This window comes from Furipterus horrens, unplaced genomic scaffold, assembly GCF_987537825.1.
Source record: "Furipterus horrens unplaced genomic scaffold, mFurHor1.1.pri manual_scaffold_2, whole genome shotgun sequence".
Classification (NCBI taxonomy): Eukaryota; Metazoa; Chordata; class Mammalia; order Chiroptera; family Furipteridae; genus Furipterus; species Furipterus horrens.
In genome coordinates, this window is record NW_028327172.1 from 99,837,806 (window position 1) to 99,959,704 (window position 121,899).

Genomic DNA, 121,899 nt, shown 5'->3' on the forward strand with positions numbered 1-121,899 from the left:
GTTGTGCAAAGAGGTGAACCACGTCTTCCTATGCAGCCATTTTGACCACAGGTCTCAACACTTTCAAAGAACTTTTGTGATATCATTGAGCTCACCAGATAATTCAGGGTAATCTCTCTCTCTCAAGGTCAGCGGATTAGCAACCTTAATTCCATCTACCAATCTAATTCCCACTTGCCATATAACATGACATATTTATAGTCTTGTACACATTTGAGTTAAACTTTTTTTCTAGGTTTCTTAGATATTATTAACATATAACATAAGTAAGTTTAAGGTGTACAACTGATGATTTGATACATGTACAATATATATTGGGAAAAAGTTACTACAATAAGCTTAGTTTAACACCTTCATCAACTCACATGATTACTTTGTGTGCATGGTGATAGCATTTAATCACCAGAACTTATTCATATTATAACCATGTCCAGAGCTTATTCATCTTCTAACTAGAAGTTTGTACCCTTTGACCATCCCCCACTCCTTCCCCACAGCAACCATCAGTCTCTGTTTCTGAGTTTGGCTTATTTAGATTCCACATACAAATGAGAACATATGAACCTTGGCAGCAACAAGACAGCAGAGTAGGAGAATTTATCTCACACTGCCTCCCAGAACCAAGCTGACAATAAAAATAAAGAGGGGAACATCCACCTGAAATAAACAACTGAAGACTGCGTGAAGAGGAGATACTTACCCAAAGATGTGTGGAAACTACCTCAGGACTGGTAGAAAGGGCAGGGATGCAAAAGGGGCAGGCATAGCTTTCACGGGCAGTGAGCTGAGGTTGTCTCATGGCTGTGAGAGTTTCCCCCAGAGAGGAGAGAAGCCTGGACCTCTGATGGGGCTCCCAAACACAAAGCTCCAGTGTGGAGATCACCCACCCGCACAGCATCCAGCGGGTGAAAAGCCATGGGTTCTTGACTATGGGGGAGAGATGGAGCCCGCTGGAGACAAAGCCACTTTTTTTCTTATTTTTTCATTTCTTTTTTTCTAAGGGGCCAATAAACAGGTTTTGCATTCTCAGCCACTCACCTTTGGCTCAGGTGAATGGAGCACACAGCACAGTTAGCAGTTGCATAAGGAGAGTATGGAGTGGGAGGCTGTAAGAGAAGCATGGGGGAATGGATGCTGGGTTCCCAGAGCTAGGATATAGTACCATACAACAGCAGACATTTTTCTTGAAGAGCAAGCTTCTCCCAGAGGAAAAGCAATTACCCCAGCCTGTGGTCAACTGCTTACCCCACCCACTGGAATTCTACCCCCATTCTCTGGAATCCTACTCATTTACCTCTGGTTCCTGCTTGCCCTACCCAGCATCCTTTCCAAAAATTAAAAAAAAAAATTTTTCCTCCTCCCTCCTACCTGTTCTTCCTTCCTTCCTTCCTTCCTTCCTTCCTTCCTTCCTTCCTTCCTTCCTTCCTTCCTTCCTTCCTCCCTCCCTCACTCCCTCCCTCCATCCCAACTTGCATCACCTCCCCTGCTGAGGAGACAGCAAAAAGGCAGACTCAGGGGCATTGAAGACTGGCTTTAGCGTATCACCATTCCATACTTTCCTGGGAACCAGACTGGTGTTTTCTCCTCACAAGAAAGCCTAGGAACATGCTCCCTGTTTCTGACAAACCCAAACGCTGGGGTCTGGAGGTTTCACTTGCTATCCTACTAGGGGCTTCGCCCTGCCAAATTCAGGGATATAATGTGGGACAGACTCAGACATGTGGCACAGACACGGGAAACACACCCACCATCTTCCCTGAAGCCTGATCGACACCTCCCACAGGAGATCCAAGGGTCCCCTCATCCCAATTCCACCAGAAGCCACTTCAGAAATGGATAAGTCAGTGGCTAGACTAAAACTAATGGCAGGGTCACAGACAGGGGTAGGTAGAGGCAGTTCTGGGAGAGACTTCAGTTGTTAGTTGACCCAACCCTGGGCCCTGTGCGGATAAGAGCCAAATTTGCTGAGGAGTGATGCCCATCCCAGATGCAGCTAAGCCCAAAGGAGACAGCACAAACTGTAGATCACTTGTAGCTTTGAACAGGCTGTCTAGAGCTAGACATGGACAGCATCTGGCATTGGTTTGCACCAGCTTTAGACAACATCAGAGTTGTACCCAGAGAAAGAACCCAGCAGGCAAGCATTAAACTTTGCTGAGACAAATTCCACTTCATTCTTTTTCATTATTTTCATTGTTTTCTGTCACATAGCTTTTTATCATTTTTTTCTTTTTCTTCAATATTTTTTCTCTTTTCTTTCAAATATTGTATTTTACTTTCCACTTTTCTTACTCCATTTTGCATTCTTCTTTCCTTATTTTTAAAATTTTATTTTTCCCTTTGTTCTTTGGTGGAAATTCCATGTTTCTATTTCATATTGTTTCTCTCCATTCCCTCATAATTTTTCTTTCCTTCGGTCTTATTGTATTCTTGTTTTTCTTATAATATTCTATTGCTCCTTCCACTTTTACTATTCTTTGCTCTTTTATCATTCATCTGCTACTGTTGTTGTTTTGCTCATGCAAGTTTTATTTTCTGTGTTGTGTTATTCTGTCAGCACCAGTACAACAGCATACAATATGGTGGGGGTTGAGTCTATCACTCAGCCACTTTGAGGGGAGAATCCACCAATGAATGAGCCAAGAAAAATCAATACCCAAGTAGAACAGGAGAGCCCACATAAATAGCACAAGGGGCATTCCTAGAACATCCACCTCAGGAGATCAGTAAACTGCACCACTGAATCCCACAGGACTCCTAATACATAAGACCATCCCACGAAGACAGGGAGTCAAACCAGATCTATCTAATATGTAGAAACAAACGAACACACACACAAAAAGTCATTTGGTGAAGATGGAGGCATAGGGAGACATGTGGTGTCTCCCTCAGAACTAAGAAAGAATTTACAACCACTTCAAAATTCAAAAAAACCCAGAAGATCCAGAAAATCAAACTACATAAAAGTTCAATAAAGAAATAAAGAAGAACTATTCAGCCAGAAAGTTAGGAGGAGCAGAGCCAGGATGGAGAGAAGGATGTGCTGGGCTGTGTTGGCTGTAGGGGTGGAGCTTGGCAGTGGCAGTGAGGCTGGCGACTGCGAGGCTGGCAACAGTGGCAGTGGCACAGGAATTGTAGCTGTGGCAAAAAGCAAAGCCATACATTCTAAACCTGGGAAGCAATCATAGCCCCAGACCAGACAGATCCCAGACCCAAACAAGACTGCAGCACACGGTTCCAGTGCTGGAGAAAATAGAGTGACATTGCCTCTGACTGTGAAAGCCAGTGGGGGTTGGGGCAGAGGAAGAAACTGCCAGTCTCTCAAAGTAGGCAGCTTGCTTAGTACAGCAACGGGGAGAAGTGCCTGGAAAAGCAGCGGCAACCAGCACTGCTCCCTCTCAGACCCCTCCTGCACATACAGCACCACAGTGTGGTGAAACCAGTCACCAGCACTAATGAATACCTAAGGCTCTGTCCCTTATAATGTAACAGGTGTGACAGTTCTGCCTAAATCACAGAGACAAACACAGAAAGCTGTCAAGATGAGGAGACAGAGAAGTATGGCCCAAAAAGGGGGGGGGGGGCGAGCAGATCAAGGTTCCAGTGTGAGAACTAAGTGACAAAGAAACAGTAAACCTAACAGATGAGGATATAGTGGACCTAACAGATGCACAGTTTAAAGCACTGGTGATAAAGATGCTCACAGACTTGATAGAAAAGATTAAACAGGACAGGAGAGAAATAAAGGCTGTACTAAGTGAAAGGAAGGAAAATCCACTTGAAACTAGTGGTGAAGGAAAGGAACAGAGGTTCAAATCAACAAAGTGGAACATAAGGAAGAAATAAACAGTCAACCAGTACAGAAGAAAATGAGAATTGAAAAAAATGAGGAGAGGCTTAGAAACCTTTGGGATAAATTTAAACATGCCAACATCTGAATCACAGGGGTGCCAGAAGGAGAAGAGAAAGAGCAAGAAATTTAAAAATTATGTGAAAAAATAATAAAGGAAAACTCCCCTAAGTTACGGAAGGAAATAGACAAACAGGTCCAGGAAGCACAGAGAGTCCCAAACAAACTAGACCCAGAGAGGATCACACCAAGACACATAATAATTAAAATGCTAAAGATTAAGGATAAAGAGAGAATCTTAAAAGCAGCAAGAGAAAAATCAGAGTTACCTACAAAGGAGTTGCCATAGGACTATCAGCTGATTTCTCAAAAGAAACTATGCAGGCAAGAAGGGACTGGCAGAAAATATTCAGTGATGAAAACCAAGAATAGTCTATCCAGCAAAGCTATCATTTAGAATGGAAGGGCAGATGAAGTGCTTCCCAGACAAGGTAAAGTTAAAGAACTATATCACCACCAAGCCATTATTATATGAAATGTTAAAGGGACTTACTTAAGAAGATCAAAACTATGAACTTTAAAATGACAATAAAATCTCAACTATCAACAATAGAATCTACAACAATAAAAACAAAAACAAACTAAACAGACAACCAGAGTGGAAAAAGAATCATAAGCATGGGGAGCAGGTGAAGAGGTGTCAGCTAGGAGGGGGGAGAGGGGAAAAGGAGGGAAATGGTGCAGGAATTAAGATGCATAGTAGGAGAGTGCAGAATAGACAGGGATGTTATGAATAGTATAGGAAAGGGAAAGTTAAGCAACCTTTATGCATGAACCATGGACGCGAACTAAGGGGGGTGGGATTGCTGGAGGGAGGGGGAGTGCTGGGTGGAGGGGAGCAAAGGGAAAATAAATTGGGACAACTGTAACAGTGTAATCGATAAAACACACACACAAGAAAGTCAGCTAAAGTAGAAAGACAAAGAAACAATCCCCAAAATGAAAGGAAAGGAGGACTCCCCAGAGAAAGAGGTAATTGAAATTGAGGCAAGCAATTTATCAGACTTAGAGTTCAAAGTAATGGCTATAAGGGTGTTCTAGGAACTTAGTGAGAACTATAAGGAACTTAGTGGGAAATACATCAGTATGAAAAAGGACATAGAAACCTTAAATAAGAACCATTTAGAAATGAAAAATGCAATATATGAAATGAAGAATACACTAGAACAAATTAAAATCAGGCTAGATGAAGCAGAGGACTGAATCAGTGATTTGGAAGACAAGGTAGAATAAAACAGTCAATCAGAACAACAAAAAGAAAAGACTTAAAAAAACGAGGATGGTTTAAGGGAACTTTGGGACAACATGAAATGTAAGAATAACTGCATCATATGGATACCAAAAGGAGAAGAAAGTGAGCAAGGGATAGAAAACCTGTTTGAAGAAATAATGACAGAAAACTTCCCTAAGCTGGTGAAGGAAAAAGTCACAAAGTTCAGGAAGCACAAGGAGTTCCAATCAAGAGGAACCCAAAGAGACCCACAACAAGACAAATCACAAGTAAAATGGCAAAGATGAAAGACAAAGAGAGAATCTTAAAGAAAATAAAGACAGTTACCTACAAGAAATCTCCAATAAAAGAATGTCAGCTGATTTCTCAACAGAAACACTTGAGCCCATAAGGGACTGGTATAAAGTATTTAAAGAAATGAAAGTAGGAATCTTCAATCATGAGTACTGTATCCAGCTAGGCTTATCATTTAATATTGAGGGTGAAGTAAAGGACTTCCCAGACAAAAAAAAAAAAAAAAAAGACTAAAGGAGTTTATTAACACCAACTCAGGACTGCAAGACATGTTAGGGAGACTGCTTTAAGATTAAGTAATAGAGAGAGAGAGAGAGGTTCATAGGTATAAAGAAATAAAATGGCAATGAAGAAGTACCTATCAATAATAACCTATGCAAACCAAGTGTCGCTGGTTTGATTCCCAGTCAGGGCACATGACTAGGTTGCATGTCAGGTCCCCAGTTGGGGGTGCATGAGAGGCAATCACACAGTGATGTTTCTCTCCCTCTCTTTCTCCTTTCCCCTCTCTCTAAAAATAAATTAATTAAAAAAATAACCTTAAATATAAATAAGTTAAATGCTCCAATAAAAAGAAATAGGGTATCTGAATGGATAAGAAAACATGACCAATATATATGTTATCTACAGGAGACCAACCTCAGAACAAATTATAAACAGCATTGATGAACATTTAATGAGACTCATCAAGAAGAAAAGAGGACTAAAATAAATAAATCAGAAATGAAAGAGGAGATATAAGAATGGATATCACAGAAATACAAAGGATTATAAGAAAATACAGTGAACAGTTAATGCCAAGATATGGGATAACCTGGAAAAAATGGATAAATTTCTAGGATCAGATAATATCCCAAGACTGAATCAGGAAGAAGCAGAAAACCTGAATAAACTGATAAAGCTAATGAAATTGAAACAGTGATGAAAAAACTACCAGCAAACAAAAGCCCTGGACCGGATGGCTACATAGGCAAATTTACCAATCATTCAAAGAACTAACAGCTATCCTTCTCAAACGTTCCAAAAAAAATTCAAGAAGAGGGAAGGCTTCCAAGCTCTTTTTTGAACCATTATTATCTTAATTCCAAAACCAAGTAAAGACACAACAAAGGAAGAAAACTATAGGCCAATGTCTCTGATGAACACTGATGCTAAAATCCTCAACAAATTACTAGCAAACTGGAACCAGCAATACATTAAAAAGATCATACACTGTGTTCAAGTGGGATCTATCCCTGGGAGGCAAGGTTGCTACAATATTTGCAAATCAATAAATGTGATACATCATATAAACAAAATGAAAGATTAAAAAGTCATATAATTATATTAATAGATGAATAAAAAGCATTTGATAAAATCCAGCACCCATTTATGATTAAAAAAAAAACAAAAAACTCTCAGCAACTGGGAATAGATGGAGCACACCTCAACATAATAGAAGGCATATACAAAACACATACAGCCAACATCATACTCAATGGACAAAAACCAAAAGCATTTCCCTTAAAATGAGGAAAAAGACAAGGATGTCTGCTTTCACCACTCTTATTCAACATAGCACTGGAAGTCTTAGCTACAGTGGTCAGACAAGAAGAAATAAAAGGTATCCAAACTGGAAAAGAGAAATTAAAACTGTCATTATTCACAGATGATATGATATTGTACATTAAAAAACCCTACAGACTCCACTGAAAAACTACTAGACCTAATATATGAATTCAGCAAAGTAGTAGTATACAAAATCAATACTGATGGCATTTTTATACACTATTGATGAATTATCAGAAAAAGAAATTGGTATCTTCAGAGCATTTTACCCCAGAAGAGCAGAATATACATACTTCTCAGTGTACATGGAATTTTTCCAGGATAGACCACATGTTAAGACACAAAACAAGTCTCAATAAATTTAAGAAGATTGAAATCATTTTGGGCATCTTCTCTGACCACAATGTTATGAAACTAGAAATCAATCACAAGAACACTAAAAAAACACACAAAAACATGGAAACTAAATAACAGTTATTAAACAACGAATGGGTCAACAGTGAGATCAAGGAAGAAATAAAAAGATATCTTGAAACAAATGAGAACACAACAATCTTAAAACAGTGTTGTTGTAAGGATTAGTCACATAAAGCACATATAACCGCGTGGCACATAGAAATTACCAGGTAAATAACTGCTACAATATAATGGTCAAAAATGTTACAGCGCAAAGAACTTAAGACTGTAAATCTATTTGCAGTTTCCAATGGATGTCTTGAACAGGTAAGACTTTAAGTAAACCAGCTCAGTATTAATAAATATCGCTAGTTATTACTCCTTTTCCTGCAGATAACCAGTCATCTACACTTGAGCTATTATTCTGAAAAGGGAGCTGGGAGAGCAATATTTAGGTGTGTTTGAAGAGAATCTTTAAATTGTTCATTTGGGTAGTCTTACTTCTTTTCACAAAAGTTCCTACTTTCTGCAATGAATTGTGGTAGGTGCTGTGTGCCATACAAAGATGATTTAAAAAGGTCTTTGTCTTTCAGGAGATTTGAAACTCACAGCCTTTAAAAAAGACATGGGTTGGTCTTTGCTGAGGGTCGCAAAGAGCTCTGAGCTGCTTTAGGGCATTTTTAGGAGTCAGCAATGTGGCAGAAGACAAGACCAAAATCAAGAATTATGACTGCTTGTTTTGACAGCCATTTCCCCAACCAGAACCCGACCAGGAACTGCTGGCAGGACTACCTGGACTTCAACCACTGTGAGAAGGCAACGATTGCTAAAGCGGATGATTTCTCCTTGCACAGATGGTCCACATTCTAAGTATGGGCCTGGAATGACCGCCACACAGAAGGAACATTTCCTGGGAAGATCTGAACTGGCTCCACCCAGCCTCTCCTCTGTCCTCCATACTTCTCCCAGGATGGTGAAGTGGGACCTGGGCACATCCCACCCTGGGATACTGAATCATGGCTTAACTAATAATAAATATTTGTTGGAAAAGTGTAAAAAAAAAAAGTGGGCATAAATGAGGAGCTCACAATACTTACAGAAGGGAAAGAATCCGTATATGGGGTGGGAGTGAGAATAAATTTGAACAATTTCATAGAGGAGACAGTATGTGAACATTTTTAGTTGACATCTGAAGCATACAGGACATTTTAAAGACAATTTTCTATGCACTAGGAATAAAATAAAGCAGTTAGGAAATGAAGGGTTTGGAAACTGCAGGGAAAATTCTGGAATTTCAAATAGTCCAGTTTGATGAAAGAAATGGGTAAGAAATGTTGAAAGATCTGGCTATAAAGATAGGCTGCAGTGATGGTGAGGAAGTTGGAGTTCATTTTTGAGCACAGATATCATATAATGTGTAAGTATCGAATAAGTGAATTATTACTGGGAAGGTTACTATAATTATGGGTGACAGGTATATTCAAACATCATCCACAGTTCTGAATGTATAATTAAAATGTATTTTTTTCATTTATAAACAATAAGGGATCTTTAATAAAACATATGTACAAAAAATAATTCGTATTTGAAATTGCTCATCAGACAGCTTCATGCCTTTTCAATGGAAGGGAAATCAGAGGGTAACCTCAATAGCTCTTCTACTTCTTCTTGCAAAGCCTCTGCTTTTTCATGCAACAGCATCTATAATAAAAACATCAAGACATGAGGCCAAAATATGCATTGCCAGAGAAATGCTAACATTTTTACCACCTGAATCCTTACACATCAGCAATCTAGATATTAAAACTAATAATGAAACTGAGAAATGGCCACTTAAGAAAAAGCAATTATAGTAAATGAAGCTGAAGCATTTAGTTAAAGCTATTTTAGCTGATCACTACATTTCATATACCCAAAATAAAGGAACTATAATACTCTCAAAGATTGGTTTTAATTGAAGACTCAACCAGTTAAAATGAACTTTTAATCTATAACATTGAAGACAACTTTGCAAAAATTTAATTAGGACTTGAAAATGTTATCCTTTATGTATGTATTTTACTATTCCTCAAAATTTAGTAGTATGCTATCCTTTGAAAACCTATCACTTTTTCAAAGAAAAGTTTTATTCAAGTTCCTAAAATTAACATGGTTAGATAGAAGATGGCGGAGGAGTGAGGGGAGGCTGCGCTTTCAGGCTCCCGAGACCCGTCTGTAGTTTGGACTAATTACAGACAGAACATCTCAGTGAGCAGTTGGACACTGGCAGGAGTCGAGCCTTGGCACTGCTGGATTAGAGAAAAACCATCTGGGAACAACCTGGTTAGTGAGGATAGCGGAGGCAAAAAGGGACAAGATGGGATCCCTGACTGGGGTGGCTGCCCGAGCTGCGGCTGGAAGTACACAAAGGATTTTTGGCAACCACAGGTTTCCCCAGAGAGGAGTCGGGAGGAGAGCAGATCTCTGCCCGCTAGCAGAGACAGGACTCAACCAGGTGGCATTGGCGCTGAAGGACAGGAGACAGCGTACTGCTGTGCAAGTGAGAACGTAATTTTCCTTTATATTTTTCTCTTGTGGACTGCGGAGAGGGGTGGAAAGTTTGGGGGTGGTAGGACATTCATGAGAAGTGCAGGTGCAGAGGTACGCTCGTCCACTCCCCAACCCTCCCCTTGGGTGGCACGGGCACGCATAGGGAAGTGCCCTCATTCACTGGCCCAGGCGTGCAGGGCTGCGAGTCCAGGTGCCCCTCGGACACGCCCCAACAAACATAAGATCAGTGCCCCAACGGACATAGGGAGGGCCCACTGAACATGCAGAAGACCGTGCGCAGACACCCCTGGCCAGCTCCAGTGGGCGCCAGGCCGGAGTGCAGACCACTTGCTCAGGCTCTGCTTGTGCCCACACAGGCGGGTGCGGGAATAGCAGGTGGCTGTGGCGCGGGAACAGCAGGCGGCAGTGACTCACAGATGCTCACTTCCACTGTGCACAAGTGTCTGGGGCCCCGCCCTAAGAGGTGAGAGACCAGCTCCCGGAGCGCAGCTCAGCAGGCCCGAGGCAAGCTCTCGGGCAGCCAAGCTCTTGGGCCACCCTGTGTGTGCAGGGGAGCGCGTGCAAAGCCACCTCAGCTGGCTCCAGTGGGCGCCAAGGGAGCATGCTGTGCAAGCCACCGCGGACGCACAAGCTGCTGCAAGGAACAAGAACCTCTGACCCGCCACACTAGACCAGCTGGGGACACAGAAAAAGAAGACGACACACGAAGGCTGAACTGAGTAAAACATTCCTTTTTCTTTTTCTTTTTTCCCTTCCTTAAAAAAGGGAAAAAGAAGAGAAGAGAGGAAGGGAAAAAAAACTAAAAAACAAACAGAAAAAAACTATATCTCTAATTTGTTTCGTACAATCTCTCCTTCTCATCCTTCCTCTTCAATCGTCGTTTATTTGTTTGTGTGTCTAGTTTAGCCTCCCTTTCACTCTAAAAAAATAGAATATAATTATTATATAAATCCAAAACTATAATATCCCACTTCCTTACTATATTCTGAATTTTTCCGTCCTTTTCTTCTATTGTTATTAACACACAATGTAAATATTACCTACTGTCTTGCATAGTCTCAACTATTATTAATCTATCATCCTCTCTCTCAAAAATCATATTTTTCCTCCCTAAAAACAACTCTTATCTATTCTTGCTATAGTATAAAAGCTCTAATTTCTCTACATTTATATTAATACTGGCTCGTTGGCTCACGATAGTGGGATAGAGGGTGGGGGATATTTTTGAGGGTGTGGGTCTCTTGCAGGGGCTCTGTGTTTATGTTTTTAACAGCATCTCCACAAAAGAACTCAAGACAAAGTGGATAGAGTGACTCTCAATCAACTATCCAGAAGGAAGTTCCTACCAAAGAGCATCTGAAATATAACCAGACAGCGTAAACGAACGACATAAAGGGTAACCCAAGAACATAAGGCTCAGGAGATCAAAGAGACTGCACCACTGAAACCCCCATATCTCCTATAAAGACTCTCATACCACAAAGGTGGGAAGTCAAAGCAGACAAACCCAAAAAACAAAAACAAACAAGAAGAATCCAACATGGTAAGACACAGAAATAACCTCTCAATGAAAAGAAAAGAGGAATCCCCAGAAAGAGAGGTACATGAAATAGACATAGCCCAAATGTCAGACACGGAATTCAAAACAATGGTGGTGAAGAAGCTCAATATACTCGACATCCTTAAAAAGAACTATGACAACCTCCAAGGAAGTTACCAACAGCTCCAAGAAAATTACAGGGAACTTGCAGAGAACTACACCAGCATAAAAAAAGACAAAGAAAGTATTAACAAGAACCAGGAAGAAATGAAGAATTCAATCTCTGAACAGAAAAACACAGTAGAATCAGTCAAAAGCAGACTAAACGAAGCAGAGGATTGGATTAGTGAGTTAGAAGATAATGTAGAGAAAAATTCCCAGACAATAGTGCAAAATGGAAAAAGTATGAAGAAGAAATAAGGGAATTACCAGATAGCATAAGAAAAACAATATCAGAATAATTGGAATTAAAGAGGGATCAGAAGAACAAGGAATAGAAAAACTGAGAGGAGAAATAGTGACAGAAAATTTTCCCAACCTGATGAGAGAAAAAGTTATACAAGTTCAGGAAGAACAGAGAGTTCCAGTGAAGAGGAACCCCCAAAAACCCACATCAAGGCACATCATAATTAAAATGGCAACATTCAAAGACAAAGAGAGAATCCTAACAGCAGCAAGAGAAGAACAGCAAATAACATACAAGGGAGCTCCAATAAGGCTATTGACCAATTTCTCAACAGAAACACTACAAGCCAGAAGGGAATGGTTAAAAATATTTCAAGCAATAAAAAACAAAGGCCTACAACCAAGAATAGTCTACCCAGCAAGGCTCTCATTCAAAATGGAAGGTAAAATAAGGAGTTTCCCAGACAAAGGAAGACTAAAAGAATACATCTCCACCAAACCAGCATTACAAGAGATGCTAAAGAAAATGTTCTAAGAAAAAAGAAAGAAAGAAAAAAAAAAAGAGGAACAGAGGTACAAAGGGAAATGAATAAATACACGTCAATAATAACCTTAAATGCCAATGGATTAAATGCTCCAATTAAAAGACATAGGGTAACGCAATGGACAAGAAAACAGGACCCACATATTTGCTGTATACAAAAAACACACCTCAAAACAAAAGATTTACATAGACTGAAAGTAAAGGGATATAAAAAAATATTCCAAGCAAAAGAACCTGAAAGAAAAAGCTGGGGTAGCAGTCCTCATATCAGACAAAATAAATTTCAAAGCAAGGGCAATAAAAAGAGATAAAGAAGGACATTTCATAATACTTAAAGGAACAATCCATCAAGAAGATATAACAATGATAAACATATATGCACCCAACATAGGAGCATCCAAATACATAAAGAAAATACTAGAAGACCACAAGAAGGATATTAACAGCAACACACTCATAGTAGGAAACTTCAACACTCCATTATCAATAATAGACAGATCATCCAAGCAAAGAAACACCAAGGATATACAGGCATTGAACAACACACTAAACCACATGGACTGAACTGACATATATAGAACTTTCCACCCCAAGAAGAAAAATATACATTCATTTCAAATGTACATGTGACATTTTCAAAGATAGACCACATGATAGGACACAAAACAAGCCTCAGCTAATTCAAGAAAATTGAAAACGTATCAAGCATCTTTTTAGACCACAATGCCTTGAAACTAAAAATCAACTTCATAGAAAAAAATCAAAAACACTCAAACTCATGGATAATGAATAACATGCCATTAAATAATGAATGGGTTAACAGTGACATCAAAGAAGAAATCAAGAAATTTCTGGAAACTAATGATAATGAACACACAACAGCCCAAAACCTATGAAACACAGCAAAAGCAGTCCTAAGAGGGCGGTTCATAGCAATACAGGCATATCTGAAAAGGATAGAAGAATCTCAAATAAAAAATTTAACCCTAAAGCTACAAGAACTAGAACAACAACAAACAAAGCCTAGGGCAAGTAGAAGAAAGGAAATCATCAAGATCAGAGAAGAATTAAATGACATAGAGACTAAACAAACAATCCAAAAGATCAACAAAACTAGGAGCTGGTTCTTCGAAAAAATAAACAAAATCGACAAGCCTCTAGCCAGGCTCATCAAGAAAAAGAGAGAAGACCCAAATAAACAAAATCAGAAACGAAAAAGGAGAAACCACAACTGATACCACAGAAATACAAATGATAGTAAGAAATTACTACAAACAACTGTATGGCAAGAAATTTGACAACCTAGAAGAAATGGACAGATTTCTAGAAATATATAACCTTCCAAAACTGAATCAAGAAGAAGTAGAAAGTCTCAACAGACCAATAACAAAGAAGAAAATTGGAACAGTAATCAAAAATCGCCCGGCACACAAAAGCCCTGGACCGGATGGCTTCACAGGCGAATTTTACAAAACATTTAGGGAAGAACTAACTCCTACCCTCCTCAAACTATCCCAAAAAATACAAGAAGAGGGAAAAATCCCAAACTCTTTCTATGAAGCCAGTATTACCCTAATCCCAAAACAAGGTGAAGACACAACAAAGAAAGAAAACTACAGGCCAATTATCACTGATGAACATAGATGCTAAAATCCTCAACAAAATATTGGCAAACAGGATACAGCAATACATCAAAAAGATCATATACCACGATCAAGTGGGATTAATCCCAGGGATACAAGGATGGTTTAATATTCGCAAATCAATAAATATAATACATCACCTAAACAGAAAGACAAAAATCACATGGTCTTATCAATAGATGCAGAAAAAGCATTTGATAAAGTACAACACCCATTTATGATGAAAACACTCAGCAAAATGGAAATAGAGGGAGCATACCTGAACATAATTAAGACTAAATATGAGAAACCTGAAGCCAACATCATACTCAATGGCCAAAAACTGAAAGCAGTCCCCCTGAAATCAGGAACAAGACAAGGCTGCCCACTCTCTCCACTCCTATTCAACATAGTGTTGGAAGTCCTAGCCACAGCAATCAGACAAGAAAAAGAAATAAAAGGCATCCAAATTGGGAAAGAAGAAATAAAACTATCATTATATGCAAATTTCATGATAGTATAGCTAGAAAACCCTATAAACTCTACTGAAAGAGTACTCGACCTAGTAAGTGAATTTGGCAAAATAGCAGGGTACAAAATAAATATACAGAAATCCAAGGCATTTCTGTACACCAACAATAAAATATCAGAGACGGAGACAAAAAAGAAAATACCATTTACTATAGCAACAAAAAGATAAAGTACCTAGGAGTAAACTTAACCAAAAAGATAAAAGACCTGTACTCTGAAAATTACATAACATTGAAGAAAGAAATTAAGGAACATACAAATAAATGGAAGAAAATAGCATGTTCCTAGGTGGAAAGAATCAACATCATCAAAATGGCCATACTACCCAAAGCAATTTACAGATTCAATGCAATCCCTATTAAAATACCAATGACATATTTCATAGACCTACAATAAATACTCCAAAAATTCAAATGGAACCAAAAAAAGACCCCGAATAGCAAAAGCAATCTTGAGACAGAAGAACACAGCAGGAGGAATCACAACACTAGATATCAAACAATACTACAAAGCCACTGTGATCAAAACAGTCTGGTACTGGCATAAGGACAGACATATAGATCAGTAGAACAGCATAGACTCCAGAAATAAACCCAGGCCTCTATGGTCATCTAATATTTGATAAAGGAGGAAGGAACATAAAATGGAGTGAGAAGAGCCTCTTTAACAAATGGTGCTGGGAGAACTGGACAGGGACGTGCAAAAAAATGAAACTAGACCACCAACTTACACCACACACGAGAATAAACTCAAGACAGATCAAAGACTTAAATGTAAGCCGTGACACCATAAAAGTCCTAGAGAAAAACATAAGCAGAAAAATTTCAGATATCTCACATAACAATATCTTCACAGGTACATCTCCTAAAGCAAGAAATAAAGAAAAAAAAAAATAAACAAATGGGACTACATTAAACTAAAGAGTTTCTGCTCAGCAAAAGAAAACATCAGCAAGATGAAAATGAAACCAACCATATGGAAAAACATATTTGCCAATGACATCACAGACAGGGGACTGATTCCCAAAATATGTTAAGAGCTTATATGACTCAAGATCAAGAAAACAAACAACTCAATTAAAAAATGGGCAAAGGACCTCAACAAACACTTCTCTGAAGAGGACATACAGATGGTCCATAAGCACATGAAAAAAATGCTCAACATCATTAGCCATCAGGGAGATGCAAATAAAAACCACAATGAGATACCACCTTACAACTGTCAGAATGGCCATCATCAACAAATCAAGAAGCAACAAGTGCTGGCGAGGATGTGGAGAAACGGGAACCCTACTGCACTGTTGGTGGGAATGCAGACCGGTGCAGCCACTATGGAAAACAGTATGGAATTACCTCAAAAAACTAAAAATGGAACTGCCTTTTGAACCAGCGATTCCATTACTAGGATTATACCCGAAAAATCCTAAAACACGAATTCAAATGAACTTATGCACCCCTATGTTCATAGAAGCACTGTTTACAATAGCTAAGTGCTGGAAACAGCCTAAATGCCCATCTGTAGATGAGTGGATCAAAAAACGGTGGTACATTTACACAATGGAATACTATGTAGCAGAGAGAAAGAAGGAAGTCCTTCCATTTGCCACAACATGGATGGAACTCGAGAGAATTATGCTTAGTGAAATAAGCCAGGCAAAGAAAGCAAAATACCATACGATATCACCTAATACAGGAAACTAAAGAACAACACAAACAAAAGAAGTAAATAGAACAAAGAGCAGAATAGCAGTCAATAGGGGGTAGGGGGGAGGGAGAGAAGAGGGATAAGTAAGGGAAGGGTTTAGTCAAAGAATGTGTATAAATGACTCATGGACATGGACAACGGGGAGGGATATGATTGTGGGAGAAGGGGTGGGCTGGGTTGGGGAGAGAAATGGGGGAAAATGGGACAACTGAATTGAAAAACCAAAAACAATAAAAATAAAAATAAAAATTTTCAGTAAAAGAAAACCATAATTTGCAAAATAGATAAATAAATAAATAAAATTAACATGGTTAATTTCAAAAGAAATATATTGAGCAAAGAAAGTATTTCTAAACATGGCATATAGTAGATATAAATGAGTATTTACCAAATAATAATTTTTCCTCTTTCTTTTACAAACCAGAATAAATGTTGGTATTTGTTGCTGCTGGGTTTTGTGTCTATTGGGGTAAAGTATTTGTGTTACTTCTGTTACAAGTTTTATAATAAAAAGTTCAGCCCTGGCTGGTGTGGCCCAGTGGATAGAGCACTGACCTGCAAAGTCTGAAAGGTTGCTGGTTCAATTCCCAGTCAGGGCGTATGCCTGGATTGCTGGCCAGGTCCCTATTTGGGGGCATGTGAGAGGCAACTAACCACACATTGATGTTTCTCTTCTTCTTTTTCTCCCTCCCTCTCCCTCTCTCTAAAAATAAATAAATGAAATCTTAATTTAAAAAAAAAGTTCAACATAGAAACTTCCAGCCAAATGGAGGCCTAGACAGACACGCTGGGTCTCCCTCCACAACTAAGAAGGAATACAACTACCTCAAAACTAGAGACAACCAGAGTTCCAGAAAATCGAGCTGCATGGAAGTCCAACAAAGATATAAAGAAGAAATACTCATCCAGACAGGTAGGAGGGGCAGAGCCCTGGTTGTAGGGAACTAAAAAGTTCCTCAGCTGAAGTCTTACTAACTGGCATCCTAAAGTTCTGCTTGGCATGGCCTCACCATCCCATAATAGTTGTTTACTCCTTACTAGGGCAACGACCCTCTTTCTGTTCCTGGGATTGTTGTCCTGCGGTTTAACTCATATCTACCAGATAACGCCCAAGCTGCAGCTGCGTTCCCACTGAATGAAAAATTCCTCCTCTCCTGAGCTATAAGAATACTGTTTTGACTAGGAATAAATGAGACTTGATCAGAGCACTGTCTTGTCTCCTCTCCTTGTGTCTCTTGTCCCTTCTTCATCCTCACTCCCCCTCTAGGGTCCTTGTTGCTCGACCTGCGGGACGGGTCAAGTGGCGCCCAACGTGGGGCCCGAGAACGGGGGACTCAGTGAAGGACGCCGTTCGAGGAGCCGGCCAAGTAGAGAAGAGGAAAAGGCTAGGCGGGAACCTGCTGTGTTGACCTCACCTCGGTAAGTGAACGGCGATCATGGGTCAAGAAATGAGCCGACATGAGCTTTTTGTTGAACAGCTCGGACAGGCATTAAAGGCACGAGGAGTAAAGGTTAAAGTAAAACAGTTGCTGAAATATTTTGATTATATCAAACACTTATGTCCCTGGTTTCCCACTGAAGGGAACATTGATCCACAACGATGGAAAAGAGTAGGAGATGCTTTAAAAGACTTTTATGATACATTTGGTCCAGAGAAGGTTCCTGTAACTGCCTTCTGTTATTGGAATCTAATAGATGAACTCCTTTCTCAAAGGCATAGTCATCCTGTAGTAGCTAATGTAGTAGAAAAAGGTCAAAATATCTTAGAGACAGAGCATAAGGAGGAAAGTAGAAAAAATAAGGGAAATGACAGCCGAGAGGAGGATGATTTAATATCTCTTGAGAGTGACGGTGAGGACAAGGCAGTCAAACCGAAAGGAGAACAGAACAGTCCAAAGAGTAAGCTGTCAAAGGGTCAGACTACTGAAGGGGGAGCTGCGGCACCTAAAGAAGTGTCGGTGAAATCAAAAAAGAAGTTATATCCAGACCTATCAGAATATACTGCAAATAATTCTGACGAGGAAGAGGTTGATTGGGATAGCTTGGCGGAAGAGGCAGCCAGATACAATAACCTTGGCTGTCCGCCTCTGAAAACAAGGCCACTGCCCTATACCTCACCCTCTGCTCCCCCCTCTGCGTACCCTGTCCTTGATCCTCGAAAAGAACTGAGGGATAAAATTGAACATTTAAAAGAACAAATAAAATTGGAGAAGGAACATCAGGAATTAATAAGACAATTAGAGGGGCTAAAAATAGGAAAGCAGAAAAAAGAAATTGAGCCTTCTCTGGAGGGCCCTCCGAGCCAGAGGCCCCCAGTCAGAGGAGCAGCCCCTAAAATACCCCAAAATACCCCAATACTAGGCTTAGAAGAAATGGAAGCATTTCCGGTATCAGAAACAGTAGATGCCCAGGGACAGGCCTGGCGACACCACACTGGATTTGATTTCAAAGTCATAAAAGAATTGAAAACAGCAGTAGCTCAATACGGAGCCACGGCTCCTTACACTATGGCCATCTTAGAATCGGTCACAGATCAGTGGCTCACTCCAAGTGATTGGCAAACTTTGGCTCGAGCGACCCTAGCTGGAGGAGACTATCTCCTATGGAAATCAGAATATGTAGAAATCTGTAAGGATACTGCTAGACGCAATATGCAGGCAAATAATGGGTGGAATTTTGATATGTTAATTGGAGAAGGCAACTATGCAATTAGTGACACTCAAATGCAATATGATCCAGGACTTTTTGCTCAAATTCAGTCAGCAGGTACAAGAGCATGGAGGAGGCTCCCCACTAAGGGTGATATGAGCTCCTCTCTCACTAACATTAAACTAGGACCAGATGAGCCTTTTGCAGATTTTGTCCATAGACTCATTACTGCAGCTGGTAGAATTTTTGGCAGCGCCGATGCAGGCACAGATTTTGTCAAGCAATTGGCCTTCGAAAATGCAAATGCTGCCTGCCAGGCAGCTATTAGGCCATACAAAAAGAAAACTGATTTAAGTGGCTATATACGCTTGTGCTCTGACATCGGAGCGGCCTACCAACAAGGCCTACCTCGCATATGATGTAACTGATACAGGGGTTTCTAAACCGAGGTGGTATTGTGTAAATAAGCCTCCTGTCATACCCGCTACCAATGACAAACCAGGAGCATGTCCCAAGGAATGCACCACCATCTATAATCAAATGCATTCTACCTGTTATGAGTCAGTACAGGAATGTACCTCCTCTAATGTCATTTATTTTACTGCCATACTGCAAAAAGTGCAAAATGCTATTGACCAAGGAGATTGGGGGTCTAACCCTTCACCAATTGGGTCTACTAAGTATCTGCAGGCCTCTTGCCAAGGCACTGTTGGAAAGCCAGTATGCTGGCATAAGAAGGCCCCTGTACATGTTTCTAATGGTGGTGGTCCTCAAGATAGAATAAGAGAAATCTCAGTACAAAAACAAATAGAACACCTCATAACAAACCTGCATCCAAAAATCAATTACCACCCTCTGGCGTTACCTAAACCACGGGGTATAGATCTAGATACCCAGACCACTGACATCTTGATGGCCACCCACAGAGCCCTTATCATCTCCAACCCCCAACTAGCTGCAGACTGCTGGCTATGTATGACTTTAGGCACACCTATGCCCTTAGCCATTCCTGCTAATATCGCCTCCTTTAATGAGTCTCATCAAAATTGTAGCCCCAGCTTGCCCTTTAGAGTACAGCCCATGTATTTTCCTGCTTCCCTCTGCCTCCAAGGTAAGTCTCAAAATAATAGCTTTGACATTCATGTTGGATTTGTTGAATTTGCTAACTGTAGTAGCATAGTGAACCATAGCAGCTCCCTCTGCCCAGGCAAAGGGCAGGTGTTTGTTTGTGGAGGAAATTTAGCATTTTCATCCTTGCCCAACAATTGGACAGGAATGTGTCCTAGCTACCTTATTGCCAGACATAGATATAGTTTCCGGAGATGACCCTGTTCCCATTCCCAGTTTAGACTACATCGCAGGACGCCACAAAAGAGCAGTATCATTCATCCCCCTACTAGTAGGGTTAGGCGTTTCAGGAACGTTAGCTACAGGGACAACAGGGTTAGGAATTGCAGTTCACTCCTACACAAAGCTCTCTAATCAGCTAATCGATGATGTTCAAGCTTTGTCCAGCACCATTAATGACATCCAAGATCAGTTAGACTCCCTAGCTGAAGTAGTTCTCCAAAACAGGAGGGGACTAGACCTGCTAACAGCAGAACAGGGAGGAATATGCTTGGCTTTGCAGGAACGTTGCTGCTTCTATGCCAACAAATCAGGCATCGTCCGAGACAAAATAAAGAAGCTGCAGGAAGACCTAGTGAAAAGAAGAAGAGAACTCTTCGAAAATCCCCTGTGGAGCGGACTTAATGGGGCCCTTCCCTATCTCCTCCCACTTTTAGGACCTCTCTTAGGGCTACTCCTGCTGCTATCCTTAGGACCTTTCATTTTCAATAAGGTGATGGCCTTTATCAAGCAACAAATAGATGCCATAAAAATGCAGCCAATACAGGTCCATTATCATAAATTAGAACAAGCTGAGACTGCAACTTACCATGATGCTCATACACGTAACTAATGCCTCGGTGAGCTGGACTGGACAGTCAATGACGGGCAACTGGAGACCACATGCCTTGCCAGCCGCCGCCTAAGACAGGTATCTGGCCAGAAAGAAGCTGCCTTAGATAACCAATGACGGGTAAGGTAAGGCTGGCTCCGTGTGGTGATCTCCTGACCTAAGACAGGCGCAGTCCCCGCGAGGCTCTCAGCTTACATAAAATAAAAAAGGGGGACCTGTAGGGAACTAAAAAGTTCCTCAGCTGAAGTCTTACTAACTGGCATCCTAAAGTTCTGCTTGGCATGGCCTCACCATCCCATAATAGTTGTTTACTCCTTACTAGGGCAACGACCCTCTTTCTGTTCCTGGGATTGTTGTCCTGCGGTTTAACTCATATCTACCAGATAACGCCCAAGCTGCAGCTGCGTTCCCACCGAATGAAAAATTCCTCCTCTCCTGAGCTATAAGAATACTGTTTTGACTAAGAATAAATGAGACTTGATCAGAGCACTGTCTTGTCTCCATTCTTTGTGCCTCTTGCCCCTTTCTCATCCTCACTCCCCCTCTAGGGTCCTCGTTGCTCGACCTGCAGGACGGGTCACTGGTGGAGAGGACACAGTGTGGTGGCAGCAGCAGCAGCAGGAGGCTGGTGGAAAGCACAGTCACAAGTTTTAAAAAGCCAGAAGGGACACCCGATGAGTATTCCCAGCTCCTGACCAGACCTCGGAGCTCACCATCCCAGCGCCAGGGAATATCAAGCCTCATTGCTTCTGATTGTGCAAACCAGTGGTGGTTGGGGCAGAGGAAGAAACTGCTGGTCTCTCAACAGAGTCTGCTCCTTTAAAGGACCCCCATGGTCCTAGAATGTCCACAGACCCACCCACTCTGGGAATAATGGCCAGGGCAACAGCTAGAGAGGTGCCAGTCCCTCATGAAAGTGGGAGAAGTGCCTGGAAAAGGGGAAAGTGCTGAGCAAGCGGCATTGTTCCCTCTCTGACCCCTCCCCCACATACAGTGCCACAGCATGGTGAAACGGGTCGCCCTGTACTGACGAATACCTAAGGCTCCACCCCTTACAACGTAACAGGAGTAACAGCTCTACCTAAGACACAGAGGCAAAGAAACACAGGAGCATGTCAAGATGAGGAGACAGAGAAGTATGGCCCAAAAGGGGGAATGGATCAAGGTTCCAGGGAAGAACTAAGTGACAAAGAGATAGCCAACCTAACAGACACAGAATTCAAAACACTGGTGATAAAGATGCTCACAGCCTTGACAGATATGCTTGAGTACGGCAAATGCATAAGGAAAAAAGTGAAGGCTATGTTAAGTGAAATGAAGGAAAATCCACACAAAACCAATGGTGAAGGGAGGGAAACCGGGGTTCAAATCAATGAGCTGGAACATAAGGAAGAAAAAAACAGTCAACCAGTACAGAATGAGGAAAGAAGAATTGAAAAAAATTAGGAGAGGCTTAGGAACCTCTGGGACAACTATAAACCTGCCAACATCCAAATCATAGGGGTGCCATAAGGAGAAGAGGAAGAGCAAGAAATTGAAAGTTTATTTGAAAAACTAATGAAGAAAAACTTCCCTAATTTGGCGAAGGAAATAGACATACAATTCCGGAAGCATAAAGAGTCCCAAACAAGATGGACTCAATGAGGACCACACCAAGACATATCATCATTAAAATGCCAAAGGTGAAAGACAAAGAGAGAATCTTAAAAGCAGCAAGAGAAAAGCAGAGAGTTACCTACAAAGGAATACCTATAAGACTATCAACTGACTTCTCAAAAGAAACTTTGCAGGCAAGAAGGGACTGCCAAGAAGTATTCAAAGTGATGAAAAGCAAAGACCTACAAGCAAGATTACTCTATCCAGTAAAGCTATCATTTAGAATGGAAGGGCAGATGAAGTGCTTTCCAGAGAAGGTGATGCTAAAGGAGTTCATCATCACCAAGCCATTATTATTTGAAATGTTAAAGGGACTTATTTAAGAAAAAGAAGATCAAAACTATGAACACTAAAATGACAAAAAACTCACAACTATCAACAACTGAATCTAAAAAATAAAAACAAAATCCAAGCAAACCAGAAGAGGAACAGAATCATAGGTATGAGAATCATCTGGAGAGTTATCAGCTGGGAGTGGGTAGGGGGAGAAATGGGGAAATGGTACAGGGATTAAGAAGCATAATCAGTTGGTACAAAATAGACGGGGGAAGTTAAGAATAATATAGGAAAGGGTGAACCCAAAGAACTTATATGTAGGACCCATGGACATGAACTAAGGGTGGTGGGATTGCTGGGGGAAGGAGGGTACTGGTCGGAGAGGAGCAAAGGGGGAAAAAATTGGGTCTACTGTAAGAACATAATCAATAAAATATGCTTTAAAAAAAGTTCAGCAAAATCATATTGAGGAAAAAAATCATGACACAAAGTGAAAGTGAAAAACCCCACTCTACCAATTTGGTATCAAGCATAGTATTACAAAGCCATATATATATATTCATACACACAGATACACACACACTTAGGTAAGTTTCCAGCAGCTGAGGTAAGGATGACCACGTGAAACAAATCTCCCAACACATCCTCTAAAAACTATACAGATCAACAAGTAATACACAAAACTTGGGTCAGCAATACTAGAATACAGAGAACACCACCAACTTCAAATTACTCAACAGTTAAAAAAAATCCACCCATTTCTCAAGTTCTCACTCCAAAGTGTTAGCAGAGATGAGGGTGGGTTTGAGGAAAAAAACTACTTGAAAAAGAAAAGAGGAAAAACAGAGGGTCTCGGAATAAATAAAATTACCTCCAGATAGAGAAAGGCTACTCTAATGTACAAAAATACTGAGAAAATAATCTTAGTGAAGAAGGTAGAATAAAATGTTCCCCCAAATTGCTCCATCAAGTCAAGCCCTGCTGGAACAAATTGTTCCACCAAGTCAAGCCCTGCCAGAACTATGGCAGTTATCAAAACAATGGTCCAGGAACTAGCCTGATTTTTTCAAAGTTTGTTTTTCAGATCTAAAGTCAAGCCACAAATCATGAAGACAAACTCAATACTTGGTTAGGAAAGTACCTCTTTATATCCCATAGTAAGTGCTGCACAATCCCAGAATGCTTCACCTTGCTGATATATACGAAAACATCAATGTTCCAAAAAACAAAAAGCCTGCTATCTTACTCCCTGATAGGTTAACCCCAGCAACTTCTGTGTTCCCAAGCCATAAAAACCCCTAAGCATCACACTTGGGGTGCAGAACCTGGGAACTTATCTCAGTGTTCTCACCTTCTGTAGAGCCTCAGTAGAGCCTTAATAAATCTGCTTTTGCTTTTATTTATGTACCTGGTCTCAATTCTCTTATATCTGGAGACAAGAACCCAAACTTGTTGGTTACATTAGTAGATTAAAGCATTGTTTATAAGAAGGGATTTAAAGTGTGTGAAACTCTAGAAAGCAGTCTTAGAAAGGCAATATCTCTAGGGGAAAGTAAAAGTAAAAGGGAGAGGTGCCCTTTGGAAGCTGAGCAGTGAGAGGAAAAAATGAGGGCAAAATTTAGGAGCCTGTAGGAAAATCATGAAAGTTTAAAAAATCAAAGAACACCACTCTTCCTTGCATTCCTCTTCCACCCTAAGCCACCCATTAAAGAAACTACACTGACAGAAGACAGACCCTTGAATAGGATTCTCATTAATCACTCCAAATGGTCACCTTGGTCTAAGAGATGCAGAGGCATAAGCAGCTCTTATTATGCGAGACTACTCTATAAAAAGAAAAGAGAAAATGACAGTCAAAGAACTTCAGCTCATAAATATTTCCTTCCCTGAAAGCAAACCATGATGCAGAAAAACTGTAACACAATATTCCAAATAGAATTAAATAGTCTCAAACACTTGGAAACATGGGGGAAAGACACATTCTGAATAAGAAGTCAAAACTAAGAACAGAATGTAAAAAAACAGAAAAAAATGAAACAAAACTTGAAGCTCAGGAAAAAAAATAGAAAAGGCAAAATTACATCAGAAATAAAAAAGAAATAATGAGGTGTCCAAGGAAGAATAGATTTGAATAAAAACCTAATTAGAATCATTGGGGGGGGGGCAGGAAAAGAAGATAATGAAAATGAGATAAAGAAAGAAGTAAAGAATCAGAGAAATTGAAGGGGAAGATAGGCAAAGAAGATCCAACAGATACATAATTGGAGTTGCTAAAAAACAAAAATAAAGCATTGGCTAGGTAGTTCAGTTGGTTAGAACATTGTCCTGATATGTCAAAATTGTGAGTTCAATCCTCCATCAGGGCACATACAAGAATCAACCAATGAATGCATAAATAAATGGAACAACAACTTGATTTCTCTCTCTCTCTCTCTCTACCTTCCTCTCACTCTAAAATCAACCAATTTAAAAAAATCAAGCAATGAATCAGAGCTAATATTTAAAACTACAACATAAGGAAGCTCCCAGAAATAAAAGAAAATGAAGATATATCCCAGTAAAACTATTTGAATTTGAAGCTAAAGAAAATAGGTTCACATTTCATATATTCAAAAACAAAAACCCTGCCCTGGCGTGTGTGGCTAAGTGGATTGAGTACTGTCCTGTGAACCAAAGGGCTGCTGCTTTGAGTCCTAGTCAGGGCACACACCTGGGCTGCAGGTCAGGTCCCCAGTTGGAGGCGCACAAGAGGCAACCACACATTGATATTTCTCTCCCTCTCTCCTTCCCTTCCTCTTTTTCTAAAAATAAATTAATAAAATATTTTTTTAAAAAATCCCATAAAGATTGGGGTGGGGAACTAAAATGGAATACAAACAGAATCTGTGTTACAAATGAATAACATAACTGCCAATTTAAAAAGTAACATGCAAACACATTATTTCAATTATATCTTCTCAGACTAAAACAAAAAGTGCTATAAAGAAACACTGAATTCTAGTTAGTAAGTTTTTTCCCCAGTAGTATGTTTTAACCATTCCATAATTATTTTCAAGTATTCTAGGATTCAGCAAAATAGTTAAGTATATTAATGAAAATAACAGGTTTTTCACTGTTGGAGAAAGGACTGAAAATATAAGGAGGAAGACTACAATAAGTGTGATGGATTAAAAATGACTGGAAATTCTTTGACACCTCTATTGACAGTTTGAATTTGATTCTTCTCTTTGACGTGTGCTGGCCTTGGTGATTTGTTTGTAACTAATAAAATACAGTGGAAATAATGCTGCATGACTTCCATGGCTCTGCCAGAAAGAAGCCTTGCAAGTTTCTATCTTGGTTTCTTGGAATGAGACCATTCCAAGATCTCTTGAATGCTCCCTTCTCAAAGCTCAGGATCCATGATGTAAGAAACTCAAGCTATGTGGAAATTAAAAAGATAAATAAGAATCCCATAATGTTTTAAAAGACATCATACCAGATTAAATAAAAAGAGACAGAGATAATACAATAAAAATAACCTTTGAATTCTTGAACTCCTACAGAGAGAAAGCAGACTGAGAAAGCTGCCTAGCTGCAGACATGAGCCATTGCTTATGAAAAGGAAAGAATGATTTTCAGATGAGGGAATCCAAAGCTAGGAAGAATCATTCTCAGGGAGAACTGCATCCTAATCAAGAAACCAGCCATATATGCCTGGCTGGATTTCAGATGTACCACCCATTTTCCCTCTTTTTGAATAGGGGTATACTATGGTTATCTAATCTCTGTTTTACCATCATAGGTGGTTTATGGCTTTGACTTGATTTAGAAGGAATACAGGACCTTGAGGTCCAACCTGAGTCTGATTCCACAAAGGAATAAATCTTTTAGGGATGAACCTATTTTGTATGTGGGAGAAATATAAATAATTTGTGACCAGAGGCCAAATTAAAGATGAATGAAAATTACTTGGCATTCCCCTCATGGAGAGATGCGGGTCTAATTCCCCTTCCTTTCAATCTGGATTGATCTTAATGACCTTCTAGTGACCAATCGATTGTACACAGCAGAAAAGATTTTACATAACTTCTAAAATTAGTTCAGAGATTTCTTGCCCTTTCTGCCTTGATTTCTCAAAATGCTTACTCTTTGAACATTTCCTCTCAAAACCTGGTTGTGCCCTGGCTGGTGTGGGTCAGTACACTGAGTACTGGCCTGTGGCCCGAAGCTGCCAGGTCAATTTCCAGTCAGAGCACATGCCTGGGGTGTGGGCCAGGTCCCCAGCTGGGGAAATGTGAGAGGCTACTGATCGATGTTTCTCTCACACACCAATGTTTCTCTCCTTCTGTTTTTCCCTCCTTTCCCCTATCTCTAAAAATTAATAAATAAAATCTTAAAAACAACAACAACAACAACAACAACAAAACCCCTAGTTTCCTGCAATTAGAGATCCAAGCCCCATGGAAAGCTCCAGTTTAGAGCCCCAGATAATGGTACTTTTCAACTGCCAGCCATGTGAGTCACCCATCTTGGATATCCAGTCTAGTCAAGCCTTTACATGAAATCTGACTGTAACTGTGTAAGATTCCAAGTAAAAATGTCCAGCTGAACTCTTCCAGAATTCCTAACTCACACAAAAATGAATAAAATAGCTGTTTTAAGTCACAAAGCCACAAACACTTCCTTAATCAAATAATCAAAGTATTATCAGAAATGAAACAAACTGACATCCCCTGGCTTCTGGTGCAATGTACCAAGAAGGACACCTATCATTTCTGTGGCATTACCACAAAAAACTGCATAACCTCAATATAATCCTAACTGGTTTCCTTATTTTCATTCTTGCTGCCCTATTTGCAACCTCTGACGTACTCTTCTACTCAAAATCCTGAAAGGAATATCCATTTTCAAGCTGTCTGGAAAGCAAAAAGCACATATCTTAGTATATAAGGTAGAAGTTATGTATTGAGAATGTCACAGAAGTATGGTTCCCTGGATACAACACTGATTCCCCATATCAGCTATCAATTGCTTATGCTTGAACTTGTCTAATAAACTTTTAAAATTTAAAGTCACTTCTTTTGTCCATTGTTACTATAGCTCCATTTATATTCTTAATATTATATGTAGTCTAACTCCATAGTCTTGGCTCTACAACTTACCTGTTTCCTTGGGTAAATCACTTAATTTCTTTAAAATATTTTTATTTATTTATTTATTTATTTATTTATTTATTTATTTATTTAAATATATATTAAAAACCTACCCTAGGATGAGTACAGTGATAGCTGCTATTGTAATAAAAATGACTATAACTTCATACCTACCAACACTAAGACCTCCTAATCTGAAGAAGAAGAGCAAGAAATTGAAAACTTATTTGAAAAAATAGTGAAAGAAAATTTCCCTAGTTTGGCGAAAGAAATACATACAGGTCCAGGAAGCACTGAGAGACACAAACGAACTGGACCCAAAGAGGACCACACCAAGACACATCATAATTAAAACGCCAAAGGTTCAAGATAAAGAGAGAATCTTAAAAGCAGCAAGAGAAAAGCAGAGTTACCTACAAACGAGTTCCCATAAAACTATCAGATGATTTCTCAAAAGGAATTTTGCAAGCAAGAAGGGACTGGCAAGAAGTATTCAAAGTGAAGAAAAGCAAGGACCTACAACCAAGATTATTCTATCCATCAAAACTATCATTTAGAATTGAAGGGCAGATAAAGTGCTTCCCAGACAAGGTAAAGCTGAAGGAGTTCACCATCACCAAGCCCTTATTATATGAAATGTTAAAGGTACTTATTTAAGAAAAAGAAGAAGATCAAAACTATGAACATTAAAATGACAATCATCAAAAATTTAATCTAAAAGAACAAAAACAGAAACAAACTAAGCAAACTAGGACAAAAACAGAATCATAGATATGGAGATCATTTGGAAGGTTATCTGCGGAAGGCAGAGAAAGTGGGAAGTGGTGCAGGGATTAAGAAGCATAACTGGTGGGTACAAAATAGACAGTGGGATGTCAAGAATAGTAAAGGAAAGGGAGAAGCCAAAGAACTTATATGCATGACTCACTGATATGAACTAAGGAGGGAGGATTGCTGGAGGGAAGATGGGTACCAGGCAGAGTGGGGCAAAGCAAGAAAAATAAGGGCAACTGTAATAGCATAATCAATAAAATACACTTTAAAAAAGAACTCCTAATCTAATAGAACGAGGTCAGTTTTAGTGTTGTCAAATTGAAGATAACACCGACTCTGCCCACCTCACAGGACTGTTGTAAAGATCAATGAAGGTAATATACATAAATGTGGAGTACCATTCAAAAAAGTAAAATAAAAACTTATTTTTTAGCTCATTCTGATCTGTATATAACAATTGTGTAGCAATAAAGTTTTTTTAAAAGCTAAACAATGTCAGGCCACAAGAATGGAACTGAAGTTGAAATCAAGAAGGAAATAATCCCTAACTGCTGTGTAATGGTTTTACCCACAATGAGCAGGAGAGTAATGACACACAGGACTGCATCTAGCAAAGGCTAACTAGGACAGTGATAGATTATTTAATACAGATGAAAGAAAAAGAAAAGAGACACTCTTGTTGACAGTGAGAACTGTTTTTAAATATGTGAAAACTTCCATATGAACGAAGGAATAGAATAGTTTCAAACGGTAGTATTACAATATAAAGGTCAACGTTGTAAGAATGCAAAATTGAGCCTCATTACAATGGAATCCTTGTGGTGATACTAAGAGTCCTAAAATAGAACTATGTAATTTTTGAGGTTGTATGCTTCTTGTCAATGAAGGTATTCAAAGTGGGAAAACCAGGTGTTGAGGGTGATGAGGAAAGGACTTCTGTGAAAAGGTTGTGAGGGGGCAGAATTCAATGAGTTCTAGATCTCCCTGTACTTCAACAAGCTATTGAAGTTGCGTTTTTTTAGGAGGTACTTTTTCTCTTTATAGTAAGCTTGTATCATAATAGATGCACAATTTTTATCCACATATTATGAGTTTATACTTTTGTTTCTATCTTTACATGTTTTTATTTTCATGTCTAAAAGGCATAAGGAGATAACACCACAAAGTATAAAAATTAAAAAATGGTTTGCTTACCTTTGCTGATGAAACAATTTGCTTGGCCTGGCGTCTTGATAAATGATCAATTGTCCTTATTAGCACTTCAGGATCTGCATTAGCTAAGTGCGTTAGACTTTTATAACCTGCATTGTATAACTGTTTTGCTCGACCCTGAAAAGTATTACAAAAATCAGTAGGATCAGAATTAGGGATTTGGAAAAAATAAATAAGTGTCTTATTAAAGGGAAAAATTTCACATGCAAGAGATAGAAATAGACTAAGATAATAAAGTAAAAACAATGAGAGAACACATCATTATTCTCAGGTATTTTAAAAGATGTATTTGGATGGTTCCAATGTGACTGCAAGATAGCCTTTGTGCAGCTTAGGTCCGCTGATGTGTGTTGCAGTCAGCAATGAGAACTCCATTATGGTGCTTAGGCTAGGGGATTATTCCAGATGAGTTTCTCTAATTCCAGAAATGAATAACAGAGAGTAAACTTAAATTCAGGGTTGGTCAAAACAGACAGCTGTCTGTTTCTTCTCTCTTCAAAAATATAAATAAGTCTTGTTACCACCTAATCACCAGCACCTTAAACAAGCACGAAGTCTAAAATGACAGAAGGTAATTCTTCACTGTAGTGGAGGAAGAAGAGATGTTAAGGATGAGTGGAGCACATGGACACTTGGGAGTGTCATCTTTTCCCTACTGTTATTTTTTTTACATCTGTGCTTCCAGATTAACAGGGGATTTCTAGGAGGCCATGGCAGCAACTTATTTTTTTAAAAAGGGAAAAAAAGACTGCAATAAGGCTGTTGTTGTCACTTACCCTGTGACAAGACTTCACAGTTAGTTGAAATCATCTCAGCTGGAAAACAGGGAAGCTACTAACCTCTAAAACTCCAGTCACTTCCATGAGAGGTATTAATTCTGCCTTTACACAGTAAGTCAGCTTCTTGGTAAGTTCTACCAGAAGGGCTCTATAAACCCAAAACTCCTCAAGTTCCTGCCGAATACAAGGAAATATATAGAATTTAAATCTGGTAAGTTATTTCAAAGTTTAGTTTGTGTGGTAGGGGGTTTAGAGAGATGTTCTCTTATGTAACTTTCAGAAACTTGGGTTAAGTAAGAGGTACAAAATAATTCCAAACAAAATTATTACAAGGTAACATGGCAGAGACTCTGATGAATCTGATTAAGTGGTTTTGGGATGAGTTAAAAAATAGAAATATTAGTCAGTAGAAGAGTTCTATTCATTTTTATCAAAATACCAGCAATGGATGTATAATTTTTCTTTCCCAAATGACTGAAAATAGTTCCTACTTCTGGGAATTTATCCTGAAGACAAATGATTAAATATAGAAGGATTTAAATGCAAGGTGATGTTCAGTGTTACAATACTTAATACAATAAAAATATTGGAATCCATGAGTTAATAATTGTTGAAGCTGGATGGGTAAATAAGTATTTATTATATTATTTTGTCTTATTTATGCTTGAAATTTCCTATCACAGTAGTTTATCTTTTTAAGTCCCTTTTTAACCTTTCAGTATTATTGTGAGAGTATGTGATGCATTGAATAGTCAATTGCCACTCTGTGACCACTAGGAAAGTAGTCAATGCACTAAAGATGGAAGAGTAAAGTGAAGTTACCTAAGATCATCTTTTCTTCCTATTGTTTAATCTTCCGTAAGGGTTTTTCTGTTACTTGTAGTTAAAAGCATCTTAATTAATACAATTTGTGTCCTATATTTTATGACTCACATAACTATTTAAGAGAAAAAACACTTTAAATTATTGAAAATACATTCATGAAAGCACAAGTTGTCAGGCAGATTTTTTCTACTAGTTGTTTTTCAAGTCTTCTTTTCGTTGTACAATTCTACAAGACTGAAGTCCTTATAGTTTTAATTAAAACAAAGGGATAGAATATTAGGAAAAGCATCTTTAAATATGAAGAACAACACAGAAAACTTAAAATATATTTTAAAGGCTTAAAGGCTAGCTTCTTGTTACTCATAATTTTTTTCCTACTGCTTAGCTAGCATGGGATTTAGGGAATATAAGATAAATTTTAAAAAACAGCATAAGTAGAAGATATTTAGAAAGATAAATTTGCTAAAGTAAGTATCATTCAATGCAAAGTCAAATATTTTGGATTATTTATTCATTAGTACACGTGACAGAATTAAATGCCATATACACACACAGAATATGGAGATTTAAGATAGGGAAAATGAAGAAGATTTTAAGTTTAAAAATAGAATTCCTGGGGTAAAAGTTTTTTTTAAAAAATTGAATATAAAAACAAATATGAAAAAGATATTATGCCATCCAATAATAAGAAATTTAAACGCAGCCCTGGCTGGTGTGGCTCAATTGATTAAGTGCTGGCCTGTGAAACAAAGGTTGCCGGTTCGATTCCCAGTCAGGGTACTTGCCTGAGTTGCGGGCCAGGTCCCCAGTTGGGGGCGTGCAAGAGGCAACCACACATTGATGTTTCTCTCCCACTCTTTCTCCTTCCCTTCCCCTCTCTCTAAAAACAAATAAAATCTTTTAAAAAAAAAGAAATTTAAATACAGCAAAAAATGGCTTATATTATAAATTTGTCAAAAAGTTATCTGAGTAGAAAAGTCTGACAAGCCTTTGTTGTGTTATTTAAGTAAATTCTGAAAGCTTCTTTGAGTAATGTCTTAAACAAATTCATTCCAAATGCACATAGCCAAAACAAAGTTTTCTCCTTGAGTTACTTTATAAAATGAACATTGGTTGTAGAAGCCTAAAGCAGCTGCCTGACACTGGAAACAAAAATGGTAAATTACTGAGGCAATCAAAAGAACATGGTTCTAAGTAGTTAAAAGTAGCTGTTGGATATTGATAACATACTAATTAAACATTGACATGGGTATCCCTCATGAGAAGAACACTCACACAGAATGAGAAATGTCATTTTAAGAGTAGATTCCAAATACTTGAAACTATTATTGGTGTTGAGAATAAAGATAACTAGGTGCTTTCTACTTGTTCATTACATACTTCAGTGGATTTTGTCATTTTTGTATCTTTATCACATATGTATAGAGTATTTTTTATAAATGGATAAAAACAAAAATATATTTTAAATAAATTCTGAGTGCTTTGTAATGACAGAATAAGGCAACGAGAAAATACTAACTGGTTTATGAGTTTAGTATCAGTTAAAATAAGAAGATGCACAAAGCATCTATCATCTTTTAATGGAATTACCTCACAGAAATGTAACACACAAGATGAGAACGTGGCAGCTGCAGTGAGGAGACTTTGTATATATCCTCGAGGCATATTAAATTTTTCAGATACACTCCAAATGTTGGTCTCTTTGAGCAGGGTATAAAGAACAAAAGACAGGTATAGCCTGTTCACAATGTCCTTGTCCACCTTCTAGAAAGACACAATCAAATAAATTTATGTACCGAACCTGCTAAAAATGTACATTATATTCAAACTGAACAAAAGGTAAAGTAAATAAAATTGTGCTACAGGAGAGCAAGGAAAGAATGATTCAATAGAAATAAAACTAAGTTCTAACACGTGTACCTTAGATTAATTAAAATCAATTATTATTTTTCCAAGAATAAGAAAATATGCCAAATGTTTTCCAATTTAAATTAAATTTCTTTCTATAGGGAGTGTAGAATGTTAAATTGTGTCCTACTACCAAAAGATTATGTTCAGGTCCTAACCCTGGTACCTGAGGATGCAACCTTATTTGGGAATGGGATCCTGAATATGTAATTAGTAAAGGATCTTGCCTGGAAATCATCCTGGATGTACAGTGGGCCTTTTAGGGCTCTTTATTTAATGCAAATTATAGCAGTTATTTTTCAAATTCAGCATAGAGAAAAACTGTCCTTATAAGAAGAGAGGACACAGAGTGACACAGACAAGAAGGCAATGTGAAGGTAGAGGCAGACATTGGAGGGATGCATCTACAAGCCAAGGAGAACCGAAGACTGCCAGCAACCACAGAAAGCTAGGACACCGGCAAGATGGTTTCTTCCTTAGAGCTTCCAGAAGGAACCAACCATGCCATCATCTTGATTGTAGACTTCTGGTCTCCTGAACTGCAACAGAATACATTTCTGTTGTTTAAAGACACCCAGTTTGTGCTAATTTATGACAGCAGCCCAAGGAAAAGAATATAGGAAGAGAAAGAGTTGGGAAGACTTTTACATTTCCTGTGGTATTTATAGGTTATATATAGTATGTGAATATGTTTATAAATTAGACAAATGCATTTATTTAGGTAAATATGTTAATAAGCTTGTCTACATTGTAAACTGAGTAAATATTAGATTCTATAATTTCCACAGTCAAGATAAGTAACTAATGTTTCCAAAGTTAAAACACTGAAAGAGAAAAATGCTATTTGTAGTTGACAATTTCTATTTTGTGTACCTGCTTTTGCCTGTGGTGTCCAGTGACTATTTTTTATGTAAATTATTTCATAGCTAACTTAGAAACTAAGTAAACTCATGCTTAATATCAGAGGGGTAAAAATGGATGAACTTGAAAGAGAAAAAGTAGGTATAAAATTAACAATTATATCCTCTACTATAGTAATAGAATGTTTGAGATGAGAACTTAGACTGACGTATTAAAGAATATATGAATTAAGATTCTGCATGTTGATACTGAATCATCCATTTATTAAAAAGCATTAAGTCAAATAAATTGATAGTTTAATAAAAAATAGGAAAAGACTGCTTTTTAATTTCCCAATTTTAGTGCACGTATTATTAACCATAAATTGAGTCAATGTAGATTTTGCTCAAAAAGCATTTTCTAAGTCAAGAAAAATGATAAAATTAAAGATAAAATGCTTTATGCCAATTTCGAGATCTTTTACAAGAAATGTTTAAAGAAGAGAGGGTGTGGGTGTCCTTTTCAATGTGGAGAAATCAATTTAGATTTTAGGTAAATACCATGTTCTCTAGAATTATAAATAGATACTTTCAAACATTAAACTATTAATCCATTTTTAATTTAAAAAATTCATGCCCATACTATTTTAAATATGTAATTATCAATTGAATAAACATTTATTACTGTATTTCATAATATGTAACAAAAATAAATTCTGATTCAAGTTTTAAAAGATGTATTATTCTAATAAAATTTTGTAAATATTTATTATTTGGTAATAAGTCTCAAAATAAGATGATTTTTAAAATATGGTTTTGTGTTTATTTTATAATATAGAGTTGGTTATAAAGTTTGTTTTAAGAAATATTCTTATTCAACATTTTGAACGTGTAAACAAATAGCCATTTCTACGGTAAAAGACTCAATCTAAATATTGTGACAACATAAATACTGAAGTACTATATATTATAATATCTATTTATAATTTTATGATAAACAATACATGGGACAGTTGCACCATTCAATTCAAATAAAAGTAAAGACCATCTTCCATTTTTCAAAATGAAATCAGTAATATCTATGTAAATGTAAAAGATATAGGGGGAAATAACAGGTAGATAATTAGGTTTCAGTGGAGACTGGAGTATCAAAGAAAAGTAAAAATGAAAAAAGTATATATTATGAGGTGAAAAATGATATTAACTTAAGGAATTTGAAGGCATGTTAACCAAAGAATTATTTCCACTTTTCTTAGTGTATGTATTAGACACTTGCTTCATGCTTGTTGACTGAACTTTAAAGCCACAAAATATAAGCTATCAAACAGAAGAGTATTCGTGTATCCACTTCAAACTTCTACAATGTTTTACGTATGTCAAATACTAGATTGGAAGTGCTTTGAGGACAACCAACAACATCAACAGTAAAAACCCTAAACCTGTCCTTTCTTAGAATCTCTGTTACCAAGCAAAATGCTAAATAAAAAATTTCTGGAAAATAAAATTTTCTTCCTTGAAATGAATTTCAGGATTACTTAATATCATAAAAACATTTAATAAATATTATTCACAATTTTTATATTGTAAGTAGTAAGTAGCCTAGGAAAAAACAGATTAATAAGGTTTACCTTTCTCTATGACAAAAGCCTTAAATGTACATGACAAAATATTTTAGAATAAAAAGGCACCAAAAAAAAAAAGGCCATCGCATCACCTAGAAATACTTTTTAAAAAATGTCTAAATTTCTGGTTCTCTGATGTTCTAAATAGTAAAATGGAAATTATATTAATTTAAAGAAAAAAACGAAACAAAGAGATCAAGTCAACAAAGGAGATAATACAACGGCATTAATTTTTAAAAAATAATTTAGTTATTTAAGAAGAAAAAAAAAAAAAAAGACTATGGTACCTTCTTGATAGCTTGACCTGATGCCTTCTTCCCAATATAGTTTTCAGAGACTCCAATAAGAGCAGCCACATTTTGTTCTGCTGAACTGAGCTGGTTAAACTACATAGAAAAAGAGCAATTATACAGAAGAATCAAATTGTAGCTTTAAAAAATGCTATCTGAACCAAATCCAGTACTTCCTATAATATCAAGTTCATGTTTTTAGGAGACAAAAAAAAACAACAACAACAACAATAAAAAAACGCAAATTTTTTTTACAAATAGGGTAAATTTAAAAATATTATTAAAACTTCTGACCCAGATGGAGGCCTAGACAGACATGCTGCGTCTCCCTCCACAACTAAGAAGGAATACAACAACCTCAAAACTAGAGACAACCAGAAGTTCCAGAAAATTGAGCTCCATGGAAGTCCAACAAAGATATAAAGAAGAACTACTCATCCAGATAGGTAGGAGGGGCAGAGAGGACGCAGTGTGGTGGTGGCAGCAGTGGCAGCAGCGGCAGGTGGGCAGAAAGTGCAGTCATACATTTTAAAAAGCCAGGAGGGACACCTGGGGAGAACTCTCAGCACCAGACCAGACCACACAACTCACAGTCCCAGAGCTGGGGAACATAGAGTTTCATTGTTCCTGGCTATGAAAATCAGTGAGGGTTGGGGCGGAGGAGAAAACTCCCTGTCTCTCAGCAAAGTTCACTTGTTTGAAGGGCCCCCACAGTCCTAGAACGTCTGCAGACCCACCCACTCTGGGAACGACAGCAAGGGCAACAGCTAGAGAGGCGCCAGTCCCATACCGAGGTGGGAGAAGTGCTTGGAAAAGGGACAACTGCTGAGCAAGCAGCATTGTTCCCTCTCAGACCCCTTTCCCAAATACAGCGCCACAATGTGGTGAAATGGGTCGCCCTGTACTGATGAATACCTAATGCTCTGTCCCTTAGAACATAACAGGTGCAACAGCTCCACCTAAGACATAGAGGAAAACAAACACGGGAGCCTGTCAAGATGAGGAGACAGAAAAGTATGGCCCAAAAAGGGGAATGGATCAAGGTTCCAGCAGGAGAACTAAGTGATGAGGAGATAGCCATCCTCACAAAGAAGATAGTCAACCTAAAAGACACATAATTCAAATAACTGGTGATAAAGATGCTCACAGCCTTGACAGATATGCTTGAGGATGGCAAACACATAAGGGAAGAAGTGAAGGCTATGCTATGAAATGAAGGTAAACCCACAAAAAATCAATGGTGAAAGGAAGGAAACTGGGGTTCAAATCAATGACTTGAAACAAAAGGGAGAAAAAAACAGTCAAGCAGTACAGAACGAGGAAACGAGAACTGAAAAAAATGAGGTGAGGCTTAGGAACCTCTGGGACAACTTTAAACAAGCCAACATCCGAACGATAGGAAAACCAGAAGGAAGAGAGGAAGAGCGAGAAATCGAAAGCTTATTTGAGAAAACAATGAAGGAAAACTCCCCAAATTTGGCAAAGGAAATAGACATAAAAGTCTAGGCAGCATGGAGAGTTCCAAACAAGCTAGACCAAAAAGGACCACACCTAGACACATTGTAATTAAAATGCCAAAGATGAAAGACGAAGAATCTTAAAAGCAGCAATAGAAAAGCAGAGTCACCTACAAAGTGGTGTGTATAAGACCATCAGCTGATTTCTCAAAAGAAACTCTGCAGACAAGAAGGGGCTGGCAAGAAGTATTCAAGGTGATGAAAAGCAAGGACTTACAACCAAGATTACTCTATCCAGCAAAGCAATCATTTGGAATGGAAGGACAGATAAAGTGCTTCCCAGACAAGGTAATGCTAAAGAAGTTCATCATCACCAAGCCATTATTATATGAAGTGTCAAAGGGACTTACTTAAGAAAAAGAATATCAGGAGAAGATGGCGGAGGAGTGAGGGGAGGCTGCGCTTTCTGGCTCCTGATACCCGTCTGTAGTTTGGACTAATTACAGACAGAACATCTCAGTGAGCAGCTGGACACTGGCAGGAGTCAAGCCTTGGCAATGCTGGATTAGAGAAAACCATCTGCGAGCGACCTGTCTGGTGAGGATAGTGGAAGAAAAAGGGACGAGACAGGATTTCTGACTGGGGTGGCTCCCTGAGTTGCGGCTGGAAGTACACAAAGACTTTTTAGCGACGACAGGCTTCCCAAGAGAGGAATCGGAAGGAGAGCGGATCTGTGCCCCCTGGCAGAGCCAGGAGTGGACCAGGTGGCATCTGGAGCTGAAAGACAGAAACAGCATACTGCTGTGCATGTGAGAACATGATTTTCCTTTATATTTTTATCTTGTGAACTGTAGAGAGGGGAGGAAAGGTTGGGGGTGATAGGACATTCTTGAGGAGCACAGGCACAGAAGTGCACTCACCGACTCCCCAACCTTCCGCCTGGGAAGCGCGGGTGTGCACAGGGAAGTACCCTCATACACTGGCCCAGGCGTGCAGCCAGGTCACCAGCCGCACGTCTGGGTGCTCTTCCGACACACCCCAACAGACATAAGATCAGTGCCCCAACAAGCGCAGGGAGGGCCCACTGGACACACAGAAGACCGTAAACAGAAACCCCTGGCCAGCCCCAGTGGGCGCCAGACTGGAGCACAGCCCACTTGCGCTAGCTCTCCTCGTGCCTGCCCAGGTGTGTGCTGGAACAGATGGTGGCTGCGGCACGGGAACAGCGGGCAGCAGCGACTCACAGATGCTCACTTCCACCGTGCACAAGTGTCCAGGGCCCTGCCCCAAAAGGCGAGAGACTGACTCCCGGGGCACAGCTCGGCAGACCTGAGGCAAGTGCACAGGCCACCTTGTGCGCACACATGAGCGTGCGCACAAGGCCCCCGGCCGGCTCCAAACAGGTGCCAAACGAATGCACTGGCCACCATGGGCATGCAGGAGTAACTTGGGCACGCGACCAAGACTGCACCCAGGTGCACAACGCTGCTGCAAAGATCAGGAACCTCTGGCCTGCTTCATTAGACCAGCTGTGGATCCAGAAAAAGAAGACAACATACAAAGGCTGAACTGAGTAAAAACTTTCTTTTGTATATATTTTTAAATTTTTATTTCTATTTCAGTTTTTTTATTTTTTATTTTATTTTAATTTTTAAATTTCTCATTTTAATTTTAATTTTAATTTTTACTTTTATTTAATAAATTTTTAAAAATAAATATCTCTTTGTTTCATACCATCTCTCCTTCTCATCCTTCCGCTTTCATTTTTATTTGTTTCTCTGTCTAGATTAGCCTCCCTTTCACCCTAAATAAATAGAATATAACTATTATATAAACCTAATACTAAACAATTCCCTTTCTTACTATATTCTGCATTATTCCCTCTTTTTCTTTTATTATTATTAACATACAATGTAAATATTACCTATGTCTTGCATAGTCTCGACACTACTTGCTACTATTACTAATCTATCATCCCCTCTCTCAAAAAATCATATTATTCCTCTTTAAAAATAACTCTTATCTATCTTCCTATAGTATGAAAGCCCTAACGTCTCTACATTTATATTAATACTGGCTCATTTGCTGACGATAGCAGGATAGAGGGTGGGGGATATTTTTGAGAGTGTGGGTTTCCTGCCTGGGTTGTGTGTTTATGTTTTTAACAGCATCTCCACAAAAGAACTCAAGACAAGGTGGAGAGAGTGACTCTCAATCAATTAGCTAGAGGGAAGATACCACCAAAGAGCATTTGAAATATAACCAGACAGCATAAACAACTGACAGAAAGGGTACCCCAAGAACATCAGGCTCGGGAGACCAAAGAGACAGCACCACTGAAACCCCCATATCTCCTATAAAGAATCTCATACCACAAAGGTGGGAAGTCAAAGCAGACAAATCCAAAAAACAAAAACAAATAAGAAGAATCCAACAAGGCAAGACACAGAAACAACCTCTCAATGAAAAAAAAAAAAGAGAAATCCCCAGAAGGAGAGGTAAATGGAATAGACATAGCCCAAATGTCAGACACTGAATTCAAAACAATGATGGTGAAAAGGTTCAATATACTCGACAACCTCAAAAACAACTACAACAACCTCCAAGGAAGTTATCAACAGCGCCAAGAAAATTACAGGGAACTTACGGAGAACTACACCAGCATAAAAAGGACATAGAAACTATTAACAAGGAGCAGGAAGAAATGAAGAATACAATCTCTGAACTGAAAAACACAGTAGAATCAATCAAAAGCAGGCTAAATGAAGCAGAGGATTGGATCAGTGAGTTAGAGGACAATGTAGAAAAAAATTCCCAGACAATAAAACAAAATGAAAAAAGATTGAGAAAGTACGAAGAAGATGTAAGGAAATTACAGGATAGCATGAGGAAAATAATATCCGAATCATCGGAATAAAAGAGGGAGAAAAAGAAGAATGAGGATATAAAAGCTGATAGGAGAAGTAATGACAGAAAAATTTGCCAAACTGATGAGAGAAAAAGTTATGCAAGTTCAGGAAGAACAGAGAGTCGCAATGAAGAGGAATCCGAAAAAACCCACTCCAAGGCACATCGTAATTAAAATGGCAACGTTCAAATACAAAGAGAGAATCCTAAAAGCAGCAAGAGAAAAACAGCAAATAACATACAAGGGAGCTCCAATAAGGCTATCGACCGATTTCTCAACAGAAACACTACAAGGCAGGAAGGAATGGTCAAAAATATTTCAAGCAATGAAAAACAAAGGCCTACAACCAAGAATACTCTACCCAGCAAGGCTCTCATTCAAAATGGAAGGTGAAATAAGGAGTTTCCCAGACAGAGGAAGACTAAAAGAATAATTCCACCAAACCAGCATTGCAAGAGATGCTAAAGGGAATGTTCTAAGAAAAAGGAAGAAAAAAAACAAAAAAAGAGTAGAGGAACAGAGATTCAAAGGGAAATGAATAAATGCATGTCAATAATAACCTTAAATGTAAATGGATTAAATGCTCCGATTAAAAGACATAGGGTAACGGAATGGATACGAAAGCAGGACCCACATATTTGCTGTATACAAAAAACACACCTCAAAACAAAAGATTTACATAGACTGAAAGTAAAGGGATATAAAAAAATATTCCAAGCAAATGGACCTGAAAAAAAAAAGCTGGGGTAGCAGTCCTCATATCAGACAAAATGGATTTCAAAGCAAGGGCAATAAAAAGAGACAAAGAAGGACATTTCATAATACAGAAGGGAACAATCCATCAAGAAGATGTAACACTGATAAACATATATGCACCCAACATAGGACCACCCAAATACATAAAGAAAATACTAGAAGACCACAAGAAGGATATTAACAGCAACACACTCATAGTAGGGGACTTTAACACTACATTATCAACAACAGACAGATCTTTGAAGCAAAGAAACACCAAGGATGTACAGACATTGAACAACACACTAACCCACATGGACTTAATTGACATATATAGAACTTTCCACCCCAAGAAGCAAAATATACATTCTTTTCAAATGCACATGGGACATTTTCAAAGATAGACCACATGACAAGACACAAAACAAGCCTCAGCTAATTCAAGAAAATTGAAAACGTATCAAGCATCTTTTTAGACCACAATGCCTTGAAACTAAAAATCAACCTCAGAGAAAAAAATCAAAGACATCCAAACTCAAGGAGAATGAATAACATGCTATTAAATAATGAATGGGTTAACAATGACATCAAATAAGAAATCAAGATATTTCTGGAAACTAATGATAATGAACACACAACAGCCCAAACCCATGGGGCACAGCAAAAGAAGTCCTAAGAGAGCGGTTCATAGCAATACAGGCATATCTGAAAAGGATAGAAGAATCTCAAATAAAAAATCTAACCCTAAAGCTATAAGAACTAGAACAACAACAACAAACAAAGCCTAGGACAAGAAGAAGGAAGGAAATCATCAAGATCAGAGAAGAATTAAATGACATAGAGACTAAAACAATTCAAAAGATCAATGAAACTAGGAGCTGGTTCTTTAAAAAAAATAAACAAAACCGACTAGCCTTTAGCCAGGCTCATCAAGAAAAAAAGAGAGAAGACACAAATAAACAAAATCAGAAATGAAAAAGGAGAAATCACAACTGATACTACAGAAATACAAAGGATTGTAAGAAATTACTACAAACAACTGTATGGCAAGAAATTTGACAACCTAGAAGAAATGGACAAATTTCTAGAAATATATAACCTTCCAAAACTGAATCAAGAAGAAGAAGAAAGTCTCAACAGACCAATAACAAAGAAGAAAATTGAAACAGTAATCAAAAATCTCCCTACACACAAAAGCTCTGGACTGGATGGTTTCACAGGCAAATTTTACAAAACATTTAGGAAAGAACTAACTTCTACCCTCCTCAAACTATCCCAAAAAATCCAAGAAGAGGGAAAAATCCCAAACTCTTTCTATGAAGCCAGTATTACCTTAATTCCAAAACCAGGTCAAGACACAATAAAGAAAGAAAACTACAGGCCAATATCTGATGAACGTAGATGCTAAAAACCTCAACAAAATATTGGCAAACAGGATACAGCAATACATCAAAAAGATCGTACACCACGATCAGGTGGGATTCATCCCAGGGATGCAAGGATGGTTTAATATTCACAAATCAATAAATATAATACATCACCTAAACAAAATGTAAGATAAAAATCACATGGTCTTATCAATAGATGCAGAAAAAGCATTTGATAAAGTACAACACCCATTTATGATGAAAACACTCAGCAAAATGGAAATAGAGGGAGCATACCTTAACATAATTAAGGCTATATATGAGAAGCCTGAAGCCAACATCATACTCAATGGACAAAAACTGAAAGCAGTCCCCCTGAAATCAGGAACAAGACAAGGCTGCCCACTCTCTCCACTCCTATTCAACATAGTGTTGGAAGTCCTAGCCACAGCAATCAGTCAAGGAAAAAAAAAAAAAAAAGGCATCCAAATTGGGAAAGAAGAAGTAAAACTATCATTATATGCAAATGACATGATAGTATACCTAAAAAACCCTATAAACTCCACTAAAAGACTACTCGATATAATAAATGAATTTGGCAAAATAGCAGGGTACAAAATAAATATACAGAAATCTAAGACATTTCTGTACACCAACAATAAAATATCAGAGACAGAGACAAAAAAGAAAATACCATTTACTATAGCAACAAGAAAAATAAAGTACCTAGGAGTAAACTTAACCAAAAAGATAAAAGACCTGTACTCTGAAAATTACATAACATTGAAGAAAGAAATTAAGGAACATACAAATAAATGGAAGAAAATAGCATGTTTCTAGATGGGAAGAATCAACATCATCAAACTGGTCATACTACCCAAAGCAATTTACAGATTCAATACAATCCCTATTAAAATACCAATGACATATTTCATAGACCTACAACAAATACTCCAAAAATTCATATGGAGCCAAAAAAGACCCCGAATAAGAAAAGCTATCTTGAGACAGAAGAACACAGCAGGAGGAATCACAATACCAGACATCAAACAATACTGCAAAGCCACTGTGATCAAAACAGCCTGGTACTGGCATAAGAACAGACATAAGAACAGTGGAACAGAATAGAGAGCCCAGAAATAAACCCAGGCCTCTATGGTCAACTAATATTTGATAAAGGAGGAAGGAACATAAAATGGAGTGAGAAGAGCCTCTTTAACAAATGGTGCTGGGAGAACTGGACAGGGACGTGCAAAAAAATGACTAGACCACCAACTTACACCACACACGAGAATAAACTCAAGATGGATCAAAGACTTAAATGTAAGCCGTGACACCATAAAAGTCCTAGAGGAAAACATAGACAGAAAATTTCAGATATCTCACGTAACAATATTTTCACGGATACATCTCCTAAGACAAGAGAAATAAAGGAAAAAAATAAACAAATGGGACTACATTAAACTAAAGAGTTTCTGCTCAGCAAAAGAAAACATCAGCAAGATGAAAATGAAACCAACCATATGGGAAAACATATTTGCCAATGATAGCACAGACAGGGGACTGATCCCCAAAATTATAAAGAGCTTATATGACTCAACATCAAGAAAACAGACAACCTAATTAAAAAATGGGCAAAGGACCTGAACAAACACTTCTCTGAAGAGGACATACAGAAGGTCCATAGACACATGAAAAAATGCTCAAAACATCACTAGCCATCAGAGAGATGCAAATAAAAACCACAATGAGATACCACTTACACCTGTCAGAAATGCCATCATCAACAAATCAACAAACAAGTGCTGGCGAGGATATGCAGAAACGGGAACCCTATTGTACTGTTGGTGGGAATGCAGAGTGGTGCAGCCACTATGGAAAACAGTATGAAATTACCTCAAAAAACTAAAAATGGAACTGCCTTTTGATTGCGATTCCACTGCTAGGATTTTACCTGAAAAATCCTAAAACCCTAATTCAAAAGAGCTTATGCACCCGTATGTTTATAGCAGCACTGTTTACAATAGCTAAGTGCTGTAAACAGCCTAAGTGCCCATCTGTAGATGAGTGGATCAAAAAACAGTGGTACGTTTACACAATGGAATACTATGTAGCAGAGAGAAAGAAGGAAGTCCTGCCATTTGTGACAACATGGATGGAATTACAGAGAATTATGCTGAGTGAAATAAGCCAGGCAAAGAAAGAAAAATACCATATATCACTTAATACGGAAACTAAAGAACATAAACAAACGAACTAAATAGGACAAGGAGCAGAATAACAGTCAATAGGGGTGTGGGGGAGGGAGAGAAGAGGGATAAGGGAAGTGTTTAGTCAAGGAACGTGTATAAATGACTCATGGACATGGACAACGAGGAGAGATATGATTGTGGGATAAGGGGTGGGCTTGGTGGAGGGGAGCAATGGGGGAAAAATGGGATAACTGTAATTGAAAAATCAAAAAATAAAATTAAAAAAAAAGATCAAGATTATGAACATTAAAATGACAACAAACACACCTATCAACAATTGAATCTAAAAAATAAAAATAAAATCCAATTACGCAAACCAGAACAGGAACCGAATCATATTTGTGGGGATTACTGCAGGGTTATTAGCTGGAAGGGGGTAGGAGGTGAAATGGGGAAATGGTGCAGGGACTAAGAAGCATAGTTGGTTGATACAGAATAAGAGAGGAGAAAGTTAAGAATAATATAGTAAAGGGTGAAGACAAAGAACTTATATGCATGACCCATGGACATGAACTAAGGGGGAGGGCGACTGCTTGAGGGAAGGGGGTACTGGGCAGAGGGGGCAAAGGGAAAAAAATTGGGACTACTTTAACAACACAATCAATAAATAAAAATATTATAAAAATATAACATTTCAGTAGAAATTACTTAAAGTTATGGTCACAAGTCTTGTGAAATATCGTAAGATGTCTGGGGGTTAGGAAGAAGAGGGAAAGTAACTGCATTATATACTAACAGGAATAATTTAAAAACATGACATTAAAGAGAAAGGTAGTTTCCTGCAACTAAAAGCTGCATACCACTCCTGCAGAAAATGAGTTTATGCATCTATCCTATTTACCTTAAAATCACAATAGACTATACTTTACCACTTGCTTTTATAATAAATAGGACCAGTTCTATCTTTTGATAAAATTGACATTCCCTCTCATTTATTAATATTACTGGGTTGGTACATCATCATGCTTGGCTCTGAAAGAGCTTTCATATAACTATACTGTCAATCATCAGAGATGGCCTTCATGGTTTTCTTTAGATTCTAGACATTATAAAATGCATGGTCACCAAATCAGAATGGTAACTATCTTTGGGGAAATGATGATTATTTTTTTTCTTTTCTGCACCTTTATTTTATTTTGTTATTTTGAAAATGACATGTTTATATTTAACAGAGAAGTAATATTTAAGTTGAACAAACCAAAAATGCTATTGCCATATTACTGTTTTAAAAACTGAAAGAACTAAAGGCCCAATTTCAAATATATTTTAATAGAAAAAGTAAATAATCTGTTGACAAAAATCATTTTATTATTAATAGACTAAGTAGCCTGTGTTGAAGAACCTTATATGCTCACCTGTCTGAAGTATATCATCCAATCAGGGTCACACTGAGAAGCCATATCATAGGGAGTGGTTAGGTAAATTAGATGAAGAAGGCTTTCAAGCACAAGGCCTTCGAGACCTTTCTTCAAATCTCTGTAGAGAATGTCACAATAAGCCAGATCTATAGTTCCTAAAAGATACAAGTATGAGCCAGGATAGATAGTAAATCAAGGCAGGGAGGGGGAGGGAGACATGCCTCACTCACTAACTCAGCAGTCTTGAGCCTGGTCCGATAAGAATGCCAAGTGTTCTGAAAACCACAAGAAAAACCATGACAGTGTAGGAAAGGAAGTCCTTGAAATTCTGTTTGTATCATTTCCACTAGCTGGGAAAGAAAGCCTTTAGAATCGTACATTAATCCCAAGGTCTGGAGGGGGAACCTAGAAGCTGGGTACAAGCATAAAAACCCCAAACCCCAATAGTCGAGGCACTCAGACTAGCTGGGTGCCCGCTTGCAGTTTCGTGCTTGACTGTATTTCATAAATAAACTTGCTATCTCATTTGCATTATACGTGTTTTCTCTTGCTTGAATTCTCTTGTAAACAAGATAAGAAACAAGGAGGGGAGACCCCAACTCGGGTCTCCGTTGTAGCACAAGTATTACATCTTTCATAATTACGAAAGGGGGAAAGAGGTGACTTTTAAAGATTGAAAGCCATGTTCAGAAGTTACCCAAATATAGCAAACTGTATTCAAAATTTCTTATTTTGTAATTTAGCACAGCTATTTTGGAGGTCATTTTGATAGTATACATCAATATTTAGTCAGTACATACATTCTCTATTTTTGGGAATCTAACCCAGAGAAACATTTCCACATACATCTAAAATACATAACAGAGATGCCAATGTAGCCTTTTTTATAATTGAAAAAAACTCACAAACAGTGAATAGTTAAATGAATTATGGCCTCCATACTATGGATGACTAAAGTAGTTAAAGAAAATGACGTAGATTCAAAGAGATTAACATGTTAAGATATTCATGATATTTTATAACTGAGAAAAGCAAGCTGCTAAAACATAACTATGATTCAATTAAAAATAAACTATATGCACTAGCACATATGTATGTGTATACATGCATATATTGTATACACATATATACACATATGCATACACCCACATAAAGTATTTGCAAGGATTATATATATATAATTATATATCAAATCATTAACTGTGATATGTAGTGAGAGTGTGGAAATGAACAGAAGTATAAGATTTTCCTTTACATAATTCTGAGCACTAAGGACTTTTTAAAATTACAGACATGTGCTATTTTTCATTAAGTAAATCATGAAGTTGCATTAAGAAGACACTATTCACTGTCATGCAACAATCTCTAAGATAATATATTAAACAAAAAAGCAATAATTTATATTGTTCCAGAATAATATATATGATTATTTAAAAAGAGAAGTTTAAAAAATCTTAAACCTATATATATCTATGTATTATGTGTTGAAATGAAATATACAGAAACCATCTGAAAAGTTATATACCAAATAGTTATTCTTGGTAGGATACTAAGAATTATGTGATTGCTGGGGGAGGTGAGTGTGAAGAAGGGATAAACATCTTTTTCTCTATATATTTCTGCAATATTCTAAATTACTGTAATTCAACATTTGAAAATTTTTAAAGTTGAAGTAGTCTAACAGTTTATAAGATTAATGTTATTAATATGAAATTACAAATCCAATTTAAAGTACAGAATAATTTAACTTCTATTTTTTTCCAGTGCATTTCCTCAGATTTAGGTAAACAAAGATTTTCTTAGGTAAAATAAAATTTAGGTAAACTATTACCTTTAAGAGAAGCTCGTCCCAACTTTGTAATATGAAAACTATACTGGAACCATTCTTTGGATTTATAAGTAGCATCTTTTTGTGTAAGTCCTTTTTCTGTAAAAATGGTGTCTTTTTGTAGGAGTCCTTTTTCTGTCAGGTATCTAAGTGATTCTACAGTTATTTCCCAGAGACTTTTTTCTTTCAACAAAAACTTTTGCTGGACACCAAAGAATGTACTACTCATAAAGTGATATATGTCACCAAGATTTGTTGCAATCTGAAACAATTCAGAACATCACTGAAGCATTTTCCTTAATTCAAGACATCATTCTGATTGTACATTTAGATAATTCATTTCCACACGTCAAAAGTACTCAAATAAAAAAATTAGTAAAAAATCTACATAGTTGCACATAAAATGTAATTTTATAATAATATTTAAAATTAACAAGAAAAGTATTTTAAGGGAGAAAACAGTTATCATATTCATATTTTTATGAAACCATTGACACATTTTTCATTTAAAAACTCCTTAGGTTTTTGGACAATTTTTCGCAGTATCTCCAAAGCTGTGCTCTGTTTACTCCTCAACCAATTATCACCAATTCCAGCTCTGCCTCCTTCAGAAATCCTTTCTTCACCCCTTTCCAAACAACAGTGAAAGCACTCTGAAAATTACATTTAAAAAGAAATAAAGAAACACGTGGAAAACACAACTGAAAGTCTTCACTGAAACAGGATCAAGCAATACTTTCTCTGATATATTACCTTAAAATTAAATAGCAGTTTTCTACCTTTTTTTCCCCTCATTTCTATCTCCTTTTCCTGCCCTTTCTCTCTCCTCCTGTTATTCACTATTTAAAACTTATTATTATTATATTATTTTGTTTTTTATTGTTTTTCTATTACAGTTGTCCCATTTTTCCCCCATTGCTCTCCCTGCCCTGCCCATCTCCCCCTTCTCTCACAGTCAATCCCCACCCTGTTGTCAATTTCCATGGGTCATTTATACTAGTTCCTTGATTAGGCCCTTCCTGTCTTTCTCCCCTTCTTCCCTTCCCACTTCCCCATTGGTCACTGTCAGTCTATTCCTTGTTTAGATGCCTCTGGTTCTGTTTTGTTCCTTTGTTTTGTTCTTTAGTTTCCTGTATTAGGTGAGATCATATGGTATTTGTCTTTTGCCGCCTGGCTTATTCCACCAAGCATAATACTCTCCAGTTATGGCAGTCACCAGTAATACTTAACCCTCGTGTGGTAGGTAGATGTAGAGTTGACTTTGAATTAGAATAATTTTATATTAGGCAATGTCAATGAAATCAGCATGATATGCTAAAATATAGCCAATCAATAGCCATACTTCTTTCTCACAATTCTGATAATATTTCAACTGGAAAACTAGGTCATTTTTTATTAAACTAATATAAGGGATAACAAAAAATATTATGAAGCACAGACATTTCTTATTGCTTCTCCTTTTAATAAAAATCATTCTTAATATAGTATTCAATTAGGCTAAAATTGCGCTTTTAAGATATTCAAGAACTAATACTCAGTTTGTAGATTAGCAATGTACTTGGATAATTACAGTTAACACTGGGGGTTAAAAAAAAGCGTTTACTTGCTCCTTCTAGCTACCATCATGTTACCTTTCTACCCCTCTGTGAAAAACTTTTAGACATAGTGATTTAAACCCACTGGGCTAGCCTCTGTGGCCTCCACAGCTTCTCAAAGCTGGATTCTCCACTGTTGCCCCAACGTGCAATTTTGCCCATGCCCAGCTCCAAAGCCAACCCATTAATTAATTCAAGAGTGCAATCCACATGCCCTGCACTGAGATTCAGTGATAAATGAAAATAAATGTGAACCGTGCTTTCACAGGGCTTACATTCCAGTGGGGTACAGTCTGTGGTTCTTTCTATAAAGTATACAATACACTAACTAGATTCAGAGGCACAGGAAGGCTTCCCTGAGAAAGCAATGGTTAAGTAAAAATCTGAAGTTGGGTGGGAGTTGACAAAGTTGTGGGTGAAGGTAGACTACATGAAAGGTTAAGAGCACTGGTTTTGTATTTACATACAGCTGAATTCAAATCTTGTCTTTGTCACTTTGTGGCAGAGTGACACTAGGCACAAAGTTAAAATTTACTTTACTGTATTTAGGAATAATCTTGTAAGAGAGGTTTAACTCAAGACTAAACCTTAAAAAAAGAGCTAATTTCTAATCTTAGGAAAAGAGTATTTTCCTATCAGGCCCTTCTTTATTTTTTTCAAATGTTCTACCGATAAAGACTATACTTACCTTACAAATGTTTAAAATATTCTAGAATGGTCACAGGACTATAGATGAACCTTACTCTTAACACTGACAGAGACACCTCAGGGCCTAAGTCTGTACAGCAACTTATGTGTCCATGGCACCCACTGAAGTCTCTTACTTGTAATTGATACCCAGTTATGATTTGTTGATTTCTCATATTCCTTCCAACTCAAAGATAAAAAATGCACATATAAATCCAGATTCAGATTTATCATGTCACAGACTGTTCTTTTCCACATCAAAGTTAACATTTTTTCATACTTTACAGTTTTCATAACTATTTAACCTCTATTATCTCAGGTAACAACAATAAGACTTTAAAATATTAAAAAATACCTTCAAACCAATCAATGAGAGAAACAAAGTATGGATTCCCTTGGTGACTTCTTGAACAAGATGGCTATAGCAGTTTTCCAATGGTCTGCTTATTAACTCCAATACCTAGAAAAGTTAAAGCAATATTGTGTTTTCCGTTATTATAAAAAATAAATGGTGTTCTATATAAAATTTTATATTATATGTACATATATTTTGCAGAGGCAGGGGAAGATAAAAAACCCAAAGACCTCCCCCACAAAAAATTTAGCAGTTGTGCTCATGAAAATAGAAGAAAGGTAAGTAGAGAAAACATTTTGTTTATCTGAAATACAAAAGTATTCAAACTACTCTTTCTAATTCTTTTTTTTTAAGGTTTATTTTATCCTCATTTGAGAGAGAGGGGAGGGAGAGAGAGAGAAACATCAATTGGCTGCCTCCCTCATGGGCCCTGACTGGGGATCGAACCCGCAACCTACGTATGTGCACTGATGGAGAATCAAACAGCGACCTTTAGTTATGGGAGAACACTCCAAACCAACTGAGCCATATTGGTCAGGGCTCTTTCTAATTCTTAATCATAGAAAAGGAAACATTATTTAAATATATATTTAAAATTAATGTTTAAAACATAATCCCCTAAAAGGGTTAGACCAAAGACCAAAAAAGACCAAATAAGGCCAAATGACCAACCAATAAACATATTGTTACCTGTTGCTTGTCTTTTTCTTGCAATATAAGGATACTCTCCCCAACTGAATCTATTCCAGCACGGCCAGCTCTGCCAATCATCTGTTTATATTGATTTTTCTTTAAAAATTCCTTAGCAACATAGGGGGCTCTCAGAATAACTCTATGGAATAGAGAAAATTAATTAAAAGTGATTCTCCATCTATAGCAATAGCACCTATTTTTAAAGCTCCTAACTTCAATTATACCTATATAATATTACATTTAATGACATATTAACTTAAAATAATAGGTAACTACTATTTACTAAAAATATTTGATGTCCTAGAGGTTCTTTATGTACATTATATGTAATTCTTACAACTCTTCATAATAACATTCTACTTTATTTTTTTTTAAGTGTCTAATTGGCTTATCTCAACCCACAAAATTAGTAATCATCAGAAACATGATTTGAACTTAAGTCTGTCTCACTGTAAAGCTTATGACTAATCTACTACAGTAATAATCTGCAAAGATTTTTTACTTTATATTCCATAAATAAAAACTTTCGCCATGTATCACCAGCATATGCATATTTATTTATGAATTTATATTACTGTCAGCTATATAAAATTGCAGATTTCAACTCTTTTGACCTACAAACAGGGTGATTTTATCCTGCCCATGTATATGTAAGTCTGTAGTCAGCTTTCCTATTCAAAGGTGAGAGAAAAAATATATTTACCTATACTAATCAACCAACTCCTTTATTTATAAGCTTCAATGGACAACTAAGATTATCAAACACTTGAAGAAAACTAATGACATAACAAAAAAAACAAGAACATAAAGAATAAATGTCTGACAGAAGCAATTAATACAGAGAAATAAAAAGAAAAATTCTAATAAATATCCACAGAAAACCCTAGAGGGTATTGTATTCAATTTATTTTTTTTTTTAAATTTAAAAACAGCAATAAAAGAAGACAGTTCTTGGAAGTTAAGAAAAATTTTAAATTCATTTAAAAAATTCAATAGAAGAACTGAATAATGAATGAACATAGTTAATGGGATATAATTAAAAACTGATTTTGTTATATATAAGATCTGTTTGGAAAAAGTCCAACTATTGTTAATATAATGAGAACGGTTTGCACAGCATTGATGTAATGGGGCACCCAAGGAGAGTGGACTGGAATGCGCATGTATGAACAATGATGACGTCACTGTACTAGTCAGTGGGGGTGGTAGACTCTGTTGAGGGAGCATGTGTACTGTGGCCATCGCATTCAAAATGACTGAGCAGGTAGAGCAATGAATCAGCATCAAATTTCACATTAAGCTTTAACATATTCCTCTGTGGAGACTATTTGGATGATTCAGAAGGCCACAGCTATGGGCAACTGGTGATTGGCAGCTTCATCACAACACACCTGCTCATGCATCACATTTCATGCAGCGTTTTTGGCGAAAAATCAAATCAGTCCCCCTACAGCCCAGATTTAGTGCCCTGAGACTTCTGGCTTTTCCCAAGGCTAAAATCACCTTTGAAAGGATAGTGATTTCAGACCATTGAAGAGATTCAGGAAAACATAATGGGGCAACTGATGGTGATTGCGATAACTGTGTGAGGTCCCAAGGTGCCTACTTTGAAGGGGACCAATACATCATTGTCCTATGTACAATGTTTCTTGTATCTTCTTCAATAACTGTCTCTATTTTTCAGATTACATGGCTGGATACTTTCTGGACATGCCTCATGGAAGGTAAAGTTAAAGAAATTACATCGCTAAAGTAGACTGAAAAATAAGATAAAAGGAAATAAAAAAGCTCAATCTAGAAAGTTCCAACTCTACCTAAATGAAGTTATAAAAGCATAGAACAGAGATAATGAAAGGAAAAAAAGACAAAATAACCAAAAAATTACTTTAAGATGATAAAAGGCATAAAATTTGAAATTGAAACCATATACCTAAGTGCTAAGCCCTATAAATGAAAAGTAGCTAAAATGGGACAGTTGGGATTGTAGAATTAGTTTCTTGGGTTCAAACCTCGGCTTTGAAACTCACTTTTGTAGGGCATGAAGTTGGGCAAATTATTTAACTGTTTAGCACCTTAGTTTGCCCTTCTATAAAATGTGGGTAATAAAATGTGTGTAATATTGTAAAATACGACCTTCCTCACAGAGTTGTTCTGAGGATCCATTAAGACAATACATGTAAAGCTATTATGACACAGGAGAGGGAATATAATAGCTGCAATTATTATTATACACTGTGATGAAATTTAAACATTAAAGAGAAGTCTAAAAACTTCTGGAAATGGAAAAACAGTGAACCTATACAAAACCAAAAATGAATAACATTGGCTCTGAAAGACAAGAAATAATACTCAAAAGTTCCCAAGGAAAAAAATTGAATCTGAAATTCTAGCAAGGTGTTAAAGCATCAGGCTAAAGTAAAGACATCTTCAGCTATGCAAGCACTCAAAAAATATTACCCTGGTATACTGTAGCACTTAAACAGTAACAAGGAGGCAAAATAAAAGATGAATCAAGAAGGAAGATGTGGGATACAAGAATCAATGGTAATCAAAAACAAGCGAACAAGTATAATATATAGGTAAGTTTAAATAGTTACTGATTATAAAATGAAAGAAAATTAAAAATCTGGAACTAAAATTTTAGTTAATTGCAACATACATACATGAGGCAGTGAACTGTAAGAGGATATACAAATGGTAAGACTCATGTTCAAGAGAGAATTATTAATTCTATAATGACAGAAAAACATCTTTGATTATAACTCAAAATTTTTAATAGTTGGAATAAGAGAAGTAGGATATATAACTTCCTATATTTTTCAAAAACTAGATCAGTAACAGAGGTTGAAAATAAAAATAGAAAAAGATATACTTGGCAAAACAAGATGTAGTTCTAGTATTCAGAATAAAATCACTAAGTTAGAAAACCAAGGACCTATTATATTGATAGAAGGTATAATTCAGCAATAAGATATTTGAAGTAAACCCTTTTATACCTAAATAGTTTTGAAATACAAAGCAAACACTTCTATGAATGCAAAAAGGAGAAATAGGCAATTCCATAATGAAAGTGGGAGACTAACACACCTCTCTTAAATGGACAAATTAAAGAATTACAAATAGTAAAAAAATAGAGGAGCTGACCATATGATTAATAACTGTGATCTCACTGAAATATAGAAAACTGCACACCCAAAATAAAATACATATTTTTTAACACTTGGATGATTTATAAAAACTGACCATTTATTTTTAAAAAGTCACAAATTATAAAGAACTATGCAGGCCACAGCTTAGGTAATAACTGAAAAGGTAATCAAAGATCTACTCTAAAAAACATACTAGACTCAAAAGTCTTTATGAATGAGTTCTCTAAGGTTTCAAGGAAATCTCTATAGTAAATAAAACTCTTCCAGATTATTAAAAAAAAAAAAAGAAGGTGGAAAGATTTCCAACTGTTTCTACTGAACCAGGACAATAAAACTTGACATCAAAACCTGATAGGGAGAGCACAAGAGAAAGAAGGAATTTTAACACCAGGAAAGCTACTAATATTATTTTTCATTAAACTATTAAAGGATATAAACCAAATGATCAACTCAGCAAACACTGAAACAAACAAACAACCCCAGTAAATTCTCACCCAGTACCAAGAAAGAATAAAATAACAACAAAACTCCTGGCAAGATAAGAATTGAAATGTTTTGAACCTGGATGAGTTACTTATATTTCACCTTCGAGCTGGTAGGTTAACACCTGCTGCTAGGGTGGATGTGCAGGTTAAAAGGCAGAGGACTCCTGTGGAATAGGTCTCCTCCAAAAGCTTCCTTTCATCACTCGTTAAACCACTATGGTGATAAGCAACTCCTAATGGGATAGTGCGCTTTAAAACAGGACACAGGTTGCCACTGCTGATACTCTCCAAGTTCTTAATCATTTCCTGTTTTTCTTTTTCCTTGTGTTTCAGATATTCCCTAGGAAAAAAAGATCTGTTAGAAATATGAACCCTGGTCTTACAGTGACAGTGACTATAATTTTAATTTTAGTAGGTTCATATAGCTTTTAAAAAAATATTAATTGTATCGCTATAAATACATAAAATGTTCTTAGCATTTTAATTCTGATTTTACTGTTAGGCAGTCCCTTTCAAATGCTTTTTTTAATAGATCATAGAGCCCTGTGAAAATCTGATTAAAGCTAAGGGGAAAAAAACAAATATTCATATAAACACAACACTTTGCATTTAACTTCACAGGGTTCATGGGCTTTCTGACATTCATTCCTATGCTGCCTATGAATCCATGGACACCAGGTCTAGACCCCTGTTTTAGATGTTATGATTATTACTTATCACTAGGTCATATACCTTTACTGAAGATGATTTATTTTGTTTTAACCATAAATATTTTAAAGATGGAAACATATTATTAAATCATTGGTAGCACGTGTAAAATACTGACTGGACATGAGCATTTTAGAAACCTCAATAATAACCTACAATATCTCTGTATCTAGAAACACCTGTTACTTTAAATTCCATTAAGACAAGAGAGAGAGAAAGGAAAGGAGACTATGTAGAACTACCTACCAATTGACTGCAAAGCAATAACTTCTAAATATCAGTAGCAAACACATATTGTCCAAGATACAATACACACAGCCCTGTGTTGTTTTGGTCTGCTCTATGTAAAGAAGAGAGAGCTCTAGCTGGTGTTCACTGAAGAATGCCAGTAATTTCATAAGAAATTGAGAAATGGGAAGCAAAGAGACAAAAGAAGAACAATGAAGAATTGGGAAGAAACTGGTCAAGAATTGTCAGTACAAGGATTAGGAGTGACAGCTTAATACGGGAGAAAAATCTTTCTGTTGCTATTTTCCAGCCAGTGTGCAAGGTCCTGAAAGGGATGTATGGGATGAACACTTCTCAGGGAATTAAGTCTTATAAGCAGTGAGAATATGGATAATCAGGATATAATTTTAGAGAAGGAGTTGTTTATAACTGACCAGATAAGATATGGTTGTATGAAGAATGACCGTGGGAGAACTTGGAGATCTGGGCTGGGTCTTGAAGAATGGGTATTAGAGAGGTGGCAGTGAAGGGGCAGGGGGTGCCTTCTTGGCAGAGGGTAAAGCACGATCTGAGGCTTGAAAATGGGAGTTTGAGGCATAAGCAAAGGAGAGAAGTAGTTTGGTTTGGATGAATTGCAGGGTGAATGAAGAGTAGAAGAAATGAGGATGGAAAAGTAAGCTGAGTCAGATCTTGGACTTGAATTATAAGCCAAGAAGCACTGAAGTATCATTTTTAGGGAGATTTTTTTTAGGGAAAGTAATATGACCAGAGCTTTGCAAGTTGTCATAAAATAGTGTTTAAAAGCCATTCTTTAGATTTCACTTATATGTGGAATCTAAAAAACAAAGTAAATGAGCAAGCAGACCAGAAACAAAGAACATTTTGATGGTTGCCAGATGGAAGGTAAGTTGTGGGTGACTGTGTGAAAAAGGTAAAGGGATTAAGAAGTACGAACTGGTAATTATAGAATAGTCACAGGGATATAAAGCACAGCATAGGAAAAATAGTTAATAATATTGTAATAACTATGTATAGTGTCAGATGGGTGCTAGTTTTACCAGGTGATCAGTTCCCAAGTTATATAAATGTCTAATTACTGGGTTGTGCATCTGAAACTAGCATAATATTGTACATCAATGAGAACTGAAAAATCAACAAATTATTTAAAACTAAAAGACAGCTGTGGCTGGTGTGGCGCCGTGGACTGAGTGCTGACCTGGGAACCAAAAGGTCACTGGTTTGATTCCCAGTCCGGACACATGCCTGGGTTGTGGGTGAGGTCCCCATTTGGGGGCATGTGACAGGCAATCAATCAATGTTTCTCTCCCTCGCTCTCTCTCTCCCTACCCCTCTCCCTAAAAATAAATTAATTAAAAAAAAAGACATGATTTTTTAAATAATAAAATCTTTTTTAAAAAATACGACATTTTAAAAATAAAATCTGTAAAGAAATAAGACATTCTTTTTAAAAAATATATTTTATTTTTAGAGAGAGGGTAAGGAGAAAGAGAAGGAGAGAAACATCAATTGGTTGGTTCTCTTACCTGCCCCGAGCAGGACCAAATCTGGAACTCAGGCATGTTCTCTGACCTGGAATCTAACCAGCGACCCTTTGTTTTGCAGGACAAAGCCCACCAACTGAACCACACCAACCAGGGCAAGACATTTTTGACTAAAACTTGAAGTGAGTAATAGCTACAAAAAAGGTAATAATATTCATTGAGGCTAAGACAATCACTTGTGAATAATCTGCTTCAGTCTTTGTACTTAAATAAGACATACAGCCATGTTCTACTGCCTGGGAAGGAAGGAGGTTTTCTGTTCCTGCTTCTCACAGAATTTATCATAAGGAGGCAAATAATTAATATACAAAAGGAGCTTCAAGAAATCACATTTTAAAGCCATTACTAAGGTAAGAAACCATTTAGCCCTAGATTTCACTTCCTCTACATCTTAATTACAGAATAATATAAAAAGTATTCTCTCAATATGTTAACATTTTAGTCAACAGCCACAATAAAAGTGGCTCAACTGCACTCAGGACATTCATCTTACAAAAGCAGCAAGAAATATAAAAATATATAGCTTAGAGGAAATTTTCCTTTGGGAAGAAAAGTGTCAACTTCTATCTCTTTAAGAAAGTATTAAGTATCCATTACAATTCATTAAGTAAGGATTCTGGAGAAGCAATTTTTTAAATGCTTCACTATTAAATATAATCATTTAAAACCCATATAAACCATTATCATCAAAAAGCAAAATAAGTCAAGGGTATAACTTATACACCTCATGTCTCCCAGTCAATTGTCAGTCTCTAAATTTCTATGTTACTTATTCTAAGAAAATGAACAAGTTATTCAGAATATCTCAAAGATAATTTAATTTCCTTAGGCTTTTATAATTGACATCATCATTGTAAAGGCACACTATCAGTTACAAAATGAGAAACTCTTTTTGTTTTTGCTATTCAATAAATTTAACTCTATTTTAGAGCAACCCATGACAGCAGGATTAGGAAGGGAGGTGGAGGACGACTAGATTAGAATTCAGAGTAATGATCTCTGAATAGTGATACATTACTGGCTAAGGGGCCAGAAAGAAGTCTGAAAAAATGATAAAACCACACATGGGACAAAAAACTGAACTGTTCATATTTAACATCAGATTATATACAAAGAATCTCAAAACACCAATCAGAAAGAATACCCCTATGTTCATTGCAGCATTATTTACAATAGCTAAGGTCTGGAAACAGCTCAAGTGCCCATCAGTAGATGAGTGGATAAAAAAGATGTGCTACATTTACACAATGGAATACTATGTGGCTGTAAAAAAGAAAGAACTCTTACCCTTTGCAACAGCATGGATGGAAACTGGAGAACATTATGCTAAGTGAAATAAGCCAGTCAGAGAAAGATAAATACCATATGAATTCACTCATATGTGGAATCTAATGAACAAAATAAACTGACGAACAAAATAAAACCAGAGGCATGGGTACATGAAACAAACTGACAGATCTCAGAGAGGGGAGGGTTAGGGGGGGACTGAAGAGATTAGCTAAAGAACATATAAGCATACCTGTATAGCCCATGGACACACAGATAGCAATGTAGTGAAGGCAGGGGTGGGGCTGGGTGGAGGGAGGCAAAGGGGGAAAAATGGGGGACATCTGTAACTGTGTCAACAATAATAAATAAATAGATAGATAGATATTATACTTAACTCTGTGAATATGAGAGTCAATATTAAAATACTATAAAATTACAAACCAATAAATTTCCTAATTATTTAGGAAATTCAATTCAAATATGCACATAACTTATGTGTGAACTTATTAAGAAAACAAAAGCAACAGTATTTAATTAAAATGAAAATTAAGCTGAAGATATGATTTATCCCCATAGTGATTACAGTGATTAGGCCTTTGACCATCTAAGCAAATGGCTGATGGTGGCTGCAAGTTGGCCTTGCCTGGGGACCTTCACAGAATGATCAGAGATTCTGATTTGTCTGGGATGTACCTTGGGTACTGGCATTTTTAAAAGCCCCCAATTCACTGTGCAGCCAACATTGAGAATCATTGATCTAAGCCACTATACTCATATTAGCATTCTCTTACATGTAGTCTTAGAATTTTCCTCTGGCTATTTCACATGTGAATTTCATACTTAAACTTTCTTCAAGGTAAAGGCCCTTTGAATCTAGTATAACAACTTAACATGATGTTCTGTAAGAAGTAATTAGTGCTTGTTGAATAAACAGAATACAAAGCATGTAAATTATGAAAAAAATAGAACAGAATATTTGTAAAAGATTAACATACTTGCTTAAAAATTTGCATATCATTTCTGCTACATTTTCACAGTTCTTCTTAGTGGGACAAAAAACTAAGCAGGAATAATTGGGAATAACTTCTGTCACCAGTGCTACCAAGTGATCAGGATCCATCTTTTTCAGAGTGTCAGAATACTGCATAACAAGATGTAGCAACAAGGTTAGCAACCATAAAAGCCTGTCATTTTACCAGTATGCTTTGAAAGGTAAGTAAGTCATCCATAAATTTGAATTTCGGATTCGGTAAATCTGATCATTTAAAAGAAAAAATGAAACTTATATTACACATCAAAATGTTAAGTCTCACTTTTCTCTTAGGTTATTTGGATTTGTTAGGTATAGTTAGTTTTCAATTAAAGAAGTAAAAATAGTAATGCTATTAATAACTCAAGGCATGCCTATCTTCACCAAAGCAGTATAAAAATGTCCACAGAGAGAAACACAGATTGATCCAAATAATAGTTAAAGGACTACATAAATAAGATATACCTTTAATAATTAGTACTAGTTTTAAAAAACATAGTTTCAATCATACTACAGGACATTTTCAGGAATAAAAATATATTTATCAAGTAGACACAAGAAACTCAAAGAACATGAAAAATGTAGTTATTTAAAATCTCCTTACTTCATCTTTCTGAAAACCGATTATGAATTAGAATTTGTAAATTCGAAAACTGTTGTAAAATCCCTTTCTCCCCTTATTAATATCCTTCATATGTCTTAGAATATTAACATAGTAGACATTAACATTTTCATACATCAATAACTGAATTAAATAGCCCACAAATGTTTCTTTTCTTTTGTTGATAAATGAATAAATATTTAAGGGCCAGGTGTCCAAATTTTCTTGATTCATGGAGCCCCAAGACCAAAAGAATCATCCTACAGTGTTATTTATTGGGAAGTTAGGTCTAAACAACTTACTAAGTATATATTTCCTTGCAACTTAGCAGCTGTCTGCATAATAATATACATCAGTTGAATGAAAAATAAGTTTCTATCATTCTTAAATAACCACAACAGTCCACCAATGGATGTGTACACAACTAGGCATTGCAGTCTTTCGAAGCTTGGAATTAGATTAAATGTAGCTACGCTCATTTTCTGTCCCATATTGATTTTCACATGGTTTTTGCTTACAGTAACTGCAAAGGAAAAAACACTCAACTTCACTAAGATATGATATGATAGAAAGAAATGTAGTGTGATCTGATGTTGAAAAAAGAAAGTACCTTGAACCAGTAGTTTGTATGTTGTCCAACAGATTTCAAGTACCAGAGGTTTCTCTCAAAAATCTAAAATATTCCAGGGTACTTATGTAAATCTTCTGTGGTACCCCAGGGTACCTGGGCACAATGTCTGGGAACCTCAAGTTCAAGAGTTATTAACATTACCTTATAATTAAGGAGATGTGAAAAAGTCATGCCATTCTCAGCTTTGCTGTCAACCTCATATATTGCATCATTTATTTTCAGGTATTCTTTTAATTCAACCTTGAATTAAAGGGACATTAGCAATTAATAACAACAAATTCCTTTTTCCAGAGTTATACAGTTTGTAAAATATGTCATAAAAAGTATACCTACATAAAAATTTTAGCTTTTCTAAGGTATGTAAAACATGCTTTAGCTTGAAAGTATTTTCTCTACCTTTTCTTATTATTTTGTCTCCTTTTCCCCTTGAATAAAAATGGGGATTGATACCTTTAAAATATACTTTTGAATTGAATAGCTACAAAGCTAAACAGAAGTCACACACTTTCTTTTTTACAATAAGTACAAATGAGTTAAATGTTCACACTCTTTATTTTTATTGAGTTATTTGTGTTATTCTTTAAGATCTAAAGCTTTATTATATTAGTCATCAGTTTCATTCTAGCTATCACCATATTATTTCTAAGTATTTGTAGACAAAAGTTTATAAATATAGCTCATTGCATTTTCAAAAGAATAGCATCTAATTTGACAATTAAGGTCATAAAATACCCTTAAAATGTTCATTTGTGACTCAAGTGTCAGAACATCAGCTTTTAAACTAAAATTTGGTGGTTCTAAAAATCATTTTCTGAAAATCCATTCAGAGACAGAACATGCACACTAATACTGCAGACAGATACATTTATTTATTTTCTTCAAGTATTTTGAAAATACTGTTATTAGGGAGTTTAAATTTAAATACATGTGTAGTCTAAATTTATTTTAAAAGCATTATCACTACCAAGCATAAATATTTTAAGGTAATTTTAATGTGCTAATAATTCAAAACATAAATCACCAAATTCTAACTGAATGAAAACTTTTTCCTTACAGAATGAGAAGTAGACTAATAGAATGGGCCTGGAAACTTTCATTCAACAAATATTCATTTATTGACTAATTAGGCCAGCCACTGTTCCAACTGCTACAGTTACAGCTGTGACCCAAGCCAAGAGCTCTGACACCACAGAGTTTACATTCTCTATAAATTCTTATTAGCAGATAGCCTTTCACTACTCTATAGAATATTTTTATAAGGTACATTTGCTACTTTTGTTTCTAAGTAAGATGATACATAACAAATCAACACAGTGCAAACCTCAAGTACATACTGGTCTGAACTGACTGGTGTAATATTCTGCTTGAAGGAATTCTTGCAGGTCTTCAACATTATTCAGTGTCGCACTCATACCAATAATTTGAGTTGTTTCTAAAAAAGACCCAAAGTATTAAAAAAAATTGTTATTTAGTATATCATAATAGTAATTTTAGCAACCTTTCTGTGTTGCAAATTTTTCCTGATTTGGGAAAGGGGTGGGGGGACGAAAGAGAAATACAAATATGTTATTAGAATATTAATCTGGCAATTAAAGAATGAAACTTTTCTCATTTCCTAAAAGTCACTATCTAGAATTTTATAAAATATCAGACTTGGCAAGAAGATCTTTATTAAGACTTCTAAACAACAATAATGAATATAAAAATACTTTTTGCTGATTATCTGGATCATTGATATGAAGAGTTATGAAAGATTCCACAGGTTAGACTATACATGTAGGCAGATGTACAGTGTAGGATGCAGGGGTGAACATGTCCTGAACTCCTGCCATATGAAAAGTCCTTTTGTGGTCTTGCTATGTGGTTAACTTTTCGTTATTTTAAAACAAAGATGGAGTGAAACTCATGAAGCTGTATGACTTTCTGGGCATTACAAAATTGCTGCTTTCCACAGGCCAGCTATTGAGTCAAAAAAAAAAAAAAAAAGGAACCTTCTTAGCAAATGCTTCTTCATTGTTGTTGTATTTGTCTTGAATTGTATCATGCAAGATACAGTAGTCCCTCTTTACATCGCGGTTCACTTATTGCAGCCTCACTGTATCGTGGGATTTTTAAAAATATTACATTTAATTATTTATCGTGGATTTTTCGCTATAATGTAGGATTTTGTGGTACTGTATACGTATGTTGTTAAAGTACATAGGTTTAAGAGTGTAGAATAAATGTAAGGTTCCTACATTGTGGGGGGGGGGGTCTAGAATGTAATACCCATGATAAGTGAGGGAATACTTATTATCTGAAAGAGAAGTATGTGTTGCCCCTTCTCCTATTCCATAAGGACAGACTATGAAGCTGAAGCGGTGAGCATGCGGCCAAGTCAAGCAAGACTGTGCTGCCCTGACCAGGTTGCTCAACTGGCTGGAGTGTCATCCCATCCTCCAAAAGGCTGTGGGTTCAATCCCCGATCGGGGAGCATAGGGGAGGTAACCAGCTGATGTTTCTTTCTCACATTGGTATTTCTATCTCCTGTTCTCCCTTCCTCTCTAAAATCAATAAAAAAATACCCCCGAGTGAGGATAAAAAAACAGAAAGAAAGAAAGGCTGTGTCAAGAAACTTGGAATTTATGCAGAAACAAAGGGAAGCTATGAAAGGATTATAAGTAGTAAAATAAACTAATGGGATTTGCACTAGAGAAGATGGGGAAAAGGCAGTGATCAGGACTGAAGGCAGATGAAAGAGCTTTCTGTGGTAATCTAGGTGAAAGGATGAAGTAAGGAGCTAAAGATTTAGTAGTAAATAAGGACAGGAAAGAGAGAACTTAAAAATATATATTTATGATGTGGACCAGATAGGATATGGTTCCTCACAGAAAGTGCAAGGGAGAAGATAGTAAGATTCTGGATTGGCTGAATGGCTGACAAGTATTGGTAGGGAATTCAGAATGAAGAGTGGGTTTGAAGAAAACAAGTTAGACTTGGATATGGTGACTGAGCTGTTCACAGGATATTTAAGTATAAGTGTCCAGTTGACAGTGGATAATACTCAGAAGAGAGCCATAAGTTGTAAATACATATCAGGAGGCATTAGCACACAGGAAGCACTTGAAGTCATGAGTGTGGATGATAATTAGCAGAAACTGTATGAAGAAGGAAACAAGAGCCTAAGATGAATCAATGGTAACAACAATGTACATAATGAACATGCTTAGAATGAGGTGTCACAAAGGAGAACAAGGAAGAAAACGAAAGAGATTCATTTCATTTAAATATCTATTAAGACCAAGGCACTGGTGATAGAAAGACAAATATATATCAATATCAAACACATGTCCATTACATGCAGGTACTAAGCCAGATGCTTTACAAAGATTAACTCATGCTCTCTTTACAGCAATTTAGTGAGAAGGTTCTATTACTATCATCCATTTTTGAAGCATAAAAAACAGAGGCATGGTTACTATAACTTGCTGAAGGTCACATATGAGGTTAAAAGTGAGCCAGAATTTGCCCTGGCTGGTGTGGCTTAGTGGATTGAGCATGATGCTGTGGAATGAAAATTCCCTGGTTTAATTCCCAGTCAGGGCACATTCCTGGGTTGCAGGCCAGGTCCCCAGTTGGCATGCGAGAGGCAACCAACCTGTATCTCTCCCTCCATTCCCCTCTATCTAAATAAATAAATAAAAAGAATCTTTGAAAAACAAAAAGAGCCAGAATTTGATACTTCTGATCAACATGGCAACATAGGTAAACATGGATCACCTCATACCACAACCACATCAAAGTTACAGCTAAACTGACTGAAAGTGTGAAAACTACAGAAATAAAGAAACCACATCCATCCAGACTGGTGGGCGGGGGCTGGGTGGAGCGCAGAGATGCGGAACAGGCTGGTCCCAAATCCATGTGTGGTAGATAAAATTTTAGGAGGGATATCTTTGGAGCAAGGAATCCCAGCCCCACACTAGGTCCCCCAGCCCAGGGTTCCAGTGTCAGGAAGGTAAGTTCCCATAACTTCCAGCGGCAAAAGCCGGTGGGGATTGAGTTGGTGGAAGAAACTGTGGGAGCACCAAGAAGTTCCTCTTAAAGAATCCACACACAAACTTACTCAGACTCACTCTCTCTTATGTCCAGCACCAGGGCAGCAGCTTGAAAGGCACTGATGGCATACAAGGAGGTACAGAAGTACTGGCATCAAGACAAGAACTGGGTGACAGCTTTGTCCCAGACAGAAAGGCAGGCAGAGGCCATTGTCACTTTTCTGAACCCTCCCCAACAGAGCCACAGAGCTGAGAGGCAGGTGCCATATTTGAGACTCCAACAACCTGGCAAACAGTTTGCCCCACTCTGGTGATCCCCTGAAACTCCATTCCAGGCAGAACACAGCTGGGGGTTGACCTTGGCCTGCACCAGCTGGGAAACCCCAGAGCCTGTGCAATCAGCTACAGACCATGTTGGAGTACCAACATGTGGCGTCTACACAGCTGATACTCCACAGCGGGTGGAGGTTGGTGGTCAGTGATCACAGCCAGTCCTGCAGCTCACTGGCCTGGGTAAATCCCTCCCATTGGCTTGTCAACAGCAATCAAGGCTCAACTACAAGAGGAGGGTGTACTCAGACCACGCAAAGGGATTACCTTCAGTACCCAGCTTGCGTGTTAGGGGAGGCTGTGCTCTGTACCATACAGGACACCTACTACATTAGGCCACCCTACCAAGACAGGGAGTCATAGCAGCTCTACCTGATACATAGAAACAAATACAGTGAGGCTGCCAAAATGAGGTGACAAAGAAACATGGCCCAAAAGAAAGAACTGCCCTGGCTGGTATGATTAAATGGACTGAGTGTTGGCCTGCAAACCAAAAGTCGCTGGTTTGATTCCCAGTCAGAGCATATGCCAGGGTTGCAGGCCAGGTCCCCAGTTGAAGGTGTGCAAGAGGCAATGACACATTGATGTTTCTCTCCCTTTCTCCCTCCCTTCCCCTCTCTCTAAAACTAAATTTTAAAAATCTTAAAGAAAAAAAGAAAAAAAAAAGAATACATCAACCCATGGACATGAACAACAGTATGGGGACTGACTGGGGGGGGCGAGAAGGTGGGGCAGGAGAGAGCAACAGTAGAAAAATGGGACAAGAGTAATAGAACCACAACAAAAAAGAAAGAAATAAAGAAACAAAAGAAGAAACAAAGAAAGAATAAATCAAAACTCCAAAGAAAGAGATAAACAAAAATGGAAATAAGGAACCTATCAGATGCAGAGTTCAAAACACTGGTTACAAGGATGCTCAAGGAACTTAGTGAGGACTTCAACAACATAAAAAAGATGCAGTCATAAATGAAGGATACACTAATTAAAATAAAGAACAATTTAAAGGGAAACAGTAGAGTGGATGAAGCCATAAATAAAATCAATGATTTGGAACACAATGAAGCAAAAAACAGCCAGTCAGAACAAGAAGAGAAAAAAGAATCCAAAAAAATAAGGATAGTATAAGCAGCATGCAGGACAACTTTCAGTGTTCCAACATTCACATAAGGGTGCCAGTAGGAGAAGAAAAAGAGCCAAGAAAACCCCTCTAATTTCGTGAAGGAAATAGACATGCAAATCTAGGAAGCACAAAGAGACCCAAACAAGATGGATGTAAGAGGCCCACTCCAAGACATGTCATAATTAAAATGCCTAAGGTTAAAGATAAAGAGCGAATCTTAAAAGCAGCAAGAGAAAAGCAGTTAGTTACCTACAGGGGAGTACCTATAACTGTCTGCTGATTACTCAGAAGAAACTTTGCAGTCTAGAAGGGATTGGCAAGAAATATTCAAAGGCATAAAAAGCAGGGACCTACAGCCAAGATTCCTCTATGCAGCAAAGCTATCATTTAGAATTGAAGGGCATATAAAGGTCTTCCCAGACAAGAAAAAACTAAAGGAGTTCATCATCAACAAACCATTATTATATGAAATGTTAAAGGGACTCATTTAAGAAAAGAAGAAGTCAAAAGCATGAACAATAAAATGGCAAAAAATACATATCTATCAATAATTGAATCTAAAAAACAAACTAAGCAAATAAGAAGAACAGAGACAGAATCATGGATACAGAGTGTTTTGATGGTTGCTAGAATGGAGGGGGTGTAGGAGAATGGGTGAAGAGGTAAAGTGATTAAAAAGTACAAATAGGTAGTTACAGAATAGTCATTTGGATGTAAAGTACAGTATGGGTAATGGAAGAGAAAAAGAACTTATACACGTGAGCCAAGGACATGAACAATGATAGGGGGTTTGCCTGAGGGAGTGGGTGGTGCTGGGTAAAGGGGGGGCAAATGGGGAAAAACTGGGACAACTGTAATAACATAATCAATAAAATATCATTAAAAAAAATTGAACCAGAATTTGAATCTAGTGCCAGAGTCTGTCCTCAGCCATTATGCTATGCTACCTTACCATGCTAACACATGATCCTTCTTACACAGAAACAGTAGAAACACCAAGAGAGAATTATGTGGGAGCATCCAAAGAAAAAAAGAAAGATGAACAATCATAATGCTGAAGAAAAATTGAGACAAGGACAATCAGTATACACTAGATTTGACAAGTAGGTGATCATTCTCTCTTCCTGTTTCATATTTTCCCATAGAATTTGTCACTGTTTGACATAACATATGTTGTCTTGATTATCTGCCTATTGTTTTTCTCTTTCACCAAAATATGTTTGATGAAGACAGGGACTTTGTTTTATTCACTGCTGTATTCCTAGCACTTAAAATAGTGCCTGGCATAGAGTCAATAAATGCTTTTTTGAATGGGACTTCCAACCAAAATGGAAGCCTAGATGGACACGCTGCATCTCCCTCCACAACTAAGAAGGGATACAACTATCTCAAAACTAGAGACAACCAGAAGTTCCAGAAAATCGAGCTGCATGAAGTCCAACAAACAAAGATATAAAGAAGAAATACTCATCCAGACAGGTAAGAGGGGTGAAGCTGGGGGCAGAGAAGATGCAGTGTGGTGGCGACAGCAGTGGCAGGCCGGCAGAAAGCAAAGTCACGTGTTCTAAAAAGTAGGGAGGGACACCTGGGGAGCGCTCCTAACCCTAGACCAGATCACGCAGCTACAGTTCCAGCACTGGGGAAAATAGAGTCTCATTGCTTCTGACTGTGCAAACCAGTGGGGGTTGGGGTGGAGGAAGAGACTGCCAGTCTCTCAGCAGAGTCTGCTTGGTAAAAGGGTCCGCACGGTCATAGAACACCTGCAAACCTACCCACTCTAGGAACCACAACCACAGCAACAGCTAGAGGGATGCGAGTCCCATATGGGAAGCAGGAAAGGGGGAGAATGCTAAGCAAGTGGCATTGTTCCCTCAGATGCCTCCCTCACACACAGCGCCACGACATAGTGAAATCAGTGGCCTGTACTGATGAATACCTAAGGCTCTGCCCCTTACAACATAACAGGTGCAACAGCTCTACCTGAGACACAGAGGCAAACAAACACAGGAGCCTATCAAGATGAGAAGATAAGAGAAGTATGTCCCAAAAGAAGGAACGAACCAAGGTTCTAGTGGGAGAACTAAGCAACGAGGAAATAGCCAACCTAACAGATATAGAGTTCAAAACAATGGTGATAAAGATGCTCACAGACTTGACAGATATGCTTAAGTATGGCAAATGCATAAAGGAATAAATGAAGATTATGCTAAATGAAACGAAGGAAAATCCACACAAAACCAATGGTGAAGGGAAGGAAACCGGGGTTCAAATCAATGATTTGGAACATAAGGAAGAAAAAAACAGTTAACCAGTACAGAATGAGGAAACAAGAATTGAAAAAAATGAGGAGAGGCTTAGGAACTTCTGGGACTTTAAACGTGCCAGCATCCGAATCATAGGAGAGCCAGAGGAGAAGAGGAAGAGCAAAAAATTAAAAGCTTATGTGAAAAAATAATAAAGGAAAACTTCCGTAATTTGGTGAAGGAAATAAACATACAAGTACAGGAAGCACAGAGAGTCCCAAACAAGCTAGACCCAAGGAGAACCACACCAAGACACATCCTAATTAAAATGCCAAAGGTTCAAGATAAGGAGAGCATCTTAAAAGCAGCAAGAGAAAAGAGGAGAGTTACCTACAAAGGTGTGCCTATAAAACTATCAGCTGATTTCTCAAGACAAACTTTGCAGGCAAGAAGTATTCAATGTGATGAAAAGCAAGGACCTACAACCAACTCTATCCAGCAAAGCTATCATTTAGAATTGAAGGGCAGATGAAGTGCTTCCCAGACAAGGTAAAGCTATAGGAGTTCATCATCACCAAGTCATTATTATATGAAATGTTAAAGGGACTTATTTAAGAGTAAGAATATCAAAACTATGAACATTAAAATGACAACAAACTCACAACTAGCAACAGGGGGTGCAAAGGTAAAAGAAATTAGGACAACTGTAACAACATAATCAGTAAAATATATTAAAAAATAAAATAAATTTTTTGAATGAATGATATAAAATGCTATATGTCTAAGTAGCTTTGCTATTAAAATTTTTTAAAGTAATTCTAGATTTGACCTTTATGGTTAACAATTTTTGCATATAGAAACTATGTTATTTGCATAGCATATCATTAAATAGTAGAGATGTTTAGAATAAATATTTCATATACATTTAAGGCTATCTGATGTTGCAAAATAGTAACAAGCGACTACTTGAATAAATTATACTGCATTATTGGTATGATGATGATATTGATGGTGGCAGCGGCAGCAAACTCCTACTGAGTGCTATGTCCCAGGCATTGCTGAATGCTTTACAGGTGCTAACTCATATAATCTTCACAACAATCCCATCAGGTCAGTACCATTATTATCCCCATTTTACAGATGAAGAAACAGAGAGGCTGAGTCACCTGCATAAGTACACATAGCTAGTAAGTAAAGGATAATGACAGGGAAGTCCTCAAGTGTTAACTTCATTTACCTTCACAATTATACTTATTCATCTATTCTTCCAACAAAAATGTATAAGTTTGCCTTAAAAATGAAAATCTAAGGCAGAAAGCTTAAGTATCTTACTCTATGTTACACAATATGGCTAGTAGAAATAAGACTTGTATAGATCTCTTGATCATAAATCAATTAGTGACCACATTTGAAAAAAATACTTACTGCTGGTATAGAGGATTTTTGCTAGGGTCATTTCCAGTACAGCTCCACGGCTTCCTTCAGCAATCATGTGCAACTTGAGATTTTTTTAAAAAAGGAAAAAAGTAAATCTGCATATAATGCCTATATAAAACATGCATATATTTGTATGAAATAAAGTAATCTTTGCTTTATAACTCTTAAGCATTTTGGATATAGCACTAGTGTATATATTCATTATTTCACTCGTATTTTAAGTTAGTGAGGTTTGGGGGCAACATCATGACACATCTGGTATTCATTAGTACTATTATATAATTTAATATACACACATATATATTCACTCTCAAGAAACACTTGATATTTCTGATCAGGATGGCAGTATAGGCAGACACGGCTCACCTCCTCCCAAAACCACATCAAAATTACAACTAAAATATAGAAAAACCATTACTCAGAACTGCCAGAAATCAAGGTGAATGGAGTCTGACAACTACGGAATTAAAGAAGCCATTTCCATCAAGACTGGTAGGAGGGGCACAGATGTAGAACTGGCTGGTCCCACATATGTGTGGTGAATAAAAATTCAGGAGGAATATCTTAGGAGCAAGGAGTTCCAGACCCACACCTGGTCCCCCAGCCAAGAGTTCCAGTGACAGGAAGGTAAGTCCCCATAACTTCAGGCTTCAAAAACAAACAGGACTGGAGATGGTGGAAGAAACTGCTGGAGCCCCAAGTAGCCCCTCTTAAAGAACCTACACAGACTTACCTACTCAGACACACTCCTGAGCTCCAGCACCAGGGCAGCAGCTTAAAAGACACCAGTGGTATACAGGGAGGAACTGAAGTGTCTGGCATCAAGGCAGGCAGAGGCCATTTACCCTTTTCTAAACCCTCCCCCAACAGAGGCACAGAGCTGGCAAGCTGGTGCCATATCTGAGACTCCATCAACCTGGCTAACTCTGTTTGACTCGCCTTGGAGATCCCCTGAGACTCCACCTCACCCAATTTACAGGCCCACCCAAGCTGCTTTTCTATATGAATGGCTGATCTTGGCTTATGCTTCACAATTTCCTAAATCCTATCAAACAAGCAACAGCCAGACTCAATGAGCCCCAGGCCCAGTACTTGCAGCCTTGATTCACAGCTTGGCTTCACCTGGGAACCTCCAAGCCCAGCACAATGTAGCAGCCATCTCAGATTGCTTTATAGCTCATGTAGGGTGGCCCTGGGCAAAACACAGGTGGGGGCTGACCTTGCCTTGCACCACCAGGGAAACTCCAGCGTTGCACACATAGTGGGCAGCTAGAGACAACCACCACCCTGCCCTTGCATAGCAGATTCACCAGACGGCAGAGGGTGGTTAGTGGTCAGAGCCAGTCCTTGCAGCTGACTGGCTGGGGTAAATCCCTCCCATTGACCTGCCAAGAGCAATCAAGTCTCAACTACAAGAGGAGGATGTACTCAGCCCACACAAAGGGCACACCTCAGGTACCCAACTGGGGTGCTAGGGGATCCTGTGCCACTGGTCCCTACAGGACACCTACTACATTAGGCCATACTACCAAGACAAGGAGTCATACCAGCTCTATCTAATACATAGAAACAAACACAGGGAGGCTGCTAAAACAAGGAGACAAAGAAACATGGCCCAAAAGAAAGAACAGAACAAACTCCAGAAAAAGAGCTAAACAAAACAGAGATAAGCAATCTATCAGATGCACAGTTCAAAACACTGGTTATAAGGATGCTCAAGGAACTCAGTGAGGACCTCAACAGCATAAAAAAGATCCAGTCAGAAATGAAGGACACACTAATTGAAATAAAGAACAATTTACAGTAGAGTGGATGAAGTCAAGAGTCAAATCAATGATTTGGAACACAAGGAAGCAAAAAACAAGCAATCAGAACAAGAAGAAAAAAGAATCCAAAAAAATCAGGATAGTATGAGCAGTATGTGGGTCAACTTCAAGTGTTCCAATATTAACATCATAGGGGTGCCAGAAGAAGAGAAAGAGAAAAAAATTGAAAACCTATTTGAAAAAATAATGAAAGAACTCTTCCCTAATTTGGTGAAGGAAACAGACATGCAAATCTAGGAAGCACAGAGAGACCCAAACAAGATGGATGTAAGAGGCCCACTCCAAGACACGTCATAATTAAAATGCCTAAGGTTAAAGATAAAGAGAGAATCTTAAAAGCAGCAAAAGCAGTTAGTTACCTACAGGGGAGTACCCATAAGACTGTCAGCTGATTCTTCAAAAGAAACTTTGCAGTCTAGAAGGGACTGTTAAGAAACATTCAAAGGCATAAAAACAGGGACCTACAGCTAAGATTGCTCTACCCAGCAAAGCTATCATTTAGAATCAAAGGGGAGATAAAGAGCTTCCCAGACAAGAAAAACTAAAGGAGTTCATCATCACCAAACCATTATTATATGAAATGTTAAAGGAACTGATTTAAGAAAAAGAAGATCAAAGTATGAACAACAAAATGGCAAAAAATACATATCAACCAATAATTGAATCTAAAAACAAACTAAACAAATAAGAGCAGAGAGAGAATTATGGATACAGAGAGTGTTTTGATGGCTGATAGAATGGAGGAGAGTGTGGAGGAATGGGTGAAGACGTGAAGGGATTAAGAAGTACAAATAGGTAGTTACAGAATAGCAATGGGGATGTAAAGTACAGTATAGGAAATGGAGTAGCCAAAGAACTTATACACATGACCCATGGACATGAACAATGGTGGGGGGATTGCCTGAGGGAGTCGGGGCTACTGTGAGGGGAGTAAAGAGCAAAACATTCAGACAACTGTAATAGCATAATCAATAAAATATAATAAAAATTTAATTAAAAAATGGTAACAAAAAAAAAAACCACTTAAAAAAACTGAATTTGAGGTTATTAAGCATGAAAAGTCTTCATCTGTATTGTCTATATATTAAATTATTTTCAGAGGCCCTAAGCAGATCCACATAACTGTTATTATAATAAAAATGTTGGTAAATTACAAAAGCAGTAACCCACCTCATCTACAACAACCAGACCCAGACTGCTAATCCTTCCTGTTTCAATCAAAGAGTTGATCAGACCATGTCCTTTTTCAATAGTGGCAATGTACAGTGATTTCTTTTCCCTTCTCTTAATTGGAGGAAATTTTCCTTTGCTTCCGGCGTATTCTTCAACAAAAAATCCCAGTTCTATACCAAAGCTTGACAAAGCTGAAATCTAGAATATTAGTTAAAACAAACAAAACATAAATAAGAACTTTAATTTTTAAGTCATCACAGGGATTTAAAAAATCTAAAATTGTATTTAATATCAACCAATAGGAACAGTTACAGATAAGACATAAACACCTAAGAAATGTCACTATTTGTGCTTGCTTCGGCAGCACATACACTAAAATTGGAATGTTAAAGAAAAGATTAGCTTGGTCCCTGTGCAAGAATTACATGCAGATCTATGAAGCATTCCGTATTAAAAAAAAATTGTCACAATTAATGTGTTGATCATTGCAAAAATGAACACAATTGTTAAACTGCTTAATTAATGAGAAAATAAATTTCAACTGTCTTTTCTGATTTAAAAAATAAAATCATTATTTTAATAAAATAATTGAAAGCAAGCTAAGTATCAATAGAATACTTATAATGGAGATTAATACACTAGTTTAGATCAGAAAAAGATTTTTAGTTAAATACTGCATACTACATTTAGCACATTCTAAAAATATTCTCTATTATTAATAGACATCTCTTTTCAGTCAATAAAGTTACATTTATGCTAGTTTTTATATCTTAATGTCAAAATAACATTAGAAATACCACTTGTTAAAAAAAAAATCACACCTTTTCTTGGACAATTGCCACATATGGTAGGATCATTAAAACATCTTTCCGCCGGCAAAGCAGTTCTTGTAGCATTAAAATCTCAGCCACAAGTGTTTTCCCACCACTCGTTGGCAAGGAATATATTAAATTTTTTCTTTCTTGCACACAATTCAATGTTAAGCAAGTATGTTGCCATTCTGTGGAGGAGAAAAATGCATTATTTTCCCCTAATAGTTACAATCTTAGGAAGTTTTCTAAGGAAAAATCAAATTCCATCTTGTGCAGCAATCTTCTCGTAATAAATGTAATTATACATCGATGTTAAATGTCAAAAAACCCCAATGGGTGATGTGCACTGCCAGAGAGTCTGATTCTAATTCAGGCCTGTCAGTGGGTGGGCAACAAGCTGTCCTACTCACCAGCAGCAAAGTTAGGTCTAAAATCCCAGCAGGGAAGGCCGTGCCAGCAGGACAATAGGCATCATCTGGGACACCAGAGGAGCTACAGGATAGTATAGTACGTGATCTGTGTGAATTCAAAGACTTTCCTCATGTTTTGCAAGGAGACTGTGTAAGCTTCCCTTCCCTATTCAACCAAACACCATCTTAGAGAACCAGGGGGAGAAGAAAAAAGAAATTGTGAAGTTTAATGCAAACTAAGGACTATTTAGCTCTCGTGCGGAGCTGAACTTTTGAAAGGTCTAAATATCACTTTAAACTGTTAAGACAATTTAATCCATAAAAGACAGATTAATTGGCACATCCAGGATTTCCACAACTTAGCAAGGTGGAATTCATGAAATGCATCATGTCAGATTCAAAATATGGTATGAAAACTAGTATAACTTATTGTACTCTGTAAGTTAACCTAACAATGTGGATCATCTGAAGTCTTCAAAAACGTGCACCAGTACTTTATCATTGAAAAAATGGAAAGCTATTTCAAGACATTTCACTGTAGAAACACAGATAACTAATAAATACATGAAAAGATGCTTGTCACCTAGTGCATTAGCAAAATAAATAAAAATCAAATAACTACCACTGCCTGCAAAAAGGATCACTAATGTAGAATCTAGCTGACCAAAGTGGAGACAAACAGGCATTCTTGTGTATTCTCTATGAGAGCATAAACTGCTACAATCTTTTTGGAAAGCAATTTAGCAGTATCAAAAATAAAACTGCACATGCCCTGACTGATGTGGCTCAGTTAGTTAGGTGTTGTCTCACAAAGCGAAAGGCCGTGGGTTCGATTTCCTGTCAGGGTATGGGCCTAGGTTGCGGGTCCAGTACCCAGTGGGGGTGCTTATGAGAGGCAACCTATCTACGTTTCTCTCCTCTCTTCCTCCCTTCCCCTCTCTCTAAAAATAAATAAAAATTAAAAAATAAATAATACTGCACTGTCTTTGATCTAGTGGCAGTATAGTAATATTTCTACAACGCTACACCCACAGAAATAAAGGGGTATATAAAGATTATGTGCAGAATGTTCATCATGGCATTATTTATATATAACAAAAAGCCATCACGGGATAAAGGATGAATGAATTTTTGCACAATCATGTGATGTAATTCTTCGCAGCTTGACACTGGGGAAATAGATTGATTTATATATGCTAAATACACAGGAAGTGAAAAAAAGCAGATTATAAATGTGTTGGATAGTATGAACCCAATTATGTACAGATATTATTAAATAATATATGTATAGAAAAGTTGGGCTTGAATGTGTTGTTTTCCCCAAAATATTAAATTTAAAAGATGATTAACAGAATATATTACAAAGGTATTAAAAGTTATATATAAAGGACAGTTACAAGTGACTAATTTATTATGCATTTTTGATGATTCTTAAATATTTGTATATGACTATGTACTGCTTTTTAAAGTATTTCAAGAAAAGATTTAAAATTTTTCAAAAATTCTTAAATACTTAATACTTAAATATTAAAAAATATTTCAGACTGGTATCACCATTAATTATCAAACTGCAAATATTTGTGTGAAAATGCAACTTGATCATATCTACATTTTATACAACTCAGATTTTTAAAGTATAAAATGATCAAAATAACAAATATTAGAAATATTATCTTCAAACATTAAAAACTTAACTTAGTTTTCAACATTTATATAAAACACATTAAGCATGTAATCCTATGATAAAAAACAAAACCACCACACTATAGGGGTTGGCAAAAGTAGGTTTGCAGTTGCAATACAAATAAATACAATAATTAATAATGCAAGAATCTGTTTTGCATACTCACAACTGTAAACCTACTTTTGCCCACTCCTGTATAAAGTTGACATTCTCTAGTCGTTCAGTGATTCTCAAACTGCCTGCCATCAGAATCCCCTGGAGGGCTTGTTAAAGCAGATTGCCAGTCCCACCCCCAGAGGGTCTGATTTAGTAGGTCTGGGCTGGGGCCTGAGAATGTATATTTCAACAAGTTTCCAGGTGATGCTGATGCTGGGGTCCAAGAACTGCACTTTGAGAACCACTGTTTTAGCAGACATAATTATCTTTTAAACTGGTCATGTCATCAAGCTAAATTTACAAGTAAAAAGATTTAAAAGGTTATTCATCAAAGTTCATACTTCGAATCTAATTACTATAAGTAATCATTACCAAAGTCTAATTTGGCATGTCCTTGACACAGAATTTGCAAAACAACTATTATTTTTATTATCACCATCCCTTTTTAACAGATCAGAAACTAAGCTCAGTGTGTTAAACTTGTGTTTAACTGACAGGGCCAGAATTTGTAAGTAGGTGGACAACTCCCAGCAGTAGAGAATCTACCAGTGTACCAGGCAGTGCTAGTTACATAAGAGATGAATTAGATAAGAGTCCTGTCCTCAGGGTGCTCATTCTGGTAGAAGATGCAGATTAAACAAAGAACAAGAGAACTAGGAGAAAAGCAAAGGGAAGAAAGGTAACATCTCCAAGAACAATACACACCATTAACGCTTAAAACTACAAACCTCACAGTTTATAATTTATTACTCTTGTAGTCTTACTAGACTTTGTCTCCTGTAGTCCTACTTCTGCAACCTAATTGTCTTTCTTCCCTGAGCTGAGAACCCATGTTTTCATATGGTTAAGATACTAACAGGGGTTTCAGAAATTCTTAGAAAGTGACTGGTTGATAGGCTGATCTTCCAGAATGGCAGCAATTGTACCTTCTGTATCTAAAATGACACATATCTGAAATATATGCAAGAATCCAGGATTTTTGAAAAAACATTACATGATATATTGTTATTAATATTCTTTGCACTTAAGTCTTAATTTCAGCTCTCTTAAAAATGTTCAGCTTTAGTTTACTAACTTCTTTCACTCAAGACATATCAGTAAAGGAATTTCTACAACTAAGTTTTGGTAGAGAAGACAAGAGCCAGCCAAAGAAACACCAGCTAAGAAAACCGAGGAGCAGCTAGACCATCAGAAAAAAACAACAACCAGGAATGGAAAGTCAAGAAATGAAGAAGTGTTTCAAAAGGAGTCTGGTCAATTGTGTCAGGCAAGCTGAAAAGTCAGGAATGGGGTAAGTAAAGGTATCATTCAGTTTAGACACCCTAGTCATTATATCTTAAATAAGCACATAAAACCCAGAGTTGGAGTGGGCTGGGAATTATTTGAGGTGAGGAAAGGGAGACAGCAAGGATAACAGGTTTGAGAATTGTGACCACAAAGGGAAGGAAAGACGTTCAGTAGCAGCAGGATAGGAATAAGTTGAGAGGACTTTGATTTGTTTTTAAGATGTGACATATGACCATGGAAGGATCTGCTTTCTATTGCATTAATTTGCAGTGATACTATGGTAATAGAGGCAAGTATTTTTTCATTTCAGCAAAAAGCATTACCATATAATTTTTCAATTCCCTTGAACTGAACATAAAGGTCTCTCACTTTGCTGGGTAATGAATAAAAAGGACCAAGATCATCAGATGATGACTCAATTGTTTTCTTAGCAACATTAATTTCTTCAGATAGGAGGGTCTCTTTGAGCAGTTTAGTCCTCGAAAATATTGGTGTTTGGGCCTTTGCATTTCCAGTCATGGTACTTTTTAGAAGGTCTTTAAGACTTCTTCTCCTATTCACATATGAACTATTTCTGACTTCAGAAAAGGATTCATCAATTTGTTGGGGTTGCTCTATGCTACTATGGGGCAACTCCTCATTCACAGTCTTGTGAGAGGATGCATTCCAAGTCCTCTCTTTAATAGCTTGATCACCCAAATCCTTTGAAGAGTTCTGCAAATTTTCAAAGTATAAAACCTGTGAAGAAGGCAATGCATACAAAAGATCAGCTCCAGGTTCAGTAGAAACATCTTCATGACCGATCTGGTTCTTTGTGTGCTCATGTGTTTCTAATTCAATAAAGCTGCCTACATTAGTAATGCTGAGTTTGTTATGTTTGATGCTTTCTGAACAAAAGTCTTCAGTGGCAAGATCTGTATCATGTTTCCTATTTTCAGAAAGTTGCATATATTTTTGTTCCAGGTCATTAACTTGAGCTAAAAAAGAATTTTCAGCAAAGCTATCATAGTCACCAAACAGGTCCTCTTCACTATCATTATTCTGTAAAGAAAACAAAAATATTTATAGTCAATTCTAGCTTCATTAAGAATAAAAGTTTCAGCCTAGGGCTATACCAGGTATATAATTAAATGGTCACATACAAATCATAGACCTAAATGTAAATCATCCTATGAAACAGATATTATTATCCCCATTTTACAGATGGAGAAATGGAGGCCAAGAAAGAATAAGTGACTTGCCTAAGCTGCACTGCTAGAGCATGATGATGCTGGGATCCTAATTCTTAAGTCAATGCTAAATCCTTTAAGTGGTAGGTAGCAAGACTGGCAGACATCTATTGGGATGTCATCTCACTAGAAGTTCTGATACTGCATTATCCCTCCTCTCCCATACTCCAATCTACAGAGTGGCCTGTAACAAAACCATGCTTGTACTACTGGACACTCCAAGGAGATTGTCCCTAGGAATTCAGAACTGGGAGGGAGAGTCTGCATACTGATTTAAGGTTGTCTACTAAACAGAAGAGATGTATACTTGGAAGCATAAATATAGTGCAGTGATTACAAACACAGAATTTGGAGTCAGAAGTGCAATTTCTTTACTTCTCAGGGCCTGATTTCTACAGTAAAATCTAGTTAATGTAACTAGCTTAACAAAGTACCTAGCACACCACTCGTCTGTAGTAAGTGGGAGATTTTAGTAGTACAGCAGAAGCAAAAGTGATTTCGAGGTTTTAACTTTGCGTCTCATTCATGGCACTTATTCGCTGCATATGTATAACTTTTATGTGTCAGGGGTTTAAGTTTCATATCTATATAAAAAGGGGACTAACAAGGCAATCCCTCACAAGTGAAAATTAACAGGGTTAACAAAACTGAGGTAAGCACACTAAGACTAGTAGGTAACTGGCCAATTGTTTGCACCTGAGAAGGAAGCTGTCAAAATTTTGGAGTTTCAAATTTCGTGCTTTCTATACTTGGCCTCCCACTCCTCTTTTAGTGGGTAGGCTCAGTAGGAGACCTGCGTTTGTAGCACTGTCCCCAAGGTGGGTAATGGGGCGAGGAACTCGGGGTATGGGGCCGTACCTCGACCGGTTGCACGCTCACAGTTTTCCGTCGCCGACCCCCAGCCGCCATGTCCTCCTCCTCTTTCTCTTTCTCTTCTTCCTCCTCCTCATCGCCCGGCTTCAGATCGGCCCCGGTGGGGGTGGCAAAAAGGATGTCTAGGCTAGGACGGTTCCTTTTGCGGACAGACACGCGCCGACGGATGCGGGAACCACCTTCATCCATTGTAGGCTGAGGGCTCTTCCCGAACGACGTGCCCCGTAGACCAGACGCCAAAACCACAGTGGAGCGGTGAGTAGAGGACGCGGCAATAGTAACAACAGCTGGCAAGGCCGTTCCCCTCCCCATCCACCCTGGGGAAAGACCACAAATGAGTTGCTCTCGGCCGGAAGCGGAGGCACAGGCATAGTAGCGCGCCTTCTTCTCGTCCAATCATAAGTGTCGTGGACTTCCGGCACAGTGAGAGTCGGAACGTAAAGGAGCTGCGCAAACGCACTGAAAACTTTTTCCGAGTCCTCGGCGTCTGCTCGCGGAACCTTTCGCGGGAGTCCTGGGCCCACCCGGGAGAGCACCGGAAAGCACGTGTGAGAACGATTTATAAAGGAAAGCGGACCGAGAAACCATGGCGTCTATGGTTGCTGTTTGCAGTGGCCCAGGGAGGAAAAAGCTGATGCACTTCTTAACGGCCGCTGTCAGCCTCCCCAATTCCGGAACTCACGCCGGTAAAGTCTCCATATCCTAGGCTGTGACTGACACTGCAGCCGCTGCTTCAGGCCGAATTAGGTCGGGGAACTCGCCAGTGTTAGCTAAGCGACGCCAGTTTTCAGGCGAAGAGTCTCTCCGAGATAGGTGGGAATCTGTAATGGCCCGTGACTAATATTTTAAAGTTCAAGGTGACGTGAGATGTTTTCCAGTACATTTATTTTTTTAAATATACTAGGAGTGTAATGAGATTACTAAAAAGAGGCAGGGATTTGCCTAAAATCTCCAGGTAAACTTGGTAAGAAAGGGACAATTTCAGAGTCATGCAGCATAAAATTCTAGATGTCAGAGGTCCCAAATCAGGGCGAAATTGTGACATAGGCCCTCGAGTCTGTCATTTCTCCACTTTAATCTTCTGCGTGTTTCTCTTTCAATAACTAACACTCTGTAGGGGGTCGGTCACTCATTTTCCCTTTGGTATGACAGTGTCTTTCTCTTGCTTCTCTTAAGTATTTTCATTAACAAATATTTGCATTAAAAGTCTGTTTCTAAACAAAGATTGAAGGGAAAATAAATATCGAAGAGAGCACATGATAGATTGTATGGGTGGCAAAATGGTGTATATGCCTTTTTCCAAAGCCCTGGAAGGCACATCCATATTGTCTTACTCTGCCTCAAATCTAAAGGTTATCCAATCATTGTGTGTATAATGAATATAAAACCTGTCTTTTATATTAGGTCTCCTTAATTTTATGTCCCTTGATTCATCTTACCGCCATAAAAACAATTTCTTTAGCTACTCAACTAACAAAAAGAATTAGTTTGTTGCTGTTTCTGTTTAATTGCAGTGCTATGGAAAAGTTGTTCACAGTATCAACGGGTAACCAGCAATGAGGACCTGGTAAGAAGTTTTTTCTTCCTTTTTATAAGGCATTTGCAAATATGACCAAATTCTTATATTTAAGTTATTTGAATAGAATTCAGCCGGAGGACAAATCAATTAATAATCATTAGTATGAGTGTGAAAGTTATAATTCATTGATGCGTAGTCAATTGAGTTTTGAAGAGAATTCCTAGATTCATAGCAATAAGCATGACTTCTGTAATACCACATTTTTCTTCCTAGATCTTAAATTTAAGGATATGTACTTTGGGAATTAAAAAAGGTTGTGGGTGGCTTTGTCCCATTCATCACTTTGGGGGCGGGGGGGAGAGGGGGCTGTCTTAATAAATGAGGAATCAAAATTAAATTTTCATACCAGTACATTAAATACAGTTTCTTCTACCATGTAGATGTATTTTTATGGGTTCTAAGTACTAGAAACTGGACTTGAGCAATACAGATTATCTTGCTACTTGCAAAGATAATTTGACACTGACAGACCATACAAAGCACTTAGTACAGGGTACAGGAGGCTTATAGTCAGTTATTACATGTGAGCTGTATATAAATTGGGTTAAGAAAGTTTGAGAACTTGTAAAAAACAAAATAACTCTAGTCTATTGAGCTTGGTTATTTAATTCACACCACAAAATATGGACAAGCACAATGAAATCTTTATAATAATGAATCCTTTACAGAAGTACTTATTTTTTCTTTTACAAGACAAAGTGTTGTATTTATTCCTTTTTACAGTAAAAAAGGCAGAACTAATTCTTTGGATAGATTGAAATGTGATAGCCTTGAGGTTCAATTTTTTTCCTTAGATTCAGAATTAACACATAAACTTTATTAACAGGTTTTTTTCCCTTTTATCGTAGCCTGTTCCAATGGAAAATCCTTATAAAGAGCCTCTTAAAAAATGCATTTTGTGTGGAAAACGTGTAGATTATAAGAACATACAGGTGAGATCTGGTTTTACTTCACTATACTTCATTCTAGGATTTTGCTTCTTTATTAGTCTTAATTGAAGAGAATAAAGTCAGTTTTATAACAGGCTTTGTGGAGGGGCAACTGTTTTAGCAACTTCATAATTTCAAATTGGTTATGTTTCTATGTATAAGGCATCCTATTTTATTCTAATAATAGCTCACTATGTCAGTTATTGTTAGTTGGTGGAGGTGAGTAGTTTGGAAAAAGCTCCTCTGGTGAAGTTGATCTCTGCACCTCACCACCACCATCACTACTTCAAATACAATTTTATCTGCTGTACAGCTCTCAGCAAAGTGAGTGGCATATTTGGGGTAGAGAATGATCTTAGAATTAAGTATACTGACGTTAGTGTAAAGTGATAGCTGCCTTATAGGGAGGAAAATCAAGAAATTTTAAAATGCAGCATATTAGGAGGGTTATGCATAGTGCCAAGAACACTGCCTGGCTCCTGCAAAGTGCTAAAGAATTTAAATTAATGAAACATAATTACAGCAAATTACCTGATATACCTGTACCTCTTAAAGACCTCACTGTAGTCTGGTATTATGTGACAGCGTATGATGATAGATGAAATGTTTAGTATTTTATTATAAGCATTATTTTAGAAAAGTAGCTGTAAAAAAGTCAAGAAAACAGCTTTAGCACTGAAAGAATATGCTTATTAATCTGCTGTACAGACTTTTGAACAGAATGGGTAAGAGATGTTAACTTTAGTAATTACATTAGTTATTTAAAAAGATGACCTATTAATAGGGTGAGCATAGTTCAATATTTTTCATCTTTTTTGAAGTTTATCTGAAATTTATTAATAAACCTTTACATAACTTGAAGGTGACATGAGGTATGCTTTTTGAAACTTACACAATCAAGGTTGAATAACAAATGTATTAATGTAAGTTTTTTTTCCTCTCCAAATAAAACTCAAACAGCTTTTGTCTCAGTTTATTTCTCCATTTACTGGATGCATTCATGGAAGGCACATAACAGGTATTTTGTTTCATCTTACAGTAGCTTATAGACTTTTGTAATTTAATAAAACTAGCAAATTTTCAAACAGTACTATAAATCACTATTAGAAAGATTACTATTTAAGAAAGCATCTTAGTCCAAAAGGGGTACTATTTTACATGTACTCAGAGGTAACTATAAGCTGACAACATGTAGAAAACTTGGCTTAAAAAGTTGTGTTGGTATTTTGCAGTATACTATAATTACTCCTAGGCTATTATTTATAAACAGGGGCCTACTTCCCATAGGCTAAATTGGATCTGCCACTTATTTTGTAAATAGCTTAGTTTATGTTGTGTTAATAGCTGGCTGCTTTGTGCTAAAAGAGTTGAGAAATTATGTCACAGACTGTATTGCCTGCAAAGCTAAAGATATTTACTATCTGGCTCTTTACAGGTTTTCCAACCCTTCCTTTACTTAGACAATTGTTTTGCATTCTGAATATTAGCATTTTTTATGAATAAGAGAGCATTTTCTTTTATAGGTCTTTGTGGGAAGAAACAAAAAGAAATCACAAAAGCAATTAAGAGAGCTCAAGTAATGGGTAAGAGCATCTGAAAAAATGATTTGAGCCAATCAAAATTTTGCCTATTTTCTTTGGTGAAGAATTTATTCTCTTTTTACAGGGTTTATGCCCGTTTCATACAAGGATCCTGCGTATCTCAAAGACCCTAAAGTTTGTAACATCAAATATCGGGAGTAAATTGTATAAAGTTATCAATAAACTTATTTTAAAATAAATGGTTTTGACTCAAACTATTAAGATTTAGTAACCTCTTAATAACATGAAATCTTATGAAGAAAAAGTGTTTTAGAGTTTAGTGAGGCACTTCCTATCCATACCAGTGAATGTTCCATTAAATAAAATCAGATTACTTGAAATCTTAATACTCATTAATTTACATACACATGAATAAATTGGTACTGTAGCATTGTCAGTGTCTGATCTATAAATAGCCTATACAATAATAGTCTGCTTATAATGGGATATTAAATATGAAAGGGATGACCTGTATTGGAATTTTACTTTAGGTCCAGGTTCTGTCTTATAAGTGGGATCTTAGAGATATGGGTATAGGAAAGTGGAATGCTTGTATAATGTACAATCCCCACATGACAGGGTGTGGACCTGAAATTGCTCAGGGAGATTTTCTAACCAGCAAATACAGGTATACTTGTCTAGGGCAGTGGATCTTCCCTTTATAGAGACAATACATTGTATAGATAGGACCTAACATTTTTTCCTGGACTAGTCTATCCTGAAACTGGTACAGTCCTTTAAATAAACGAATTCATAGGCCATCTATTATGTCATTGCCAAAAGATGGAGAAGAACTGGGGGAAATTTTCATATAAGGACTTTTCCTCCTTTTTATTAAATACCCTGAAAGTTGGATCATCAAACTCAGTTGTGGAAGTTCAGTTGTGTACTAATAACCTGAGCAAGCTTCTCTGATCGAAAGTTCAGTATTGCTTTCTTCAAGAGAGGGATTGTTGTACAACAGTATGAGCTAAATGGCTTTGTACCTTTATAGCATTTTAGAAAATTGAACTTTCCATGAAGGCACATTTAGACTTCAGTCTGACTAAATATGTAGGATTGCTGAAAAATCTCAAGCTATTATCTAGAGAAGATGTTTGCTTGTATATTGGCGGCCTTTTGCCTCTCATGTTCCTAGTCTAGCCCATGTAACCAGTTTTGTTCACTTCTTTGTTATATTTAGTCATTAACTATGTTTTATATGCTCTGGTGATGTTTGCAGTTACTGTAAATAGGGTTCATACTGACAACCTATTTCTCCTCCTTCTGCCCTCCAACACCACAGTGCTTCTTATGTAACCAACCCAGAAGAAACTAGTTTGCAAAATCACCCCTGGTGTTATGTGTGCTTCATAAGCACCCACTGGTAACTAATGCATGTTAACACATAGATAAAAGATATTTTTTATACTAGCTATGAATTTGCTCTATTACTTAGGAAGTAACAGATGGAAAAGCAATGGTCAGTGTGTTCAGCATTTCATCCAGTGAGTGAAACATGAAGGCTTCATGTGAAAATTCTCACAATTATGAAAAAGATGAATACACAAAAACACAAAAAACTCTTATGCAATCTCCACTTAACCAACTCACTAAACTGGGTTAAACTAAACATTCTTCCTAAAAACTATACTGAATCCCATGACTTTCCTACCTGTTGAGTCTGCACTGCCAAGAATCAGCTATTTTGTTCTGATACCTGTTAGCTGTATTTGTTATTGTATTGATGAAAATGAGCATTAAGAAGAAAGTTACTGTTGCAGCAAATACAGTAAGTGCTTTGGAAGGACAATAAAAATAGCTTTAAAAAACAGTTGTCAAATTAGGTGTGATTAGGACAACTGAGTAAGGCTGGGAATGAGAGGTTATGTGAAATGAAAGAAACCTAGTAGCATTTTGTACTTGAAAGAAACAGAACTATTTGTGCTGCATTATTGTCATGGCATAATTAGAACTGCCAGATTTGGCAAGTAAAAACATAGTACATATAATTAAATTTGAATTTCAGATAAACAATGAATAGTTTTTAAATATAAGTATGTCCCTGATATTGTATGGTGCCCAGCAACCCTAGTCATAATGTACTGTTTACCATAACTTGAGTTGGAATTGCAATGACTTAGAAAAAATTAAGTAAATATTCATATTAACTTTCCCAATTCTAAAGAATGCTATACAAGTTTAAAAGACCATCTATTTAAACTTTCTCTCAATAGTTTAGTAAAAGGGACAAAAAAGGTTTTGGTCCTAAAAGTACTTTATAAAATAAATGCCTTAGAAATTTATGTATTACTGCAAACAGCTGTACATAGCAAAAACAACAAATATTTGACTGTAGCCTTCAGCCAATCAAAATCTTTTGGCATAAAAGGATCAAAATGTAGGAGACCGTGGATATTCACCAGAATCCTTCATTTTCTCAATCTCCTCATCTGTTTCTGGGCTGCTCATGGATGCTTTTTCTTGGTTACTACTATCAGTATCTGTTTTAGGTGGATCATTTTGTATTTCTAACAGCCGTAACTTCTTGAATTGCCATCTGTCATCTGTATCTAAAGCTTTGCGCTTCATCATTTGCGGTGTATTACTAGCTGGATTAGCTTCAGGAATATCAGTGTATTCTACCATTAGGGTCAGGTTGTCTACCATATTGAGCTGGTGGTTGGTATTACAGCTACTTTCAGAAATATGCCTGTTTTTCAAGCAGATAACACATGAATGAAGAGATTCACAATCTGGAAAAAAGGTCCGTAAAGCTTGACAAAGAAAAATGTTCTCCTGAGGGTGTTTTTGGACATTCTTCTCTCCTAAACAAAATAAAAAAAAAAAACCAATTCAACATGCAATAGTTTTACAAAGATTTTAGAATTATCTATGTCAGTAAAGTTGAATCAGAAACATCAAAAATTTTATCAAATGATCTAAACTGAGAAAAATGACTTGCATAATCCCAAATTACAATGTATATGCCATATTATAAGAGAACATTATAGTTAAATTTAATATCAACAAGAGTATAGCTAATGTTCTTAGTTCAGTGGGATTTAAAGAGTATTTACAAAACACTTTTAAGGTGGAACAATTCATCAGTTAGTGCAGCTGGCTCATCTATAATTCAAATCAGAATTTCATTTTAAGGCACAGAAAGTAATGATGTGTAAACTTTTTACTTACGTGCTGCTTGAATCTGTGCTTGTTTCCTTTTTTTAATTTCTTGTTTTAATCTGTTTACATCCTTTAGTAGTTTCTCTATTGCTTCCTCACTGTGTTCTACTTTTTTGCATATACTCTGCAAAATAAAATAATTTAACGGTATAGATAAAATTCCAAATTATTTACTACAGTCTGGGTTCACAAATAATATAAAATCCTCCTTGGTACATAATATGAATATTTGCTTTTATAAAACCTTTAATTTTGCTGTTGTTTTCCAGATATATTAACTTCCCATTTATACAATAGCTTTATCATACCAGTTATTTCCTTAATGCACAGAAATAAAAAACAAAAATTTAACTCACTTTGAAACAAAAAGCACTATTTTGAGAGGTGCATAGTTAGTGCAAACATTTATATTAAAGTGACTACATTTTACTGTTATGAAAGAATTTTCATAAAGGAATTTCCTGTAAAAGAAGCCACTTTTGAAAAGCAGACTAGCCTCCTGTGTCATCAGTTTGAAGTACTAATACCCTTTGACTCAGTGATTTCATTTTTGGAATATAGCTTAATAATAAAATATAAATAATATAATAATATATTTTTCTTAGTATAATCTTAAATCAAAAATAACTACTTTCACCCTGGCTGTTATGGCTCAGTGGATTGAGCACCAGCCTGTGAACCAGAGTCACTGCTTCAGTTCCCAGTCAGGGCACATGCCTGGGTTGTGGGCCAGGTCCCCAGTTGGGGGTGTGTGAGAGGCAACCACACTATTGTTTCCCTTTTTCCATCCCTTACCATCTCTCTAAAAATAAATAAACTCTTTAAAAAAACAAAACAAAAAAACTACTTTCCAATTATAGAGTAAAAGGTTGTTATAGCCAGTTTTAGTGTATACTTTTAGATGTCTGCTCAGCCTATTTATCATGAACTTGTACAGCCTGCCAAAGAGTTCATAAATAACCCACCCCTTCACCAACTTCCCCTAGCTTACCCAAGCAGAGATAATACATAGCAAATCAGCAAACCCTAATCTCTTGAATAGAAGAGATCTAAATGCAGTGTGGGTTAGCCATTCTCTGGTGAGCCAGTTGATAAACATCTTAGATACTATGAAGGAAACCAATGTGCAGATACAGAGGGAGAGAAGGTTGTGATGACATTCTAGCTCCTGGTTCCAATTCCTTCCTGAAACTCAGCAGCTTTCTGCCTACAGTTCCTGTAACAAACCTCTCTACATTCCCTGTTTTAGCCCAAGTTGTACTTTTAACGTAAGTGTTCTAATGTACTACTCTATGAAATACACTGCCATTAAAAAGAACAAAATAGTATGTAGCAACAAAAAAAATGTTTAATGATATATCAAATAAATAAAAATCATGACATATTTATGAACCCCCATCACTGTCAACTATATAAAAACATGTATACATTAGGGAAAAACTGGAGAATATGGAAAAGTGGAAATGTTACAGAAACAGGGGAGTCCAAAAATCCCCAGAGTTTGCAGCTGGGGGATGGGGAGAAGGAAGCAGTTTTTAGAATGCCTCCACATGCCTGAGGCTGGTGGCTAGTGTCTTTCTTATGCAAAATGGCTTTAATGCATCCAAAGCCTCAGGTAGATGGGAGGAGTCTTGAACCAGGGGACAGTATGGAGAAAGCACACAGAGCCTACGTAAGGGTCTGTGAATGGTCAGAACTCTTTGCAATGCCCACTGCGTCACAGGATGCAGTCAGGGACATATAAGCAGCTGCGGACATTTTGACTCTCTCTCGCTCTCTCACTCGCTCTCTCTCACTCTCTCTCGCGCTCTCTCTCTCTCTCTCTCTCTCTCGCTCTCTCTCGCTCTCTCTCTCGTTCTCGCTCTCTCTCTCTCGCTCGCTCTCTCTTGCTCTCGCTCGCTCTCTCTTGCTCTCGCTCGCTCTCTCGCTCTCTCTCGCTCTCTCGCCCCCTCCATCCGGCTTGGTGAAGGAGCCTTCTCCATGCGGAATAAAGAAGCTAAGTTCTCCATGTGGCTTGGAGAAGGGGTCTCCAGGCTGCTTTAAGAGGCTCTCGCCATGCGGTTTTGAGGAGAAGAGATCCATGCGGTTTTGAGGAGAAGAGATCCATGCGGTTTGCAGGAAGAAGGCAGTTTGCAAGGAGTCTGAGAATCCAGGCAGTTCTGCATTGAGAGCTGGAGGGCACCACAGCACAGAAAGGACCTCCCCAATCAGAACTGAGTGATTGGCAGCTGCTGGTAAAGCTGAACTGTGTTTGGAAAGTAGGGAAACAGTTTCTCTAACTTTTCTAAAGCTAGCCTGATTTGGTAGTGGGGAGGCAAGAATATGTGTTTATGGGTGTTTTAAAGAATGTAAGACTTAACAACAGAAATCCGCAAATAACTAAATCTATATAACTGTTAAATAAACAATTCTTTTTCTTTTCACTAAACTCTGGTATTGATGTTACAGAAACAGGGGAGTCCAAAAATCCCCAGAGTTTGCTGCTGGGGGATGGGGAGAAGTAAGCAGCTTTTCAAATGCTTCCACATGCCTGAGGCTGGTGGCTACTGTCTTTCTTATGCAAATGGCTTTAATGCATCCAAAGCCTCAGGCAGATGGGAGGAGTCTTGAACCAGGGGACGGTATGGAAAGCACACAGAGCCTCCGTAAGGGTCTGTGAATGGTCAGAACTGTTTGCAATGCCCACTGCGTCAGATGACGCAGTCAGGGATATATAAGCAGCTGCAGACATTTTAGCTGGGACTCTCTCTGGCTCTCGCTCGTGCTCTCACTCTGAGACTCTCGCTCTCTGACTCGGGCTCTCACTCGTGCTCTGACTCTGGCGCTCTGACTCTCTCTCTGGCATAATCGCGCGCTCGCTCTCGCTCTCTCGCTCTCTCGTGTGCTCCCTCCACGTGGCTTGGTGAAGGGGTCTTCTCCATGTGGCTTGGAGAAGGGGTCTCCAGGCTGCTATAAGAGGCTCTCGCCATGCAGTTTTGAGGAGAGAAGATCCGCGCAGTTTGCAGGAAGAAGGCAGTTTGCAAGGAGGCTGAGAATCCAGGTGGTTCTGCATTGAGAGCTGGAGGGCACCACAGCACAGAAAGGACCTCCCCAATCAGATTGAATGATTGGCAGCTGCTGGTAAAGCTGAACTGTGCCTAGGAAGTAGGGAAACGGTTTCTCTGACTTTCCTAAAACTAGCCTGGTTTGGAAGGGGGGGAGGCAAGGATATGTGTTTGTGGGTATTTTAAAGAGCATAAGACTTAACAACAGAAATCCGCAAATAACTAAATCTATATAGCTGTTAAATAAACAATTCTTTTTCTTTTCACCAAACTCTGGTATTGAGAGTTATAATTTTGGCGGCGGGCAATCGGGCCCCTAACTAAAGAGCCCGTGGGTTTGTTTTCAACTGGAGCAGCCCAGGGGTTCTGTAACATTGAGAGTTATAATTTTGGTGGCGCGCAATCGGGCCCCTAACTAAAGAGCCTGTGGGTTTGTTTTCAATTGGAGTAGCCCAGTGGTTCTGTAACAGAAATAGTTATGTTACAATGGTGGGAATTCTGGATGTTTCTCTATTTTCTAAATTTCCTGTATTGTCATTCATGTTAGTAGTGTGTGAAATGTATTAATGCCATTTCTCTTAGTGTGCTATATTGATGAGTATGGTGGCCATGATATATACTACTCAGATCTCCATTTGGAGGAGGCATAGTTGACTGGCAGCTCAGCTGCCATACTTTTGGGTCCACTACTGTGTCTGTGTTTAGGTTAGGCTTTCTCTAGGCTGTCCTTAGTCAGCCCCTGAGCACGTTGCAGGCATTATTACAACTCCATTCCTATAAGACAGTTTTGCTCAAAGATTTCCCATCAGCCTGGCTGAAACTTGTGATCCTGCATTCTAAAGCTCTTTCTACCCAATCTCCCCTGTCTCCTTCTCAGGCCCAATAAATCTCTTACTTGTCTAATCCCACCCTGATATCTATTTCTTAAAGGACCTCAACTGCCAAAGTAAGATAAAAATAAGTACTGTGGTAGGCTGTTTTGTTCTAAAGATTTGCTTCCCTTTTAATCCTATAAAAGGATTATATGTCCCTGCCTATTGTCATATGATGTCCTCTAACTAATGAAATATTAGGGAAGTAGTATGCCAGCTCTGAGCGGTTTTAAGAGCTCTTGTGAAATTCCACCAGCTTTCTTGCTCTTTTCCCTTTCTTATAAGAAGAGCATGCCTAACATAAGGCCCACTCCTTCAGTCTGGCTCCAAGAGTTAAAGATTTTAGCCCTAGTCATAGTTGATAGGCTTAAGTGATTAATGCATGTGGAAAACTGTTATTCCAGGAATTGGAATGCATGACCTATGCTACTCTAGGAGGTGGACAAGCAATTCAACTTTTGTGCCCCAGATGGTATGTGAGCCTTTGTATTCCAGGGTGGGAACATATCTGATGCAGATGAAGAACTATTGATCAGCAGATAAAGAAGTACTAGAGATATCCTTGCTGGACTGCAACTTTTATCTGATTAACCTTTTTCCAGACTCCTTATCTACCCTTTCCTTCTCCCTAGAAAAGGATTCGCTTGAGAGGAGATGTTAAGACAGTTTTTAGGGTACGTAACCCGCCATCTTTTCAGATCACTGGCATTTGAATAAAGTGCCCATAAAGACTCAATCCTTGTATCTACTTATTGGTTCTGGTAGTGACAGGCAGCATGAATGCCAACGTTTCTGGTTTCAGAATTAAGACAACATTTAGGACAGAATCAGAGTTGCAGCCAAAACATAATATGAGACATACTTTTGTGTTTGTAGGCCACTGAGATTGAAGTCTGTCATTGAAGCTAAGCTAAAGTATAAATCTAATCAAATGTCAGGTTATCCCTAAAATATTTGAGTGATCAATTTGATATGAACTGCAAAAGTGATCTTTAAGTGTTAGATAAGTTCACTTACCTTTAATTCCTCTTCTAAAGAAGCATACATTTCATTTATCTTGTATACTTCTTTTAAGGATCCATCTTCTTTAAAAAATTCAGGGCTGTAAATAATTACAGTTCCTCAGTTAAGTGTACAGAATTCATTAAATGAAAAAGTTATCTGTAGTTGAGCTATGAAAGAATCACAATCATATTTTACTGATTTTAAGGCATTATTGCTTGAAAAAGGCAGCATTATTTTATATACCATGAAGAAAAAAAATGCTAAGGCATGGTTTGTAAAACATCCCAGTTTGAGGTAAATTTTAAACTGTACATCTTAAAATCAGTGAAATGTGGTATTTAATTTAAATGAGACACTGTTAAGCACTGTGGGAACACAAAAATAAAGTTTCTCATAAAGTTTATAATCTAGAAGTATCCTATAGTATCAGTGATATTATTTCTGAAAATTATTCCTTTAAGACCAGAAAAATGTTTAGTTTAGAAGCCTATATAATATGTGTGAGTCTTGGCTAAAGCCTAATTTTTTGGTCTTTATTATCTAGTCTAATTTCGTGCCTTTAATATGAAATGCTGCCTTAGAAAATTATTTTGAGGCTACGTACTTATTCTTAGAAAATATTTTAAAATATGTAGCAATCCCATCTATGTATTTTATAAATAGACAAGTGCTGGAAGGAAATATGGAAAAAGTAAAAACAGTCTAGTTTATTTGAATAATATGGTCATTAGTCAATTTTCCTTTTATTTTTATTCTGTTGTGTAACAATAATTAATTTCAGTAAGAGAATAGGACTAGGTTTAATGGGTAAGCAACTGAGGAATCTCACCTGTGTGCTTTTACTGCTCGGCTAAAACCAGTGGACATACAGGAACTCGATACGGTTTTATAACCTAGTTGTTCAGACATGCCCAGGTTGGCCACCACTAAAGGTATCCTATGAAAAAGTCTGAGGAAACAGAATATTAAAAATAAACTTAGAATAAAGTAAAAGATTAGAATCTACTTACCAGTATATACTACCTTTCTCCTACAAGACTAAAAAACAAAAAATCCCATTCCTTACTACTTATCCAAAATAGAATTTACTGAATTGAGGAAAATGGCTTTTAAAAGTTGTGAAATGTATATAGTGTAAAATAATTACATAAAAAGATACTTTTATGGCTATTTTAACTGATTAGCACATATAAAAATAAAGCTGTATTGTTGAGATTTATCCTATCTTCTATGAATAAAATTTAACCTTAGTTGATACTCTTTTAACTTAATTCTTATATTCCATGAAAATGTTGTTTATATAACCTTTGGGCAGTCCCTGTTAACTCATTTTGGTAGACCATCAAGAACTACCTTCATCCTGGCTGATGTGTATTGAGTGCTGGCCTGCAAACTGAAAGGGTGCTGGTTTGATACCTGGTCAGGGCACATGCCTGAGTTGCAGACCAGGTCCCCATTTGGAGGCATGCAAGAGGCAACTGATTGTTGTTTCTCCTGCACATCAATGTTTCTCTCCCCTTCTTTCTCCCTCTCTAAAAATAAATAAAATCTTAAAAAAGAAAAGAACTACCTTGCTTCCTTGTAGACGTTATAGAAAAACTGCTCAAATACCTAGATTCAAGTTCTACATTATATCCTTCAGCAACCAGTATCTAAAGCACACATATTTTTTCCACCTATGTTAAATAATAGCAAGCCCTCAGTGCCAGAAACATAAGTCAACATTCCATACTGGGCTTCTAATTTCCTTATCTGACCTTCATTTTCCCATCTATAAAAAACAGACGGTAAGACAAATTTCAGGGATTATTATGGCAATCTAATGCAACAATGTATGCAAATACTTGGTAAGCTACAAAAAGTGTTATAAGAATATTGGGTATATTTTCCTATTAGCTGATGACAGCCAGTGATTAGCCAACATTTACCCTTTCTGAGGTTTATATAAGGCATGCTCCAGTCGATGAGTAGAGCAGCTTTCAGTTATTATACTTGGTGTTAACAGCAGAAAAACAAGTTCCCCGCTTGAAAGATGGTGCTGTAAGTTTTTGTGAAGTAGTCTCTCTCTAAATGTCATGATCTGGTCTGAATGGCGTCGGAATTTGTACCAACCCACCACATCCTGAAAGGAAATACAGAAAAGAAAATCAGGTGTATGCCTTAATGGTTACAATTATTGTGTCTCACTGTCATAATTAAGCAATAAAATTGACATCCTTAAAAAATGACTTTCTTAATATTTAGCAAGATTTTGGATATATGTCAGCAAAACCTACACTTAAATATGCACTTTACACCTTGTTAAGTATGCAAACTGTCTTACAGTTAAATTATGTTTCATTCAGTTTCAGGACTAAATTTTATTCTCTATTTTTTTATTATTACTTTTTACTTACTCATTTTTAGAAGGGGGCAAGGGGAAGATAGATTAAAAAACAAAACAAAACACTGACTTGTTATTCCACTTACTTATGCATTCATTGGTTGCTTCTTTTATGTGCCCTTACCAGGGATCAAACCTGCAATCTTGGAGTATTGGAATGATACTCTAACCATCTGACCTACTCAGCTAGGGTCAATTTTATTCAACATAGATTAGAGGAGGAAAAAAAAAAGGATTAACTTCTCTTATGGCATTTGCTATCTTAAAATCTTCATCTTAAGTCAAAAATTAAATTAGGAAAATGTCAATGAAAACAAGTTAATTTCCTATATGGATACTTGGTTTGCTAAGTAAGCTGAACCCAATAGCTTTTAAAACTGAAATTTATATGGGAATGATATCACCTATCCCACAGAGTTGGTTTCAAGATTGAGTAAGAGCATGTGAAAGGGTTTTTATAAACTGTAACATGCTAAAGAAATGTTATTAGTATTACTAAACTTTCATTTTTTTTAAACTTAAAATATTAATTTCATTTGCTGAAAAAAGTATTTATAAAAAAAAGCACCAAGCACTTTGCTTCGAGATCTGTCTGACAATTTCAGCAACTAAATTTTATATTTGCTCTTTTAAATTGAGGAAATTAAAATTACTTAAAAAAAAACTAAAACATTTTTAAGGTACATTTTTATTTTTTAAAGATTTTATTTATTTGTTTTTAGAGATAGAGGAAGGTTGAAAGCAAGAGAGAAACATGGATGTGTGAGAGAAATTGATCATTTGCTTCTCTTTTCTTTTTAATTTTATTTTTTGGTTTTTCAATTACAGTTGTCCCATTTTTTCCCCATTGCTCCCCCCCACCTAGCCCACCCCTTCTCCCACAATCGTATCCCTCCCTGTTGTCTATGTTCATGAGTCATTTATACAGATTCCTTGACTAAACCCTTCCCTTACTTGCATGCCTCCAACTGGGGACCTGGCCCACAATCCAGGCATGTGCCCTGACCAGAAATCAAACTGGCAACCTTTTGGTTTGCAGTCTAGCACTCAATCCACTCAGCCACACCAGCCAGGGATACAGGTACCTTTTCAAATACTACTCAAATATAATTGGGCAGAAAGCCCAAGCATTTTCAACAGAGGATATTTTTGGAAAGAAACTTCTTCTACTGAATGGACTTTGATTCTGAACTCAGGGATCAAAAAGCTTTAAGAGAAAAATAGGACCCAGAAATAATTTTGTATTTGGGAAAAAAAAATCTGTTTTAACTGAACAAGTATGCTGTGGAGGATTCAAATTAGGTGCTATAAAGAAAATCGTCCTGGCAATATAAAAACTAGTAACTGCAGCTATGTAAAAATAGTAACGGATTAAGTCCTAGAATAAATGGTACTGGGAAGGGGTATGGTGGGAAGGTAGATGAGGAAAAGGTCAATGTTCATTACAATAATCAAGGGAAGGATAAAAACAAGATTAATACTTTTAATGATGAAATTTGCTTTCAGAGCATCCCTTTAAATTTCTGGAAAAAACAAGCCTTACCTCTGTTATAGGACATTGTGAAGAAACATGCTGCTTAAAAGTTCTGTCAAAGTATTATATGTTTTTAGGAACTGAAAATAATACTTATGATAAAAAAAGACAAGGTAAATTAGGGAATACCTTTTTGACACTTGACAGTATTTTCTTCAGTGCTTGCTCATTTAATTCACCAGAAGAATTGTAAAAGCTGGAAAAGCCAAAATTAAAGGCATTTCAAATAAGCTGAAAATATGAATGATTTTATCAGCACCTTTAATTTTAGTTACTCTTAACCTAACTATTCAACCAAAATCCATATACCCACTGGCCTGTCAGATGGAGTTCTAAAATAAATAGTAGAGAAAGTTCTCAAAGTAACAGACTTAAAGTGGTAGAACATGAGGTCCATAAGCAATGAAAAAGGAAAAAGAGTGGAGAAATTTCAAGAGATAAGTTTGTGCATCACAATTTTAAAAAAAACACAACAAACTATTCATTAAATACAAGTATAAGTTCACGTAACCAGTTCAAAATTCATTCATAATTTATTAAAATTTAAAAAAGTACATTGGTACATATGAAAATATGTAAAATGAGTAATGAAGCACAGTAACAAAAAAGGCAATTTACTCATTGCTAATTCCCAAAGCAATACTTGCATTAAATTAAGAGAAGTGTTTCAGGAGTTGGTTGGTTTTGTGGGGTTTTTTGGGGTGGGTGGGTGGGTGGGTAGGGGGAGCAAGGCACCGGTTTAGTTTCATGGCAATTGTTCTGTAGCTGGAAAGTCAAAGATGTAGGGAGAATTAAAAACTAATTCTAAGATTCTAAAGCATTTACTTCCAGACTTCTTTCTCTTCCAATAATAATAGGAATGCAAGTAATATTTTCCTTCTATTAACATTCATTGAGATAAACAATATTCTTTTCAATGATGGTGCAATAATTGTTATGCAAAATCCTTTACAAATAATAGTCACCATAATAGGCCTTTAATGGTAATTCTAATCTGTACACTAAAAAACTGAAGTTACATACAGCTGAAGATATATCCTAACAGGCAATATGTTTTTTTCTTTTTTTAATACTCATCCGAGGATATATTTATTGATTTTGAGAGAGAGAGGAAAGGAGAGAGAGAGACAGATAGGCAGACATTGATATGAGACAGAAATATCAATCTGTTTCCTACTTTTGGAGTATGAGATAATGCCCCAACCAACTAAGCCATCTGGCCAGGGCTATATTTTTCCTTTTTAACTTACAAAGGCTTACATTAAAAAATTTTAATGCGAAAATAGACAAGTGTTCCACCTACCAAAGGGGACTATTCAGTTGATCGAACAGATCCCTCGATTTTACTATTTATTATCCCAACATGAAAAGTCTAAATACAAGTTTATTCCTGTATTTCTCTAGGATGGTCCACTTCTGAGCTTCCCAAAGTGGGGCTTAAGGCAATACACCAGGGCATACAAGAAACAACAGGATAACAGTATACATCTTATCCATGCTTGCACTGATTTTATGTGACATTTCTGGGAAGGGAGCATTTTTAAATAGAAATAGACATACAGGGTGGGGCAGAAGTAGGTTTACAGTTCATATGGAAAATAATTCAATAATGAAGAAAAAATAATACAAGAATAAACTCTGTTTTGCATACTCACAACTGTAAATCTACTTCTGCTCCATCCTGTATTGTGCAGAATTCATGTTAACGTGCGTACTTTTTTCCTAAGTGACTAAGTTTTAGGTTTCAATGGGATAAGTGAATCAGTATATTTCAGTGGGAAACTTTGAGAAGCAATGTATTAGAGCAGGGTTGGCAAACTTTCTGTAAATGGCCAGAGAGTAAATATTTTTGGCTTTGCTGGAGACATAGTCTCTGTTGCATATTCCTCCATTTTTGTTTTTGTTGTTTTTACAACTCTTAAAATATTAACTATTCATAGATAGAGTGCCATATGAAGAACAGGCCATAGGGCCATAACTTTGTCACCCAGTTTGTGTTACAGAACATAAAACTGGGTGTTAAAGCTTATCCAATTTGGAGTCCAGGAAGTATCGTATCAGAAGACTTTGTTTCTTACATGTTCATGTATATTATTTAGACAAAGGAAGAACCAGTGTGGTTCTTCCTTGTTCTAAATTGGATGAGAACTCAAGAAATACTGATTCTTCTAGTTTTTGCTCTGCCATTAACCAGTTCTGTAGCATTGGTTACAACATGAACTTTTTAGGCCCATTATTTTGTTGTTAAGGGAACATAAAATGTGTGATAAACTTTTTTGAATGAGAGCCATTTCAGGTAGTTCTCCTTATGCCTTTGAGGCACAGGTTTCTCATCACTGGATCAGCTAGTTTCCTTAGCTCAAGTTGGTCTAATTATTTAAGGTAGTCACCAGAAGATATTAAATCACTTTCAACTCTCTCTTAATTGTTTGCTGTTTTTTTTTTTTTAAATCTTTACCTGAGGACACTTTTTTTCATTGCTTTTAGAGAAAGGGGAAGTGCAAGGGTGGGGGGGGTGTGGAGAGGGAGAGAGGGGCAGGGAGACAGGGAGAGAAAGAAACATGGATGTGAGAGAGAAAACATTAACTGGTTGCCTCTATGCTCCCTGACCGGGGATTGAACCTGCAACCTAGGTATGTGCCCTGGCCAGCAATCGAACCCACAACCTTTTGGTGTTGGCCAATTTTTTATGAGTCTCCACCAAGAATACTTTAGTCTTTCAACAAATATTTTTGTACGTCATTGTACATAAGGCACCATAGGAGCTGTACCACCTTTTGGCTCTGCCGTTTAAAACTATACTAAGCCTTTATTTCCATCATCCCCTACCATAAATCTTTCTCAGCTTAAACATATGTTCAACTGCAACTCTTATACAACCTTAGTGAATAAATCATAAAGCTATTTCATTAAAACTACACCAGGTTTTGGTTATAAGTGTGTGCTTTATGAAAATTAATTCATTTGCATACCTTTCTGTGTGTGTAACAATACAACAATAAAAAGTTGTTAAAAATATCAGCCTATATTAGGGCTAACAGTACTACTACTATCTGTAGGACTAAGAGTGTAAGTTTCCACCCTAGAAAAGCAATAGGAAGCAGGTTAAAGAACCTAACTAGTTAAGAGACAAAAGATAACATTGAACAATATAAGTGAGGAAACAGATGATATAAACTGGAATAAAAAGATAGAAAAAAAGTCTGCTGCTGGTGTATGAGAATGTGTCATTAAGTTTATAATATGCAATGAGGTGAGCAGGTATGAGAAAGAAAAGCAATCCTCCAGGTAAATTGGTACCTGGGAGAGGCAGTGGAGACCAGCTAAAGCAAACATACATACAGAGAACAAACTTTTCAACAGGGCTGAAAGGAACAAGTGAATTTTCATGAATACTTTTAAGTCTTTTCATTTTAATCAGTACCACCATGTATAACAATGATACTTTGTTAGTTTTAAAAATTACTTCATTCGCAGAGAGTAATTTTCACAGCTGGATTATTTACTTGCTCTTACTACTCACCTAAAAAGCTGATAACATGGAATATATTTCTGAATGTCTGGAAAAAAGAATTTTTAGTTATGATTACATTAATTGTCATTTGAGTAACATATGTTAAACACCTTGTGTCAAGAAGTACTTTACCATTATCTCATTCAAACCTCACAACAAACCTATGAGACAGATGTTATTATTGCTTTCATTTTAAAGATGAGGTAACAGGCAGAGAGTGCATGGCTCTCCCACGCCAGTGGTAGGGCAGATATTCAAAGAGCCTCACTCCTAACTACAGTGGTATATTCCTTCTAAATGTTACTAACAACATAAAAGACAAATTCAAAGCTGATATATTTTCACTTGAATTCTAAAAAGGATTATGCTCTAATTTTACCCTATTGATAAAATAAGTTATTAATGGGATTATCTTGTTATTCCAAGTACTTGTTTTACAAAGGATTAGTTAATGTTAACTACAAACTATCATGGAAAAAAAAAACATCTTTTTAAAAAAGATTGATTTTAGAGAGAAATGATGATTTGTTGTTCTACCCATCCATGCATTCATTGGTTGATTCTTAAAATTTTTTTTAAATTTATTGATTTTTAGAGAGCAAGAGGAAGGAAGAGAAGAAGGAAGAGAGTGAGAGGGACTGAAACACTGATTTGTTGTTTCACTTATTTATGCATTGATTGGTTGGTTTCTCATATGTACCCTGACAGAGCATCGAACCTGCAACCTTGTCATAAAGGGACAATGCCCTAATCAATTGAGCTACCAAGACAGGGCCTCATTGGTTGATTCTTGCATGTGCCCTGACCCAGGATCTAACAGAAACCTTGGCATACTGGGGCAATGCTTTAACCAACTGAACCATCTGGCCAAAACCAAAACATCTTTTTAAGAGGTGAGTTTAACTCTTTATCAATAAAAATAAATCTAAATAGGAAAAGTGGTCATCCTCTTTAGACATTTTTCTTTTAGCAAATGTATGCTACACTCAGATAAATCCCTCTGTCTGAAAAAACACTGAACAGAAACAATCTTTTTAACTGTTAACAGCCAAACATTCTCTAGTGTAGATAAAATAACATAAAATGAAAATCTCATTAACCAAAACAATGTAGTAATTTGTATATCTTTGATTTTACCTGTTACCATGTGTCTTAAAGTAATCTAACATTTTTCCCTGGCTGGTGTGGGTCAGTTTGTTGGGCGTCATCCCTCAAACTAAAAGTTTGCTGGTTTGATTCCTGGTCAGAGCACATGTCTGGGTTGCAGTTGGAGCATGTAGGAGGCAACCAAATGATGTTTCTCTGTCACATCAATGGTTTTCTCCCTCTCTTTCTCCCTCCCTTTCCCTCTCTCAAAAAATAAATAAAATCTTTTAAAAAATTAATATTTTAAAATAATTTGAGCAAATGCTTAAGTGTTTCTGTAGCACTTGCCTGATACCTTAAAGCTAAGCACTGTTCCTGGCACAATAAAGTTGCTCAATAAATGATTGCTTAATTAGACTCCGCCAAATACATTAGGTACTTTGGGTAGCATGCCAATTATAAAGAAAAAGGCCCCCCCCCCACAAAGGTCAAATACATAAATTCTTAACCTCATTTGTAATTAAGAAATGCAAATTAAAACGATTTTTTTTCACTCACCAAATTGGCAAAGATTAAAAGACTTGATAATAATAGTGGCAAGATTATGGGGACCAGGGCACTTTTACATATTATGGAGTAGTTTAAGATGGCATGACTTTCCCAAAAGGCAATGGTCTACCTCTAGGAACTTGGCTTTCAGATATATTCAAAGACACAAAGATATATAATATGTACAATAAAATGTCCACTATTTTATTGTTTTGTATTAACAAAAAAATAGAAAGTCATTCATAGCTGCTTAAATAAGTTAGGGTATATCCATACAATGGGATTCTGAAGGTATTAGAAAAATGGCAGACTATACACATTGATACTGCACTAATGACATCTTGGAGCTATCTATCCATGTATAGTATGATCCCATTTGTGTAAATAAAAATATATACACACATATGTGTTATGTGTATTGTTAATAAGTAAAAATAAAACTCATGAAACTAACAGTAGTTACCACAGAGGAGACTAATGTGAGTTTAAATTTACTTCATATATTTACTTTACACATATATATATTTATATACCTATGTAAATTTATACATATATACTTCCACTTTTAACCTTTTAAAGTGGCAAACAAAAAAAACCATAAATAGCCCTGAATGGTTTGGCTCAGTGGGTTGGGCGTTGTCCCACGAATTGAAAGGTTGCAGGTTCAATTCCTGGTCAGGGTACATGCCTGGGTTGTGGGCCAAGTCACCAGCTAGAGGTGTGCAAGAGGCAACCAATCGATGTTTCTCTCACACATCTGTGTTTCTCTCCCTCTCTCCCTCCCTTCTCCTCTCTCTAAAAATAAATATAGTAAAAAACCCCAAAAAACAAATAGTTTTAATATTAACTGACATCTTTCTAGAGCAATTTGCAAGTACAGATTAAGAACCTTAAAAATGTTCATACCCTTTTACATTATAATCACATTCCCAGGAAAATATCTAAAATAGATATGTATGGTATAACTCATGATACTAAAAAATTGGGAATAACTCTGGTTATAATTTACTTATTTAAAGGACTGCTGAAATTACATAGTGCCATAAGAGTAAGGCCACAGAGAACACAATGCAGTTATAAAAAATGATATTTATAGAATAATTTCACATGGGATAATACAGTATGATGTCATAATGCCAAAATTTTTATAAAATACACCACCAGTTTTGTTTTTAAAAAAACATGCTTAAAAAACTGTGTATGTTAATCAGCTCTGGCCATGTGGCTCAGTTTGTTAGAGCATCATTCTATACACTAGAAATATGAAGGTTCGATTCCTGGTCAGGGCACGTACCTAGGCTGCAAGTTTGATCCCCGTAAGGGCACGTATGGGAGGCAACCAATCTGTTTCTCTCTCATATTGGTGTTTCTTTCTCTCTTCCCCCACCCCTTCCTCTCTCTCTAAAAACTAACAAATAAACAAACAAAAAAACAAATTTATCTTTGGGTGAGAATTAACAGAAAATTAAAACAAAAACAAAAACTGTGTATGTTAATCAGAAAACTCCCTATATATTTTAAAACTCTCTTTTTCTTTTTTTTCCCTGAAAGAACAGATGCCACCAGCTGCAGCTGCTTCACCACTCACTCCTAGAACCCTTGAAGTCTGGTCTTTTCCCCATTACACTCCAGAAATTACATAGGCTTTTAATTCTGTAGTCACTGAGTTTTTTTCAGTTCTCATCTTCCAACTTTTCTGTAGTATTTAACATTTTTGTCCAAGCTTTTACATTTCTTCTTGGTTTTGCATATTGGTTCCTTCTCCTTTTGCTGGGCCATCTGCCTGTCACTTAAATATATGCAGGAGGTATTTCATCCTTGCTTCCCAACGATAATCTTACCTGCTTATGTCCCATATTGTTTCCTGCTTTAGACTAGGCCATGGCCATAATTTTAATCGAGAAATGAGAGCAATATTTTCTTTTAAAATCTGCTTTTTAAATTTTGTATCTGTTTTTTTCTTATCAATTTATTTATTTTTAAAGATTTTATTTACTTATATTTAGAGAGAGGGGAAGTAGGGGGTAAAGAGAGGAAGAGAAACATCAATGTGTAGTTGCCTCTCGCATGCCCCCATCTGGGGACCTGGCCTGCAACCCAGCCTTGTGACCTGACCAGGAATGGAACTAGCACCCCTTTGGTTCACAGGCCAGTGCTCAATCCACTGAGTCACACTAGCCAGGGCTTTCTTATCAATTTAAAAAGTAATTTATGTTGACCCCTTTCAACATAAACCATCCAATATAGGAGACACAGAAATAAGTGACTCACCTATTGTATAAATAACTTCAACATCATCCATTTGGGAATCAGTAATGCTATTCTTGGCTTCACCTTTCACTTCTCCAAGGAGAAAACCTTCCTATGGATAAAAATAAGAAGCAGTAAGTATATGGAATATACTGATAGAATTAACATTCAGTCACTTCACTAACCAAAATCTCAAGTATTTAACAATATAAACAGTATGTGCTTCTAGCTTGGGGGTACCGAAAAGAAAGACCAGGTGCACTTCCAGTTTAGCTGGGAAACATGAAAAGAGATTGTTAACCACTCCGACGTTAGCACATCTGGAAGCATGAAAGGCTTAAAGCCAGAAAGGAGGACGCAATGCGTGAGGATCTAAGAGCAGAGCAGTTTGCCTTGGGCCTGAAGGCTCCCATTTGTAAGGAATAACTCCAATATTGGAACATCCCAAATGACTAGTCAAAGACTGAATTAACAACATATACTCCTGGGAGCCAGCAGAGGCTTCTGAGCTATGAAATGACATAATGATCAATGCTTCTAGATTAAAAACCATGCAAAATATTAAAGATTTGAAATTCAGTAGCAGAGTTTGCTTTCTAAAAGGGGAACTAACTATGAGTCCTGATTCTTTAAAAAATACATGCATTTTTGCCACAACATGATGATTTCTTTGAGTTCTGGAGAATTCAGTTATTTCTCTTGGCACATTTAAAGACCCATTGTGCTTGACAGACAATGAAGATTTTGTCTTCTTTTTAATTAAGAATGCCCCCCCCCATTTCATTAAAGAAGAGCACAAAAGGGATGCTTCCACAGTGTGAGTGTTTACTAGACAAAAAAGGGGACAAATCCAGAACTCTACACTCTAGTGCTCTAGACAAATCTCAGGAAAAGGCAGGGACAATGCAAGTATAACTACCTAGAAAATCACCCTTTAAAGACTACAGGAAAAAGATCTAAGAAACAAAAGCCTAACATTATGGTACTTTCCAAGGGCTAGGTTTTACGCTACAGTACCCATTCTGTTTATATTTACAATAAGACACTCCAAATTAACAATAATTTCCACAGCTACATACATTTAAAATTGTCATATATTTGCTCTTCTTATTCAAGAAATTACTAGAGTTTGTTCAGTGTGGCATTAGCAAGTTACTAAGCACTTTAAGGCACTACTTTTTGGGCTCAAAATTTTACACTGTTTAATTTCATAAAGATACAAGACTTTAAAAGTAGGCACTGTTTTTAAAGAACTACTTCACTACTTCATCTAGAGGTTTTGAACCTAGACAATTAGTATAAAGTAAACATTTAAATATCTAATATTTTAGCATAAATTCTTATCATAACTAAAAGCACCAGAAGAGGTACTACTAGATGAGGCCTTACAATTTAATAAATTTAATACTAATGCGAAAGTCAGATATCCAATAGCAAACTAAGCTTTTCATCCACTAAAATTTTCCCCCAAACAGCCACTGGTTGTAATAGCTCTTATTCCCCTAACCACCCTTCCACTCCAACAAACATGCACAGTAGCTGCTCTGTATGAAAAAATTCAGTTGTCTTTGGAACGGCTGTCAGAAGTTAGAAGAAACGGAAAGTGAACAGGCAACCTTCATAGTGGCAGCCGGCGAACGCCTTGTGAACTTTCGAAGAAAGAAGCGGGAGCCATGTGTGTCACTGATAGGAGCAGGGAGACAAACACTGAGGAGAAAACGGAAGGCTAAGGAGATGGACGGAGGCAGAAGAGGGTATGGAGGGATAAATGGTGATGGAAGGAGACATAACTAGGGTGGTGAACAGAATACAATACAGAGATGGCGCATTACAGAATTGTACACCTGAATCCTACATAATTTTGTTATTAATGTCATGCCAATAAATCCAATTAATAATAATGTTTTAAAAAGAGGGAGAACTAATCCTGGAAAAAGACCTAGCGGGCAGGAAGCACATCTCACACCGCTGGGGAGCAGGAGAAGGCAGAGTCCGGAGGGTTGAGGCTGGCGCTGCGGCCCCCGCGCGAAGCCCCTCCGCGATGTTTGATCCCGCCCTGCCCCTCAGCTCACCATGTCGGAGTCCGTATTGAGGTGCTGGAAGGAGAGTGCTCCGAGCACAAAGCCGGAGAGCACCGCTGAAGTACTCTCGCCCTCCATGCTTAGGTGGCTTCAGAGAAGCTCGAGGGGAAAGGGCGGAGCGCTCCCGCCGGAACATTATCTGTGAAGCAGCTCTGCGGCGGAGAGGCGGAGACAGGCGGCGAGACAGGCTAGGGGGGGGGTGGGCGGGGCCGGGAGAGAAGGCGTGGCCGAGAAAGTGGGTGGGGCATGCTCCGGCACAGGCACACGCTTGCGCACAGGCAGGGCGCTCGGCGATTTGAGGTGCACCAGGGAGGCGCGGGCGCCCTCTGTTGGGGAGGATGCAGCGAGGCGGGTGTGGAGGGCGGGACTTACCGCCTGTTTTTACTTACCCTGCTTCGCGCTATGTGGGGGGGTGGGGGGGTGGGGACCGCTTACCCTGGCCTCACTGAGGATTTATCGCTAACGGCTGTTTGCTGTTCGGCATCTCTGGGGAGTGTACAGAACGCGCTTTGGTGGCCATCTGCTTCTGAGGGACGCGTGGCATAATGTCATTGTAGTATCACAATGGATATTCCACGTTTATGATTTTCAAACTGCATAATGCTGCCCTTTACCCAATGGAAATACAGGAATACTAATAGAGTGTCAGGGATTGTCTCAGAACTCTTCAGCGATGTTCCTACCGTAGAGGTTGGAGGCGGTGGGAACAGGAGAGAAATTGAGTTTCTTTGAGTGCTTTTAGAAAATTAAGGACTTGGGTTAAGATAAAGACTGACAAAAGAATACACAGATTTTTAAACATTGTTCTGACAGTTTAATGGCAGGTGTTAACCATACAGTGTTGGAGCACTTGATATAAATGATAAGAGGAGTGTGAAGACCAAGGTCTGACAATTTACCCACATATGATATGCAAACTTATGGTATTTAAATGATTGAAAGAGAGCGAAGTATCAGACTACAGATGCCCCTTCACTTAAAATGGAGTTACATCCAGATAAAACCATTGTAAATTGAAAACATCCTAAGGTGAAATGCACTTGATACACCTAATTTTTATAACATCATAGCTGAGCTTAGCTTGCGTGATGAGTAAAACAATACTGATGTTATTTTTAAAAGGTCCTAATACAGCCCTATCAAAGCTTGGGTGGGCCAAGTGGACCTTCTATTGGTCCCTCAACATTAAAATATCCCAAACAAGTCTTATTCTATTTCCTTAGTTTGGAGGAACTTAAAAAACTGAAAAATTATGAATCTAATGACCGGCCGACCTAGAATCATTTAGGCCAATACTCATCAAATTAAAATAAAGACGAAAAAAGTGTCAGGGTTCTGTGGCTGGGGACCCAAATCTAATGCACAATAGTGGGTAAAATGGTTAAGGGATGAAGAAGAGATGTTTCCGAGCTTCCTTGACACAGGAATCTCATGCATTGTGGTACCAACACCTGGTGGTGAAGCCCTAATATGGGCTACAATTAGTATGAGTGAATATAGAAATGTGTAAGATTAGTGATAACGATAACAATCTTATTATTGACAATAGAATTAGCATAAAAGTAGGACTTCCAGCCAAGATGGAAGCCTAGACAGACATGCTGCGTCTCCCTCTACAACTAAGAAGAAATACAACTACCTCAAAACTAGAGACAACCAGAAGTTCCAGAAAATTGAGCTGCATGGAAGTCCAACAAACAAAGATATAAAGAAGAAATACTCATCCAGACAGGTAGGAGGGGTGGAGAGGATGCATTGTGGTGTCAGCAGCAGCCGCGGCAGTGGGAGGACGATAGAAAGCCCAGTCACATGTCTTAAGAAGTAGGAAGGGTCACCTGGGGAGTGCTCCCAGCACCAGACCAGACTGCATAGCTCACGGTTCCAGTGCCAGGGAAAATAAAGCCTCATTGCTTCTGACTGTGAAAACAAGTGTGATGTGGGGCGGAGTAAGAAACTGCCAGTCTCTCAGCAGAATCTGCTTGGTTAAAGGCCCCAAACAGTCTTAGAACGTCCGCAGACCCACCTACCCTGGGAACGATGAACAGGGCAATCACTAGAGTGGCGACAGTATCATACGGGAAGGGGGAGAAGTGCCTGGAAAGGGGTGAGTGCTGAGCAAATGGCATTGTTCTCTCTCAGAACTTCTCCCCCACATACAGCACCATAACATGGTGAAATGGGTAGCCCTGTACTGATGAATACCTAAGGCCCCACCCCTTACAATGTAACAGGTTTGACAGCTCTACCTAAGACACAGGCAAACACAGGAGCATGTCAAGTTGAGGACACAGAGAAGTATAGCCCAAAAGAGGAAGCAAATCAAGGTTCCGGTGGGATAATTAAGTGACAAAGAGATAGCCAACCTAACAGATACAGAGTTCAAAACACTGGTGATAAAGATGCTCACAGACTTGACAGATATGCTTGAGTATGGCAAACGCATAAAGGAAAATGTGAAAGAAATGCTAAATGAAATGAAAGAAAAGTCACACAAAATTAATGGCGAAGGGAAGAAGAATAGGGTTCAAATCAATTATATGGAACATAAAGAAGAAGTAAACAGTCAACCAGTACATAATGAGGGAACAAGAATTGAAAATAATGAGCAGAGGCTTAGGAACTTCTGGGACCACTTTAAACATGCCAACATCCGAACCTTAGGGGTGCCAGAAGAAGAGGAACAGCAAGAATTTGAAAGCTTATGTGAAAAAGTAATGAAGGAAAACTTCCCAAATTTGGCGAAGGAAATAGACATACAAGTTCAGGAAGCACAGAGTCCCAAACAAGCTAGACCCAAAGGGGACTACACCAAGACACATCATAGTCAAAATGCCAAAGGTTAAAGATAGAGAGAGAATCTTAAAAGCAGCAAGAGAAAAGAGGAGAGTTACCTACAAAGGGTGCCTATAAGACTATCAGCTGATTTTTCAGAAGAAACTTTGAAGGCAAGAAGGGACTGACAAGAAGTATTCAATGTAATGAAAAGCAAGGACCTACAATCAGGATTACTCTATCCAGCAAAGCTATCATTAAGAGTGGAAGGACAGATAAAGTGCTTCCCAGACAAGGTAAAGCCATATTATATGAAATGTTAAAGGGACTTATTTAAGAAAAAAAGATTGAACTATGAACATTACAATGACAACAAACTCACAACTATCAACAATTAATTCTAAAAAATAAAAGCAAAATCCAACTAAGGAAACCAGAATAGAAACAGAATCATAGGTATAGGGATCATTTGAAGGGTTATCAGCTGGGAGGGGAAGATGGAGAAATGGGGATATGGTGAGGGACTGAGAAGCATAATTGGTTGGTACAAAATAGACACAGGGAAGTTAAGAATAATATAGGAAAGGGTGAAGCCAAAGAACTTATATGTACAACCCATGGACATGAACTAAGGGGCATGGGATTGCGGCAGGGAATGTGGGTACTGGGCAGAGGAAAGCAAAGGAAAAAGAAATAGGGACAACTATAACAACATAACCAGTAAAATATACCTAAAAAATAAAAAAAGATGTATTAGGAACTAATATGAATGACCCACGGACATGGACAACTAAATGGGGATTGACTATGGGAGAGGGGGGAGGTGGTTGAAGCAGGGGAGATTTAAGGGGGGAAAACGGGACAACTGTAATAGAAAAACAACCAAAAATAAATTTTAAAAAATAGCAAAAATATAAAATAAAATAAAGTAAATAAAATCTTTAATAAATAAAAAGATGTATTAAACAACAAAAAATATTAAGATAAAAGTTGAAATGAAAATTGTAATGTTTAAACATGCTTTATGTGAAGAGATTGTGTCTCCTTTACCTGAATGCTTTAGGGGAATAGATATTATATCTGACTGGGGAACACTTCCTCTACCTAGTACATAAAGCCAAAGCCTACCAAGGCTTTTATATTATTTATATAATCCAAAGGTCCTATAGAAAAGTTGTTCTAATTTATAATTCCATAAGAAAGGAGTGTCTTGAAAAAATTAAATGTCATAAAATGGAATCTCTGCCAATTTTATGGGTCACAGATTTTCTCTTAGATAATTTCAATTGATGTAATTGTTATTACTTTGCTTGCTCATGAAGCTGAGATATGTTTTTTTGTCATTTATATTTGTTTTCCTGTGAATTACCTCAATATATATTTCCCCTTTTTATTGCTCTTTATATCTTATTGATTTAACAGTGTCTATGTATTAAAACTATTAACCTTTAGTCTGTCAAATACTGAAAGTGGTTTTTTGCCTAGATGGTTTTTAATTCTAACTGTGTTTAAGGTAATTTTTTAAACCTTCACCAGAGGATATGTATTTATTGATTTTGAGAAAGAGAGAGAGAGAGAGGAGAGAGAGAAATTGATGTGATAGGTAAACATCTATTGGTTGCCTCCTGTACATGCCCCATTGTGGATTGAACCTGCAACCTTCTGGTGTATGGGATGATGCTCCAACTAACTGAGCCACCTGGTCAGGGATAAGGTAATTATTTTTAATATGAAACTTTAAAACTTCTTGTTTAAACTTTTATTCATGCCCTTAATATTAATATCTAAGGTGCATTTGGAAGACTTCCCTGTTTCATGACATTATTCTTGAATAGGAGGCAGTTAAGTCCACTCATTAAGGCCAGTGGACTAATGCCATTGGCTGAATGGAATCATAACAGACAGAGAAGGATTACCAAAAGCCTGAACACTGGACCCATACGAACAATAAAATTGTTTTAAGAAGACTTTTAAAAAACGATCATTTGTTTCTTTCTTCACTAAAAGGAACTAGTGCTCGTTGGAACAAGGGATGATTTCAAGGGCTAAGGCAGAGAAAATACAAGATGAGCCTGAAACATTATTTTGGCGCCAGAAAGTAAAGATCGGTTCAAAGAATGATGTAAACATGGCAACCTGTCATATGAGTTAAGTGGGCTGATACTGACCAAATCTGAGGTAATCTAAATATCAAAATAAATAACAATAGTAATGAATTATGTCCCATTGAAAAAAATTGGAATCTTTGAGTCCACACTGATGTGAATGAATGAGTAAATGGGATAAGAGAAAGCTCTTCCTTATGGTAGAATACCAACTAATAAATGTAGAAGAAATATTGAAATTAGAAAATCTTTTTTGATAATGATCATCATAATAATCAATACAGGCAACAGATACTAAAAATGGCAGGTAAAGTTTGAGTAACAGGCTATTTATGTAGTCTCCAAGTATCTCCCCAAAGAGAGTTATGAATGACAGGAGGAAAAATAACTTTATAAACACCTCCTTAGCCAAATAATGAAGGTTAACTTCACCAATAAAGAGACAAATGCACATCAGATGCCTCCTGATGTGGTGTTCTGAGAAGACGACACCATCGGTTATTCAATATTCTTGTGAAAAGTGCAAAAGCTGAAATTTCTCATGAGGAAACATTACATAAACTCAAATTGAAGGACGTTTTATAAAATAACTGACCTGTATTCTTCATAACTGGTAATGGCATAAAGCAAAAAGACTGAGAAACAGTTCTAGATGAAAGGAAACTAAAGAAACAGGTCATCTGAATGCTGCAAGGAATAACCCCCAATAACAGGGATAAATTTGTTCAAATAATGCAAAAGTATTGGTGAAAACAATTTTACCTGTTTTTACTTTGTCTTATCTATAATTAGCATAGGATAGCTCAGAAAAGCCTGAAAAATAGAGCAACTCTGGACTCTTCACCTCAAGAACTAGTTTTTAAAAATTAAAAATATTTTTCCTTCAATTACTCACATTTCAAAGGTTTGAATATATTTGAATAATGGTTTGTAAATTTTCTGGTTAGATTGAAACTTTTCCTTGTCACACTCTCAATTTTATTTAAGAAAAGGTATGAATTTTATTTTTCTCACCTGGGAAACTTGTAATATATTCTATTTAAAAAAATCCTAGAATAGTGTCTAGGTCAAAGATGACATTCATTAATTATCTGTGGAATGGATAAATTTTGGAGTGCAGAAATACTTTCCTTGAGTTCATGAATTCACAACTATTAAATCAGGTACCATGCTAGCTACTGAAGATATATTGAATAACAAAATAAATATGTGTCTGCCCTAGTGGAATTTATAATCTAGTTGGAGACAGAAATATTAAAGACATAATCTTATATGATGACATAATTAAGATTCTGATAAACACCCTGTAGGAAAAATAAAACTACAAGTTAGGATAACTAAGGTACTTTCTCCCTCTAGTGTTGGGATCAGGGAACGTCTTCCAAGGACCTAAATGCTTGCGAGAAAAAGGGGAGAGAAAACAAAGAATGCCCAGCCAAGGAACATCACGTGTGGAAGCTCCGGCCAAAACTTAGGGAAAGAATTACTTGAACTGAGACAGAAAACTAAAATATATTTTGGATTCTTATTTTGAATTAACTGTGATGTGGTTTGTTGTTCTGGGAAATTACTTGAACGGACCCTTTAATTAAAAAAATATGAAGCAAGTTTTAATTACTCTTTCTTTTTAGGAGAAAATCGAAAGAAAAATAAGAATGTAGATGTTGCCCTGACTGGTGTGGTTCAGTGGGTTGGGTGTCGTTATGCAAACTTGAAGTTTGCAGGTTCCATTCTGGTCAGGGTACATGCCTGGGTTGTGGGTTTGGTCCTGGTCAGGGAGTACAAGAGGCAACAGATCGATCGATGTTTCTCTAGCACATCGATATTTCTCTCTCTCTCTTTCTCCCTCCCTTCCCCTCTCTCTAAAAATAAATAAATAAAATATTTTAATGTTTTTAATTTTTTAATTAAAGGTTTTTATTCATTTACTTTTAGAGAGAGGGGAAGGGAGGAAGAAAAACATCGATAGGTTGCGTCTTACACACCCCCAACCGGGGACCTGGCCCAAAATCCAGGCATGTGCCCTGACAGGGAATCTAACCTGCAGCCTTCCAGTTCACAAGCTGGCGCTCACTCCACTGAGCCACACCAGCCAGGGCAATACAATCTTTTTCTTAAAAAATCACAATTGATGTTTCTCTCCCTCTCTTTCTACCCCCCTTCCCCACTCTCTAAAAATAAATAAATATTGAAAAAAGAAGTAATTATATAGAGCAGAGAGCTCTAAGTCACCAGAATTTAGAAGTAGGAACATCATTTGAGAATGAAAACAATGTACATATTTCTTTTAAAAAAATAAACAACTTTTATTGATTATACTGTTACAGTTGTCCCAATTTCTTTCCCCTCTGCTCCCCTCCACTCAGTGACATCCCTCTCTCCAGTTGTCCCCCTCTTTTAGTCCATGCCCATTGGTTGTGCATATAGTTCTTCTCAACCTCTTCCTGTCTATTCCATTCCCTCCTACTATACTTCTTAATTCCTATACCGTCTCCCTCCCTCGCCCCCTTCCCCCTCTCTGCTGACCTCCTCCCAATATGTTCCCCATACCTATAATTCTTTTCCCACTCTTGTTGCCTACTTAGTTTGCCTTTGTTTTGATTCCCTAGCTTCTGTTGTTGGTTCTTGTGATGCAGTTTTCATTTTAATGTTCATAATTTTGATCCTCCTTCTTCTAAACCAGTCCCTTTAACATCTCACATATTAGTGGTTTGGATCTAATGAACTTCTTCAGTTTTACTTTGTCCTGGAAGCACTTTCTCTGCCCTTCTATTCTGAATGACAGTTTCGCTGGATAGAGTATTTGTGGCTGTAGGTTTTTGATTTTCATTACTTTGAATATTTCTTGCCAGTCCCTTCTTGCCTGCAGAGTTTCTTCTGAGAAATCAGCTGAGAGTCTTATTGGGACCCCTTTATACACAATTCTCTTCTTCTCTCTTGCTGCTTTCATGATTCTCTTTATCCTTAATTTTTGACATTTTGATTATAATGTGTCTTGATGTGGTTCTCCCTGGGTCCAATTTTTCTGGAACGCTCTGTGCTTCCTGGACCTGTAAGTCTATCTCCTTCCCCAAGTTCAGGAAGTTCTGCTTCATTATTTTTTCACAAAATTTTTCAATTTCTAGTTCTTCTTCGCCCTCTGGCAATCCTATAATTCAAATGTTCATTCGCTTATAGCTGTCCCAGAGGTTGCTAAGCCTCTCCTCGTGTTCCACCCTTTTCATTTCCTTTCTGCACTGGTTGACTGTTTGTTCCTTCCCTGTGTTCCGATTTGTTGACTTGATCTCTGGTTTTCATTTCCTCACCACTTGTCTCCTATGTGTTTTCATTTGTTTCAGTGTGACTAGCTTTCATTCCTTCCCTGTCTTGTTCCAAATCTTTTGTTAATTCTGTAAGCCACCTTATGACTATAGCTCTGAACTGAGCCTCAGAAAGATTTCTTATTTGTTCATCGGTTAGGTCCCTCATCTGCTGCCTGGTGAGCTGCGTCACCGGGATTTCAATCATGGTCTGCTTCATCCTGTCAGTTTTCTGTTTACCTTTGTTTCCTGGGCGGGCTGTAGGGGCAGCACCCTGTGCTCTTGTCACTACCCGGCGACTGGCGACCTTTTCCACCACTCTGTGGCACTTTGTGTGGGGGCAGGAGTCCAAGATAGATTCCTGCCGTTACTCTCTGCAGAGAGACCTGGAGCCTCCTTCCCCATGCTCTATGGGCCTCACAGACCAAGACAATGGAGGGTCTGCCTTCCCCAGCATTGGAATCGCGAGCTGCCAGGTCTCGACTGCAGCCAGGATTGCTCCCCTGGCATCCCTTGCAGTCCCGCCGCTATCCCCTCTGCTACCGTGGATAGCACAGCCCGACCTTTCTGTCCCGATTCCGATTTCACCCCTCCTACCCATCCAGATGAACACCGCTGGTTTATAACTTCATATGTAGGGCTTCCATGTAGCTTTATTTTCTGGAATTTCTGGTTATCTTTGGTTTTGAGGTAGTTGTATTGCTACTTAGTTGTAGAGGGAGACAGAGCGTGTCAGTCTAAGCCTCCATCTTGGCTGGAAGTCTTCTTTCTTTTTTATTTAATAATTTTTATTGTATTTTTTCATTACCATTTAGTCCTCTTACACCCTCTTCCCCCACCCCCATATGTTTATTTCTTTGCTTATCATTTTTTCCTTGATAAGTGATTCTCAGCTTCTCTCCAAAATTGATTTAAGGAATGAATGAAACTGCATAATGAGTCATTTGTAGTGGAAAAAATATCAGAAAAAGACTAGTAAATATGTGTACAAAAGAGATGTAAGGAACACCCATGAATGTGACTAGAGTAAATTCCCAGAAGAATTACCAGAATATGACTTACTTGAAAGTAGCCTGTGACCTCATTGACTAGAAAGCTGTTTAAAGAAGGAAGGCAGGGATTCCAAGTAGAATCAGGAAAAAGAGGAAGCAGAGAAGCTGACTTGGGTGGTTATCATGTATCATGTAACTCGACCAGAAGAGGTGGTCACTAATTCTTTAGCCACACAGCAATCATTCTGCTCCAGGTTTCTCCTGGGCCTGGATGAAAGCGCCCTTGACACTGTATATCTCTCTTGCTCTCATTTCTTTTGATTGTAAGTTTCGCCTTCCATCCCTTTGACACTGGGAAGACACTATATTTGTTTTGCCATTCAATGCACCTTCAGTAGCTAGCTTGGTACCTGATTCAATAGTTGTGAATTCATGAATTCAAGGACACAGTGAAGGAGGAGGTGCTATGTTTCGAAGATGCTCTGGCCACTAGAAAAATATATACATTATTACTATCTCCTGTGAATTTGTTTAGTATGAACTGGCCACAAAAGCTTGACCAAATCAAGTTTTTAAATTTTAAAACAAAGGGCCATTTTAATTATTTCAAATGGAGGTGATCACACTAAGGAAGCGGTGGGTCCCCATTTTTTATATTCTGTCCCACCACCTCTAACCCCATAGGAATTTTACAGGAGGAATAAGCCTCATTAGAGTGGCTCATTTCCAGGCAATCTTGCAGAATCTCTGCTGTGGAGTCACTTGCATGACTTTGACTTTAGGAGTGCTGGGGAGACTGGGTTACTGTTTTTTTCCAAGTAGTAGTGACAGAGAAAATGCCCACTGGACATACTTTTGTAAAGGCAGGTCAACAGAAAAATCTAAGGGACTGAGATTTCAGTCAATGGTAAGCAAGCTGATGTTCTCCTTAATTCATTCAATGCACACATGTTGGTGAACCATCTATTTTGTAAGGCCTTAAGTAATAGAATCAGGGTGGGATGTTCCTGGTACCAGAGAGCATTTCCTCTAGTCTTAAATTCATATTCAGAACCATATCACCACCTTCCTGGGATACTCAACCCAGAGAATTCTCAGATATTTAAGAAGATGTTTATGTACTCTAACTTAAGAAATATTGACTTTAAAGAGTGGATGGCCACTGCTTACTCAAAGAGGACTTATGGACTCTTGAAATATGTCTGTGTTTCCTGTGGTTCCAGGGACTCCATTTTGAGAAGCACTGGGGAGAAGTTCACCTTCACCTGTCTGTTTACTCATGGACATGCTTGGGTTACCAACCAGTTTTTTTTTTTCATTTATGTTGAGGTTCTGCCCAAAATGTTGTTATTCATCTACTGATAACAATACCTGGTGATTTTAAATGTTTGTTAAAAAACAACAACAACAACAACACATAGTAGTGGAGCCCTGGTGGCTCAGTGGATTGAGTACTAGCTTGTGAATCAAAAGGTCACTGGTTCGATTCCCAGTCAGGGCACATGCCTAGGTTGTGGGCCAGGTCCCCAGTTGGGGGTGCATAAGAGGCAACTGATTGTTTCTCTCCCTCTCTTTCTCCCTTACCTCCTCTCTTTCTAAAAATAAATAAATAAAACCTTAAAAAAAACATAATAGTGGAAATAACAGAAGCATAGAAATCATGCTGGGACGTGCTTGACACCATTACCTATTTCAAACTTTACTTCACTAAACCATGGTTTGATGAGGGGAGTGTTTTTCCTCAGGACTCCAGGGAGGACATACCAGGTGGGGACAACTAAGAGTAATGGGTGAAGCAATATAAGTAATAGGAGTGTATTATAACAATCATCATGGTAACTGAAGAGATTTTATTTCTAACAGAGGCCAGAGTACATTGAAGCTACTAATCCGTCACCAGGTTGTTTTCTTTTTAATTGTTGGTGTCAGCTAATTGCTCTGTGATCAAAATGCAGAAGTGAACTTCAGCACTATATATTACAGGGTGGTGACAGCAATCCATTAATTAAAGGCAACTCTCATGATTTAAAAAGGTTTTTAACTTATCAACTTGCAGAATGAAAGACTCCAAGACTAATCCTAGAATAAGTATGACTATTCTCTTTAACTATTAATCTACTTATTTTTATTCTGCTTTAGTGAAGGGAAGGTATGTCACTAAATAATATTTGAAATCCTAGTTTTCACTTATCACCACTTGTCCTAATATATTGTCAGAGCTGCATTTGGTCTTTAAGTTTTTTATTTTTAGAAGTTTTTTTTATTTTTTAAAGCTTTTTATTTTCCCTGAACTGTGAATACTTTTAGGGGATAAAATCAATCTCTATGACAAGTTTTCCAATTGTGAATAAATTTTGGTGTATGATTAATTATACCATTAGAGAATTATAAGTTATGAAATCATACCTGAAACCACCAAACCAAGACCTATGTACATGCATGTTTGTGTGTGTGTGTTTATGTGTGTGTGTAGATGTGATACAGTACTTTTACCAGAGAGATGAGGACTTTACCCACTTTCAGGTAAAGTCAGAAGACTATATACAGTATCAGCATCAGAGCAAAATGTTGGTATTATCCAGAGAATTCAAATGTAAAGTGAATTTAATCAATCTATTAAAGGTTTTAGTGGTTAATATAATAATGTAAAGATTCTTCCAAAACTGGAGAAATATATTGGGAATATTGGTAGATTACATAAAAGTGGATATTACTGGGGCTAAAGTGATTACAACTGCCTGAGGAATACCCTCCCTAAGTAAGTAGTTTCTTGCTTTTTTTTCTTTCTTTTTTTTTCATTATTTTAAGATTTTATTTATTTATTTTTAGAGAGAGGGGAAGGGAGGGAGAAAGATGGGGAGAGAAACATCGATGTGTGAGAGAAACACCCATCAGTTGCCTCTCACACACCTCCAACAGGGGACCGAACCTGCAACCCAGGCATATGCCCTGACCAGGAATCAAACCAGTGACCTTTCGCTTTGTGGGATGATGCCCAACCAACTGAGCCATGGTGGCCAGGGAAATAAGTGGTTTCTTAATGGAAAATTTTGCCAACATTTTTATTATTCTCCAATTAATTCTTCTTTGTCATCATCTCTCTCCCCTCCCCCAGAGGTGCCAAATTCTATGATAGAGTCTGTTTTAGTATTGTCCTGGGGACACAGGGACCTTAGCCATCAAATTCCTTCTCTAATCTTTCTAATAAAAATAAAAAATAAAAGAAGGAAGGGAGAAGAAAAAAGGAAAAGAAAACTTACTTCTTTATAAAATCCAGTTTTTAGTAATACTGAGAATCTAAAGCTTTGGTAGTGATGGGGTGATAGAATTCCTGGTAGAAGAAATTCTGACTAACCAGGGTTAGCTGAAGTTTATCTACATTCAAGTTAAAATATACTGCAAGAGTCTGGGGAGGTAAAGAAAATGAAGTAGTAGTCTTGGGATTAAGCAAAATTTTGATAAGTACTTAAGTACAAAGTACATGTCATTCTCTCAACTCTATTCCAGCATAAGAAACCCATCAATGCCAAGGCAATGACAAAAGGTCATGAGAGGAATGGAGAGGGAGTCCACTGGAGAGGGAGTCCACTGGAGAGGTTATGCCCCAGGGAATGTGAGCTCAGTGTTGCCTGATAACAAGAGAATTCACAAATTCTAATTTTAGTGTGAATATATTACTATGTGGGCAATCTATTCAAATTTTATAAAAAACATTGAATGGGTCTTTGTAATGTCCATCTCATTTCTGATTGCTGATTTATATATAATCAGTGAATAAATAGATTGGGAAAAGAAGAGCCTGGGATTTCTGGTTGGAGGCTTCCCTTCCTTCTGTGCACACCCTTCTTGAAGATGCATTCTTGCACTTCTGGGAAAATCTGTCCAATTCAGCAAGTATACATTGAATATATCACTATATCAGAAGAGGTAGAAGAGGGTATGGGGGGGATAAATGGTGATGGAAGGAGACTTGACTTGGGGTGGTGAACATACAATACAATATGCAGATGATATATTATAGAATTGTACACCTGAAACATATCATTTTATTAACCAATGTCACCCCAATAAATTAAGTAAAAAAGAATGTATCACTATATCGTAACAGTTTGCCCTGAGATGAAAAATATTCACTACTACTTTTGAAAACTTGATAGAATAGGTTCAGATATCAGATCCTATGATAGACTGTAGATTAGAATCCATGGGGTCACATTTTAGATCCAAAAGTTAGACTCTAAGCCATTCCATAAAGAAAAACTTGGATATGTCAAAGTCATTCTTAAAAAAGTTCCCTTGGAACTCTCCATCATGAAGATCAATAGGCTATTGCTCAGCATGTCAATTTTCCCTCCAGTATTGCTTCCTGGACTGAGCACAGATGATGTAGTTGCTTAACTTTAAGGGCTAAGCAGTTTGAGAATATGCACTCTAGCTTTAAACACCAGGATCATACTCAGCAGGGGAAATGTCCACATTTTGAGATATCTCCCACCTCCTCACAAGAACTGATATGTCTCAAGGAAGAGCAGATTTATGTTCCCCATCTCAAAATGCTACATCAGTACGCTGGCCACCATTTCATTTTTGCTCTTTTGCTTTTCTAGCTATATAATTTGATTCACATAAATTAAATGAGGCAATCTACTGTAAATCATGTGCCTCATACACAATTGTATTTTTGTTGCAGAAATACTTTTATGCAGGCCTTTTACATAGGTCAGTAGTTCTCAAAGTATAGCCCAGGGAGTCCTGGAGGTTCCAAGACCCTTTCAGAGGGTGCATGAAATTGCAACTAATTTTATATTAATATTAGGGTGTTACTTTCCTTTTTCACCCTTCTTCTCAGACACATGTGACTGATGATCTTTCAGATGTGTGTACCTGGCCAGGCTACATCCTAAATTATTCAATCAAACACTAATCTAGGTGTTGTTGGGAAGTTATTTTGTAGATGCGATTAAAGTCCATAGTCAGTCTTCTTTGTAAAGTATATATTTATTGATTATGCTGTTACAGTCGCCCCAATTTTCCATGCATTGCTCCCCTATGTCCAGTACCCCCTTCCCTTCAGCAATCCCTCCCCCCTTGGTTCATGCCCATGGGTTGTGCATATAAGTTCTTCGGCTTCACCCTTTCCTACATTATTCTTAACGCCCCTATGTCTATTTTGTAGCTACTAACAATGCTTCTAAATTCGTGCACCACTTCCCCACTTCTCCCTTTACCCCCTCAAATAGTCCCCATACCTATGATTCTGTTACTAGTTTGCTTGTTTGCTTAGCTTGTTTTTGTTTTTATTTTTTAGATTCTGTTGTTGATAGTTGTGAGTTTTCTGTTTTTGTTCTTTTTTTTATAAAATTCATTTTTCCTTTTCTTTTATTTCTTGTTTTTTAAATTACAGTTGCCCCATTTTCCCCCCATTGCTCTCCTCTACCCAGCCCCCCCTTTCTTCCACAATCATATCCCTCCCCGTTGTCCATGTCCATGAGTCATTTATACACGTTCCTTGACTAAACCCTTCCCTTACTTATCGCCCTTCTCTCCCTCCCCCCTCCCCCCTATTGACTGTTATACTGCTCCTTGTCCTATTCAGTTCATTGGCTTATGTTGTCCTTTAGTTTCCTATATTACGTGATATCATATGGTATTTTGCTTTCTTTGCCTGGCTTATTTCATTAAGCATAATTCTCTCTAGTTCCATCCATGTAGTTGCAAATGGCAGGAGTTCTTTCTTTCTCTCTGCTACATAGTATTCCATTGTGTAAATGTACCACAGTTTTCTAATACACTCATCTACAGATGGACACTTAGGCTGTTTTCAGCACTTGGCTATTGTAAACAGGGCTGCTATGAACATAGGGATGCATAAGTTCTTTTGAATTAGGGTTTCAGGATTTTTCAGGTATAATCCTAACAGTGGAATCACTGGTTCAAAAGGCAGTTCCATTTTAAGTTTTTTGAGGTAATTCCATACTGTTTTCCATAGCGGCTGGACCAGTCTGCATTCCCACCAACAGTGCAGTAGGGTTCCCGTTTCTCCACATCCTTGCCAGCACTTGTTGTTTGTTGATTTGTTGATGATGGCCATTCTGACTGGTGTAAAGTGGTATCTCATTGTGGTTTTTATTTGCATCTCTCTGATGTCTGATGATGTTGAGCATTTTTTCATGTGTCTATGGACCTTCTGTATGTCCTCTTCGGAGAAGTGTTTGTTCAGGTCCTTTGCCCATTTTTTAATTGAGTTGTTTGTTTTCTTGATGTTGAGTTGTATAAGCTCTTTATATATTTTGGAGATCAGTCCCTTGTCTGAGGTATCATTGGCAAATATGTTTTCCCATATGTTTCGTTTCCTTTTCATCTTGCTGATGTTTTCTTTGGCTGAGCAGAAACTCTTTAGTTTGATGCAGTACCATTTGTTTATTTTTTTTCTTTAGTTCTCTTGCCTTAGGAGATGTATCTGTGAAAATATTGTTATGTGGGACATCTGAAATTTTCTGTCTATGTTTTCCTCTAGGACTTTTATGGTGTCACGGCTTACATTTAAGTCTTTCATCCATCTTGAGTTTATTCTCCTGTGTGGTGTAAGTTGGTGGTCTAGTTTCATTTTTTTGCATGTCCCTGTCCAGTTCTCCCAGCACCATTTGTTAAAGAGGCTCTTCTCACTCCATTTTATGTTCCTTCCTCCTTTATCAAATATTAGTTGACCATAGAGGCCTGGGTTTATTTCTGGACTCTCTATTCTGTTCCACTGATCTATATGTCTGTTCTTATGCCAGTATCAGGCTGTTTTGATCACAGTGGCTTTGTAGTGTTGTTTGATGTCTGGTATTGTGATTCCTCCTGCTGTGTTCTTCTGTCTCAAGATAGTTTTTGCTATTCGGGGTCTTTTTCGGTTCCATGTGAAATTTTGGAGTATTTGTTCTAGGTCTGTGAAATATGTCATTGGTATTTTAATAGGGATTGCATTGAATCTGTAAACTGCTTTGGGTAGTATGGCCATTTTGATGATATTGATTCTTCCCATCTAGGAACATGGTATTTTCTTCCATTTATTTGTATGTTCCTTAATTTCTTTATTCAATGTTATGTAATTTTCAGAGTACAGGTCTTTTATCTTTTTGGTTAAGTTTATTCCTAGGTACTTTATTTTTCTTGTTGCTATAGTAAGTGGTATTTTCTTTTTTGTCACTGTCTCTGATATTTTATTGTTGGTGTACATAAATGCCTTAGATTTCTGTATATTTACTTTGTGCCCTGCTATTTTGCCAAATTCACTTACTAGGTCGAGTAGTCATTAAGTGGAGTTTATAGGGTTTTCTATGTATACTATCATGTCATCTGCATATAATGATAATTTTACTTCTTCTTTCCCGATTTGGATGCCTTTTATTTCTTTTTCTTGTCTGATTGCTGTGGCTAGGACTTCCAACACTATGTTGAAT

The 121,899-nt window shown here is 37.3% G+C and overlaps 4 protein-coding genes and 1 non-coding gene across 10 annotated transcripts; 2 read left to right on the forward strand and 3 right to left on the reverse strand.

The window, feature by feature from the left end:
* Window positions 1-8,876: 8,876 nt before the first annotated feature.
* On the reverse strand, window positions 8,877-74,811 carry HELQ (helicase, POLQ like). Of its 3 annotated transcripts, XM_090266240.1 has the most exons (17): window positions 74,086-74,811; window positions 73,262-73,462; window positions 70,254-70,326; window positions 62,433-62,530; window positions 61,240-61,338; window positions 59,832-59,977; window positions 55,170-55,409; window positions 51,433-51,574; window positions 50,743-50,847; window positions 48,109-48,367; window positions 46,275-46,432; window positions 36,198-36,296; window positions 33,950-33,988; window positions 33,132-33,305; window positions 30,777-30,890; window positions 29,920-30,054; window positions 8,877-9,080 (listed from the first exon to the last, which is right to left on the reverse strand). In XM_090266240.1, exons 1-17 carry the CDS (start codon window positions 74,158-74,160, stop codon window positions 8,988-8,990), a joined length of 2,250 nt encoding a protein of 749 aa, XP_090122366.1. In that variant the 5' UTR covers window positions 74,161-74,811; the 3' UTR covers window positions 8,877-8,987. The 3 variants fall into 3 exon arrangements, with proteins under 3 accessions (XP_090122366.1, XP_090122367.1, XP_090122368.1); XM_090266241.1 differs by lacking the exons at window positions 73,262-73,462; window positions 74,086-74,811 and having other exon boundaries at window positions 62,420-62,530; window positions 70,254-70,314; XM_090266242.1 differs by lacking the exons at window positions 33,950-33,988; window positions 73,262-73,462; window positions 74,086-74,811 and having other exon boundaries at window positions 62,420-62,530; window positions 70,254-70,314.
* Window positions 73,613-73,719, forward strand: LOC150019180 (U6 spliceosomal RNA). The gene has a single exon (XR_016509424.1). It is a non-coding gene; the product is annotated as a U6 spliceosomal RNA (small nuclear RNA).
* A 1,882-nt stretch (window positions 74,812-76,693) lies between the features above and the next one.
* LOC150019181 (helicase POLQ-like) lies at window positions 76,694-80,096 on the reverse strand. The gene is made up of 2 exons (XM_090266243.1): window positions 79,701-80,096; window positions 76,694-78,654 (listed from the first exon to the last, which is right to left on the reverse strand). The coding sequence occupies exons 1-2, from the start codon at window positions 80,025-80,027 to the stop codon at window positions 77,920-77,922; spliced, it is 1,062 nt and encodes a 353-aa protein (XP_090122369.1). The 5' UTR covers window positions 80,028-80,096; the 3' UTR covers window positions 76,694-77,919.
* A 50-nt stretch (window positions 80,097-80,146) lies between these two features.
* Window positions 80,147-84,018, forward strand: MRPS18C (mitochondrial ribosomal protein S18C). Of its 2 annotated transcripts, XM_090266244.1 has the most exons (6): window positions 80,147-80,401; window positions 81,230-81,282; window positions 82,143-82,226; window positions 83,184-83,241; window positions 83,747-83,806; window positions 83,889-84,018. In XM_090266244.1, exons 1-6 carry the CDS (start codon window positions 80,302-80,304, stop codon window positions 83,963-83,965), a joined length of 432 nt encoding a protein of 143 aa, XP_090122370.1. In that variant the 5' UTR covers window positions 80,147-80,301; the 3' UTR covers window positions 83,966-84,018. The 2 variants fall into 2 exon arrangements, with proteins under 2 accessions (XP_090122370.1, XP_090122371.1); XM_090266245.1 differs by lacking the exon at window positions 83,184-83,241 and having other exon boundaries at window positions 80,148-80,401.
* Window positions 84,019-86,042: 2,024 nt separating this feature from the next.
* On the reverse strand, window positions 86,043-105,458 carry ABRAXAS1 (abraxas 1, BRCA1 A complex subunit). Of its 3 annotated transcripts, XM_090266247.1 has the most exons (10): window positions 105,278-105,336; window positions 104,822-104,912; window positions 103,227-103,317; window positions 99,330-99,366; window positions 95,936-96,002; window positions 93,818-94,011; window positions 92,719-92,838; window positions 91,902-91,986; window positions 86,978-87,092; window positions 86,043-86,610 (listed from the first exon to the last, which is right to left on the reverse strand). In XM_090266247.1, exons 2-10 carry the CDS (start codon window positions 104,825-104,827, stop codon window positions 86,177-86,179), a joined length of 1,149 nt encoding a protein of 382 aa, XP_090122373.1. In that variant the 5' UTR covers window positions 104,828-104,912; window positions 105,278-105,336; the 3' UTR covers window positions 86,043-86,176. The 3 variants fall into 3 exon arrangements, with proteins under 3 accessions (XP_090122373.1, XP_090122372.1, XP_090122374.1); XM_090266246.1 differs by lacking the exon at window positions 104,822-104,912 and having other exon boundaries at window positions 105,278-105,458; XM_090266248.1 differs by lacking the exons at window positions 99,330-99,366; window positions 104,822-104,912; window positions 105,278-105,336 and having other exon boundaries at window positions 103,227-103,274.
* Window positions 105,459-121,899: the final 16,441 nt, after the last annotated feature.

Coding starts and splice junctions, on each gene's coding strand:
- ABRAXAS1 (XM_090266246.1), bottom strand. CDS start 105,364: ATGGAGGGCGAGAGTACTTCAGCGGTGCTCTCCGGCTTTGTGCTCGGA. Junction 99,367..103,226: donor TGAAGTTATTTATACAATAG/GTGAGTCACTTA, acceptor TCTTTTTTCCAG/ACATTCAGAAATATATTCCA. Junction 92,839..93,817: donor TTATATAAACCTCAGAAAGG/GTAAATGTTGGC, acceptor CTGTTTCCTCAG/ACTTTTTCATAGGATACCTT.
- LOC150019181 (XM_090266243.1), bottom strand. CDS start 80,027: ATGGGGAGGGGAACGGCCTTGCCAGCTGTTGTTACTATTGCCGCGTCC. Junction 78,655..79,700: donor TGAGCGTGCAACCGGTCGAG/GTACGGCCCCAT, acceptor TTTTCTTTACAG/AATAATGATAGTGAAGAGGA.
- HELQ (XM_090266240.1), bottom strand. CDS start 74,160: ATGCTACAAGAACTGCTTTGCCGGCGGAAAGATGTTTTAATGATCCTA. Junction 70,327..73,261: donor GTCTGGTTGTTGTAGATGAG/GTGGGTTACTGC, acceptor AAAAATCTCAAG/TTGCACATGATTGCTGAAGG. Junction 48,368..50,742: donor TCTCATTGATTGGTTTGAAG/GTATTTTTTAAT, acceptor GAATTGTTTCAG/ATTGCAACAAATCTTGGTGA.
- MRPS18C (XM_090266244.1), top strand. CDS start 80,302: ATGGCGTCTATGGTTGCTGTTTGCAGTGGCCCAGGGAGGAAAAAGCTG. Junction 80,402..81,229: donor CAATTCCGGAACTCACGCCG/GTAAAGTCTCCA, acceptor GTTTAATTGCAG/TGCTATGGAAAAGTTGTTCA. Junction 82,227..83,183: donor TAGATTATAAGAACATACAG/GTGAGATCTGGT, acceptor AAACTCAAACAG/CTTTTGTCTCAGTTTATTTC.